The sequence below is a fragment of the Gymnodraco acuticeps genome, unplaced genomic scaffold (assembly GCF_902827175.1).
Source record: "Gymnodraco acuticeps unplaced genomic scaffold, fGymAcu1.1, whole genome shotgun sequence".
In the NCBI taxonomy this organism is placed as follows: domain Eukaryota; kingdom Metazoa; phylum Chordata; class Actinopteri; order Perciformes; family Bathydraconidae; genus Gymnodraco; species Gymnodraco acuticeps.
Genome location: NW_022990501.1, coordinates 1 through 132,551, shown reverse-complemented (window position 1 = coordinate 132,551; position 132,551 = coordinate 1). Strand labels below are relative to the sequence as shown.

Here is a 132,551-nt window from a genome sequence, read left to right as displayed (position 1 = left end):
AGCCATGATTAAAAATGGTGAAATGCAATGTAAAATTACCGAAAAAATACCAGCTCACTAAATCACAACCGCTCAAACTAACTACAAACTACTACCGCGGATTGGGCAGAGAAGGAGTCCGAGAAAGTTGCTCCCCCATGTGACGTAAATTATGGGCTCAGAAGAACAGTCTCATAATGCACACAGAAGGATTCACACGTGTATTTCATGATCCGCAAAAGGATTCACACTTGTATTTCCGGATCCACACTTGTGTTTTTCAATGCACACACAAATGTGTTCCGTTTCATATACATGTAAATAAAATCCAAATACAGAAAAAAGTTTTACATATGTAGGTTATTTTTGAGCCTCACATATTGTTTCCGTTTAAATCCCCGGTACCTGCAAACACAAACCGCTTTTTGTGCATGGATCGCTGTGCATTCGTGTGTGGGTATTTTGAGACTCCCCTGACGGTCAGCCGATTCGTACTTGTATTTTTTTCTATCTATAGATGTCTCCTCAATTCTAAGCCAATGACATGAGCGCGCCCCCACGAGGGTAGATTTCTTGCGTTCATGACGTAGCACTTCATGTACGCATTTTGCGCTGTCCGGAGCTGACAGGTCCATGGAGCCTGCCTGCAGGCGCTAATCTCAGGACACCTCCACTCTCAGTACATTGCCACTTTCTGAACAGAAAATGCACGCAAATACAAGCCTTTATATTATTAAGGTACAGCGCCACTTTCCGAACCATTGTGTATGCTTGTGTACACAAAAACGGCAGGCAAAACCGTGTTAAATGTGTGTTTCCTGTATGGCGAATACAGCTGCTTTATTTATGTCTGTATGAAGTTGTTGTGAGTGTGGAGGGAGCAGCTACGAAGCCAGTGCTAGACAGTGAACTGTCAACGGGGGGAGCCCCGCCGGTCATTATCGGCCGATATTCACTCTTAATAGTTTGATCGGTGCTCTCTATAAAGGCCGATCAGGAGAGCTGGATCTGATCGATATGGACATAAACGCGAGTGAAGTATAACCGGACGCGAGAGAGAGATCAGATCATCTGCTGAGTCTGACGGAGACACGCAGCTCTGCATAATCACCTGATGCTCCGCCCTCTGTTTAGCAAGCTGACCCGACAGCGCAAAAGGCGTAGCCTATATGAAGTGTCATGAACGCAATAAATCATACCCTCGTGGGGGCGCGCTCATGTGATTGGCTTAGAATGAAGGAGACATCTGATTGGCTATAGATAGAAAAAATTACAAGTACGAATCGGCTGACCGTCAGGGGAGTCTCAAAAAACCATAAAAATATATGGGACACTATTGGATCTAATGTCCATACAATTATAAATAGCAGCCTAGAGTCCGGTTCTGTGCCAGTTTATTTCAAACAAGCGGTTGTGGCACCCCTTTTAAAAAAACAAATGGACACTTCTGTCTTCTCAAATTACAGACCCATCTCGAAGCTTTTTATTTCAAAATATTGGAGAAAACCGTACTCTTACAGCTGCAGTCTTTTATACATGCACACAATATTTTCGATATTTTTCAATCCGGTTTTAAGCGCTCACACGTACTGAGTCTGCCCTTCTAAGAGTGTTCAATGCACCTCCTGGTCACTACAGACCTCTGGTGCCTCTGCACTCCTTATTGCTTCTTAGACCCTCCCTTCACAGCTCCTGCCTTTGATACGATTGACCACTCCATCCTTATCTCCTCTGCGTCTAGAGCACTGTGTGGGTATCAGGGGCACTGCCTTAGAGTGGTTCAGGGTCCCTATCTGTCCCAGAGATCTTTCCTCTGTTAGACCTTGGTGCATTTGTCATCTCCTTCTGCTCCCCCCCTATCCTGTAAGGAGTTCCCCAAGGTTCTATTTATGGGGGGCCCCATTTTATTTTCTTATACTCCTCCCCCTTGGGACTATTATTTTATAGAAAAACATGGTGTTCCTACCACCCTTTATGCCGGACGACTCCCAAATATACCTTCCCCTAAAAAAAGCAAACACCAGTCTCTCTGATGCCCCGGGTATGACTGTCCTTTAATAGACATAAAGGCCTTGGATGGCGCTTAACTTGTTTAAATAATAAATGACAGCAAAACGGAGGGTCATTGTATTTGGGACCTGGGTTCCCTGCCAACCATATGCCAAAAACCCATGGTCACAAATCTGGCGTAAAATTGACATAGTGCTTTTAAATTGGGATAAACAAATCAACTCAGTGGTTAAGTCCAGTTTTTATCACTTGAGGCTCCTGTCCAAAATTAAACCCGTTTTATCCTTTTTAGACTTTGAGCGGTTGTAATTCATGCCCCTTTGTTTCTATGCATCTAGATTACTGTAATGCACTTTATGCACGGCCTAAAACCAAGACCCTCGCTGGCACGCCTGCAGCTGGTACAAAAATGCTGCGGCTTCGGGCTGCTTACAGGCACACGCAAGCATGAACATCAATCACACACCAATTCTGTGCTTCCCTCCCTGGCTTGTGGCTTTCCTGTCCATTATTAGAGTACATTTAAGATTTTCATTATTTGTTTTTAAAATCGCTTGAATGGGCTGGCCCCAGAGTACATCTCAGACCTTCATCCTACGGTGTACACCCCCCCTCAAGGGCTTTGAAGTCGGCTGATCAGCTGTCCCTGCTGGATAGTCCCAATAAAACTAGGAAAAAGACCAGGGGAGACCGAGTCCTTCTCAGCGGTAGCCCCCAGGCTCTGGAACGATCCTGTCCCCCATGTCAATTGTCGCCCACCCTTCAAAACGTTTAAGTCCCGGCCTGAAGACCCACCTCTTTTTACCTCGCTTTAGAGTCAGTTTAAGCTATGTTTATCGATTGTTATGCCTTTATCTATTCTTATGTATGCCTTTTTATCTATTCTTATGTATGCCTTTTTATCTATTCTTATGTGTGCCTTTTATCTATTATTGTAATATTATATTTTATTATAATGTTATGTCTGCTGTGAAGCACTTCGGTGAAACCCTCTGTTTTTAATATGTGCTATATAAATAAAGTGGATTTGGATTGTTCTGAGCCCATATAATATGACGCGTTTGACGTTTAAAAAAAAGCAATTTTTAGTAGCAGAGCTCAAAACGGCTCCTTTCCCTCTGAATTCCTGCCCTTATGTCTCGTAAAACATGGACAGGCCACTACCACAGAGTTTTCGTCCAGGATTTTGACCTTTTATTGGGTTTTAGGTTCATGAAGGTAAATTGTGACCATTGTGGCCCACCTAAATTGTCTTCTTCAGCCATTATTATTTTCACCCCCCATGTCACTTCTGGTTGCCATGTAGCTGTAAGGGAAACTTCTGTGTAGCAATGCAGTGGGAGTCACCGACTCATGAAGGAGACACGGGAAGAGCAGGAGCTTTGATGTCAAACACTGATGGTTTATTTAGGAGCTTCGGCCGGAGAATTCACATCACAAGTCCAAGAGCCAGAGGTTCTGACTTCACGGGAGAGTTGCCACGTCAATTCTGGAGCGCCTCTCTCTCGTTAGCCCATTTAACTGGTTTTTGCAGAGAGTAATCAACATATTTGAGAAGATAGCCTAAACAGTTGGGACCACTGAGTTACTTGCGTCTGACCCACTTATGGGCTCGAAAGATTTTCAACACACCTTGGGAGGTCCACAAAACATCAGAGAAGGAAGTGTCCCCAGTGTACCCACAACATAAAACCATCTGTGGACCTAGGGTTTGCCCGGTCATAGAATGGGGGAAACAAACAACATTATGGCTGAAGCGCCTAGCTCCTTAAAGGAGATCACACAGACGTCAGGGTGGTCATGCACGTCATATCTAGGGACCACTTATTTCCTAACAGTAGCAACACCCAAGGCAACAGTCAAAATGCTAAACTAGAAGCTTCAAGATAGTCTACGAACCAATGGGTGACATGAAGCTGTCTACATCCTCCTTTTTATATATAGTGTATTGGTAGAAATAATGTATCCATAGTTTATAACATAGCTTTGTTGTGTTTCATCCTATATGGAACAAAGGGAGAAATGCTGGGCTTTGCCTGCTATGATCTGTGAAACTCTTTGTTCCGATGGCATGTCCAGCAGCTGTCAGAGAGTTAGTGAGCCATCTGTGACCGTCCTCACCCCATGGCTCTGGACGACCCTGTTTTAACCGAGCTTAAATTGCCATTGACCATTCAATGTCAAAGCCTGAACACTATAGACATGTCGAGCCAAAGTCATGTTAAAACCTTGTATGTCCACCCGCTGCTTTATGGGATGTAGAGGAAAAAAAGATGTGAGCAAAAACCCAGAGGATACTGTTGTTTTTATCACACTTGACAATGATTTGAAACAGTGTAATGGAACTGTTCAGTCAGAGCGGACAGAGATGAACCATTAAAGTGATGTATCAGCATCACGTACCTTGGAGGTGTTTGATCAGAATGGATTTGTCGAAAATACTAAAATGATTTATCATAAGAGAAAATGACTCTTGATATAACGATGAGTAGTCACTATGAATGTGTCACAAAAATGTATGACTCAGGGCCTTGTTACAACAACTGTTAAAAGACCTAACAATGTAAACAGTGTGGCCAGTTGCTAAAGAGTGATTATGATTTCATTTTTCATCTTTTAGATATCAATTCGATATTTGCATTCTAGTTTACAGAAACGTGTTCTGAAAGTCATGAATGAGGGCAAAAGATAAAGATATTTATTTCATTGGTAGGGATGTTATAGGAGTTATAATGTTGTCGGTAGCTGGGCTGCTGTGTGATATCCAGGCAACTGAGAAACAGCAATGGAAATCAATGGAACCACTACACACACCACCATTTTATTTTCAGGAATTCATCAATGCAAAGAAGAGAAAAGTGACAGGAAACACTTTGAACAAAACAGTCACTGCATCCTGAGAAAATAAGCAACAACTTTCTTACAAAATCACAGGTTGCTATATTCAGCATTTAATTACACAGGCGTGTCAAAGCCATTTTAGGTAAAAAGAGGAAAACGTGACGCGGGAGGAGGGGGCGATATTCCGAGAACCATATATTGGAGAATATCCAAGGCTTTTTAGTTGTTAATTTACGACTTGAATCTCGAGTGTTTTCTCAAAATATCTCTCCCTTGGCTCCGTATATTGTTTGCCATGCTCTCCATCTTAGAATAGCTTGTTGGCATGGTAAGAAGGCTTCAGCTGAGGCTGATGGAAGTGTTGGTGATAAAGCATTGGACAAATAAAATTGGATCTGGGGAAGGTGCTTCATAAAATATCAGAAAGCGTATGGCCACAAACATCTTTGAACAAAGAGTGAAAATCATTAGCTTTTGTTTATAGACAAATAAACCTTAAATTATATAAGGAAACCAAGGTAAGGTTTTTTTTCATCCAACAGCTCATACTTCATCACCTGGGAACAAGAAATTCTCTCTAAAAATATGTATTTTCCCTCATTAATTTACAGAAATCCCTCCATCCATCTTCTACCGCTTATATGGAGTCGGGTACAGTTTACAAAAACTTACACAGGTAATATGACAGAAATCTGGACAGAATACTTAAGCTGTGAATAACAGCAGATGCTTTTTGTTGTTTGAAATATAAAGAACTTTAAGCAGCCCAAATGCTCAAAGCAAGCAAATAAGCTTTTTCTTAATGGCATTAGTTTTTATTAAGGGTCTCCTGCAGAGTCTATTTACTATCTGAGCCCATCCAGAACAACCTAAGTAATATCCCCCTAATCTAATTGTAAAACAGCTAGGCTAAATTGTTTTACACAATGTAATTTTATTCCAGGCTGGAGCACTACCTTAGTAATTTGAGCCACATCATCATGATTACTGCCACTTCAAAATAAATAGCTCACTTCATAAGGATGTCGGGTTACCTAGAGTAGATGTGTGCAAACACATTCCTCCTTGTTATTATTCTGATTCAATACACTCTGGGAGAAAAACCTCACACCTACACATTCCGTTTCCATTAGCTAATTCAAGAAGAGAATGCTTTATGGCTTTATAGACGCAACTCAAGAACACAATACATGTTGTCTGCAGTTTAAAGAGTCTTTGCCACACATTGACTTTGAGACCTTGGAGCAGACAAGAAGAACAGGAGTGGGCTGATTTAGTTTTTACTGTAGGGTAGGATCATTGTGTAAAAATAAAAAGTCTGAAGGCAGGAAATCGTGGCTGATAAATGTTGGTCACAGGCAGGGCCGTATCCAGGATTTCCTAAATACCGAGGTCTAAACATGTTAGGGGGATTCGGGAGATACCCCCCGAGATTTTTGGGATTTTCATGATCTAGTTAGGTGCTTTTTAAGTCCTGTGGGGGGTCACACATTGGATAATATATTGATTTCAAACCATGTCAGTGGGCTGATAATGTCAGCATCAATTATTTTTAAAGTGTAATACATAAGAATCAGTTGATTGTTACTATTAATGATCTGGACATGCAGAAGAGGCTAAAATGATCACAACACATTGTCAACATTCATTTTCCATGTCTCTCTCCTTTCCATAACCTGCAGCCTCTCTTCCATCTCCTTTAGTCTCTCTGTCTCCTTCCTGTTCATTACTCTCTCTGTCCTCTACTCTTTCTCTTTGTTCAATCTCTCCCTCGTTGTTCACTGTTTGCTCCTCCTCACTTGTTGCTCCTGCCAGTGAATTAAAAGCAATTCAGCCATTTAGTTAATTTCACTGGTTTGTTTGCATTCTTTTTTTATTTAAATCTGTTTTGTTTGATTCTCAAAAGAGAACAAAGATGTAAGCCAATTGTGTTTTATACAATTGTATGTTATTATGACATCATAACTGTAATAGATGTATGTTTTAAAATTATGCCTATTGTAAATGAAGACTATTGTTATAGATACATACGTAGATAGATAAATAGATGGGCTTATTAAGCCTACATTATTTTTGTGTGACTCCAGTTCCTCCCTGACTTCCATCACTTTCTCTCTCTGTCTCTTTCTCTCTGCCTATCCTGTCTCTTCCTTACCAAAGCTGAGCTTCAACTGACGTAGTATTTTCATTATATCTGAGTCAGTGTAAAAAGAAAACAACACAATGTTATATCTTCAATGTTTACTCAATTGAAATGAAAGAAAAGCATTACAACGTTTGTTTAAAGGTAATCCTTCTGACATTGGATGAATGTAATTAACTTTAGCTCTCTAGCTAGTTTATTCACGCAATTTAATCTAAAGTATAGCCTATAGCTGCAATATAAGTTAGTGTGCATGTTGTCGGACGTCCACTGACTAACGTAGAGCGTTCACACAGGATCTGCTGCTGATATGATGTCCTGATGAGCAGAAACACAAGCAGCCCGCTGGACTCAGATCTCTAGATACTTCATCACTCCTCCGCTGCTCCGGTTCAAGTCCGGGCTACGGTGGTTTGTTGATACCGGTTGATACCATGTCGTCTTCTTCTGTTTGCTTTAACCGAGGCTACGTAGTTATGCAGTGCCCCCATGGTCAGTAAATGGAAGTACTACAAAGAACCCCGTTTAGTGCAATTATTTCACAAGTTTTGTTATACACAGCTCGGAAAATATTACCGAGGTCCGGACCTCGGTGATCTCAATGGTAGATACGGCCATGCTCACAGGCTATTATATATTTTAAAAAAGAACTGGCAGTTTAACTGTGTATCAACACATCACATCTAACAACGAATGGCACTCTGAAGGGCAGACTTCTGCCAAGGCCAATTATTGTGCTCCTAAAATGGTCCAATTTATAGGAAGTCTTTATTTTGGTGATTTTATGAGAATCCAGATGTATGCTACATAGAGGACATGCTGTAGAGCGTTTGAACAACATGTTTAAAGCTGTGTCAGAGATTATGTCACGTGAACTTTCTTATTTTAAAATGTCTTCCCGGTTGTTCAACACCAAATGAATGTGAAACAAATGTATCGCAATTGTAACATAAGTGACACATAATTATTTTTAACACCCCATCATTTGAATCCTACGGAGCCCCCTGGTGACATTGGTGAGAAAAATATTAATACGTGGCCACGTATTAATAATGCGTGGCCACGAATTAGTTATTACGTTCCCACGCATTAGTAATTCGTGGGAACACAATAATTATTACCCAATAACTAAATCCAGATAGTCTATAGAAACTGATGACTGAGTGACAACCATAGACAACACTAGCTAAACTCTGTACCGTAGGCTACGGCTATTATCGCGAAGCATGGATAATATTGATTTGATTTGATTTGATTTTCATTTGGGTATGAATTATAATGATATTCTGCAATCCGTTGCAGTTAAGCACAGTGTCATCCTTAGCAAAAGGCACTTGATTCGGCTGCTGAAAATGCACGGTTTGAAACGTAGTTGAGTAAAGTTAGAACGATATTGGCAGATTCAGATTACACGGACCAATAACTCATGAACAAAACGTTATTCGGACACAAATGACGTCTCCTAAGTTAAGTACCGTGGTCAGGTTAACAACGAACTACAATCACATGTTGATCAAAAAAAGCCAATATGCGCCGTCCTCGCTCCGAGCTGGACACATTACATTGGTCTCTATCTGCAGCCGGAGAAGAAACGAGTGCTCAGGGACCGTCTGCAAAGTGCAACTCCGAAAAAAGAGAATATCATAATATTCAATCCCTTCACTACAGTATAAATATTACTACCAAACTCATTACACACATCAATAGTCTTCTGTTGCTCATACTACATCAGAGAGTTTGGAAGAATATGGTTTGGAATAATTTTGGTGAATATTTATACTGTATAATAGTTATTGAAGATGATGCCATATTTATTGAAGATTTTACACTATAAATATTCACCAAAATTATTCAAAAGCACATTCTTCCAAACTCTCTGCTGTAGTATGAGCAACATGAGACTATTGATGTGTGTAGTGAGTTTGGTAGAAATATACTGTATAATAGTGAAGTGATTGAATATTATTGTATTCTCTTTTTTCGGAGTTGCACTTTGCAGACGATCCCTGAGCACTCATTTCTTCTCCGGCTGCAGATAGAGACCAATGTAATGTCTCCAGTTTGGAGGACAGCACGTATTGGCTTTTTTTGATCAACATGTGATTGTTGTTCGTTGTCAACCTTACCACGGTACTTAGGAGACGTCATTTGTGTCTGAACAACGTTTTGTTCATGAGTTATTGATCCGTGAAATCTGAATCTGCCAATATCGTTCCAACTTTACTCGACTTGTTGTCACTCAGTCATCAGTTTCTATAGACTATCTGGATTTAGTTATTGCGTAATAATTACTGTGTTCCCACGAATTACTAATGCGTGGGAACGTAATAACTAATTTGTGGCCACGCATTATTAATACGTGGCCACGTATTAATATTTTTCTCACCAATGTCACCAGGGGGGCTCCGTAGAATCGCCTCCAAAATGTAGCAGGTTTTTTTTCAAGTTTTTCATTAATCCGGTTAGTCATTTTTTCCTGCTGACTGACAAACAGACAAACCGAGCAGAATCCATTACCTTCCACATCGGCAGAGGTTATAATGAGCGCAGTCCAAACAGGTTTAAGAACATATACTGCAGTTCCAATATTTAGCGACAGGGTCATATTGATGCCACAGTCTCGTCACTGAGCTCCAGCTAAAGCGCTCAGCCGGTCTCTTGGGGACAGGGATTATGTCTGTCTCCCAATCAGCAGATGTTTTTTTGTTTGCAAGTCAAATCTTCTGTTTGTGTCGAGAGTGAAATGACAGTTCAACTTCTTTTGAGTTTCCTTATCATGACATCCTTCTGGTTCATCATAATCAGGTTACTCCTCATCATTTCTATCTCACATATCTGTGTGTCATTCACTTTCAGACAATTTGGCACAGAGGATATTTCTTGGAGATTGGACTGCTTATTCTATTTACGCTGCAGGACTGTGAGTTCTGATTTGATTGTGTGAAGATGTAGCAATAAGAGTCTTGATTGAATGAGTTGCAGCTACTTCTTTTAAATCTACGAATATAATATTCTCAAAAAAGACAAACTTGGTAGGCTGCTGAGTTCTGGAAAACTGCGTAGCTTATTGCAGAAAGCTACCATACAGTTTGTCTCTCAGCTTTTAGAAATCGTATTGTACTGTAAGTGTAGCCGGGTGATTCTCTGAATCGGGTGCCCTTTGTGTCCCCCAAGCTTACTTCAAAGATTTGAAATGAAAGGAAACTACAAAAATATATTTTAAAGCACTGAATTAAAGGAACAGGGTGTTTTGCATTACAATGTAAAACTAAATATATATATTTTGTTTTTGTTTTATAATAATTAGTTGTCTTTGTAGTAGACAACACAAATGTGTTCATGTCCTCACTGAGCATCATCACATATTCATTGAATATTAAACAAATAGCAATTGCCAATTATACCAACATTGATGGTAATATAATCATATGCGTGTGTACTTTAACGGGGGAAAAAAAGAATCTGAAAAAATACATGAATTATCTATGAAATTGCACTATTGACACACGTCCCCGAGTTTGGTTCAACCCCGTCACACTCAGAGGTTGTGCTAGACTTTTTCGCTGACCGTCGGACAGGATCGTAAAACTTCCGTCAAAATCCAGAATTACCCGTCGGCCTTTACACAACTCTGACGAGAGAGGGGGGGAAAGCATGCTCGTGAACTGTCAACGGGGGGGGGGGGGGGGACAGTTCACATGCGCCGTGTTATGCATGGCTGCTGCACCTCGCGGGAGCGTGTACAGCGTAAAGCCAAAACTCACAGACATTTCAATGATTTGTACGGCACAGTTAGGTTTGGAAACGGTATGATTTCCTTTTTGGAGGGCATGCATAACACGGCATAACACTGGAGCCTCGCTGCGGGGAAACGTTGGCGCTGTTCCGAGTTTGTTCTAATCTGTCAAAATGACGGACTGCTTTCAGATTTGTCCGTCATTGTTAAAAAAAATCCGTCATAGACGGAAAATATTCGGTTAACGCGACCTCACACTATACATTTTACCCACCTATTAAAATAATGGATCAGTCCATGTGACATCTGCATTGAGGGAGTGACATCACAGAAGTCTATTGAGGAAAAGGCGGCAAAGAAAGGCAAGTGTCAGTATCTTCTCTTACCTATATTTCATTTTTTTAATGTCAGATTGAGATTGTCAAGCTCAACATTTCAACTCTGTTGTATAGTAAACAGTTCTTTAGGAAAAATTAAACAATAGTTGTGCAAAATACTACCATTTTATGATGTCCTTAAATTCCATGTGGTGCTATGGGCACCTGGTTGAGTCAGAGCTGTTAAGTTAAGTTATCTGTTAAGTTCTGGTTGGTTTAGTGATTTTCGAGATAAGCTCGTCTGACAATACGGGAGCTACAATTTCCCATAGTGAGACATCGAACGGAGTGTTATGAATGAGAACTATAGGTTACTTACGTAACCCAGTTCTCAGAGTAACATGAAGTGAGATGTCTCACCAGACGGCCCTCCTTGCTATGGTGAAGCGAGAAGAGGTGCTTATTTTGAATGATGCATGCGTCGTGGCGCAAGCTACTTATTGGGGGTGAATTCCCTGACGCTGACGTCAAGATCACCAGCCAATCAGGATTGGCGTAATGAGATTGATGCTTCTGTTTGCTCCGCGATGAGGCGCATCCCATAGTGAGACATCTCACTTCATGTTACTCTGAGAACTGGGGTTACGTAAGTAACCTATAGCTTTCCAGCGGTATGTAACCAGGGCACAGCAGCCAATATGGCCGCTCAAAGCAGCTTGACTTTACACTGTGTGGGATTGGTGGATTTGTGTATCCGTCAAGGAAATCTCGGCCGGCAGCCACCATGGTCTGAAATGACCAATGGACATCGAGAAATCACTAAGGGCCTACCCACCAAGTAAAAAAAACATAAACCATGTGTCTCCCATCAGTTTACGTCTGTGAGGAGAGAGAGAGAGACAGAAAACTAAGAAAAACGTTACAGTTGCCGACTTCGCTAGAGATTTTTTTCGCTAGCAGCAGTGAAGATAGAGCCTCAGAACCTGAAGTCTTCCACTCTTCTGAAGAAGAAGAATACAAAGACAACAACAAGGATCCATTTGGACATGGGTAAGTGTAAATATTACAGTAATAGTGTACTGGCAATGTGTGGGGAATACCGCGAAAATGAACAATAGGTTTATTGATATATATTTTTTATCGATAGTCATGAACTTTTTATTGGGACAAAATAGACTCCCCATTAGCACACGTTTACTCTGTGTTAACGTTATTTTGGTGTGTAAAAGTGAGATTACATGTGTAGATGATTAAATTAATCATGTATTCGTCCCACAACGGAGACATTTACAGTGACATGTTTTTGCCATCGATTATTTTATCATACTGCTCTGAACAGATGAGACTTTGTCATAGATTTATTGATGTGTGCCTGTTATTATTTTACCGTCCTGTATACAGATGAGACTTTGTAATCAGATGTAACCTATGTATATGTGTGTCTGTGATTTTATACTGAATAACTGGAAATACCTGTGTGTGTGTGTGTGTGTGTGTGTGTGTGTGTGAGTGAGAGAGAGAGAGAGAGAGAGAGAGAGAGAGAGAGAGAGAGAGAGAGATCGAGAGAGACTCCTTCTCCAACCTCCCAAACTTTCTTTTTATGTGTGCATTGTTATTTGTGCTTGAGCAACATTTGACTTGAACTTTATTTCAATGAAATTAGTTGTAATTATTGTCCTACATTTTAATTTGTTTTACAGAGATGTTTCACAGCTGTCTGGGCCTAGTGGCCCACAGGCGGCGTTTATCCAGCAGCCACAACATCCATCTGTGCCGGCCCCCAGGTCAAGATCTACTGTGGCTCAAGGGCCTTCACCAGAGCCATCACCACCAAGGACCAGCAGACCAGCATCACTACAGCTGCCTCCACCTCCATCTGCGGCTGCCAGCAGGTCAAGATACACCTCAGCACAAAGGCTCCACCACAGCCCTCACCTTCAACCCAGCCAGCAAGGAGGTCTCGTGGAGGTCTTGTATAGCACTTGTACACCCCACCTACACAGCAGCCCATGCACCATCACCCCCACCTACAAAGCAGCCAGACCCCACTGTCTTGGAAGACAGACAAAGACCTTGACACTGTCTTGACATTTATAATGAATAGTTGTTTGAAAGTTCTGATGTTCAATATTGTAAATAGTGAGATTTTCCAGTTTCTTATATTTATATAAATAGTTGGTTGAAAAAAACATTTATAATAAATTGTTGGTTGAAAAAAAAAAGGTTGAATGCTCAATTTGTATTTGTACACATCACATGAACCTTGGTATGTAATATGAAGTCATTATTCAGTCCTAATGTATCTCAGTCCCTGCTGTGGTGAAAGTAGAGTGATAAACACCTATTTTACATTTTATACATGAATAACACATTTATATACAGTGTAATTCAAATATTTCACTGCTTTTGTGATCCTAGGACTTTGGTAACCAAATGTGAATGTGACGGGGTTGAAGTTCTTGACAAAAAGTAGCCATGAGACCTTGTTTAGCTAAGACAGCACTGCTTGAGTCACACTGGGAGCAGAACGTCCAGCCTGTTAAGAGGCGGACAAAAGTGAGCGGCGAGGACCAGCTCGCCGCTGCACCAATGTCTTGGATGGGAGACATCCTGGACAGAGCCCAGGATGCAGCCAGACCCTGAGTCGAAAGAGCTCGCGGACCCGAGGGTGCCTGCGAACTCTGACTCGTATGGGCCCCAAAGCAATTGCTTCCACAAACCAGTGGGAGAGCCGTTGCTTAGTAACAGGCTTGCCCTTATAAGGGTTAGCCCAGGACACAAGGGGTTGGTCATTATGATGAAGCACCCTTGATCTGTCCCTGTACGTGCGTACAGCACGGGCTAGACACGGCAAATCCGGCCGCTGTTCCCCGGAGGAATACAGTGGCGGAGAGGGTGCCTCAATGTCAAATGTGGTACCTGAACCAACCGCCTTAAGATAAAGGCAGGGTTGGGCTTCAGCCACACTCTGTTTGCCCTGGGGCGAACTGAGTGCATGAAGACTGTACAGATAGTGCATGAGTGCCACTGGCTCGCTTGGCAGCTGCCAGGGTCAGCTTCATGTCACACTGTATTCAGATTGTACCACTCACGGGCCAGGCCCATAGAGCCAAGCGCTCTGGGTGTGGGTGAAAGATCGCCCCCCCCGCTTGGGACAGTAGCCTATGTCCCTGCGTAGTGGGAGCTGCCATGGCTGCCTGCACAGCAGCTGATATATCTCCGCTAGCCAGTACATAGCTGGCCAGTGCGGAGCTATCAGGATAAGTGTGTGGCGTTGCTCTCTAACTCTGGCCAGAGTTGGGGGTATCAGAGCCAGGGGTGGGAACGTGTACAGAGGGCCCGGGGGCAATCGTGCGCGAGTGCATCCACGCCTAACGGTGCATTTAGATCGCGCATCGAAAAGAACAGCTGACACTGAGCATTGTCTTTCGATGCGAACAGATCCACCGCGGCTCTGCCGTAACACACCCACAGCTGGCTCACAATCCTTGGATGTAGAGTCCAGTCTGCATAAAGTGGTATACCTCTGGACAGTAGATCTGCCCCGAGGTTCATCACTCCCGGTACGTGTGTCGCTCTCAGAGAGAGGAGACGTCTACCGCTCCATAGGATCAGTTTGCGCGCCAGTGTGTGTAACTGGAGAGAACGCAAACCCCCTTGGCGGTTAATATACGATATTGTGGTCGTATTGTCTGTCCTCACGAGGACGTGATGTCCCCTGAGGAAAGGCAGAAAGCGTTTTAGGGTGAGAAACACCGCTAAAAGCTCCAGGTAATTTATGTGCGCCCGCTGGAGGTCTCTGCTCCAGAGACCCCTCACCGGGCGACCTTCATAAATACCTCCCCAACCTGTCAGACATGCGTCCATGGTGACCACTTTCCGTGAAAGGACAGCACCCATAGGCACACCTCGTACTAGAAAAGTCGGGTGCAGCCAGTGGCGCAGTGCCATTACGCATTTCACAGTAACCATCACTTACTTTTTAGTTTAGTTTTAGGGCGGCCACCCAGCGCTGAAACTCCCTCATGTGTAAGCGTCCCAGTCGTACGACCAGGATGGCTGACGCCATGAGCCCCAGCAATCGCAGGCATGATCAGAAGAGAACATGTTTGCGCAGCTGGAAAAGAGCGAGACAAGCTCTGAAAGCTTTCACTCTTTCCGCTGACAAGCGAGCTGAAAAGGGCACCGAGTTCAGGCGTAAACCCAGGAAGAGTATAGTCTGCGCGGGGCACAACATGCTCTTCTCTGTGTTTATTATGAAACCCAGGTTGAGCAGGTGCTTTACGAGGACATTTGTCTGCGTAACAGCCTCCTGCTCCGACTGTGCGAGAAGCAGCCAGTCGTCCAGGTAGGTCGCCAGGCGAATACCCTGTTGTCTTAACGGGGCTATCGCGGCTTCCGTACATCGTACAAACACCCTTGGACTGAGAGACAGACCGAAGGGGAGTAGGCTACTCTGTATTCATAACAGATCCCCTAAAATGCGAATCTCAGATATTTCCTGTGTGGGTAATATACTGGGATGTGAAAATATACGCATCTTTCAGGTCGACTGATGTAAACCAGTCGTCTTGTCGCACGAGCCGCAGCAGAGATGTGTGAGTGAGCATTCTGAACTTATATCTTTTTAGATATTTGTTCAGAGCCCTCAAATTAAGTATTGGCCGAATTCCGTTCCCTACCCGTTTGGGAACGAGGAAGTACTTGGAATAGAAGCCGCCCTGACTCTGCTCGGCGGGTACAATAGATATAGCCCTCTTTTCTAGGAGTGAGAGAATCTCTCTCTCCAGAATATGGGCTGACTCTCCTCGGGCCTGCGAATGCAGAATGCCCGAGAACCGAGGGGGGGGTGACAGCGAATTGGAGTCTGTAGCCCCGTGTTACTGTCTTGAAAACCCAAGCAGATGATGTGAGCATCTTCCACTGCATGCTCCTTAGAGCCAGTGGAGATGTCACGTCTCTTCCCCTCTGAGTCTCTATTTGTTGTGTTATGCGCACCCTCTAGTGTCTGAACACAGTGGTGCCCCTTTTCGACAATCCCCACCGACACTGCGCATGACGGTGGTGCCTTCACAACCCCAGCCGGCACTGCGCATGCGCGTGACGGTGGTGCCTTCACAGACCCGTCTGTAATCCGCCTTTTGAGAGATGCCGTAGCTGCTCTCAGAAGGGGAACAGTTGACGGGCTGTTTATTGGTTTTATTGTTTTTCTTTTCATTTTTTTGAGCTGCGTCCTCGGCCTGAAGCCTGGATGCGTCAGCGGAAAATGTTTTATGACAGAAAAATCAACAAATGTGTGACATGTGTTTGTGTGGACTTGAGGATGGTGTTGAGGCATCTCTCGAGGCGGCGGGAACACATTTAGAGCTGGGGAACCGTGGACTTCCAGCTCTGTCACAGAGGGGAGAAGGAGGGGCTGTCACGCCGCTCGCTTCTTCTTCCTCGACTGCTGGCCGAAATTCTGGGTTGGCTGCGCCTGAGCTGCAGCCGGAACCGGAGATTTTCTAGGCCAGCTCGCCCTCATCTCCAGCCTGGGCTGGGGACTCGGGGCGGGCTGCGACCTCTGCGTCTTCGGTGTTTTAAACCGAGCAGGGTTCGAGGCAGCTTGGGCGAAGGACTGCTGCTGCGAAGGACTGCTGCTGCGAAGGCAGCGGCTGGACCCTTCGAGGGAGGCAGAGGTGGAGTGCCTCGTCCTCCTTCTTTTTCGACTCACACCTCCTTTGCATGGAGGCGAGAGCGGAGCCGAAAATTCCCTCGGGAACGATGGGCATATCCAGCACATCCTCATTTTCCCGGTCTGGGAGGTTGGTGAGGTTGAGCCATCTCGCTCTTTCCTGCACCACTATGATCCCCATTGCCTTGCCCGTGGCCTGGACGGCGCAGCGTTGGACACGGAGACAAATGTCCGTGACCGCTGCCATCTCGTCCAGAGTGGCTTCCCCCGGGTTACCCGACAGGTCCTCGCAGAGCTCCGCTTGGTAAGCGGTTAGCAGCGAGGACACATTCAGGGCCCTGGCGGACAACGCTGCGGCTTTGTAGGACCGTTCAGTCATTGTCGACTGAAATCGGTCCGACTTTGCTGGCAGCGTGGGGTTCCTGCTTGGTGACGGACCCATCCTCGGTAGGAGGTGGGCCGCTACCAGCGGTTCCATGAGTGGTATGCGGAGCAGGCTGAGCTTCTCCATTCTGTCACAGTCTAGGGAGGAGGCACCCTGGATTGGGACCTTGTTGCTGAAGGGCCGGTCTCTCCACGAGACCGACACCTCATCCAACATCTCCAGGAAGACCGGAAGGAGTTGCCTCTTCGTCCGCGCTGCTTGGGGGAAATGTTTCCCTTCGTAGCGGGACCTGGAGGTCTCCTTGGCCATTTCAGGCCACGGGATGTCGAGTCTGGCCGCGGCACGTTTACACACGGCCTGCAGGTCCATGCTCAGACAGGGCAAAGCTGGTGTGCTATCGCCCGGGAGAGCAGCCCTCGCTCCAGGCTTTGCAGCCCTCGCCGATGACATGAAGATGTCCTCTTCATGTTCATCCGACTCGGACAGGAGGAACACCGAGGCGTCCTCTTCGTCCTCATCGTAGTCCAGCTCGAGAACATCCTCCGCGGGTGAGACCATGGTGAGGTCTAACCGGGAGCCCCAGCTCGGTAAAGCATGGGGTCCCGTTCCCGCGTGTCTTGCCGTCACCGGGTCCCGGCCTGCCAGGGCGCGGGATTCCGGTTCTGCAGCCATCGCAGATAATGAGCCCCAGACCGACACGGAGAGGGGTTCACTCTCTGCGGCGGAGGCCCCCGCGTCTTGACTGCCGGCCGGCAGGTCAGTGGACATGGGGGGGTCCTGCTCCGACAGGCTAGCTTGGCGTGCTAGCCGTCGGCGGAGGCTCTTCACCGTGAAGCGGACACAATGTCCGCACGAGCCGGGGTTGTCGATAGCGCCTCGGGCGTGTTCCAGCCCGAGGCAGGACGAGCAGACCTGGTGTGTGTCTGTGCCCGAGATCTTCAACCCGCAGCCGCAGAGTCGAGCCACCGAGTCCCTGACTCCTCTGGTGTGAGGGAGAGAGGCGTCCATCTTGTTCGCCTCGTGGCGTGGAGAGGACCCGCTCTCAACAGGTAAGTTGGGAGAAAAAAGGTGTTACCACCCTGTCCTTAATCCGGAGAAAAGGACGGTATGGATCTTTTATTCCCGGAGAATACTGACTGGTGTGACAGTATGCTCCTTTAATCCTTTCCTCCTCCGTGGGGAAGAGAAATTAAAAAACTTCCTCGCTACCGTGGTGTCGATAGTGAGGGAGCGAGCTAGCAACAGGTGTGTTGCTAGCTTGAAAAAATCAGACCTACCGTACTTTCCGGGGAAAGAGAACGGCGAGGCTGATTTCAATACTAACTGGCGTTAGTATTACCGTCTTCCTGCAAAGCAGAAGGAGTAGCCGGCGAGCGCCCGTCGACCGAAATGGTTATATTTGGGTTCAGTCTGTGGACCGTTAAGCTTGTCCGGCTACTATAGAGATGTGCTCTGAAGCGAGAAGAGGTGTTTGAATGACACATGCGTCGTGGCGCAAGCTACTTATAAGGGGTGAATTCCCTGACGCTGACGTCAAGATCACCAGCCAATCAGGATTGGCGTAATGAGATTGATGCTTCTGTTTGCTCCGCGATGAGGCGCATCCCATAGTGAGACATCGAACGGAGTGTTATGAATGAGAACTACTCTTCCAGCGATTCCGCGGATATCTGAATCATATTTCTACTCCTTATAAATCGAAAATATATGATTCATTACGTAAAATTATGCGCACCTCCAGAGGGTTAAGGTTAGGATAAGTCTCCAGGAAATGCATGTAAGTCAATGTAATGTCCCTTGAAGTGATGTATACATGGTGTGTGTGTGTGTGTGTGTGTGTGTGTGTGTGTGTGTGTGTGTGTGTGTGTGTGTGTGTGTGTGTGTGTGTGTGTGTGTGTGTGTGTGTGTGTGTGTGTGTGTGTGTCAATGGAAGTGTTTATAATTTTGTTTAAAATATTATAATTTGTCCATGTTAGATGTTTATATGGGCTGGAGTTTTGCTAATTATGTATTGCCTGGTTTTGTTTTAGGCAACGTTTGGAGGGCAAAAAGCAATCCGTAGATCAAGAAACAAACTGCGCGAAGAAATAGAACAACTCAAACATTCACTGAGAAAGGAGAAACAACTTAAAGAAAAGTACAAAAAGAGGTTCCAGCGATCAGCAACACATAATGAATCTCCAAGATCCAAAGTCCGTGAACTGGTCAAGAATTGTACTGTGAACAGCAGGGTCAGAAAAACGTTACTTCTCCATGAAGCCCTTGTTGCTGACATCAAAAGAAAATACCAAAAGACCAGAAATGAAAGAGATAAGCAAATCATATCTAAGGTTACTGTGGGAAAGATTGTCAAAAAGTATAGGCTGCAGAGATGGTCAGAACATGCACTGGGGATTTAAAAAAAAACACAGAAACCTTTTGAACACTAATAGCCTAAGCAAATTTACCAGAAAGCCTGTGAACAGGTATGCAGATGCATCTATGGAGAACAATGTAAAGACCTTCTTCACAAGAGATGATGTCAGCAGGATAACTACAGGAAGAAAACAAACCATTACAAGAAACAAGGTAAAGATGCAAAAAAGGTTCCTTGTAGACACAATAAGAAACCTCCACAGAAGATTTCTGGCAGAGAACAATGTGAGGATCTCATACCCTGCATTTTGCCGCCAACATCCCTTTTGGGTTGTGCACCCATCCCTGTCTGACCGTGACACGTGCATGTGCAAACTGCACGAGAATCTTAGCTTTCTGGCAGAAAAGCTTTCAGTTGAAGTTGATTGAGACCTCAAATCTTGAGGCACTCACTAAAATGGTGTGCTGTGATACTATTAGAAAGGACTGTATGTATGGGGAGTGTGAACACTGCAGAGACAAAACAGTTCCACTCTCAAGTACATATGACAGTGCAGAAAGGGTGTCCTATACTCAGTGGGGGACAGAAGATAAGGCAACAATGAATGACCAGGAGGGGCCAACAGTGAAGATAACTGTTAAACAGATTGTTGAGGGCACCCAGGAGCAACTTGCTGAGCAGTTCCAAACACTCCTCAGCAAGTTCAAGAAGCATTCTTGTAATATTAGGCAGCAGTATGCCTACTACCGTGAGCTAAGGAAGCATGGCCACTGATGAATGCCTAATTCACTTAGATTTTTCTGAGAACTTTACCTGCAAGTACAGTTTGGAAATCCAAGCAGTGCACTTTGGATCATCCCACCAGCAGGCAACACTGCATACAGGGGTTCTTTATGTAGGTGGCATCCAAGAACCCACCTGTTTCACCACAATATCCCCACCAAAACACAAAAGCCCAGCAGCTATATGGGAACATCTAAACCCTGTACTGGATCATGTGCAGGCAACATACCCAGATGTTTCTGTGGTACACTTTTTTAGTGATGGTCCTTGGACGGCAGATAGCTTGCACATCTTCCGGCGCAAACTGAAAACTCATCTCTTTCGACTCCACTTCGAGCGATAGAACTATTAACGAAGCACTTTTATACTAATAAAGGACTGGCTTATCTAAAGCCAGTTGAGTAGCACTTGAAATGGTTTTGCTCTATGAAGCCTGATGTACTTATATGAGTCTGTTTTCTTCAAGTTGTATTTTGTTGGTCGAACGCACTTATTGTAAGTCGCTTTGGATAAAAGCGTCAGCTAAATGCAATGTAATGTAATGTAATGTAATGTACCCAGTACAAGCAGAAGGGCAATTTTTTTTCTTTTTAGCACTGAGCTGAGGAAAAGAGGCCTTAATGCAGGGACTTGGAATTTCTTTGAGGCCAGCCATGGTAAGGGAGCACCAGATGGTGTTGGCGCAGCCTTGAAGAGGACTGCTGACATGCTAATAAGCCATGGTCAGGACATCAAAGATGCACGTGAGCTCTTCAATGCCCTTTTGGAGACCAATACATCGATTAAGTTGTTCTTTGTCAACAGTGAAACAGTTGAACAGGCACTTGAGAGGATGCCATCAAACCTAACAGCAGTCCCAGGAACCATGCGAATCCATCAGCTGGTAACTCTCGCTCCAGGAGAGATAGTATCTCGTGATGTCAGCTGTATGTGCTCTACCCAAAAGCAGTTACACTGTGAATGTTGGAATACACAGCATTTCAGCTTTCTCAAGAAGGTGCCAGTGGCAGTGTCACAGACATACATGCCAACCCTCCCGATTTTCGCGGGAGACTCCCGATTTCATTGCTCTCTCCCGGTTTCCTCCCGGGGTCATATTTCTCCCGCATTTCTCCGATTTCTGACAAAATTGGATTTACTCACGACTGTTTCCACTCTGACTTTAATACAGCTACACCATTGTTTGGTTTCCATGGTAGCGCGTCTCTTTAGTAGCGCGCGCAACTGAAAGTCTGAGAGGGTGAGGAAGATAAGTCACAGAAAACTGAACAAGAATCGACAAAACTCCCCCCTGCTCACTCCTTTCCTGTATAACACAGGTCCAGCCCACACATATGTTCCATCAAGACAGTGCACTTACAACTACAATAAGCAGCTCCGGCGATCCACTAGCACCTCCCCCCCGGTTGTTTTGAAATGCTCCCGATTTCTGAGGTCTCAACGTTGGCAAGTATGGTCACAGAGGCCAATGCAAATCCAATGGGAAGACACAGAGGTGCTGGGGCAATGGTGTGTGCTCACATACCATAAGGATTTGTATCCAGGAATAATCCTAGCCGTGGATGAAACACAAGTTCAAGTCAAATGCATGCATTGTGTCAGACCAAACAGGTTCTTTTGGCCTGTTCGTGAGGATTTGCTGTGGTATATGTTTGATGATGTGCTTGAGCTCATCCCACCCCTAAGCCTGTGACATCCCGACACATGGAAATTGAGAAAGAAGTGTGGGCCAGGCTTTCTGATTAAAGGATGAAGCAACACTTCACAAACAAATATTCAGAGTTCAACGTTATGTACTGAATATTAGTAGCCAAATTAGCAATCAAAATTAGTTACATTATACATTTTATTAGGAATTGTTGTTACTGCTGACCATATGGACTGATTCATTCCATTCCTGTTTTTTATGAATTTGTGCTTGATGTTTTTAAATGTAATTTTACATTGCACATTTTATTAGGAGTTGTTGTTACTGCTGCTGACCATATGGACTGATTCATTCCATTTCTGTTTTTTATGAATTTGTGCTTGATGTTTTTTAAATGTAATTTTACAATGCACATTTTATTAGGAATTGTTGTTACTGCTGACCATATGGACTGATTCATTCCATTCATGTTTTTGATGAATTTGTGCTTGATTTTTTTTAAATGTGATTTTAAATACTTCATGTTGTATCAAATGTTTTGATAGTTCAGCTGTAATTCAATTGAATTTCCATTTAATTGAATGCATAATCATTAATTGCTCAGCTAAATAAATCCATACCATATAGAAAAATGTGTTGTCCTTTCAACCCTGTTATCATATTCAACCCCGTCATGCTGAGTTCAACCCTGTTATTTAATAGGTTTGTATTAATATTTTAGTGATATGAACTTAATATGAACTTTGAAGTATTGTATTGTGTTTACAGTGTACAAGATAATCAGACAAAATATGAAACCTAAACAAAATTCTAAGTTGAATGCATATTTTTGATAACATTTGAAGGCCGATGTTGGATAAAGTTCTAATGATCCCCTTTTGCAGCCAAATGGTCTACTAATGGTCTAGAAAAAATCTACTTAACATAGGTGATCCTAAACAAGGGACTTCTGATGATTAAGGTTCAACAAGAATTAACTTGAATATCTTTTTGAATCATATTCACACAGACTCCAAGTTGTCTGTGACGGGGTTGAACTCCAAACAACTTTTTGTAAGAAGGAAACTCCTAGTAATTATTGGGATTGTATGCCTGAGGTGGGAAAATGTGTTTTCTCAAAGGTTTAAGTAGTCCTCTACCAGATGTTATGATACAAAATGCAATATTTTAAGGTATTTTCTTAAAAAATGCGAAGACCCAAAAGGCACCCGATTCAGAGAATCACCCAGCCAATGTATTCTCCTTAGAAGACAAGGTGTTCCTATTTAAATACACATTATATTGCTCTTATCAAGATGATCGGACTGCCAGCTTGGAAAAACCTTATTAAACCATCTGCTTTGGAAACCAGGCAAGCCCATCTGCTGTGAGACTCCTCAACGACTCCCATCTCCACCATCTCTATCTCTGCATGATAACCTCTTTTGGCCTAATTTCCTGTATCGTATTTCTCATATTTCATTCCCCTTGCGTTTTTTCTCCCTGCACAATGAGATTTACAGGGGACGGTCTTAAATCGTCCATGAGAGAGACAAGAAAGAGGTTAGGGCCCAACCTTCAGGTCACAGTTATTTGAGTTGTGATCTGGCTGACTCTGACAAAAGGATACTTTTTCATTTCTATGAGCACAAAAGGGCTTCGGGAGGGTGAGTGCACTGTCAAAAGATCTGCAAAGACATATGTACTGGCGCTATCCAAGATAACCATGAGGTCAGAAAGGGCTTTCCATTAGACAAAGGCTGCAATGGGCAAAGAATGGACTTTGTTGTTGCAATCCTAGAGTACACCCAGAGCTGGCCCGACCCATTAAGCGACATAGTGGCTGCTTAGGGCCCCGCAGCCACTAAGCAACAACAACAAAAATGAAAAAATGAAAAAAATATATATATCTGAGTACACTGTTGCCGTGATAAGTATGTTTAATTAATTGTGTTAATATGCCTAGATTGCCTACTCTCAAAGTAATGTATTATATTATTGAGTCAATAATACAATACATTAACCGTGCTTTACCTGAACCTCATCATGACACTAGAGAGGACTGCAGGATTGTAATTTCCCGTGTTCAGTGAATGCAACAGAGGCAAGACACCAGGCCAACCAGAGAGTTGAATGGAAATAAACATCTGTCTTATTGGCTGACAGGTACCTATCCATTGAGCTGTGACAATGTTTAAACTGTCAGTCGGACTCAGGGGCCGTTTCTCAATCACGAGGAAACTGGCTTCCAAGCCAATATTTCAAGGATACTACGTCATTGAGTGCCGCCGAAGGACTGTTCCAATCTCCAGCATACTTGGAATTCCACAGAGGCCACGTCCTTGGTTTGGGGGTAATTTCGAGGCTGCACCAAGCCCCCAGGAAGTGCGCCGGAGTCTGATGAGAATATTCGTGCTGGTCAAACGGCGGTACTACACTTCCTTTAGGTTGCTGGGCCCGGAAACACTTTTTCCCATTGACTTACATTGGGAAAGAGTGGTCTGTAACTCGTTGGATAATTTTTTTTAAACTAAATAAACTACCCAGTATGAACGTTTGTATAGCCCTTATTAAAAACATTAATTCCTCAAGTTCTAAAAATGTGCTAATAACGTTATTCTGAGAGTTATTTCCCTCTGCATTATGAACGTGCATCTAACCCACGGGACCGCGCCGCCCGGCACGTTCACGTTACGTGTTCAGTACTACATGAGTTTCTCTTTACCCATGGATGCACAATAACAACGGACCATATCGCCTTACTGCCAGCCCACGGAGCTGTAATAATGGATATATTGCACATGTTTGCTGTAATTCATCATTTGTAAAATATTATACTACATGGGCTGTATGATGTAAATCTTGTACCGTAAATGTTGTATTAAATAAAGTTAATATTACCGACGATAGACGGTAGATTAACGTTCCTGTAGCTTCTTATTGCACTTGCAATTGTTTTAGTTACTTGTGGGCTACTTAACATGAATAATCACAGTTACTCTCCTTTTACTCCATCACATTTCAAAAAGAAATAGGCTATTGTTATTTTAACTCCACCACAGTAATCCATCATCAGCTTTACTTAGAGCCCAATAGAGATTGCCCTGAAAAATGCGCGCGGACAAAATGACGCACGAAGGGTTTGGGGGGCCTCCCCCTAGAACATTTAGATTGTTGCAGGTCTTAGATGCTGTCTGGTGCATTCTCTAGACTGAATTATAAGATGAACCACCACAATATTATATTGTACAATTTCAATTTTATTTTTAATTTCACTTGTTTGTTTGTTCTTGTTTGTGTTTGCTCGCTTGCATGCCCTGCATAGCTTTAAGAAATACTTAAGTTGTTGGTCAAGACACTTTCCATCTGATGAAGGCAAATGCCTTCCCAGATGTAAAAAAAGTAGAAAACATTACATTCAGTTATAACTGCCAAAACAAACATTATTTACACTATTATGGCCCCTGTTAAAAATGTTTGTAATGTTATCTAAATTGGTCGAACGAATGCCTCCTCATCCGGAAGCTGACCGAGCAGACCCGAGCAGCAGTCGAGAGGAGCCGAGCGCATCCGCGAAGCACACAAAATGGCGACGTCAGAGTTCCCGTTAGCCGGCAAATCTAAATATCTTCGGTCAAAATAATTTCCCTTTAGCGCAATACCGCTTCAGTTGCGCCACTTATGTGACAGACAAGAAGAGTATGTGACAGACAAGAATAGTCAATTCTAATGTCTAACACTTAATGTGGAGAAAGAGATGTCCTGTATGGGTTGATTGTGCGTTGATCTGTTGGTAATGCCTCAGGGTTCCGGTGGGCATGTAAACAAATGCATAATGCTGCGCTATACTTTGTGGCCTCATCCGGTTGCATAGCGACACTTATTGTTTAGGTGTCTTTTAATAAGCAGGTAGTCATATCATTAGCTAGAACTAGCTGGTACTGATCGATATGGACATAAACGCGAGTGAAGTCTAATCTGACGGGAGAGAGAGATCAGCTGCTGCTGACGAGTCGACACGCAGCTCTGCATGATCATATGCAGCGGTGAGCGGACAAAACACACACTTTAGTTTAGAATATCACACGTAGCTATTTTAATTACCTCTCAAACTACCTAAACTAGTTATAGATAAGTTTAGTTTTACTGTCGGGTCTCTCATTACTGGATCCGCGAGCTGCATGATACTGGCATAATAGATTGCCCGATCGGGCAACCAGCAGGTGAGGCTTCATTGCCCGAGCTAAATACTAGATGGCCCCGGGCCATCGGGCAGTCCTTAATGTCGAGCCCTGTAAAGGTATTAATACATGTAGTGGAGTCAAAGTACACCATTTACCTCTGAACTGTAGAGGAGAAGAAGAACAAAGTAGCAAAACATTGAAATACTTAAATAAAGTACAAGTATCTCAAAATTGTACCCAAGTATAGTACTTGAGTTTATGAATTTTGTTACTTTACACCAGATGCCATAAAGATAGAAAGACTAAGCCTTGCACAGAGGCATGACAATAGATTTTCAAAATGCTCAACAGTGCTGCCAAAATTATAAACTGACTGCTACACAATTAAAATAAATGCTTTTATATATTTCTATTAGATGTGACTCTTTAGCGTTTCTGTTATTATTAACACTGCTGCTTTAGTTGTTCTGACTGCTAAAATCCTCTGTTATTCCTCATTTTAAAGCCGATATTCCGTGGGGTCGGGGGGCTCGGGTCCTTGTCACCTTTTCCATACCTGATGAGTTTGCATCCCTGATAATACTTAGTAAGGAGGCCATAATATTTTTGACTCATGGCTGAAGTTAAGTTTCTCCAACTCTCCCCAGGTTGGCAAAAAAATGCATCTCAAAATGCATCAGATTGATGCTTTAAAATATGGAATATTCAAAATGTTCTTCCGGGGGAGCATGCCCCCGGACCCCCCTAGAGGGATAATATCCTTCTCACCTTTTTCACCCCTGACCCGTTTTCATGCCTGAGCACGTGTCAACAGCATGTTTGAACGTATTTGCAGCAGTAAATGTGGCTGTTTGGCCACTGATGTTGCCATAACATCACCTGAATTTAAATGTGCAACCTCTTTTTGTGACAAATTTTTGCAAGAAATTATAATTCTTCTGAATGATATTCCTGTTGACTGCTATGTGAACATTATGAGATGGACAGCCAGAGAGAATACATGAAAAACAGTTATGAAATACTATATGACAAAACAAGAATACAGTTTAAAAGGGGAGTGATTTGTAAAATATCCATAAAGAAAAATCTGTTTACAGTTCTGTTTCATATGGGTGTTGAGAGATGTATCCATAGATCTCTTCATTTTGCTCTCAAAGTGCACCAGATTGATACTTTTAACTTCAATGTTTAAAAAGAAAATCTTCCCGGGGAGCATGCCCCCGGACCCCCCTAGAGGAGGTTAGGTCCACGGTGTTTACATGGTTATTTATACAATATGTGTACTTATGCTAACATCATAAGACAAAAGTTGGTTCCGTGTTGTGTGTAGTGAGAACGCGCGCGCGGGGGGGGGGGGGGAGGGGCCGCTTAGGCCTTCCATAAGTCTAGGGCCGGCCCACACTTATCATTGGCTGTAAGACAACTGATTTCTGATGGAAGCATCTTCATCTCCAAGGGGATGTGGCTCTACATAAGTCAATCTCAAATTATTTGACTCACAAGTTTATCTCACTATAAAGTAGGAATATCTTCTTCAAGTTTCGCTAACTTTAAAGTAATAGTACTCCACAAATGTATTACAAAATCATAATTTACAGTTATAAATAACAGGATAAAAGAAAAACAATAATAGAGGTAGACTCCAGATGCACCGAATGTTCTTACCATCCAAATACATTCTTTCACAGGCGTGCTGAATGATGATCCCTTGATCATAATTTGGAGGCATATGGCTGGTTTACATTTTTTGGAGAGATGACCCCAAAAAACTCTGTAAGTAAAAAAAGAATGTCAGCAGTAGTGAAATCAATATACTGTTAAATAAACTTAGAGAAAGAAAAAGTTATTTTCCACACCATCCATATTGGTAATAAAGGAAAATAAAAGAATATCTTAGAGCAGTTGCATTTAGGATTCAGATCAGGGGGGAGGTGGTAATCCAATAGTCTTCTGTTGCTCTGCACGGGGAATTGAGCTGCCTTTACAAACTGTTCGCAATGCTTCACAACAGCATGTTACATTGTTGATCCGTGCTGATACTCATTAAATCTCCCACAGACCTACCACCATCCCATGGGCGTAGATAGTAACACAAATTGCAGCACATTGCAGCTCTTAAGCAATGGATAAATTCAAGTTGCATTTAAGAAGGAAGATTAAACAAAATAAAACAATGGATGTTTCAAAATGTGTTACTGAAAGGTCACCTATTATGCAAAATCCACTTTTTCATGTATTTTATACATAATTATGTGTGTGTAAAGAGATTCTGAAAGTTTCAGGAAAAAAGATTCGCTCTCTTTTTGTCCTGATCCATTTATATAAAAACCTGTCTGAAAATGAGCTGATCAAATTTTGGCCACTCTATGATGTCATCAACGATTTTGTGGCTTGTGTAACCATTAGCCAATAACTAACCCTAACCCCCCCCCCTTATCACCTGAATCTCCTCCAAGAGCACCATTGTGTTCTTTCTAACCAAATATCTATATATCTATCAAATATAGACTGAGAATCAGCACTTTTGAAACAGGGCTGAAACAGAGGGGATTATGGGATGCTGCAATGATCTGTTTGGTATTTCGAGCCAAACACTTCAGAGACATGTTTGTATATATCTGAGACCTATAATATATTGATGTAAAACAGTATGATAGGGGACCTTTAAGTTCAGAATTGGTGGTTCTCTTTCAGTCCTAACACCCGGTAATTTAACTATTCAGGAGAAAGCCAAGCATTGCTGCATTCATGATATGCGATTTTTGTAAGGGTTGAGCCTGGGGCCTTGCAGTTATGTCCCCTGATAGCTGGCTAGCTATGCTTCACACAGCGGATTGGTTGCTAACAACAACTTAGTGCGTTGCGTGATGCAGAGGTGTTGCTCTTCCGCCTAGTCGGGAGGCACCGCTCTCTCGGTTTACCGCTTGCCATGTGAATGCAGCTTGAGTGATTGTTGAGCTGCCAATGGGATCAGAATTTTGTCATTCTCAATCAATGTTTATTGTTCACAAGGAAATAATGTGAGGTGCTGTTTCTGTGTCTACAGCTTGCAATCACGCAATAGACAAATGTTTAACTTTTTTTCTTCCAAGCACAACAGCCAAAAGTATTATGTGACAGACCCAATTTCACTCCAAATTAAAGAGTGAATCTATCTTTTTGGACACGTCTCATTCCAATTTACAATGAAAAATTGCAATTTGCAAAAACAAATGTGAGAAATGTGTTTGTATACTGGTAATAGAGTAATTTAAAACCTGATGAATGTTTTTGCTGGCCACTGGCTTCACTTTGCGAATGTTCTCTCCTGGTTAAAAATGTAACAAAGCCCACTTCATACCAAACCACATTACTCCATCTTTAATTAACTGGTTGGTCCTAACTTTGTTTAGCAAATGAAACAACTTTTTCTTTCACTAAATTAGCAGCTCTGTCATAGGTTGATGAAATTAAGAGGTAACAGGAGGGTATCCTGCTGAAACACAGGCACAGTCCTTAAACAAGTCTGAAGTTCCAACCCAGGAGAGGCTGATTACTCGATTTCATCTGCCTTGATGAAGTTGTTTATTCAGAGTTGAGCTCGTTCATCCTTATGGAGTTCCAGGCTGCATGTAAACGTCAAGTCACTGAGAGCAGCAGCCTATGACTCTTCTTAGCTTCAGTTTTAAACTCCGCTGGTTCCAAGTGTCTGGCCTCAGGTAGCTGGCAATGCTTTATCCCAGAGCTACTCCAAATACTCATCAAAGTAAAACAAAAAGTAAGGTTAATTTTTGGGTGAAAGCTGAATGAATTTTTATCGCCCATCAATACCTCTGTGAGTGATAAAATATTCAGCTTCCTCAGGCATGAGATGAAATGAAAGGTTGCAGTAATAACAAGATTATAAAACTTTTTATTGATCCCCTCTGAAGATGAATTTATAAAGCAAATTCCACACAGATCTCAGGTTCACATTTCATATTTTTTTTACGCAAAGTTATGGCACCATTACTTTCTATAATTTCACCAGAAAAAAATATTGATGTGGCTGTGGCCATTGTTTTATTTTATACAAATGATGAGGAAGTACATGTAGATCCACTGTAAAATAGCAATTACACTATATCAACATTCCCCAAGAAAAAAAATAATTAGCCGGGCCAGTAAGATGTTGTAGCCAGTGATTTCGGATGCAAGGAAAAATATACATTCCACTGACAGGTTGCCTGACACCATGGTAAAACTCCGGCGGACACAACAGTCGAGGAAGCACAATTGGTTTCCCCTTTGGAAGCAACACAGTGGTAAACAACTGATGGACAATATTAAACCCAAGGGGGAGAAGCTGAGTATGACAAACAGATTTATGCATGGGTGAACTCCACTGCGCCAGAGCCATCAATTCTCCATCTTTAAAAGTTTCTTTAGCCTCCGTCTCACCGCGCCTGTCATAACATTTATCCCTGCTAAGTGCTAATACATTTACATTTGTAGTGCTGCTCAGTAATAAAAGAGGTGGGATGAGTGGAGGCCTTTTACCATTGCTAAAACAAACATCAATGAACTCATCCACGGAGGAGCCACCCCGCCTTCAAGAGTCCCCCGATAGTCCATCCACCCACTCTCAGCTTGGCCACCGCTCCACAGTGCAGGTCAACAGTGTTGCGGTTTGAGTCTCCTCAGTTTCACTCACAATTCTCGCCATCATTTCAGGGTTCACTCACAAGAGTCTGTTTCGCACAGGAGGATCCACATTTGTCCAGACTGGATTCTCTGTGCATGCTGTTGTCGCTTTAGGTGTGTGGAGGAAACATTTTGTAACCAAAAGTTATCAACTGAAGTCACAGGTTAAGCACACAGGCACAACATGGGAAAAGAGGGATACAGGCTGGTCTCTACAGTCTCAGGTGACTTACATGCTTGTCTTTTGGGGTCTAATTTTCAAATTACATTTTATAAACATTCTGAATCAAGAATTAACTATGCTGCATTTCATTAAACATTAACCTGCAATTGGCCTTCATGTTATTTTCTTCACATCTCTTATTTTGTTGATTTAAATCCACTATCTTCAAAGCTGGGTTTCATCAGTTACATGAGTGCAAAAATTAAAAGCAATTTTAGTAAAGACAAAAAGTATCACATACGGGACAAAATAAATAAAGAGAGCTGTGCAGGTTTTGATTACTTAACAAACCACGGATAAAAATAGCAAAGCATTTTCCAAACACAGCCCAGTCAGTACCTCAGTGAATTATCTACACGCTTGTGCTGCACCTCATCTGACGCAACACTAAAATACTGATCTTAGGTGAATGATCTGGAGAGGTATAACCAAGGCTGACCAGCCATGATAAGATCTTCACTCTGCCAACTACTGAATAAGGTAATAACAAGCCTACTTTAAGACAAGTGGTTATTGGGTTGTTTGAAATAGAACAATTCACAGCTTTACAAAGCCCTTTCCTTGGATAGCTGGTAGGGCACATCAATATAGTTGAGGCATTTTGAAAAATTACTTTATACGACTACATACTGTGTATGACCAGTGAGCAGGAAAATACTACCAAAAATGTTAGGTCATCATTTCCTAATCCATTTTGAATTGCCTGCTGTGGCGCCTGTGTGTGAGAGGAACCCTACCTGCACATATGCTTATAAGTTTGACCTTTCCACAGTGTATACATTCTTTGCTTACATGTCACATGGAAAGAGCAGAAAAGAAAGCATACACAGGCCTTTACTAAGATGGTAAGGAAACAGTCAGCTGTGCATTCACACCTGGGACTCTGGCTGCTGCTTCCTGCAGTGATCTGTTCCCACAAGGTTTCAGTTCCAGTTAATCACATACAGTACTCTCAGTGCAGTGAACAGCAGATATTTTGGAATGAGATACCAGTAGAAGAAGGCACAGAGGGGTGCTTCATAAGTGTCCATGCTAACGGAAATTGTGCATCCATACAGTTTACCAATAACACTGAACTGGATATATAGTACATCATGTGTAACAGTAGTCTATATCTGGGATTCCTCCTTCTCTATAACCGCGGTTGGTGCCATGACCTGCATCAGAAACATGGTTGTCTCCTTTGTACAGGCCAGTGCCATTAGAGGGGTATATGGTATGAATGATGTAATCCTCTCGTAGGGGTTTAGGCTGCATTGGCTGGCCGGCTGCCAGTGGCGTCATCTGGAACCCTGGACTGCGGATCTCCAAAATGGTATTGTCCTTCTTGGTGCCTGACTCAATATAGTCATCACAGCTCTTCTTTTTTCGCGAGTGTTTGCGAGTGTAGTGGTCACGGGTGCACAAATGCCCAGTCCTATGTCCATACCAGCAGAAGATGCCAAAAATAAGAGCCAAGGACACAATGGCGGTAGCCCCACCAACAATCCCTGCCAAGGGCAGAACTGTCATCTGCTTTGAGTCTTCATTCTCATCCTCCTCCAAAGGGGTGGGGTCAGACGTTTCAGCTTTTGCACACACAAGAGCTTCATCGGGGTCAGCATCTCCAGAAATTGCTCCCTTGCTTTCAGAACTTGCAGCCAGGGGCACCATGCAAATAATGTAACTGGAGCGTGGTTGGAGGGAGGTAAGCAGGTACTCACGACGGTCCCCCCGGACCAGAGTCTCTGTAATTGATCCCATTGCGTTCCCAGTTCCCAGTCGGAGCCAGCTCAGCCTAAAGGACGAGCTGGGTTGGGCCACGCTCCAGGTAACACGGACACTGTTGTGCGAGAGAGGCTTCACATTGAGGGCCAGGCTCTTCCCCACTCCGCTGCTGCTGAGAGTGTAGTCTAAGCCAGAGTCAGGAAGCCCGAGGCCAGGTCGCTTTGATCGAAGGGTGAAGAGAGAGCCCTGTGGAGGGGTGTGAGTGGTAGAGGTATCGACTCCACCTCCGCCCACTCTGTCTCTGGTCCCCGCAGTCCTCACCAACTCACACTCCTCCATCTCGCTGGCCAGGTCTTTCAAAGCCATGTCTCGCACCCTGTCAGGTCCATGGCAGTTGAGGCCTCTGACAGTGATGGTGTTACCGCGGGCATGCAGCCAGTCATACAGCCAACGCAGGTTGCAGCCACAGTGCCAGGGATTGCCTCGCACCAGCAACTGGCCCAGGCTATCTAGGTCTTTGAACAGTCCCCTCGGTAGGGTTGTCAGATTGTTTCCTGACAGGTCCAATCTAAGCAGCCTGTGCATACCATCCAAGGAACCACGTGGCATATGAGTCAGGGCATTTTCCTGTAGAGACAGGCGCTGCAGATGGGCGCTGGGCAGGTTGACCGGTGGGGTCTGGAGGGAGTTACGGACTAGGGACAACTCGGTCAAGTTGGCAAGGCGGGAGAATGTGTCATCGGCAATGCGCTGGTTTGCCAAAAGGTTTCCGTCCAGGACGAGACACCTAAGTGAGGAAAGCCCTCTGAAGGCGTGGGTAGGGATTGTGGAGATCCGGTTGTCATCTAGACGGAGTTCTTCCAGGGAGGCAGGCAGTCCTGAAGGGATACTGGACAGGTGGTTGCGTGAAAGGAAAAGTAGGCGCAACCGTGGGTTGTCAGCGAAGGCCTGGTCCTCGATGCTAACAGTGGAAATTGAATTGTCATCCAGGTGGAGCTTCTCTAGCAAGGGCATCCTAGCCAGTGCACTACGAGGAATAGTGCGTATGTTGTTGTCCTGCAAATGCAGTTCACGGATGGATGGTGGCAGGTGCACAGGGAATTCGTCCAGTTCATTATCATACAAGTAGACCACACGGATGGCAAGCTGGCGCTCCAAGGACGTGGGCAAACCCGGGTTGTTTATCTGGTTGTTCTGAAGGTAGAGGACGGACGCCGAAGGAGGAAGTGATGGGATGGAGCTCAGACCACGGTCATTACAGTAGATAAAGTCCTCATCGCACCTGCATACGGATGGGCATATCATGTCCCTGTCTCCAATGTACCCTTGTATCGTGGCTGAGGCAAACTGAAGCATGCCAGCACGTAGTGTCAAGCAAAGAAACAGCAGGAAGAGCCGAGCCCGAAGCTTAGCCACACCTACAGGTGCCATTATGGTGAACATAAGCACTGTCTCACTTTTCCAGGTGTGTTGTCAATCCTCAAATTCTTGCAGTGAGCTGGATTCCTGTGAGCTCCATCCTGTGAGAGAAAGAGAAATTAGAGTCAGCATTGAGGCACAAATGAACAAGTTAATAGGTACAGGTGACTAGGCATGTGAGGGGATTTCAGCTAAACTTTTTCTGATTAGTTTCCGACAGCACTTTTATTCTTGTCTGTCTTAACAATATAAGAGCCTAAGAAAATGCTACAACTCTCTTATCTTAACAGAACACAAATCTTGCACTCATAACAAGGTTGTTCTTGCTCTACAATTACTGGTCATAGCATCAAAGAGTTGTTCACACATGGCGAGGTCTTTGCAGAATCCTCTCAGCTTCTCAAAACATTTATTCAAAGCAGAAAATAAACAAAAATGAGAGAACTGCCCAGTCCATCATAATGAGGAATTAGCCACAGTAATCCAAGATAACAGACAGTTAGACTAAACTTGAGCATGTCCTGTAACAAAAAGTTTGGAAAAGCAAATCTGTATTGACAAATCAAATCCCACATTTAGAATTAAGCCTTGTGCATAAATATGATGAGAATATTCTCCCCTGCTGAATTATTTAAATAGATCTAGAGAGGCTCTATAACTCCATTAGGAGTTTCCAGCAGATGGCTGCATTAGCCAGACAGAGCTGAAGATACGTTTCATTATCAAGACAGAACAACATGTTTTAGCTCAGAGCCGTCATCTTCAATAGCTGAAGTCACATCAAGGGAGTCAAGATGGCACCCGGCACTATAAAACTTGCACAACAACACAAATCATGTCTTCCTAATGTAGTTGCATCAAATTAAGTACCATAAAACAGTAAAGTAAATATTGAATCTGTAGTGAAATGCACATGATGAGACAACTAATGAACTATTTGTAATGACCACAAGTCGTTTGGGAGTGTTCATGAGCTCGACTCAGAACTTGATTGGCATCACAGTTTGCTGCTGTTATTAATTAAAGGGGACCTATCATGCAAAATGCACTTTTGTACGTCTTTTATACATGAATATGTGTCCCCGGTGTGTCAGGGAACTCACCAAGTGTCAGAAAACACAACCGTCTCTCTTTTCCTCCATACCCAAATCTCTAAAAACGGGGCTTTAACGGATCTGATACAGATTGATACAGATATGGAAATAGTGTGTCGTCAGTGACGAGGAGCTCCGCCTATATGGCCAACTCTCCACCAATCAGGGGAATGAGAGGTTGCCATGGCATGGTGACAGCATGGTAACATGACGGTCGTAACTCGGCCCCCTCCTTTGCAGGGTGGCGTGGTCAGCTGCAGCTCATGCAAAGACAGGGTGGAGGAGAGGAAAATAGAGCGAAATGATGCATGGCTAAAATGCACAATCTGTTTAGTATTTTGAAAAACAAAACGTATAAATATATCTTATATAGGTATGGCCCAACAATATATTATTCAAATATAGCATGATAGGTCTCCTTTAAACTAAGACATCATAACAGTAAGAACATTATTGAATACAGAGATTTTAAAACTGGTAAATTGCAACAGAGTGACAACATGAGCCCATTCCAGTCTTCAATAACCAGAGCCATTAGTCAAACCATTAAGGCCCACACAGCAGCAAACATGGTCAGGCTGTGTTATTGATTTCCTCACGAATCCGAGGTGATCTGCCACAGCCAGTCGGCTCTCATGTAAATTACAGGATTCCCAGGAGTGTAGGTCACGATAATTAACCAAATGAATGACAATTCTGCTGGAGGTTGACTTTGCTGAATACATATTTGCAAACATTTATCTGTGCTTAATCGTTATCACAATATTGAAAATGATGAGAGAAATGATCGTTGACCTTGCAATCATTTTCAAGAGTAAAGAATCGCTGTTCAAGTACCGAACCCTCTAACAGTTGTTCTACAGTTCTAAAATAATTATTGTCTTTGTTTGTTTTTTAATTTAATTTGCCTTTTAAGAAATTGTTTAGTTACAGGGCACACTTTAATACAAGAAATAACTACATAAGAATCTACAATTGAGAAAAAGAGAAGAAATAAAAAAGAAGAAAAGGAAAAAGAGAAAAAAGATACAGCTAACACATTCAACATTAGATACAACATTAATACTCACACATACATTAATTGTCCTTCCTTCCATCATTAATGTCAGGTATTCTATAACTAACCCATTTTCCCCATCTTTCATAAAGATATGAACTTGGTTTTTTGTTCTTAGGGTTATTATTTCCATTCCATTAATTTCACTTACTAGATTCTTCCATCGGTCAGGTCAAATTCTGATCTTTTTTTGTCAGCTAAAACTTAAGTACACTTTTTGTACAAATAAGAGGATTTAGCCTTCTATTCCCATAGCACTCAGTAGTAATGATTTTATGTGCTTTTTTAACGATAAAATTGTTACTCTTAGAAACAAAATGAATGACCTCTTGCCTTTGACCAGTATAGTGTTATCAACAGCTCCCGGAAACGTAAGTTCTAATATTACACTAGATAGTAAACTAGAATGCTTTTCAGCCATAAACCTTGAACAATTAAATTCAATGATTCTCTCTTCTAAACCATCAACGTGTATGTTAGACCCAATTCCAACTAAGCTGTTGAAGGAAGTTTTTCCATTAATTAGCACTTCTTTATTAAACATTATGAATATGTCTTTATTATCAGGCTATGTTCCACAATCATTCAAAGTAGCAGTGATAAAACCGCTTCTTAAAAAGCACAACCTCGATCCAGAGGTTTTAGCCAACTATAGACCTATTTCTAATCTTCCGTTCCTCTCAAAAATTCTTGAGAAAGCAGTCGCAAAACTGTTGTGTGATTACTTAAAAAACAATGATTTATTGTAAGATTTTCAGTCTGGCTTTAGAACACATCATAGCACAGAGACAGCTCTGGTTAAAGTCACAAATGACATTCTAATAGCTTCTGACAAAGGACTTGTCTCTATTCTTGTTTTGCTCGATCTCAGTGCTGCATTTGATACTATCGACCATGATATCTTATTGCAAAGACTAGAGCACTTAGTTGGCATACAGGGAAATGCTTTAGGCTGGTTTAGGTCCTATCTATCTGAACGCTCTCAGTTTGTACGTGTCAACGATGAATCTTCCACGCAAACCAAAGTTAGCCATGGAGTGCCACAGGGCTCAGTGCTCGGACCTATTTTGTTCACATTATATATGCTTCCGTTAGGCGATATTATAAGGAATCATTCTGTACATTTTCATTGTTATGCGGATGATAATCAACTATATTTATCAATCAAGCCTGATGAAATTAATCATCTAAATAAAATTCAAAACTGCCTCAAGGACTTAAAAACGTGGATGACCTTAAACCTTTTGATGTTAAACACGACCAAAACTGAAGTTATTGTACTTGGCCCGAAGAATCTACGAAACAAATTATCTAAAGATATACTAACTATGGATGGCATTAATTTGGCCTCCAGTGAGACTGTAAGGAATCTTGGTGTTATATTTGATCAGGATTTATCCTTTAACGCCCACATAAAATCAATTTCAAGGACCGTCTACTTCCATCTACGTAACATTGCAAAAATCAGGCATATCTTGCCTCAAAACGATGCAGAGAAACTAGTCCATGCATTTGTTACTTCAAGGCTGGATTATTGTAACTCTTTATTATCAGGGTGTACCAAGAAGTCAGTCAAGTCGCTTCAGCTGATTCAAAATGCTGCAGCTCGTGTACTAACCAGAGTTAGGAAAAGGGACCACATTACTCCTGTTCTGGCTGCCTTACACTGGCTCCCTATATAACACAGGATAGAATTTAAAATTCTTCTTCTCGCCTACAAAGCTCTTAATGGGCAGGCGCCATCTTACCTTAAATAACTCATTATACCCTACTGTCCTACTAGGGCATTGCGTTCCAAGAATGCAGGGTTGTTGGTTGTTCCTAGAGTCTCTAAAAGTACAATGGGAGCCAGAGCCTTTTCTTATCAAGCTCCACATTTGTGGCATCAGCTTCCAGTTTGTGTTCGGGCGGCAGACACCCTATCCGTTTTTAAGAGTGCGCTTAAGACCTTCCTTTTTGATAAAGCTTATAGTTAGGGCTGATTAGATTCAGCCCCTAGTTTTGCTGATATAGGCTTAGTTTGTCGGGGGACATCTTAATTCTTCCTTCTCTCTGTCTATACCTGTGAACTCTCATGTTCCGTTTAACCCAGCTTCCCCAAATTTCTTTCTTTTTGGTGTCTATATACGCTGGGATCCGGAGTCACGGATGATCGTGTTGCTGCGGTCCTGTGTCCTGGATCTTGAGTCGTGGCTGTGGTCCTGGATCATAAGTCCTGGATGGATATCCTCGTAGATTCATCTTCCTATAATACACACATGCATTTCCAAACATTTGGACTACCTATGTTGCAAATGTATTATCTTTTCAATTTACACACGGCATCTATTGCACGTCTGTCCGTCCTGGGAGAGGGATCCCTCCTCTGTTGCTCTCCCTGAGGTTTCTCCCATTTTTCCCTTTAAACTGTGGGTTTTCTCCGGAAGTTTTTCCTTGTACGATGTGAGGGTCTAAGGACAGAGGGCCTCGTATTGTCATACTGATATTCTGTACACACTGTGAAGTCCACTGAGACAAATGTAACATTTGTGATATTGGGCTATATACTGTAAATAAACATTGATTGATTGATTGTATTTTATTTTCCAGGGAGAATGGATATCAGAAAGACCGTGTCATTCACTATTATAGTATATTTCAAAGTAAATAAAGCCTATGTGCCAGTATGCTAAAGTAGTTGGATATCGCAGTAAATGCAGTCTCATGCTTAGATTTATATTTTGGAAATCGTTGGTTTTAACCATTTCAAGAAAAAAATAATATAAGGTTTATGAAAAACTATATTTTGGTTCAGTTGTATTCTTTGTAGTTGGATAACATATTTGTGACTTATAATTTGGGTTCAATGTTCATGCTTCTTTCCTCTGTTCTTCTGTAGGATATTGTAATACAGTACACTTTTCATTGGATTTGAGGCTTTGGACTGCATAAACATAGCTTTGGTATTAAATAAGTGCATTTTTAAGTGTTGTTATTAACAACATCTATTGTCACTGCATTATCTTCGAAGCTCAAGCCTTACTATTACTAATTTCTTCTTTGATTTATGGTCATCTCCACCATTTCCCGACTCAGTGCTCACTGATCATGAAACTCAATTGCTTCTCTACTCCAATCCTTTCCAAGACACTGAAGTTGGGTCAGTGCACTCTCATTGGAGCTTGAAGAGTACCATAATTAATTAAATATAAAAAGATAATGCTGTTTATAAACTTTTTTATATGTCTATGCATCAAATTCTGTGGAGCATTTTCACAACCTTGTGTATATGTGTTTGGCTGAGTAGTGCTAAAGAATGGATGACTTTTGATTCCCAGGAGCTTCAGCAGAGTCTCTTGAACAGTGGAGTATTTGGGTCAGCCCTTTAAAAACAACATAGATGTGGTGTGAGATTGAAGTGGTGCAGACCAGAGCCTGAGGGATTAACGGAGTATATTGAGCCGTGATTCTCTGGATTAATCAGGTGCTACGAAGAATGGCAGACGGTCATTTCAGGATGTCTTTGCCCTATGGTTGCTCATTTTTCTTCCTCTATTAGAAAATGAAAAGTATAAAAAGCTTCTCAGTGCTCTTTGTGTTTGTGGATGTTTCTGCTTTGGATGTGCTGTGTGTTTGTCTGTCCATGCATGCTCAAATTTCAAAACATTAACCCATATGGGAACAATCTATAAGGTCGCAGTCTACATTTCAGTTATCTTTAGAGGGGAGTGAAGCGGGGATGTGGGGTAATGTGTTAGCTAGACAGCCAGCCGCCTCAGGCACAGTACGACAACCCCCCGAGCTAATACTGGAACCCAAGACTGGATCAATTTACATAAAATAAAAAAACAGGGAGGGACAGAAAGCAGCTTTGAGCAAGGCCTTTTAATCCCATCTCACCATTAAGTCACCCACAGAGGACTGGGAAATCTGGAAAAAGCTGATTTTGGATTGACCAAATGGGCTGCTGATGTATCAGGAAATCCATTTGACTGATGGCTGGGAAAAGATAATAGTGGCCCACAGCTTATCTTACATGGCATGCCCATGGATCGCATTTTAGATCTAAAGATTGGACATGTGGAAGGGATGATGCAATACATGATGGTTATGGTGATGACAGAAAAAATTGATCTGAGAGAGAAAAAAAAGAGGCCAGATTAGCATGTCCTATTCATTTTGGTATATCGTAGAGGGTTTTATTTCTGTAATAGTTCTTGAAATAATCTAATTTAGATACCACGTCTTTGCAATAATGTACTATAATTTCAAGCTATTAAAACATGGAGATATAAATGCCCTGAAATAAACAAATAAGGCAAAAATATGCACAGCGCCATGCCCAAAACGTTTTCGCTTCCTTCAAAAATGCAAAAAGATGAGCTTCATTGTCACTTTTGTGTCAAATAAACAAACTACGGTCATAATCACAAATGACGTTCAAGTGTTTTGAATACACAATCCATAATCAGCGCCTCGCATAACACATGAAACAAAATGAGTTCCTGCGTTAGTGGCTCACAACACATTTGAATTCTGAATTATTTGAAATCTCTTTTTATCTTCTATTATTTGAAGATGTGCTCTGTGAGTATGCGATAGAGGCAGATTGAATGACATGTTAAAGGCTAAATATGAAATAAATTCATCCCAACCATACCAAGTCATTTTTTCTTGGTTTCAGCACCAATTTCCTGCCATGTGGGAGAGATTGGATTTGCGCTAAGCAGTTTCTCATCTAAACTGCTGACGCACAGACCCAGGGTATGTGACATACATAGAGATTTGTGTTTCCGGATGAAATAAGTTTTCCTATTTTTGTCATAAAGTCTATACAGTATAACGCAAGTGAAGAGCGCTGTATTTTCTCTTGTGTGAAAATGGATTAAGATTTGAATGAAAAACTCTACCAAGAGCTTAAATTCTTCAATAACATGTACAAAAAACAACAGTTTAATTCCATTTATAATAACACATTACACATTTAAAATTGGCTATGGCTCGCAACCGTTAAACCAAATATTTGGATATTTACGATTATGAGAAGAATATTTTCAATCAATTGCCATATTAACATGAAAAACAGAACAATACTAAACAATATTGGCCCTAAAAAGTGTTCATAGTTTTTAATCAATATTGCTTTGAAATGATCCTGCAGCAGAGTGATAGAGGTAGTAAAGCAGCAAAGGAGTTCTTCACATAATTCATATAAGCGGATGTGCTGTTCTTTCAGCTTTCCTTTTGTTTGCTGTTCGGTATGCGGCTCACAGGGCCATGAAGTGACTTGATATATATAGCGCTTCAGCACTATAACACGTTTTATTTGTACAGCACTGTTATGTGTTCTGTCGTGGTACCAGTCTTACTCCCTGTCCTCTCCTCTGCTGCATCCGGAATTATTTTAGTTTGGTGTTTCTTCCTCCAGACAGCCAGATTACAGGCAGGTTTGGTGAGTAACAAATCACATGTAAGGGGAAAGAAATGTAGCTGTATCCGCTTAGTTACACAGAAAAGTTATTGATACCAAAAAACGAGCATAATGTGTTTGTTGTAAAAGGATTGGATTTTTTATTTCTTCTCCCATAGGGCCTTTTTAATTGTGCAATCCCGTATTATATAACGACAATAAAGCTACAACCTTAAACATTCCTTTCTCATATCAAATGACTTCCCCTTCCGTATGCCAATTAAGGAAACAAAACAACAGGATTTCTTTGGAGCTATTTAAAAGAAAGGTCTTGATATTTAATGGGAGACTTGCTGCTGTGCCACATTGCTGGATGGTTCAGTCAGTGTGATAGTCTAGCTGTAAAATAAACCTCAGATGTGTCAGTCTGTGCCAGTGATCATAATGCAGTCTTTGATCAATGCTACGCTGACTTCTTAAATCATCTCCACTGCTTTTAATGTTGCTGCTTCTTCCAGTAATGTTGGTGCAGCACTAAATAGAGGAAACAGTTTATTCCTAAGAAGAGTCTTCTCCATTTTGAGAAACATACTTGATCATTTTAAATGGGACTTTAAAGGCAAATTGATCTTCTGCCTTTGAGTCAAGGAGTCGGATGTGGGTGTCACACTTAAGCTAGGGCTCAGATTCTTATTTTGAGAAGGAGAGAGGGAGGTTTGTTAGCTTAATTGGTTGAATTTAAATGAAATCCTGACGACTTGTTATATAAATGCAGGGCTCTGGGAGGCACCAGCAGCTGGGTCACATGACAAGGTTGTGCTTCCAGGGTTTCAAATGTACCCACATCAGACAAAACAGCACGAGCAAGAAAAAGATAGCAGTGCTGTCAGGTTATGTCTGCCAGCCATACTGGAGATTAGAACAGCTGTAATCTCACCACTGCTAAAATAGTGTGAGGGATGTATGTGTAGTGTAAACTGATCACTTCACTGCTGCTAACTCCCCCTGTCATGTAGTAGAAACACCTTCACACATCGACAGCAGCAACTGAGGAAACTTTGAAATATTAACAACTGCATCTTTCCTCTTTGTTTAAATGCAATTCAATCATTCATTCTAAATGTAATCAGATGTGGCTGTATTATTCAAAAATAATTGTGAGGAACTCGCATTGTGCTTTTTATCAGCAGGTCTGTGTTTCTGTGTCTAACTAAAAGTAATGTTCCCATTAAAAGTCAATTGGACATTCAATGGACTGTTTTTCTATTTAAAGAGCCACATCATTATTTTGTTTTCATTTATGTCAAAGGAAAGGTTTTTTGTTATATTCCAGCAAAGGAAAATGTAACCATTTTCCAATACAGATTTTCACAGTAAAGCTGTGTGTTAAAGAAATAGGATGATAGGCGAGGGAGGCGTGTGGTGCAGTGGATTGTGAGTTGGTATTCGGATCAGGAGGTCACAGGTTCAAACCCCACTGCAGTCAGCATGTCGTTGTGTCCCTGGGCAAGACACTTCACCCCAAACTGCTCCTGTGGGGATTGCCCACAGTATTGAGTATGTAAGTCGCTTTGGATAAAAGCGTCTAACAAGTAACATGTAATGATACATCAGTTTATATAATATTATTGCAGATGTATCAGTATATTTAGTTTTGTGTTAGATTTCTCTGCAATGTGTAGCAAGGCCATTTCCACTGCCTTGTTTCAATTATAATTTGTACGTACATTTCTCTTTTCTCTACAGAAAACAGTACACATTCTTCTAACCTGAAACAGTTAAGCAACATGGAGATTTTACATCAAATTCACATTCACATCCTACAACCCCAAAATAGAAAAGTACAAGCAGATCTGTTTCCATCACATGTTGCTGCCATGATCTCAGCCTGCTGCTCCCAATCAACGGTATTGCTCACCTCCCTGCCGGCTTATTCATATTCTCATCTACACCCTCCACAGCACAATTTACACTTACTGCCAATCCCACACTGTACTCCCCAAAATCAAAACATGTTGGTGCACGTTTTCATGCATGCAGTGCGGATGTCTGAGGAACCAATCTCATCCTGCATTGATTGAAAAAAGTACTTGTGTATCTCAAGATTTGTCTTCTCACTCTTTCTTGTATTTGTGACATGTGGAAACAATGAGGATGCTGACTGAGAGCCACTCATCCTTCATCCTCACACCGTCCCTTACAATCATGTTTTTTCACTGTTGCCTTAAAGAGGCCCTTTTATGCTCATTTTCAGGTTTCAAAGTTGTATTTTGTGCCTCCATGTCTCCATGCTTTAATGTTCAAAAAGGTCTTTATTTTTCTCATACAGCCTGTGCTGCAGCACCTCTTTTCACCCTCTGTCTGAAACCAGAGCCCAGTCTGCTCTGATTGGTTAGCTGTCCGGCTCTGTTGTGATTGGTCAACCGCGTAGAGATGTCTCGCCCCTTAAGCCCTTGTCACACTGTCCCGAAATTGACACCCGATGGACACACGATAAAGGAAATGTTCAAATTCGGCTGTGATCGTAGCAACATCGGGCCATTCGTGAGGGCATCTTAAGCCATCGTATGACCGCCGGTGGAGTTTCTCAGGCTCCGGCAGCAACTTCGTGAGCGGCAACTTCGTAAGGCCCTCGTGAGGGCATCTTGTCAAATCGTGTCATCTTCGTGTTATCATCGGTGCATTCACCCTCACTCTGATCGGGGCGAATGCCCGATGGCACCGATGATAACAAGATGCCCTCACGATGGCCTTACGAAGGGCAAAATGGACACACGAATTCAACACGAAAATGAACCTTCGCAAGGTCCTTCGGCAATTTTTTGGCATGCCAAAGATTTTGCCACTGCTCACGAAGTTGCTGCCGGAGCCTGAGAAACTCCACCAGCGATCATACCATGGCTTAAGATGCCCTCACGAATGGCCCGATGTTGCTACGATCAGAGCATCGTGTGTCCATCGGGTTATTTTATTGCACAACAAAATCATGTAAACAAACCAATTTGTGTTCTGTGAAACTAAAAAGGATATAATATATTATTTTGAAGGCGAGTTGACAGAAAGTTGTTGTTGCTATGGAAACAACATGACGGAGAAAACTTAATATCTTCTACATATAAAGACGGATAAAGTAAAGAACAAAGTCTGAAAATATCAGTACTGTATCATAGTACTTTAACATAATTGTTTGTGTTGCCTTCGTGTGTGGTTCGAGGCCATCTTCGTGCGAAATTCACAATTCCATATTCGTGTGTCCATCGGGTGTCAATTTCGGGAAAGTGTGACAGGGGCTTCAGCACATCACATATGCCGGCTATAAGTGCGAGTGTTACATAGTGTTGTAGAAACTCAGGGATTTTAGCCTTTGCAGACCATTTACATGCACAGAAACCAATATAACACACTACAGAAAAGGGAAACCCATGAAGCATAATATGGCCCCTTTAATGTTCTTCATCTTCCATGTTTCTCTGCATATTCTATTCCAGAGCATTCAATCTGTTGCAGCTTCTCTATCTCTTTCCCTTTCCCTCTACCTAACTCCTTTTGATGCAACATTTTCTTAATCCCATTTTATACAGTCTTTATATCGCCACAAGAGAAATCTAAAAAGGCAAACTAATGCTTGCCTTTCACTGATTAAATAACAAATGTTGGCAAATCCCATCTTGTTAAAATCCAACTTCTCTTATCAAATCTTCATTTCTGTAGCAATTCAACTTTGCAAAATGAATTACAGAACCAATAAATTAAGGAATTGAAGAAAATGTGCGCAGGCGTTTCTCTGAGCTGGAGATGTGTATTAAAAGCACTCGCACTCCTTTTGTTTGTGTTTGAAGCTGTTTAAGTTTGACTCTCACCATATGAAAAATAACAGTGGATTGATAGATACAGGCCGCCTCCAGGGCTCAGAAAACATCTTACACTTGGGCTCCTCATTGTGTGTGTGTGTGTGTGTGTGTGTGTGTGTGTGTGTGTGTGTGTGTGTGTATGTGTGTCAGTGTGGGTTTCTACTGCATGAAACATCAGCTGTGGGAGTGTTCAGATCTTAAGACACCTCACACATTCATTGAAAACTCTTCATACTCTTATGACTTCACACAGTAACACTTTTACCCCAGAAAGCTGGTCGGACTAGGCTCCAAAACAAGTATTATTGTTGATAAATCTTTTTTAAAGATTAAAATATTATTGCTTCAGAATTATTGGTTATTTTTAACATGGTTTATATAGGAAAATCAGAACTGGGATGTCACAAAGTACATTAACTCAAGTATGCTACTTAAGTACAATTGTAAGGTACTTATATTGTAACTTATACTATGTAACAGGTCTAACTTAATAATGTGCAATCTCCCTGTTAATTAACTAATAAATAAACATAACATTACATAATACTGAGTACTTACACTTTTAAGTAAACTTTCATGTCAATGCCTTTGTACTTTTACTTAAGGTAGATCACAAGCGCAGGATTTTTACTTGTAACAGAGTGGTTTTACTATTTAGAAGTGCTTCTTTAATTTAAAATAAGAGTGCTTCTTCCACCAATGTCGAAAACAAATAAATCCTGTCCTTGTAAACCAATATGTGTTGGCTTTGGAACTAAAAAACAAATTGAGGTATCATGGAGTTAGTATATTTCGTTTCGTTACTGATTGCTTCTTTTGGCCCCATGCCCAAAAGGAGAAAATGAGGGGGATAATCGAGCTTTATTGGCCACTGTTTAACCGTTGATAAGTGATAGTTTGTTTAACGGCTTCATTTATCTCTTGTTTAATTACTGGCACCATTAAGAAGATGCAACAGCCAAGGTGCTCCTCTGGCTTTGTTTCTATTGGCTTTAGATTTAAGGTCTCGTAACTTTTGGAGTTGAACCAGAGGAACTTCCTTTATTTCAGAGAAGAAAGGAAACTGCCGGTACAGAGACAGTTGTCTTATTTCAGAGCGGAAATTATATTGCATTTTGGGGGTTTCATAGAAGTCTGTTGTAGGCTAATGCTTTAGAAATCTTGATCCTAAAACAAAGGTTCATTGAGTTAGCTTAACAATAGATGGTGTTTAAATAGCGGGAGCACATTCATTCCAGACACAGCACTAAGCTTTCATTACTCTGAAACATAATAATTTCTGATTTAAAAAAACCCAGATTCTAAAGAGACTTCACTTAGCGACTGAATGACATTCCTTTTGCAGTGAAAATATATGTTCTAACAATAATTGTTCAACCGTTTCCCCAGTTGCGAGTTTCTTTTGCAATATTTTCGTAAAAAAATTATATTAAAGGCATTATAAGGCATGAAAATATAAAATATAGGAAAGAAACATCGGTATAACTGTTCATAAAATATTGAATTTTGGTCCAATTGTACCTTTTGTAAAACAAAAGCAAAAATACTAGGTATGAAAATATAAAATATAAAATATAGGAAAGAAACATCAGTATAACTGAGTTCTGGTCCAAAGAAATGTCATTACCAGCAACCATGTTGTTTGGAATAGGAGAAAAATAAACAGCTTAATTGTTTTTGCAATAGAAAATTCATTGTAGGTTCTGGAAAAATCTTCTTACTGTATTTGTTGAGGATTGACTTTCTAGGATTTCCAGCTGACTTCAGGTATTTATTTTTAAAAGAGATAGATGCCTAGCAATCTTAAATGTTCTGTTACTTCATGTTGGGCTATAGGGTTTAAATAGAACAAGGAGACAATACATACAACACAGGTGAGCATTTCAAATTAAAAATACTTTGCTATGGTTTGATCACAGAAAAAGATATAAACTCTTGATATTTCACAGGAGGGGTACCTGAATAAATGCTTACTTTTTGTGAGGCTTCCAGGGGAGGAGGTGCTGTGACACCATTTGCACAAACTTCCCAACACGGCTCCTTCAAAGTCAGCGGGCTGTATTTTCTCCGGATTTTGTTGACATGCAGTCCATAAACTCTGGTGCGTAGGGGTGCGTTTTCAGACACAGCTCCTTCTTCTGTGTTTTTCTGTTCAGCCTTGGTGTCGATCAGTTGTCTCCGCTGGCTTCAGATCGGTTCTCTGTGCAGAAAGAGAGTGACAGAAAAATCATAAGGGGATGCAGCTGACCGTCAGTGCCACTCACATGTCAACTGGTTCTGATGAATATTTAATGGCATTACACTTTCTTTCTTTTTGCGTGACTGCCATGCATGTCCTTACTGTATGTCACTGTATGTAGTGTTGCACTTTTTATCTTTATTACTTTTCTTAATCTACTCTTGGTTAGAGGATTAAATGATGTGGTTTTTATTTGCCAAACTTGCATGACATTTATTTAAGAAAGGAAAAAAACAGATGTGTATTTGCGATCACAGAGATTACATTTATTAGAAAGAAACCCAAAAAACGGTTTGAAAAAGTGGTTTCAACGCCAAATATAAAGCTAAAAGTCTGCCAATACATTTTTTTTTCTTAGAATTTAATGGCATCCTCGTTTATGCTAAATCAATACCTTCATTAGCATGAAAGTCGTAAGGTTATAAAGTAAATTATTAAGATTTCCCAATTTTTGCTTCTAGCCTTTTGGAAACGGGGGATTACATATTGTAACCCTAGTATTGTAACCCTAGTTATATAAGCACAGGCGGAGCCCTCTACTGGACTCTATGAGTACTACTCTATATCATGCTATGCGGACATTCACCTACTGAGTTGCATAAACGTAGCCGGCCAATCGGGGCGAGCCTACCTGAATGCGTGTGCAGGCCCACAGTATATACGCCGGCTACGCCTCCCGACTGTCATCCTACACCCTCTTCAGCGAGCGGCATAGGAAAGACAGGGCCCACAGGTAGAGGGCTCCACCTGTGCTTATATAACTAGTTATATATCACACAGGCTCCGCCCTCTACTGGACTCTATGGGTACAGTGGGTGGAGCCCTGATGTATAAACGCCCTGTCGTCCAACAACATCGACCCATCACACTGCCCCTGACCGGTCTAGCCACCGCACCCCCATTTCCTCCAATCCGGTTGTGACCGTGGAGAAGTCGGGGCCGCAGCTTGGATAAGGCCCACTCACACACGCTTACCTCGTGTAGAGTGTGCATGGAAAAAATAGTGCGGAAGACTCTGTATGGAGCTTACTGCACATCATGTTCCCCAGGTCCCTAAGGAGCATGGGAAAAACATAAGTGCACTCTATCCCAGGGGGGGGTCAGCCACCTACTGACCCACAGCACCCCCCCTCTCACCAGTAATGTGTTGCCCCGGCAAGCACAGACGACGAGAAGGAGCCAGACATGTCCAAGAGATAAAACGTTATGAAGGGGCCTGGCGTAGACCAAGACGCCGCCGTGCATAAGCCCTCCACACTCACGCCGTTGAATAAGGCTATTGACACAGCCATACCACGTGTAGAGTGTGCATGGACCCCAGTGGGGAAGGCTCTCCCCGCCTGTCCATAGGCATGTGTAATGCACTCGCAGAGCCATCCTGTCAGGCGCCTCTTGGAGAGCTTTTACAGCCACACCATCCCCAAAGCACACAAACAGCTGTTCAGTGTGCCTAATGGCAGCCGTGCGCTCTACATAACATGCCAGCGCACGTACCGGGCAGAGGAGGTGCAATTTAGCCTCCCTGTCCCCAATATGGGGTGGAAGATTAAAGCCACCTGACTGAACAGCCCTTGACCTGAACGAACTCCTTTGGCTCTTGGGAGGGGTTTGGTCTGAGTGTCGCCCCGCTACAGTCACCCCGAATCAAAAGGCAACTCGGGTGCACCGACAGAGCGGTCAGCTCGGACACTCTCTTGGCCGAAGTCATGGCAAATAGCAATGCTGTCTTCCATGACAGTGCTTTCAGGGAGGAGAGCTCTAGAGGCTCAAATGGTTCTGACCAGAGCCTCGAGCACCAACGGCAGGTCCCATTGCGAGGAGGAGGCGTGAACTACTGGGCGCTGCCTCCTGACCCCCTGCAAAAACCGCGACATAAGCGTTTGACTAAAGGCCCCCCGTTCTCCCGCCCCGGGATGTGCAGGGCCCTTAGAGACAACACATTCTGTGAAGCCCACAACCACAGGTTCTCTGCTGCGGTCAACAAGGCTACGGAGCGGACTCTGCCCTGCCTGTTGATGTACGCCACTGTGGTGCGGTTGTCGCTCCTCACTAGCACATGTTTGCCCTCTATTAAGGGTTTGAAGTGCTGTAGGACCAACATTACTGCCTGCAGCTCTAGGATGGTTGTGAACCAATCGCCCGGCTGCACTAGCCCCAGTAACTGTTTTATAGTTAACATATGGACTTTTTGCAGGCAGTGGGCCGATTCAGGCTGCGAAGATCCAGAATGGGCCTGAATTCTCCTGTCTTCTTGAGCCCTTGTTTTCAGAGGGTGTCGCCTCCACGCCGCCACGTCCCGATATCCGGCAACGGGGGCGAAACAAAGGCTCCCCGGTTTGGGTGGTAGCGGAGGGGTTAACGGTAGACCCACACGCTCCGCTGCCATGGCCATCACCAGCGGGAAATCCTGACTGGCAGACCTGCGCGGTGGACCCTCGTGGACGCCGGACCCAGAAGCGCCCGACAACGAGAAGTCCTCGTCTTCATCCTCCTCGACAAACGGGGCCGCCCGGCCCGCCGGAATGGCGAACACAAATGGCACCTCCTCGGCCACCTTCTGGTCCTCCATTTCCACCACCTCGAGCTCCTCCTTGTCCTGCGCCTCGTCCGGCGAGACATAATGCGCCTGGAAATGTTCCAGGCGATGCTGGCGTCTGAGCCGCGGGAGCGCACGACAGGCACTGCGGAGAATGTTTGATGCCCTCCACAGTGTGGTCGGGCCCCAAACACTCGAAGCACAAGCGGTGGGGATCAGCGCCCGCAATTAAGCCAGGGCAAGGCCGAGGTTCAAGGAGTGGAGAGTCCATATTATTTTCCTATTTCTTTATCTTCTTTTACGTTTAGCTTCAGTTGTTGCCTCTCGCTGAAGAGAAAAGGATGACAGTCGGGAGGCGTAGCCGCCTTTTATACTGTGGGCCTGCGCGCGCATTCAGGTAGGCTCACCCGATTGGCCGGCTACGTTTATGCAACTCAGTAGGTGAATGCCCGCATAGCATGATAGTAGTAGAGAGTAGTACCCATAGAGTCCAGTAGAGGGCGGAGCCTGTGTGATATATAACCCCCACTCTCCCCAGTCCTTATCTCTCTGCAGTGGCGGCGCCAGGGTATGGCTGGGGTAGGCTACAGCCATACCAAGAAATGGCTTAGCCCCACCATGAAAAATGATGTTAAAGTAAGCAAAATAAAGTCCGCCAACTCGCGCAGAGTAAATTGCACAGACGGCAGTTAGTAAGATTGATTTCAGTAGCCACTTGTCTGGAAATACCGAAGACTAGAAACGGTTTTGAAAACTGTTGTCACGTAGTGATCGTCTTCTCAATAGAACATCTTTGATAATGTCTTCTGGCCAATCAGAATCAAGATAACGGCGTGGTGTTCTTGCAGGAAGTCCCGACGGAGAATACTTTTGCGGTAGTACATCTCTATATACATCGATACAACATTAAGTGTTGATAGAAATCAACACGTAATGAAATAAGACCCCACGGTTTGATGATTGATAGGTGTGTGGGCTGTCTTTCATTTTGACACACAGAACAATGGGGGCTATCCACAATGTAAAATAATTCACACAGCCTCTTCCCTCTTCTCTCTGTGAGGAGCAGCAGGTTCAGCTTTCAGAACAAAGTAACTAAAACAAAAATGGCGTGTATGTAATTACATTGCAAATACTGACTTGAGCCCCACCACTGTATGGGTTAGCCCTACCATAGATTACCCAACAAAAATACTCTGGCGCCACCACTGTCTCTCTGCCTCTCCTCCACATCGATGCCGATCATGTTTCTTTCTCACAGCTAACATCAACTGCTTTATGACAGCACGCCATCATCCTTTGAGTCAGTTCAATTTACTCCTCTTGTCAAACCTAAACTCATCTGATCAGACATCTCAAACTACAAAGCCGAATTGCTCCTTTAACATTTAATCCTCAACATGCTGTCTCCAATGAGCCGTTTAAAAAAGTTTTCCAAGGTACCTGCACAACTTAACCATGTATATCAGGTTTTTAAAGTCTGACAATGTGGGGCCTCCTGCCTCAGAAAATAAATCAAGACAACTGCTAGTAAAAGTATGTTAAATGAGCTATTAGCCATTTCTATTTGTACCCAGACAGCTGTCACTGAATTACTTTTATACTGAAGAAAACTGAAAAAAAGGAAGAGCTGAGCTGAGAGTGAGAGGAGGAGGAAGAGGTGGGGTGAGAGTGAGAGTGAGAGGAGGAAGAATGAGAGGTAGAGGTAGAGCTGGAGGGAGAGGACGTGGACAAAGAAGAATACTCTCTAATGAAATGAAATGTTATCAACCATGGTTTGACGATGAGAGAGGCTGGACACAGGGTTCAGCCTAATCTATTCTAAGCCGATTTACTGTCGCCTCTGTAATCCGGACACTTAGACTTGAAAACAGGTTAGTTACCAGTTTGTAGCTCTGCATAATTCATGATATATCAGTGCTTATATCTGTTGTGTGAAACGTATTGACTTCATTACTGTAATTGAATTGTTGGCATGTTGCATACTATAACTGTAAAAACATCCTGCACAATGTACTGTGGTAAATTCACTTTTATGCAACACAGACACTGACCAACACTATATCTTTGTTGTTTATCTGAAGGACTGAGAAAAAAAGAGGTGCAGGTGGAAGGCTAATGAGGCAGGAAGCAGCAGTTACAAACTTGGTTTTGGCAAACAATGCATCCCACTTAGAGAGATCCGAAGCATAGTAGCTATGTGCTGAGATGCATGTTGCACAAAGTTAGTTTTGAATAAAATATGATTTTTTTCAACAACTCATTTGTATTTCTTCATTTACTGTATTTCTGTAAACTCAAGCAATCTTTCTCTGCAGAACCCTCTATGTACAGAGCATAGCCCAGAACAGATGGAAGTGCTTTAGAGTATGCTCAGCAGTGTGTAGTTGGGTGGTCAAACCATCTAGTATTATGAATGAAGTGTGTTATATGTGGTGCAAAAGTTTGCATTTGGTAAGTGTTTATGTAGTTTTGAGGGCAGTTCTTCACTTAGCAGGAGAAATGAGGTGTTTTGCACTTTGGGTGTGTGGTTTTGTGAATTGTGTTTAGTGTTCTGAGAAACTGAGCAATTTCAAAACAAATGGTGTTAGCAATCGAGAAAACTGTAATTGACTTTGTGGGCTGTGTGTCACAACAGTTGCTGCAAAACTGTTGATTGTGTTGGTGATTGGGACAAATCAGTGAGATAAACTGCAATAACTATTTACCATTGTTTTCTGAACACCTGTTGATTTTACCTCCTACTTATCTTTCTTCTTTCAAATCTCCCACTACTCCCTGGGAACCTCTAACGAGGACATGGAGTTGTATATGTGATATTATACCTAAATTGGAACTGAAACAACAGCTGCATAATATGTTCCTGTTGAGGATCTCTCCTATGATTTAATTCCACTATACTATCAGTAAAACAATGTGCTGTGATTAAACATCTTCCATGCCAGGTGGCAGAGCAGCAAACTGAGCCAAATTAAAGCGACAAACAAGGGCATTACAAGGGTGTGGTTAGATGGTGCTTATGTTCAACGTAGATGTCAGAGGAAAGGGCAACTTGTAACACCTGTTTCAGCTACAAACGAACACATTCTGAGGACATCAACCGATTTATAAATCATAGCTAGAACTGCACTCGGAGAGTGCCCAACTCCCAAATCTGCATTCAGATGCTCCTCGGACGGGTTTGACTTGGGTTTGTTCATGATCATAGAAGATGTTTTGCTTTTTGCGTAGGTGTGGACAATGAGAAAGAGCAGTCGTGACCAATGGGAGGGTTCCCTCAATCAATCAATGCAATCAACACGTCAAAGTGTCCTTTTGCAAGAGGCCACATGATGGCTGATGCATGTGAAAGTGGTCTCCCTTGATAAGAAGGTTGTATGGTAGACTCTAACTATGTATAAATGTGTGTGAATTATGACTTGTGTTATTGTAAAGTGCTTGAGTGGTTGCAGTCCATTTATCATATTATTGCTCAGGTAGGAAGTCATTATTTTTGACATTACATGAATGTAGCACAAATATTTTGAGATTGTAACAACAGTGAAACTTAAGGGGTGTTTCCGCCAAGTGATTCAGATCCACTGCATGAGTAGGTTCTTCCATGGCCAATGATATATCCTTCAAACATGTTTCATGAAAATCTGGCCAGTAGTTTTTTATGTCACTCTGTTGACAAACAGACCAACAAGCTTCCTTGGCGGCGGTAATAACGTTGTAACTCACTATGGCCTGTAAGAGGACTACCTAAAGTAAACACTGTGGCATTTTGTAGGAGATGACACTGTAAGCAGAGATTGAGGAGGAGCATGAAAAGGGTCCGCATCTTCCTCTCCAAGGAGGTCCAATGGGGCTAAACGGTCTCTTTGACTACACTTGGCACTGTCACCACATCCCATAATTCCTCCTATCTTTGCCATGACACTTAACTGACCTTTAGATTCCCAGCTCTGACACACAGGTTGGGTTGCGTATCTCAAATGTTCTAGCTGAAATCTCCAAATGGATTCCTGCCAAACACCTCCCGATTGACCTTGACGAGCCTGAGCTGCTGTTCCCCTCCTCTGAAATCCCGCCCTTAACAAGAGCCGTCAATCACAATGACACCCGCACAGTCCCACCTTCCCAGACGAATGTTTAGTTTGATCTTAGACAACCAATTGCTAAAGCTGCTGTAGCAGATTTGCTGTGTGTAAAATCTGCTGACTCAGGCGCAGCTTGTACCAACAGTCTTTGTCTTCCATCTGGACTGCTGTGGCTCCGATCTGGCTGAGCAACCTGAAAATAACTGCAACAAAACAGTTGTCAAACTCCACTTTAAAATGTGCTCGAGCTTGCTATTGAAACAGGCTTCACGTCAACATATTTACACTGCATTACCCACATCCAACTTTGAGGCTTCAGATATTTTCTTCTCAAATGAGGAATTTAAAAGCACATTTCTAAAGTGCTGATAAAAGACATTTGGTTCTGTTGATGTTCAAGATATCAAATGATGAAGAATGCATGTGAAAGTGCTCTCCCTTTATAAGCAGGTTGTATGGTAGACTCTAAATATGTATAAGTGTTTGGGAATGATGACTAATTTTAAAGAGCGTCGTGTTGCAAAGACTAGAAAAATATAGATGCATTCTTTTTACCATTTTATTACTCACACACAGGAATACATTTTTGATAATTTCGATATAACTTGAATGTAGCACAAAGATCCTATCCTAAAATGTTAACAAAAGTGAAACCCAAGGAGTGAATCGGCCGAGTGATTCGGATCCACTCTGAGTTTAATGGGTTCTTCCATGGCCAATGATACATCCTTCAAACAATTTTCATGAAAGTCTGGCCAGTCGTTTTTATTTAATCCTGCTGACAAACAGACCAACAAGCCTCATTTGCAAAGGTAATAATATAATATTAACTTGTGTAACTATGGCCTGTAAGAGTACCTCAAGTAAACACAGTGGCATTTTGCAGGAGGTGACAGCATAAGAAGAGAGAGGAGGTACATGAAAAGGGTCTGCATTTCCCTTTCAACAGAGGTCCAATGGGGCAAAACCGTCTTCTTTGACTAAGTCCCTTGGCCCCGTCACCAGATCTAATAATTACTCCTATATTGCCATGCTGACTTCCTGTCAACATATTTACTCTTAACCAACTCTAAAGACTAAGACTAAGAATTAGTCTTTCTCAAATGAGGCATCAAACAGCAGTTCTAAAATGCTAATAAAGGGCTTCTTTGTAAATTTGCTAGGCAAGAGTTCCTGCCAGTTTATCCACCCTTTTGTTTGGTGAATGTTTATAAATCCATAGTGGGGGGCGGGGGGAATAGAATAGCATTAACATTTTGTTAAGTATATCATGTCACTCTCTTTACAAGAGTTGGAAGAGAAGATTGTTAATCTCATGTCTGTGTGCTAAATATGAAGGTATAGTCAGCAACAGGGTTAGCTTAGTTTAACATGAAGTAGGTTAGCAACCTGTAAACCTCTAAAGTTCACTAGTAAACAAACTGTGTCCATTTACATGCAGAGAGGACAGTTCGAGAGTTGTGGATTTTTCAATTCAAACAGACCCAGGCTAGCTGTTTCCAGTGGCGTCCTTTGTGCTAAGCTAGGCTCTTATATGTCTGAGTTTAGTATGAAGTGTACATTCTGACAGCTGGATGACTGGAATTGGGGAAACAACTGCTTTGTCCAGAGTTTAATACACATTTACCAATACCTAACATTTTCTTGTTGCATGATTTATATTCTTTGTATGACCTGAAATATATCATGTCAGGCTTTGAGTGATGAATTGTCCAGAGCACCAGTGGACAAAGTAGACAATCAGAAAGTGTGTGAAGACATGGGGAGGTGACTGCTCCTAAAGAGGTTAGCGTATAGAGTGGTGCAGTGACGCATCCTAAAACCCGGAAGTAAGCTGCGCATGGGTACCTTCCGGTTCCCTCGACAAAAAAGCAATGCAATTTCTCTATAGGATTTTGGAAAATAGCTCGAAATAAGGTCTGTGGTTGACACACATTTAAGAGACGGATCACGTTTTGTCGGATAATCTCCACATGTCACCCTACTTTTAGAATTTTCGACTCATAAATCTATCGATTAGATTTATGATAAAAAAATTATAAAAGTCACTGCACCACTCTATATGCTGCAATACCATGAGTTATAAAAGAGCAGAAGGAGAATTCCTTCATTGAAAGAACAGAATGTATCTTAAAGCTTTTTGTAACGGAAAATATGTTGTGCTCTTCTTCCTTCATCCTGTATCAGCTGCCAAGTGTTTTTTTTGCAAACTGTTTCTAAAGACGGCTGATCAAGTGGTTCTTCAATCTCCCTTTTATCTTGTAAAAGCACTTAAAATCGTACTTCTCTTTGCATACAATCATTTCTCTGAAATGTGGGGTATAGAGTCAGTAAGAAAATTGACCTGCGAGTTTCTTTTTAACAAACAGGACATGTACTCTTCTCAGCTTACTTCCAGGAAGTAAGCTCACAAGGATATCTCCCAAACATTATCTATTATTCAAAGTCTAGAGTGTTCGATTGTGAGATATTGCACAGTGTGTGTGTGTGTGTGTGTGTGTGTGTGTGTGTGTGTGTGTGTGTGTGTGTGTGTGTGTGTGTGTGTGTGTGTGTGTGTGTGTGTGTGTGGACAAAGAGGAAAGGTTGCAATAAAAAAAACAGCTTATGACCAATCATGGAGTGAACACAATCGGGATCAGGCGAGATTATATTTCTCTGTTGCTGTGAACCCTTTAGTCATTGATTCCATGTGGGTACAAATAAAATATTAAAATGTGTGTGTTTTTACCCCGATGTGATTTAATTGTGATAGACAGCAGAGGTGCAAAACCTGCCAGGGAAATTATTTGAAGCACACACACACACACTACTGCGCACACAGATACCCTGCGATGTGATCGGACTTTCAATGCAGCTGAGCATAATGTCTATTCACCGACAAGGAGGTGGCGGAGGGCGGAGTACGCTGGGATGACAAAGATGACAGATAATTGAGACAAAGCTCGCTAAGTGAGATGATTTCACATGAACAGTTAGGGCAGACCTTTTTCTCCATCATTGTCCTGAAGTTGTACTCGTTCTTTCACATTCAGTAGTTTCACTATTCCCGTCTCAATGACGACTGAAAGAGCATTCTCTCTCTCGTTAACTGAGGACTGCATCAGTCCTAATAAGAAAGCTTTTACACGGTTAATTAAGAGACCCTGTAATGCTCAATTTACTCATCTCATTCTCCCTCTTGTCTTCTTTAATTTCAATCATTATTAATCTCTCTTTTTTCCCTTATTATGATGTGCGCATGTCCACTTTGCTCACTCCGGCTTCATTCTGAGCCTTTCCAATACTCTCCCTCTTCAACAGCCCTCTCTGATTGTCCATTGCTGTTAACCCTCCTGCTAGAGAGAGAGGAGAGAGAGAGAGAGAGAGAGAGAGAGAGAGAGAGAGAGAGAGAGAGAGAGGAGAGAGAGAGAGAGAGGAGAGAGAGAGAGAGAGAGGAAAAATGGACATAGGGAGACAAATTAACCGGTTAGAAAAGATATTAAGATGATAAAAAGCTGAAAATAGGGGCCACAAAACAAACATTGGCAGGTATTGAGCAGTGAATTATACTCAGGAGGGGAATATAGAGAGGAAAATAAGGGCTGTGGAAACAGAGTGGGACGGTGTTAAGTGAAACACAGAAGAGTAAATAGACCTACCAGCATTAAAGGAAAGAGAGGAAAAATAAAAGGAAGACTGTTAGGAGACTAAAACAGAGGTGGAGGTCGAGCCGAGGTTGCCGTTCTAAAGGTCTGCACGTTGGAACGTTAATTTAAATGTATCCACTGATTAATTGCCCTGTGATGAATTGTGTCCCTTACCATAAAAACTGTGTATGCATCCCAGAGGGAGAGAAGCGAGCCCCTAAATCTGTCACCCATGTTTTTCCTGCTCTCTGCTTTTGACAGTAATGACTCGGGCCGGTATGATTGGCTGCTCAGCGTCTGATTAAAAGTCGTTTCCTCTAATACATGGATTAACTTTGGCATTTCTAACACAGGGAATCTAATGGTTTCATAACAGTATAGGAAGTAATCATTATTTTCTTTGGCAGTTCGTCTTTTAGCTGTTGTACTGATTATTAAAAAGACTGTTTCATCTTTTAAAGGTTAAAGAACTGTAAAAAGGAGACCAAGGTGACGGATATAGCTGATATTTTAATTTGAAGAATGAGAATCAATGTGAAAATAAAATGGGTCGCTTGTTGTGATGAACCCAGAGAAAATAATCGCCTGGATCTGCAGCTCATGGTTTGGCAGTCCAGCCCACAACTTTACTGTTTTAGTTCACTCTCACCATTTTTATCTTGTTTTAGCTCCAGCAGGCAGTTGTTTTGGGAGAAAAAGTTCAGATAAACCCACTGCACACTTCCTGCTCAACATCAAAAAGCAGATGAGACTAGCGAACACAGTGAGCGTTTAGCAGCTAGAGCCAGATATTTCCCTCAGGAGATGGTGGAGACCAAAAACAGAGCCAATAGAGAGCTTTTAAGAAGCTGGAGGCAATGAAACTCTGGCTTCTTTACTTGCAAAATAACTTTCGATTATTATTTGGCTATCTTACACTGAACACAAATATAAATGCAACACTTTTGTTTTTGCTCCCATTTTTCATGAGATGAACTCAAAGATCTAAAACATTTTCTATATACACAAAATAACCATTTCTCTCAAATATTGTTCACAAATCTGAAAAAATCTGTGATAGTGAGCACTTCTCCTTTGCCGAGATAATCCATCCCACCTCACAGGTGTGGCATATCAAGATGCTGATTAGACAGCATGATTATTGCACAGGTGTGCCTTAGGCTGGCCACAATAAAAGGCCACTCTGAAACGTGCAGTTTTGCTTTATTGGGGGGGTCTGGGGGGGTCCGAAAATACCAGTCAGTATCTGGTGTGACCACCATTTGCCTCACGCAGTGCAACACATCTCCTTCGCACAGAGTTGATCAGGTTGTTGATTGTGGCCTGTGGAATGTTGGTCCACTCCTCTTCAATGGCTGTGCGAAGTTGCTGGATATTGGCAGGAACTGGAACACGCTGTCGTATACGCCGATCCAGAGCATCCCAAACATGCTCAATGGGTGACATGTCCGGTGAGTATGCTGGCCATGCAAGAACTGGGATGTTTTCAGCCTCCAGGAATTGTGTACAGATCCTTGCAACATGGGGCCGTGCATTATCATGCTGCAACATGAGGTGATGGTCGTGGATGAATGGCACAACAATGGGCCTCAGGATCTCGTCACGGTATCTCTGTGCATTCACAATGCCATCAATAAAATGCACCTGTGTTTGTCGTCCATAACATACGCCTGCCCATATCATAACCCCACCACCACCATGGGCCACTCGATTCACAACATTGACATCAGAAAACCGCTCACCCACACGACGCCACACACGCTGTCTGCCATCTGCCCTGAACAGTGAAAACCGGGATTCATCCGTGAAGAGAACACCTCTCCAACGTGCCAGACGCCATCGAATGTGAGCATTTGCCCACTCAAGTCGGTTACGACGACGAACCGGAGTCAGGTCGAGACCCCGATGAGGACGACGAGCATGCAGATGAGCTTCCCTGAGACGGTTTCTGACAGTTTGTGCAGAAATTATTTGGTTATGCAAACCGATTGTTGCAGCAGCTGTCCGAGTGGCTGGTCTCAGACGATCTTGGAGGTGAACATGCTGAATGTGGAGGTCCTGGGCTGGTGTGGTTACACGTGGTCTGCGGTTGTGAGGCCGGTTGGATGTACTGCCAAATTCTCTGAAACGCCTTTGGAGACGGCTTATGGTAGAGAAATGAACATTCAATTCACGGGCAACAGCTCTGGTGGACATTCCTGCTGTCAGCATGCCCATTGCACGCTCCCTCAAAACTTGCGACATCTGTGGCATTGTGCTGTGTGATAAAACTGAACATTTCAGAGTGGCCTTTTATTGTGGCCAGCCTAAGGCACACCTGTGCAATAATCATGCTGTCTAATCAGCATCTTGATATGCCACACCTGTGAGGTGGGATGGATTATCTCGGCAAAGGAGAAGTGCTCACTATCACAGATCTTTTCAGATTTGTGAACAATATTTGAGAGAAATGGTTATTTTGTGTTTATAGAAAATGTTTTAGATCTTTGAGTTCATCTCATGAAAAATGGGAGCAAAAACAAAAGTGTTGCATTTATATTTTTGTTCAGTGTAGTTTTAGCTGAATATTCTGATGCTTTAGTCAAGTCATCTATTAACTGATAGACTAATTTATATAATTGAATACATTTTTCTTTGTCAAAAACAGGTCCAGCTTCTCCAATGTGAAGACTTTATACCTTTTAGTATCTTTAATAATTCTAGACTAGATATCTTTGGGTTTTGGATTATTGGACAAAGCAAGACATTATTGGAGATGACACCTGTGAGGAATTGCAACAAACATTTTTCTGACAGTTTACAGACTAGAAGAAAAATCGGGAATACAATTGGCAGGTTGATCAATAATGAAAATCATCCGAAATTGCAGCCCCACAAATTGTCTTATTGGTTCACCGACAATTTGTTTCAGCACTTCTTCATAATGTCTTTAAAGGACAAAAAGATCTCCTGCAACCCTTCTACAGCCCACAGAAGAACTGAAGTACGCTATTAAAACATTTTTATTAAGAGGAATACTGTACTATACATCTTCCTGTAGTATACTCCTTGTCGTAACACCGTTCATGAATTCAAATATACCTATAGGAGGCCAATCAGAAATGCTCAAGTCACGGCACACTGAATGTTGCAAACGCTCACAAGCGAGCCGCATTTGAGGCTGTTATATGACGCGTAGTGGGAGACAAATTGCAGCGTTGCAGACCGAAATGGTTCATGGCCTCGGCTGAGTCTGATAAATTCTGCCCGCCGAGCTCCACTAATCACTGCAGCCTGTCACAGACACGCCCCCCTTCCCCAGAGAGACGAGGAGCACACTCCTGATCTCAGGCCGGCCCAATAACATACACTCACATCCATGAATCTAACTAATTTCCTCCTGTTTCTTTCCCTGGTAACAGCCCCCCATATTTTGGGGACTCACATGAAACCAGAAAAATGCAGAGTACAGCACAAAAATATCCATATCTACCATTCTTAATTGTTTCTCTGGTCCACCCCTGTCTCACATATACACACAAACACACTCAGCTCGGCCGTTTGTAAGCTGTATGGTGTAATTGATGCAATGACTGGAAATAAACAGGCAATTTAAGTGCTAGACACCTCACTGCTCTCTCCCTCTCCACTGCTCTCCTCAACCTTTCCTCTTTGTCTCCTCACACTCACACACACACACACACACACACACACACACGCACGCACGCACACACGAACACTGTGCAATATCTCACAATCGAACAAGCTGGAATAAGGGACAAGGTCAACATGCTGGGGGAAAGAAAAAAACGTGTGAGATGGGGAGGAAATTAGAAAGGATAAGAATAGAGAGGGACAGAGGGCATGCAGTAAAACACAGACTAATCTCACAGATGACTCATGTCTGGATGGCCTGTTTAATGACAAATTAACAGCCCAGTGAGAGAGAGAGAGAGAGAGCAACAGAGCGTGTTATAACCAAACTACCATATCCAGTTTCTGCTGCTCACTTGCTAGCTTCAGAGGCCTGCAGCTCACAGGAGGTGCAGTTCAGTGAGAGCTTTCACCTTCCAAAATGTATCCGGCAAAAAAGTATTCCCTCTTTGTGTGATGGGTCGCCCTCACTGGACCACTCAGCCAAGCGGACAGTGTTCAACCTCTCCTGCCTGCAGCGACACCAACTAAAAAAGACAGAAATAGCCCAAACTGATCCAACTGGCCATGTCAACCTGACCTGGCTGCAGCACAGAGCAGACTCCATATTTTTAAAGGTCCTCATTATGGGCATTGTGTGTATCTTTATCCTGACCCGTAGCAGTAGTTATAATAACAAAGCTATATAATTTGATTCTGCGTGGTCCTGTTAGCATCACGTCGTGCTGCATGAATATTAAGCAGCCAGTTCACAATAAACAAGGTCTAATCATTTAATACGTCCTCATGTTGACAGATCCCATGAGCGGCCATACTGTCTGCACCTGAGGTAATGGGAAAAAAGAGTCAAGCATAAAATGATAGAGCAGGTCTTGACAAATGTATAGCGGTAGAAAGCACATGGCTCTGGTTTCAGACAGAGGGTGAAAAGAGGTGCTGCAGAACAGGCAGTATGAGAAAAATAAAGACCTTTTTTGAACATTAAAGCATGGAAAAATGTCAGAGTATAGGCACTAAATACGAATATTAACATGACAATGAGCATAATATGTCCTCTGTGGCGTTATTTTAACACAAATGTTGATTCATCTAATTAATCTTCCAACTTCTGTAGATTTTTTCAACCCAAAACCATTCATATTTTCCAAATATCATAAAGCAGTTTGACTGTATGAATTTAAAGTGGACCTATCATGCTATATTTGAATAATATATTGTAGGGCCATACCTATCATGCATTTTAGCCATGCCTCATTTCGCTCTATTTGCTCTATTCCAGCCCTGTCTTCACAAGGGCTGATTCTGTGGCAAATGAGCTGCAGCTGATCACGCCCCCCTGCAAAGGAGGGGGGCGAGGCACGAGCGTCATGTTACCATGCTGTTACCATGCCATGGCAACCTCTCATTCCCCTGATAGGTGGAGAGTTGCCCATATAGGCGGAGCTCCCCGTTTCTGACGTCAGAGATATTTCAAATCTGGATCAGTCTGTATCAGATCCGTTGCAGCCCCGTTTTTAGAGATTTGAGTATGGAGGAAAAGAGAGAGGGTTGTGTTTTCTGACACTTGGTGAGTTCCCTGACACACCGGGGACACATATTCATGTATAAAAGACGTACAAAAGTGCATTTTGCATGATAGGTCCCCTTTAACTAAGCAGAAAATGACACATGTTGCTGTGAATTCGTAGGAGAACGCAAGAAAAATGTGTATTTCTTGCGTATCATATAACAGTTATGATGATACAATGCGCAACAAAACGAAAATCTAAAATTAAATTAACAATATATACATTTCCATGACATTTTAAAAATCATATTTTGGAGGTTTCATCAGTGTGTATCATTGTTGTATTTGGATGGTAAGGGTTTCACTATTTATGGGGAGTTCTTTGAGAGGTCAATGTCTGAGCTCAATCTATAAAGTCCAACAAGTTGTTATGTCTATCATTAAACCTGTTGACCTCCATATAATCATCATTTGGTTTCTGGGGAGAAAAAAAATTCTATGTGTGAACACTGTCTCTCTCATGATCTTTGACCACAACACTGCGGCTCTGCCATATTTCCAGGACTGATGACATTTCCTCTCCTGCTATGGGAAATGTAGTCGTCATCCTTCAAAATGCCTGCCCTTGACTCAGCCTACAGAGCAACTCAACCTTGACTTTGTGTCTGAACATCACACCGACAGCAATTTTTCAGAACTAAATAAAAATTATTTCACAAGATGAATCGTTTCAGCATAGCCATGTTCTTGTTTTTAAATCCTTTATTTTTCTGTCTGTTCTTGAACGATATAGCTATGAGAAGTGTGTAATCTCAATGATTTCAGAATACCTGGATCTTTTTTTTAATGGAGATAAAAAAAGTTGGTTTAACCTCTGATTCACGGAGTTAAAGCACCTGTCACCTCATTTTTGACACATCACAAAGGAGATAACAGTGCAAACTCTGGCGCAACACTTTTACGACACTGTAAATTGTGCTTTTGTAAAAAACCTGGGATGAAGATTTTAAGGGACACATTTTCTGTGTCCAAAAGGTAAATATTTAAAATCTAGCAAAATACTACTATATTTACCATTTACTGCAGTTTCTAAGTCTAGGTTTTGGTGCTAAGCAGGTGTGGGTTATTCTTCATTAAAACAGCTTCCTGAAGCTGCAAAAAACCCAACCAGTACCAGTTTTGTTGCAGGCTAAAAAAACAAACAATGAGCTGAAAGACGATAAAAAGCTCTGTAGAGTTAAGGAGACTTGGCTATAAATCTATATTTTTTTGCATACAAGCAATCTTGTCACATTGTCGATATATTTATTATAGTCGCTTCAAGTCTGTATTGATTGGATCTAGCAGTTCAGAGGCATAATGGTGTGCCAGGATGCGATCAATGAGGTAACCGGGGGCAGGAACAGTTCAAATACACGAACATGGTATACAGATTAAGGCTGAGAAAAATGCAAGAAATATCATAAAATATGAAATGTTTTGACCAAATCCCTCCAAATTGATATTGATGAAAATATTGTTGGGATGACCACTTTCATAAAATTAGAATTTTGCTAAATAATCATCAGCCATGTGGGTATAATAACTAAGCCGGTAAAAGCAAATAATTGAACAGCTAGAGGAGGAGTGCAGATTTTTCAAGAAAATCTGCAGTAAATTGCATTTAACACTGACAGTGGAATATTAATGTCAAGATACTGTATGGTTTTTTTCATTGCCTTCTGCTTCCAATTTTGCTCGTACACTCCCTTAAAAGACTTCACTTCCCTATTGAAGCATTAGCACTGCAGCCCCCTGAAAAACAACCCCCCCCCACTCATACAACAAAGCACACACACACACACTCATGCATAGGCTTTCTGCAGTGCCTCTACCTCATTGACCACAGTATAATACTTCATTAGCTATATGGCAGATTTTACCGTCTAAGTGAGATTAGCTTCCTTTGTCTCCCTTTATCCTCTGGAAAGCTGCCTGCCATAAAGCTTCTCTCCAGTCACAAAGCCAATAACCTCAAAGTCAAGAAATGTTATGTATTCCTGGCCTATTTTTGTATAGCCTTTTCATTCCTTTATTCTCAGAGAGTGTGCTTTCTGGAAGAGATCCATGACCATATGACTAAAGCATGTGAAAGACTCCCAGAGGGGTCAGACACTCCAAATGGTATTAGTTTAAAAGTAAAGAAAGCAAACACTTCAAAAAAGGTCTGATGTAATTTTTGTAAAAAGCTCGTAAATTATAAGTGTAATGTGTTTAGATATTTAACAACTACCTACTGTAATATTTAACACCTACAGTATTAACAATCAAACTGCTCAAGGCTGTTCCATAAAGGGCAGCCATTTGTCTTTCTGTGTGGAGGAAAGTTAAAAGATTCAGGAGGCAGACCGGGACCACAGAACTCCATTTTAAACCTTCTGAGAAATGTTCAGCACAATTGATCATTGCACTTCATTTCACAAGGCACAAATCCTGGAGTGTGGAGAGAGGAGAGCTGGATGGCAGGAGGAGGGAAGGAAATCAGAAACAGTAAACCTGTTCATCTGGGCGCCGTGTGTGTGGGCTGCTGGTTATTGCACCCTGGCGGGGCTCCACACGGATGTGTTGCTGTAATCTGACCCGGTGTGGGCGCTGCGACAAGCCATGATTGCTTCCGTTCGCGTGAAGCTACGAAGTTTAGAAACGGCGAGTTATTAATGTTTCTACGCTGCTTTACCATAGCATTGACCATAGCAGACTGCACGTGAGCACTAAATGGGAAGCATCAATCTGAAACGACACATAGAAAAACTTCAAAAGAGCTGTAAACAAATAAACGGTCACTTTTATAATGAACAGCAACGGTTTTATGTGAAGACTATGAGTATTAAACAAAAAGTTGTTTGCCAAGTCGAAATGTCTCTACAAAGTACAAAGTGAAAACTACTGTTGCACACCCAAGTTAAGCTACAGTACAATTTAGAAGCAATGCAACATCTCTTACTTTCAAAAAATGTTTGCATCCGTCTACATTTTTCTTAATTATTATATTTGTATTCTTTTATTCATCTTTTTCACAGTAGTTTTTTCTTTTGTTTAAACTCTAATGTTCTTACTTTGCTTGTTTACAGCCACATTCAATATTCATGAGTAAATAAGGAACAATCAAGTAAAAAAAAGGTTTTTATTTTTTAGTTAAAAAAAAAAATAACGAATCAGCCCTAATTGCGACTCTACTGGTTTGCGTTTGTTTCAGATTGAATTGACAGTAACCAAACAAGTCAGCATCACAATCCTGATTGGTGCACAGAAGTACAGGATATTGCCATTTTGTGTATGAGTCATGCCTACTTCAAAACAGTGAGGGAAAAAAGTCGAGGGTCCCATCACATTTTAGTCAAAGGAAAATAAATTTTCAGGGCCTTTAATATTTCTGTTCTATTGAAGGCAACCTGGTCTTTTTTTATTTGACAATGAAACGTAAGAAGAGCAATCGCATACATCTTTTTTTTTTTCATTTTCATCTTAAACCACCATTTATTTTAATGATTCCTTGCAGGTCTCCTTGCAGTGTAACCCCCTAATCCCACCAGGAGCGTCTGCGCTGCGTTGCGCTGCGTTGCGCTGCGTTGCGCTGCGTTGCGCTGCGTTGCGCTGCGTTGCGCTGCGTTGCGCTGCGTTGCGCTGCGTTGCGCTGCGTTGCGCTGCGTTGCGGCGTTTTTAGCGATCACGGCCACTCTAGTCAATGGGTGCTATTCCACCAGACCCGCTGCGCCGCGCCGCGGCTCGAAGCGTCCCAGAAGCTCCTCGCCGCAAGGAATTTCTAAAATATAGGATGAATCCTATTTTTGACGCGGCGCAGCGCGGCGCAGGCAGGAAGTGGAACGTTCATTCAACAACTGCGAGGCTGCACACAAGACGCTCCGCTTCCGCATTTTGAAATGCGCCTGGTGGGTTATGACGCAGGAGGAGGTCGCAGGAGGAGGTCGCAGCGCGGCGCAGACGCTTCCGGTGGGATCAGGGGGTAAGGGCAGTGCCTTTGCTTGTGAGCCATTTCTGTCACGGTTTGTAAATTATTCATTTAAACATGATTGACCAGGGGATTGAATTACGGGATTGATTGATCAGTGGGCTCGTAAAAAGGAATTCCAATGACCACTGGAACCTAAGTGTTACTTAAATGACTGAGGGGCGGAGCAGCAATCCTGCAGACCGCCGTGCTCAACCAGAGGGGGTTGAAAATGCATCCTCTCTGGAATGGGTTCACAACAACCCTAATTCCTTTTACTTTGTCGGTAAGAAAAGTGGTAGGAACAGTTGGATATTTGTTGGAGGCTAAGAAAAACAAGATAGGAAAAACGGTGAAAAATTTGGTAATGCGCCCAATGGATCTGGAAATACTTAAGAAAAAGGGTTTTCTGTCACTTTAATGAAGAGGGTAAAGATTAGGGCTGCAGCGAGCAATTATTTCATTATCTACTGAGTAGTTCCTTGTTTAATATACTAATGGATTGTGTTAAAATGTCAGTAAATTGTGAAAAAATGCATGTCCCAAAACCGAAGATATTCATTGTACTTAGAAAGAAAAGCAGAAAAGAAGCTGGAAGCTGTTCATTTAGACATAGGCGCTTTCACACCGCAGTACTTTTCCTACAAAGGTTCATGAGAACTTAGTTCATGAGAACTCTTTAGTTCTCACGAACTTCACAAACAACTTCACGGCGTATACTGCCACCCGAAGTCCCCGGAGTTAGGGACTGGCTTCATTAGAAGCTGCTGGGACTAGCAGCTTCTACTGAAGCCTTCCGAGTAAATCTCCACCGCTCCCATGTTTTATTTTGTGTTGTCATAAGTTAGTCTTTCTGCATTTGTGCGCTGGGCTAATGCTAATGCTAGTAATGCTAGTGAGGATAATAAAATGGCGGCTTCATAAAACTTTTTGGGAGTTTTGGTTTGCATTCCGCCCAGTTAATCAGACATAGGAACCTTTTTCTCCCATGAAAATACCTGCTCTCTAGCAGGAACGGAAAAGGGGGTAAAAAAGGATCTGATGAACTAATTTTAGTTCCGGCTCTTTTTGGTGTGAACGCGACATTTCGGAACTAAAGTGGGCAAAGTACGTGTGAACGCAGCTTTTGACTGAAATCTAGACACATAGGTGTAAAGGACCTGTAGGCGTTTTTATGATCTAATGAGACCCAGGGCTTAGCCCAGCCTGAAAATCATACTACTAGAATATATATATATGACCACTATCAATAGAGTTTCCAAAGAATACAAAATATGAAGAATAAAGAATAAATAAGAACTCTGTATAATAGACCAATACCACAAAAACAGAAACATAACGACATAGTTTACCATATACATAAAAAAAAGTGTGCAAATGTATAAAGTATCCTACATCCATGTTTTCAATTGGGGGGTGGACTCCATATACTCTAGGGCAGGGGTAGCCAACACGGTGGCCGCAGGGGCAACGTGAGTCACCCGCGTGGCATGTTCTAAAAATAGCTCGCCAACCAAATCCAAAATGTAAAAAATACACAAAACAAAAAAGGAAATGTAATTAAAAGAATCTACCCTATGCATAAACGAAACCTCAAATGGGAAATGCATCTTTGATTGCAAACTGTAGGGAAGGTGGGGGCTCTCCATCTCCAGCTGCCGTGTTTGCTCCCAGCTGGGAAAACGGAATGGGTAGGTTGTGTTTCAGGTGCAGTTTAAGGTTGGTCGTATTGCTAGCTTTTGTTGCTACCTTTTTTAAACAAATGCGACACACCGCCCGGCTCATTCAAGTCTGTAGGTTCGCCTCGTTGATTTGGCTTAAATCCAAAATATTCCCAGATGTGGTATTAGGTTTTGCAACCACTTCCATTTAACTTCAAATTCCCCTCGAGTAAGTCACAAGTTGTCTCCTGCTTGTCTCTATATTATTAATTTGGCTGCACTGCTGCACGCGGAGTGTCCTGACCTGGCTGTGTCATGGGCTGTGTGTGAGCCCCGCCCCTCACAGCGCGCCGGGCTGGCAGCCACAGCGCGCCTTGCTAAAATGCTGGTCACATCCTTATGTAAACAAACACGCATGTAAACGGCAATTTATCGAGCTCAGAAAAGTTATCGAGTCCATTTTTATTTATCGTACGATAAGTACATTTATTGATTATCGCGACAGGCCTAACCATAACCAACACATGCCTAACCCTAACCCTCTAATCCCACCAGGAGCGTCTGCGCTGCGTTGCGCTGCGGCTGCGCTGCGGCTGCGCCGTTTTTAGCGATCGCGGCCACTCTAGTCAATGGGTGCTATTCCACCAGACCCGCTGCGCCGCGGCTCGAAGCGTCCCAGAAGCTCCTCGCCGCAAGGAATTTTTAAAATATAGGATGAATCCTATTTTTGATGCGGCGCAGCGCGGCGCAGGCAGGAAGTGGAACGTTCATCCAACAACTGCGAGGCTGCACACACGACGCTCCGCTTCCGCAACGTTTTGAAACGCGCCTGGTGGGTTATGACGCAGGAGGAGGTCGCAGGAGGAGGTCGCAGCGCGGCGCAGACGCTTCCGGTGGGATCAGGGAGTAACCCTAACCAAGTCTTCACCCTAAAATGGCAAGTCCCCACACATCACTGTGTAAACAGATTTAGGTCCCCACAAGGATAGCAATGCTAGGTCACACACACACAAAGCCAAGTTTAAATGACACAAAGAGAGGACCCAAACATATAATATATATATTGGTAATTTTGAGGGCTTTATGGTATGCTCTGTATGACAGATGGATCCTAGCTATTTTCTTTTATATTAGGGATGCTCCGATCGATCGGCCGCCGATCGTTATCGGCCGATATTCACTCTCGGCCGATTGATCGGTGCTCTCTATAAAGGCCGATCAGGGGAGCCGATCACATGATGTAAAATACATGACACTTTTCTCTGTGCGCGGCAAAACAAGCTGGCCAAAATGGCTTCACCGGTCGGGCAGTATTTTTAAGGTGTCCGAAAAAGACAGTAAAATAGCCGTATGAACGTGTGTGAAGCAGAAATCCTGCAGCTCTGTCCGCTGTGACGGACCGGTGAACGGAGCGAAACACACACTAAGAGTTAGACCTAATACACTTAGCTATTTTATCTACCTCTGGAACTAGCTAAACTAGTTATTAATATATTTATTCTTCACTGTCAGGTCACTCATTACTGGATCAGCGAGCTGCATGAGACGATACTGACAGGCTGTCAGGGGAGAGAGAGAGGGAGAGAGGAAAAGAGAGAGGGAGAGAGAGAGCGCTTCCACTCATTTCTCCCGTGTTATTATCCAAAGTTAATGTAAACTTGAATAATGTACTTCATTTGAATGTAATAATTATGTTGTTTGTTGTTTGTGGAAGCGCATCATGTATTGAAAAATTAATCTGAATGTTTCGATCCGTTACGATTATAAACTGAAGCAATATAAAAATGAGCCCCATTAACTGAGTTTTAAACATCACTTTAAATGGAAGATCCCCATAGGTAGGTGGGGGGACCCACCCAATGATTGACGATCGGTATCAGCCGATACTGATTCCGGCGATCGCCCCCAAAATGCCCGACCGGAGCATCCCTATTTTATATTCTATATATGTTGGGATAAAAAAGAAGATCTTGAGATCCAGGGCTATATATATAAAATGTCCGAGGCCAACGAGGATCCTGGTAGCTAGGACTTGCTAGATTGCTGCTGGATGTGTACACCTTTAACTGGCACCAAAAGCAACTTTCACTCTGATATCAGATGTTATGTTTCCAGGAGATTATCGCTGCTGCTGTTTCTGTCTCAGTCTCTGATTCTGCCTGTGTCTGTCTCCTCCATCAAAGCAAAACAACAAATCCCTGCATCTCTGTTTTTCATCAGCGCCTCTCCTGCTTTATCCCTTAAGGTCCAAGTCTAAGCCTTGTGTTTCATTTATTTTTTATTTTGGGCATTTTTGCGTCGCATTAAGTGCTGGACATGCTCTCCTTCTGCACAACAGTAATCCCAGATTACACGTTGGGATATTTAGTGTGTGTATAAGCACTCCATTAAATGGCACAGATTCTTAAACTCTGTGTACTTTATGTAATCTTGTGTCTTGTCATTTTCTCTCTGCAACCAGTGACCTCCGCACCATAAATTGTTGTAAAATTCTGCAATCGGGCCTCCACAAAGCACTAATCAAATCCTGTGTTTTTCCAAAGCCAGTCTACATCAACCAGAGAACCTGACCCAAATGCCACTTTCCCTTTAGAGCGCTGCAATGAAAAGAAAGAGGTTTGGCATTGGGGAATTCATGAAAACGAGAAAATTGTGGGAATTATTAAAGAATCACTGCTGCACATTCACATATTCAAGACTCAGTATCAGCTGTGCTCTCTGTAGTGTGAAGCTGCGTTTTCCATATATGTGCGTTTCTGAAAAAGAAGACTGCACATGCTGTTTGTATAATAGAAGGTGCTGTTTGCATATTGCAGAGTCATTACAGGAGAGATCTTCCTTTAGCTTTGTGATATGAAACTCCTTCATTTAAAACGGCAATGCTTTTTCATTTTTAATTTAGGGAAAGAAAAAAGGACGGAATAACGCTGTAACGGGAACAAAGCAGATCTTAATTATTGTCAAAACAGAAAAGGAACTATTCATAGCAGCCTTCCAGAAAGAATGCACATCCTCATCATATAAGGAATCGATTTTAAGGTGTCAATCTAACTTTATCTTTAGAAAAAAATCTGTTTACATTTTAAATCCGCCCACATGTATTGTTTTTTTGTTGTTTTTCTTTAATCAATTCTTCTCCACGCACTGCTGCCTTCAATGGTTGATTTTATGACGTCCTCCAGCGTGGACTCTGCCTCCATCCCGTCCCCGCTGGATTCTTTTACTGGCCTTTTGTGGATGAACTGTTGCATGTTTTAATGGCCGCACAGCTCTGCGGGCAGGAGGAACAGTAAAGTGTTCTTCATGTGTTTAAGCTTTCCACAGAAGAGCAGCAAAAGGAGATCCAGAGCTACAGCAGGCAGGTGTCCCGTTCAAATGTGTATTTTCTCAAGTCAGTTGGCAAATATCTGCACTTGTGTTGGCATGCCCGCTGTACCCTACCGGCTGCCAGCTGTCACTCAGGAAGACAGAGAGATCGAGGATGGAGAACAAGAGGAAGGAGGGGGGGATAAAGGGAGTTGGTGATGATGTGAGGACATGAGCCTCACGGCTTTCTTTCTCTCTTGTTTCTCATTTATCTCTGATGATAACCAAAAGCATGGCAGCCTGAAATAAGAGAGGTAGACATCAGAGAGAGAGAGGAGGTAATAATGCTGAGGGGAAGGAGTGAACGTGATATGGAAAGGAAATAAAAGTAGCTTTTTTCATGTTAATGGTGAAAAAGAATCACCACAACAAAGCGATTGTTCATGCATTAGTCCGGATAAGTGCACGAACCACAACATTAAGCCTATACATGTATATACCGATGTGTTATTTGTGAATGCTTTTATTTTAATACATGACAAATTATGTGAGAGGTGTCACCTTTATGTCAATTTGGCATTGCAAAATTATGAAATTCTATCTCTGTTTATATCTCCACACTATGTCTATGTTCTGTTATTGTGAAAGCATTTTGCATTTTGGATTTCTTGTATAAAAGCTGCTATACAAATAAATGTGTATCATTATTATAATTGCACTCCAGTAAAGAAATCCGGCTGCATGCTGGTGGAGTCATTCCCATTGTGGTGCTTTTCCCATTATGTTCCAAACACAAGTACATTGCTTAACAGCAAAACAAATTGTTCAGTTGTTGAGCCTTATGTAGTCATTTTAAACGCAAAAAATTGAAGGAAAAGCTGTTGAGAGAAATATTGAGATTACTTGCTTTTCACTGTTTTATATATTTTGAAGTGATTTTATGTTGGTTTTAGATGGACAAAAAAGGAGATTTAAAGACATTACCTTAGATTTTGAGAGACAGGAAAAGCCTTTTTTCTTCTCTTTGACTATGGCTCCATCAATCAAATTATACAATCACGCGCTGCACAGAAACAAATGTTAGCTTAGCAACTCTTGAAGAGTGTCCACATCATGTGTGGGTGGAATATACTGTATTTCATCACATACTGTACATTGGATTTGACATGATGTTATTTGATATTCTTCGCTCTGCTGCAGCAGATTTACAGATTAATAGATTTCCTGAAGCCTTTCATGTTACATGACACACATACAACTTTCTCATATTCCATCCCATGGGAATTATTAATATTTAATACATTTGGCTCATACAAAGCAAACTGTGCGTCAATCTGCAGCCAGAGTGAGCGGACAGTGTTTGTGGGTATTCGGCAACACATGTCAGATACAGCTTTATTACGAACAAACTGAACCGAGCATGAATGCTTCGGCTTTTCATAAGACGCTGATTTCCGTGATTTACAGAGTACAAGGGGGTTTAACAGATAACTAAATCATTGCGAGACACATTCTGTGACTTGTGCTGGATTTAAACGTTTTAGTGTCGACAAATGTCAATACTATATCGGGCCAGAGGAAGCTTCCTCCATGTCTCATTTAGAGCCTCGACATATGGACAGAAAAAACAATGTTTGCTGCTGTTCTTTTGGACATTAGGATTGAAATGTCATTAATTATCACTATTGTGACTTTTCATTTAAGTTGACCTCAACTTCCAGCAGTCTCTCCTGTGTTACACAATATAATTCTATTAACATATGAACAATATTTCACTATTTGTCAAGGCTGCATGCATGAGACTGCATTGTGAAAGAGGTATTGTTATTTTATACTCAGATAAAACCACCTTTTTATATTCAGTTGGTCTTTTGTATTGAAATCCAGTTATGAGATGCATATCTAAAAGATGTCAGTGTGGGCATAAAAGGGTGCGTACTAGGACAGAGCAAATTAAGACCAAATGCCAGAACAACATATTTCCAATGGGAAAAGCTAGCAGAAGGTTTGATTTGCCGCGTTGATGCATCATGCTTCTCCTGCATCAATATAGCCATAGCCTGTTTCTAAAAATGAAGGACAAATTCAAATGGAGTGAGGATGTCATTTGCTTTTTCCGACTCTCTCAACATGGCAGCGTTATGTATGAAGGAGGAAATAATATTGCCTGTGGTCGAGCAGCAGAGGCTCTTTTGAGACAGAAGAATTGCGATTTAATTCCAGCTCAGTACGCTCTCACAAGCAGCTGCAAGCTATTGATGATTGTTCCCACAACTATTGTTATTGCACTTTCAATTTGCAGAGCAGGATACCACTTTTAAACTCCATATTGCAAAACGTCAATGCAACGGCGACCGCCACCCCCTCACCCCCGCTCTCACACAGCTTTTATCTGGGCAGAGCTTTCATCTGAGGATGAACCGGTCACTCTGCATGCACAGCCCCAGTATCGCTGCACACAGCGTCACATCGCCTGTTTTCGGAGGCACAGCAAGAGGTTTTTTTTCCTTATTTAGAAATGGCAGACATTCAAAATAGTCAGAAAGACAAATGAATGCAGGAAGCTGTGTTTCTTTAGCCTGGAACCACAGTAAATGGTTATATCAGCGCCACAGCTGATGTAATCAGGGAGAGATATGCACAGCACACACAGCCCGAGCATAGCAGAGAGGGGGGGCAGTTCCTGTCTACTCTTTCTACTCATATGTGTGATTCACTTTCACAATGTGAGCCTGAACATCACAACTTCCTTTACTTATTTACTCGTGGTAGGCCAATTCATCGGGCCAATTATAGCCATTTAGAGCTAATTGGCATCACCCTTTAACTGCTCTCAAGAGGTTAATGATTTATTCATTCTAGTATTTCATCGAGCCAATACCAGGAAAGGCCACTACACACACACATTATTAGATTAGAATCTTTAATGATTATTGTTTTTTTTTTTATTTATGTAATTTTGTGTCTCAGAAATAAAGTAGTGCTGCTATTTTCTGTTGTTGTTTGTTGTATCAAATCAGTAATCAGTGCGCAGAATGGATATTTTCCCAGTGTTGTATTACTATAGAATATTAATCATGCTAATGAATATTAATTATTATGTTTTTATCATTAACATATACATTTGAATGTTGTAAATTGTCAATGTTGAGAAAACACTGGGTAGTAGTAAAGCGCTGCATGATATTACAAAAGCATATCATGAGTAAAAAGGACAATATTTGCTTCTAAAAATGTAACGATTAGAAGTCGCATACTACAATTATGTGTAAATAGTACTTAAGTAGAATACTTGAGTAAATGCACTTAGTGACTTTTCACCACTGATAGATTCTAGATTGTACTGTTTCATTTATTTATACCAGCTTTTTAATGTATTACATTTACACTCTTTATAGTGTTTATACACTTTCTATACTATAGGACTACTATACTGTTCAGAATGTACATACTTTTGCGTTACTTGTATCATATTTAAACTTATATGATACTACATGACACTGCACTACTGCACTTTATAGAGATGCTAACTGCACTTTGTTGTCTCAGTACTTGTACAATGTGCATTGACAATAAAGTTAAACCCAATCACAGCGAACTACTTCAATATCTATTCATTAATTCCAATTGAACTGCATCAACACCTCTGCAAAGCTTGTTGTACATTTTTGCATATATTGCTAAATCAAAATATTATGTTTTTTCGAGCCACTTCACAATCTTTCCATGCTCTCTAACTAGAGGTTGGGACTCACTGATCTATGCCCTGCCATCACGAATTTGGAGTCAAGTCATGTTTAGAGTAGGGGGGTTATTATGTTGACATGCTTTGGTATTTACTGCTCTTCACGGTGACATCGTACTGATAATAAAATAAAGATAATGTTTATGAACATCCATGTTGGTCTGTTGAAATTAAGATTGACTGTGTTTTTCTCTCAGTTGTGCACGTACAATATGTGACGGTTGACTCAAAAAGACATAACCTGTCTCTTTGAGTGTGACTCATAAGCGTATCAGCACTATTAAACACCTTGCACTGTGTATGTCATGCTTATGGTCATTATGGTCTATTTACATGCTTTCAGTGCTTGAATTAATTAATTAATATTATGATACTTGGATATGACATATAAAGTGATATGTTTGCATGTCCATTTCATGCATCAAAGCACCTGAAAATATGTATTTTAGTGGCCTCTAAATTACATGCAGAATTGAAGCTGGTATAGAAAACATGTTTACATTTTTATTTTACTAAACCTCCTATGAATTATATCCAAAATGACCACAATGTCTGTTGAAAATGTACTCCTTTTCTGTTGATTGGTATTGATTCATTTGTATATCATATTTCATTCTCATTTGCAAACAGCATTACAGCTATCAACAGCAATTAGAATACAATTGGAACAGTATTCATGTCCACTAGTGTTTTATTTGCCTTGGAAGGATTAGGGTTTTGGAGCGCATACATGTGCTGATATCGCCATTCCCGCTCTGCCAAATAAATAGCACTCGTAAAACTCAGGCGTCTGCTGCACAGGATGGCAGGAAGTTTACAATAAACGTCTGGATAAATCCACAAAAGACAGTGTTGCCAACTTTTCTCAAATGAAATACACTAATGGCTGCTCAAAAAGTCTCACAAAGAAGATGATGCAATACCAGCATTTACATATAAATCAATATATTTATCATCGGAATGGAAGGATTCACTGCATGAAAAAGAGAGAGCTGGATTAGTGAGCTAAGACTGGGCTACAGAGATGCTTCATTAGCTGGTGGTAGAGAGACACATCCTGTCACAAGCTGCCCCCTTTTTCCTGTCTCCCAGCCAGCTGACTAATGCTGCGAGAATGAGCCTCAGTTTTGTCAGCAGTGCTTCATCGTGCTGTTTACCCTGCAAATGTAATGTAACTAATTATTTTGTGGACGTGGCCAAAGAAAGAGGCTGTCCAGCTCAGCGCAGGCCTGTGGCAAGGGCATAAACACCCAAGAAAAGACCTCACTGGTTCCAAAAAGACATTCCTTCCAATTCCTTTCCTTCATTTTCTGTTTCCTCTAGTGCTCTCCCTGGAGAAGAGAGGGACTGTGTTTGTCCCTGCTCCTGCAAGAAGCTCAAGAACGGCTTTTTTTTTTTTTTTAAACAACAAAAACAGTTGGATGCAAAGAGCAGTTAAAAGATGACAAATAACTTAATAAGATGTGGAGCATTGCCACAGGCATTTTGCAATAATTCAATCTCTTAAAAGGTTGAAACTGTCTTCTATTGCGTAAAAGACTATGAGAGCATTTGTTCTTTTCATTTGAATACTTGCTCATTTGTGTTGCATTGTGTTACTGGGTAAAACTAGTATTCTTGTGTCTCAGCTTTGTTGTATCTGTCACGGTATGTGAAGCAGGTAGGACCCAAATGCAGATTAAATTATTTCAAGGCTAGGTGAACAACAAAGACAAAACAGAACACTCACCGACGAACTAGTCATGACAAAAGACGAACCGACAAAGACAGACAGAAAAACCAGAACTTAAATACACACAAGACTAATCACACAAACAAGACACAGGTGAGGAGGGAGGAGAAAACACAGGGACACCAGGTTCACACAATCGGGTAAATTAGACACACCAGGGAAACTAACGACAGGGAACCACAGACAGATCCAAACAAGACACAACACAACGCAGACAGAAAACCAAAAACAGATATAGACAAAACACCACAAAGACAGATCGTGACAGTACCCCCCCCCCCCTCAATGGACGGATCCCAGACGTCCCAAAAAAAACCCCCACAAAAGTCCAAAACCTCAAGCAGGGTGGGTGGAGGGGGTCCGGAGGAGGGACGTATCACTAGGCCACAAGGGTGGGTGGAGGGGGTCAGGAGGACGGGACTGAGCTGACAGGCCCAGAGGCACAGCAGAGGACCAGGAAGGGATTCGGGCGGACGGCCCGGGGGCAAGGCAGAGTCTAAGGTGGGGGACTCGGGCGGCCGAGCATGAGGGCGAAGGCAGCGGCAGGAAGAGTCAGGGGGCCGGGCTCGAGGACGAGGGCAGCGGCAGGAAGAGTCAGGGGGCCGGGATCGAGGGCGAAGACCGCGGCTCTCAGGGGGCCGGGATCGAGGGCGAAGACCAGAGAGCTCCGGAGGCCGGGCAGGACCCGGTGTCGGCCGGACAGGAACCGGAGCTGGTGGGACAGGCCTCGGCAGGATCCCCCACGGAAGAGGACCAGGACACGGGATTGGCAGGACCCCCGGCGAGACAGAGGATGGCGGGGCCTCCAATGGAACAGGACAAGGGGTTGGTAGGACCCCCGGCAGGAGAGTAGTCGGCGGGGCCTCCAATGGCACAGGACAAAGGGTTAGCAGGACCCCCGGCAGGAGAGTAGACGGCGGGACCTCCAACGGGACAGGACAAAGGGTTGGCAGGACCCCCGGCAGGAGAGTAGTCGGCGGGGCCTCCAACGGCACAGGACAAAGGGTTGGCAGGACCCCCAGCAGGAGAGTAGTTGGCGGGACCTCCAACGAGACAGGACAAGGAGCTGGCAGGACCCCCGGCAGGAGAGTAGACGGCGGGACCTCCAACGGGACAGACATACGATTGGTAGGACCCCCAGCAGAGGAGTAGTCGACGGGGCCTCCAACGGGACAGGACATGGAGTTGGCAGGACCCCCAGCGGAACCTCCAACGGATCAGGACATTGGGTAGGGACTTGAGACGTGACTCGAGAGGGGACTCGAGAGGAGACTCGAGAGGGGAACCAAGGGGGAACTCGAGAGGGGACTCGAGAGGGGAACTAGAGAGGGGACTAGAGGAGGGACTAAAGGAGGGACTAGAGAAGGGAACTCGTGAGGGGAACTAGAGGAGGGACTAGAGAGGGGACTAAAGGAGGGACTAAAGGAGGGAACTCGAGAGGGAACTGGAGAGGGAACTCGAGAGGGGACTCGAGAGGGAACTCGAGAGGGGACTCGGGTAGGAACTTGAGAGGTGACTAGAGAGGGGACTCGAGAGGGGACTCGAGAGGGGACCTGAGAGGGAACTGGAGAGGGAACTGGAGAGGAGACTTGAGAGGGGACTCGAGAAGGGACTGGAGAGGGGACTGGAGAGGGGACTCGAGAGGGGACTCGAGAAGGGACTCGAGAAGGGACTCGAGAGGGGACTGGAGAGGGGACTCGAGAGGGGACTCGGGTAGGAACTGGAGAGGGGACTCGGGTAGGAACTGGAGAGGGGACTCGGGTAGGAACTGGAGAGGGGAGTCGGATAGGAACTGGAGAGGGGACTCGGGTAGGAACTGGAGAGGGGACTCGGGTAGGAACTGGAGAGGGGACTCGGGTAGGAACTGGAGAGGGGACTCGGGTAGGAACTGGAGAGGGGACTCGGGTAGGAACTGGAGAGGGGACTTGAGAGGGAACTTGTGTCGGTCGGTACGCCGACAGGACACAGGGAGCTGGCGTCGTCTGGGGAGCCAGCAGGAGACGAGGTGCTGGAGTCGGCCGGTACGCCGACAAGACTCGGGGAGCTGGCGTCGGCTGGGGAGCCAGCAGGAGACGAGGTGCTGGAGTCGGCCGGTACGCCGACAAGACTCGGGGAGCTGGCGTCGGCTGGGGAGCCAGCAGGAGACGAGGTGCTGGAGTCGGCCGGTACGCCGACAAGACTCGGGGAGCTGGTGTTGGCTGGAGAGCCAACAGGAGACGAGGTGCTGGAGTCGGCCGGTACGCCGACAAAACTCGGGAGCTGGCGTCGGCTGGGGAGCCAGCAGGAGACGAGGTGCTGGAGTCGGGACCATGACTGTATGGGCCAGCTCTGGTGCAGGGACCACGGTTGTAAGATCCAGTTCTGGAGCCGGAAACATGGCTGTAAGGTCCGGAGCTGAAGCCTGAATCATGGCTGTGTGGGCCGGTTTTGGAGCCGGTAACATGGCTGCTGAGGCCGGCACTGGAGCCGGAACCATGGCTGCTGGGCAAGGAACCGGAACATGGATCCATGGCTGTGTGGGGTGGTACTGGAGCACGGTACCATGGCTATGTGGGATGGTACTGGAGCACGGAACCATGGCTGCTGGGTCCGGCACTGGAGCCGGAACTGGCGCTGGAACCCTGGCCTTTCGTCCTTTAGGAGTCTTTTGGAGGCTTCGTGGACCTCCAAACGCCAGACCAGACCCCAGGAAAGGGTCAGAACATGAAGCCTGGTACTCAGGGCTACGTGAGAAAACCCTAAGCCACTCGGGCAACAAGCTCCAGAGCCAGGGCTTGCGAGCAACCTCCTGACGTGCCTCCTTCAAAGCAGCCTCTCTACCCCGTCTAGATGAGGCGCCTTTCCATGTATAAAAAATGTACTCCAGAGAGTATCCAAGACTTTCCGCCTGTCGCATCAAAAGGGCTGAGTCTGCTGGGTCCATAATGTGGTCGGTTCGTACTGTCACGGTATGTGAAGCAGGTAGGACCCAAATGCAGATTAAAGTGCAAATTCCTTTATTTCAAGGCTAGGTGAACAACAAAGACAAAACAGAACACTCACCGACGAACTAGTCATGACAAAAGACGAACCGACAAAGACAGACAGAAAAACCAGAACTTAAATACACACAAGACTAATCACACAAACAAGACACAGGTGAGGAGGGAGGAGAAAACACAGGGACACCAGGTGAACACAATCGGGTAATCAGACACACCAGGGAAACTAATGACAGGGAACCACAGACAAATCCAAACAAGACACAACACAACGCAGACAGAAAACCAAAAACAGATATAGACAAGACAAAACACCACAAAGACAGATCGTGACAGTATCAGTTAAAACTAATATTTCTTCAAAACATAGGATAAGAAAGATACAGATTTTTATCTCCAGGGGTCACCAAGTTACATTTTTTAATGGATGAGCAAATTTGAAAAGATAAAAAGAGGCGAGTTGTCTGGGTTGTCTTTTTATATACAGTAAATGGTCGTCCCAAAGACACATGTCCTGCATTCCTGCCCCAATTCCTCTTGGATTAAGTCAAGAAAGAGCCAGATATTTAAATTAAACATCCGTCAATATCAGAGCGTTATTTGTGTTTTGGTAATACAGCGCCAACGCATTAGTAACCGTACAGGCAGAGAGTGGTACTGCAACACGGGAGAAAAAGAAAACATAGTTAGCGATCGTATCGTTAGCGATGTGGCGGCGCTGTTGTGTGGATTATGATGCGCATCTATAGCAGATGCGCTAACCAAATTCTCTACAGAACCGCTGATCCAAATACATTGGAGCTTGGCACTTTACTGCCTTCGCTTGTCATAAAGACACACACACTCACAGTCGCCCATCATTATATTGCAATGAGTTAACACTGGTGCTTTCCATCCAAATCAATCTGAACTTTATTTTTCACGAGCTGTTTTAATCCTGCTTCTCAGTCCACCTCCAGTCTGTTCTGACAGGTTTCCACTGACTGCCCACCACAGACACTGCAAACCATCAATTTTTCAGCTGTAATGGCAAAAATGGGCAGCGGGAAGGCTGTCGCTCCTATAATGACTGTGCTGTCATGAATATAATGGGTACGCCGTTATGTTTTATGGACAGAGAGTTCACATATTTCCTGTATGAGCAAAAAGTGCTGCAGCTGAGGGCAGCTAGCTTGGTCATCAGTGCTATCTGAATCAGTTTTGTAACAAGAAGGAAAAAGGTGAAACAAAGCATCATTTCATTTGTGTCTGTCTGTTAAATCTTTGATGCATGTTTTAATGTTAACTTACTTTAACAGCCAATTGCAAGTAGCCCTAATGATTTGAGACTGGCTTACCACTGGCAGCAACAACATGAGTCTCTGATCTGCTACAGTCACAGCGAGGTGGCCATTATCCAAAGACACAATAATGAATGGCTGCCTATATATTATGCCACCTATTACATAGCTGCTTACCAAATACATTATTAAATCTGACAATTTTCTTTAACAAATCTGTTTTTTTCCTTTGATGGAATGAAGCCTAGTTCATTCATTCTCTTTTCTCCCTCTTACTACTGCAGCTGCATCTAATCAGCTGATTACGGGCTTTCACTCCTTTAGTTAACCAATTACATTTAGCCATGATCTCCAATATCCAATCGTGTCTCTTCTGTTATATCTATTCTTCTATATGCTCCCATCAGCTGTCATTAAAAGCTGATATTGCATCATATCCAAGGCCCAGGTTGAGCTCAACCACTTCTCGTCAAATCCAGATCTTCATCATTGTCTTCATTTCATAACGGTCGATCACCATCAGTGTAGACCTAATGGGGGGTTTCCTATTCTACTTACAGCTTCACCTCCCACTTAAAATATATTGTATGATGGGGCCAAATCACAATCACCTTGTGCACATGTCAATACATATTCGTTGCCTCAGAAATAAGTCTCTCCTGATTGACTTTAAGTAATTAAAAAGACAGCGGTAGTGCAGTCACTGTGAACAACAGCAACACATCACAAATCCAACAGGACCGCCATGTGCTCTCTCCAGATAAATCCATACCCCCATGCTCGAATGGGGTCTCGCATTATCTACGGATAACTTCAAATTAGCAAATAACACGCAGCCAAGCCACACAAAGACCCTTACATCACGAATACCTTGCACTTAATTGTGCCTGATGGGACTACAACCAAATGGATAAGAAAACCACACTATTTAATGATCGTGCTGGATTATATGGCGTATAATCTTCCATGCTATAGGTCATTTGATATCTCAATAACGATATACAGCACAAAATACATTTTCGGAAATACTGCTAAAACCTATATAATATGTACTCCAGTCAGTGTGAATTCAATATTTTCCAATTTTCTCATAATGTTTCTCATTAGACTAAAAACTTTAGTGTAAAATTACAGGACAATTTCAAGTGAAATTACAGAGAAATATTGAAAAAATATTTCCAAATATGCACTTTATGTTCATTGCATTGAACTGAGTGGCAATTCAGATTTTCTAAGAAATTAGTAAATTGCTTTCTTTTTTGTGTTTTTAACATTATCTCTATAGTAGGCTATATAAAGATATCTGGATATACGATTTCAGCACAATACATATAATACCATTTTGAATTATTGCTCAGGCCTCTTCAATAACTGTGTTATTGCCTAATACAACTTGAAGAGGCTGCATTGTGCCTGAGATAGACAACCAATTGCAAATCACAATTTCTGCACATGTATTGATAGATGATGAAGCCCTGCAAATGAAGTCAGCAACCCTCTGCAGCAGCAGCATCAGTTACAATGCAACTACAGTGATTTTTACTTTCGTTTTAAAAGGTACGGTCAGGTCCTAAAAGTGAGCAATGTAATCAGCGAGGCCATTCAACATGAATGCCATCATTACTGCCAGCGAGTCAGAGGGCAGTCCATCCAAGAATATCTCTTCCAACTTTCACAAGATGAATTCCTCTGGAGATGCCATCTGTTTGTCTATCGCCCGCGTGTCATGTGCACAGGTTAGATCAAGTTATTGCAGCAGGCATGTCTCAAGTCTCTGCAGTTCCTTATTCATACGATTCATAATCAGTCTTATGTTTTGCTTCTGTGAAGTGCCCCTCTGAGGTTTCTCAAGACACATCTACCTTCATCCTGATCTTCAGCAAAAAGGATTATTAAATGAGTTGCATTGGAAATGTAGTTCTTGGACGTCATAATCAGACATGTATGTGTGAAATTTGGGATTGAAAGAGCTATTGATTATATTGATGGAACATTGCTTTGTTTGCACACATAACAAGATGCTGCAAAACTGTTAAAATAGGACACGTTTTTCATTTAAATTCAGATGAAGCATTCTGTGTGGACACACATGAGAACTTCCCATGGCATGATGCTCTGAAGCACAACATTTCTATGTTACATGTTTAGATTTACTGCATGTTGTCTTGATTTCAGCCTGCGGCATTATTACATTCAACTGTTTTACCAAGTTAATAGCAATTTAATGGGCATTCATGGTGGGAGGCACTGCTGCAGGAGTAATATATGCAGTCATTCTGTCCACAAGTCAGATAACTCAATGGGAACCCGGCAGTGGGGGTGGGGTGTGTGTGCACGTTCAGGTTATACAGAAGAACTCACCAACTTTACAGTCCTCACCTAAACCAGAATATTGGGCTATAGAGTATTTCAGTACACAGAATGGTCAATGAAAGCACTGCTTAGATGGTCCCTCCAATAATTGTAATTAATCCAGACATTAAATACAAAGTACAAATGTAAAATATCACAATAGGAAACTTACATGTTGCTGCTTCAATATGCTGCTTTCTCTCTTTCATACCCCTCACTGCCTATTGCAGATAAATGTAGCCTAATTATTGTCTCTTCTCCTTTCTTTGGATTTATATCCAAACTGGGCCCTGGATCCAGAAACCACTGCCTATATGTGCAGCTGTATGCCAGTTATTCAATAAAACACGATTCCTCAATCAAGAGGCGATTGCATTGTTTCAATCACAGACCTGATTATCTCTTGCACCGAGCCTCAACCAGGAGACAAATACGAGTCAAATACTTGTTGGTGCCATCGTAATCAAACATTGATCGGGTGATCATCATTATTATTATATATTTTGGACAGATCGGATGATGAACGGCATATTGGCAGTCGGTGCACATCAATCAAAGCTCACCTACCGGATGAAGCTTCGTTCGGATGCCACGCTTTCTCTCCGCTGTGTTTGATGCAAAGTCCCTCAGATTCTGGCCGCCCTTTTCCCCCCGCACGGGTCCTCCGGTGTCCTCCAGAAGCAGGTGTGACCACAATCTCGCCTTGTTGTATTCCCATATGTTGTCGCCAGCGCAATTATGAATGCTCCAGTTGATCAGTGACTGGGTAGCCTGTGTGATCATGTGCTCCTTTCTCTCTCCCTCTCTCTGTAACTGCTCCCTCCGCCCGATTATCTCCCCGCTGCGGCACTGCTACATGGTAATACGGAGAAATAAATAAAAAACGTGCCCGAGTCGCTGGCGAACTTGCGCGCCTTATTATGACAATTAGTCACCGGACCGGTCCGTGCCTGCTCATCCGTGCACCTCTGACACAAAAAAAATCTGCTGGCTCTCAACTATATCCGCTATTTGCACTGAATAAATTACCCCCGAGATGCTGCTGTATTTTCCGAAAAAAAAGAGGGAGAAAAAGCTCAATGTAATGTGCCGGCTGAGGCTGGAGAAGAAGAGACTGAGGCATAAAGGATGGAGAGGATTAAAGCAGAGGGAGGAGGAGGCTGCACATTTGTGAAAGCCTTTCCTCTATATGTCCTTTGAATAACAGTGAGACACGGTGCATATCTTCCCAAGTCTCTCTGTCTCTCTTTCACTCAGCTGCTTCCTGTGTTCCAACTCAAGTGTGAACTTGTGCATAAAAAGCCGCACAGATCATTGATAATGCTGCAAATGTAAAGTCATCCATATATGTATCCATATATCCATCTACCTATATATCCATCTATCTATGTATCCATCTATCTATCTATCTCTACCTGCAGTGTCTAGAAATCAATCCTTGTGAATAAATAATATCACTGGGAGTCTCACTTGCATTTTGGGAATGTTTTGGCTCTTGCTCATCTCAGTCTCACTCCCTCTCTGTCAGACTGATGGATGTTTTTAGTGATGGTTTTTAATTAGAGCTCCACTCTGATCTGCGCAGCATGTTGGGCAGGTTATGATTCCGCCTAATCAAGGCACTGTTAGCCCGAGCTTTGACAGCGAGTGTTTGCAAAGTGGTCCACAAATTGGTCAGACATCTGCTGCTCGGGTCCCCAGAGTGGATGTGGACCCCGGCTCGCTGTGGGATGGGGACCTGGGCCGTGTTGTGAAACTCATCGCCGAGATTAAACCAGCTGCTTACATTTCAGTTGTGCATCAAAAACAATAATAGTTTGCTTAAGAGCTCTCCACGAATATTCTGGTGTGTGCAGGTCTGCCACGACTTTAACCAGAATTGTATACGTAAAAGACAGAAATGTAAGCAAAGATCAGTGTCTCCTATAATTACAATGCAGAGCGTCAGCATATAACATCAATGATTCAGTAGGACCTTGAAACATGAAAAATGCAACTATACTCAAATGATTCTCCTGTGCTTGCGTTGCATTTAATGTTATCTTGTAAGCTTCGGATTGATGCATGTGTTTTCTCAGCGAAACAATTACTGTAACATCTGAGAGTGCTATAGCCTGGGAAATGATTATAACCTTAGCCCTTTGAACAAAGAGCACAAGGGAGTTTGGAGTGCCTGGCTCTCCTCACTGAGAGATGAAGTTCCACAGAAAGTCAAGGAGGCATAAAATAACCTGTTTGAGAAAATGGTTTGCCAGATCGTTGACAGGACTTGTCTGTCTGCTTGAAGTCTAGGATGCAGTTTAATAACCCCTTGCAATTATACCTTTTTATTAAAAAAGCTAGTTATGAAATGGGGTTATTTAAGGTACTTATCCCTAGTCTGTGTACTCTCTGTGGTCTCCACCTCCACGTCCCTCATTTTGGAGGAACAGACTAGAGTTGAGGCACAGGAGCAAAGCAATGTAATGAAGCGGACACAGCGGCGGCAAAATGTATTTTAGCAGCCCAAAGGAATCGTCTTTAGTTTAACACTTCAATGCTTTACCTTGCTGTCAGTCAGCACCTAAGTGAACACACTTTATCCATCCAGACGTAGACGAGTACAAGGTAGAATAACTGTGTTTGTCAAACGCTGGCTTGATCCGTTAGTTGGTTGGCGTTTTGTGTGACCTTGGCGAATTCGAACTAACCCTTTAAAAACACCAAAGACACACGTGAACTCAAACAAACGTAAATATTCAGGCACACCAGCAACCCCTTTGGTTTGCGAAGTAAAATACATGTTTTTGGCAAAGAGGTCTGGTGTCTTTCGAAGTTAATAAAGTAATCAAGGCTTGAATAGTCGGAATTGCTGCTGCTGCCCGTACTCAGCCATACACTGCTTAGTTTCCGTGATCGCCACCTCTTCTAGGTAAAACACCAAATATGGATCTCATACAACTTCAAAACATCTGAACTATCCCTTTCGGCTGCCAAAATCTTCATTAAAATGTAACAACTTTTTATGTTTTGGTTGGTGGGTGAGAAGGCTTGTTTGTGTGTGTTTATAAAAAGTACATGCCCCTGGCAGACTGTTAGTTTAGTTAGATGTTCACGCTCCAGTGCTACTAGATATATACTACATCGGCTGTGAGAAAAGCTACCTGACATTTTGTGCAGGCAAGTCATCGATAGTCCAATCACTGTCATGCTGGCAGGTCCAGACATTTCAGGGGCTCTGCAGGCTGACTGTTGATTTTAACCGCTGCTGTGCAATCGTAAGGTGAGCTGAGCATTATGGACTCTGCTTCATTTATTTGGCTGCCTAGTCTGCATGCATAAGACCTGAGAGGACTAATACGCCAGTTGTTTCTTACTGGCTAATGTCCACAATCTGGTTTGAGTTCACAGCTCGTCAGCATTTGATGTGGACGTACATAAGCTTGCACGTTCTCAAATGTGCTAATTAAATGTACCTGATTCTCAGAATAAAGGCTATGATGATGATGATGGCTGATGACGTTGCTGTCCTTGAAGGTTGTGTGTATCTGGCTTTTGTTTGTTTGTTGCTAAATGTGATTTGCCATAACCATGGCCATATTGTAATTAGACTGCAGATTGAATGAGAGCTTCAGTGTTGGGATGACACATTATTCTTTAGAAGGAAATGCACAAAGTCCAAGGGCAATATGTAAAACATCCATAAACTTGGACAATAGTGTCCAGCTGCAGAGAACAAGGCCCAGGACTCATGTACATCACCATGGTGGAGAACCACTTGTTTTCCTTATCACAAAATAACATATATGACACTGTATTATTTAAGCAGTTTAGTGTCTTATCATGCTTATCATAAATAATAAATAAATTGACAAACTGCGCATATACTTAATGGATTGAATATGTCCATTGTTATTACATTATTACATTGTGCAAGTGCAATCAACAATGATGAACTGAAGAATAAAAAAGAATGCTGCAAGTAAATGAGCTTGTAATACCATTGTAAGTGCTACTGCATTGGCTTCAAATAGGTCGAACATTGAGTACTGAATAGAGATTTATTTTAAACATGTAAGGCTAGGTGCGGGCGAAAAAGGTTGTTTTTTTCAGTCCGCAACAAAAGATGTGTAGACTCTATGCTGTCCTGAGTTCAATGGGAAGCATGCATGTTTTTGATTCATAGATCCTAGTCGCATTAAGGGAGAAGCAAGCCGATTAGTCGATGGGAAGCAAAGTGAGAAGGCTAGATATGTTTTAACTATTTATGGGATGTAGAAGGAGCCTGATCCATTCAAGGCACAGATTTGGACACCAACTGGTAGACAGAGAGTTGAAAAGCGATACTGCATACTGGATGAGCTGCAGAGGTCTGACCAGCCATGAGAGAGATGCACAAGTCAAGGTATGAGATGACAAGAGCCTGGACCAGAACCTGCACGGCTCTGGGTGAGTAGAGACGTGTCCTTCTGATGTTGTATGGAGTGTATTTGTCTCATAATTGTATCACGTCCATGTGACACAACCTCCATCAATAACACAAATGTTAAGAATACAATCCTAATATTTTGATATATCTGTGTACTAGTTAGTTCATGTTAAAAATCAACATGTTCTTACCTAGGTTTTCCAATGTGCTTCTAAAATGTACCTGATTGTCATAATAGAAGCTATCTCTGTTGAAAGCTGTATCTTGTTTATACTGTAGCTAGCTGCTAAGAGATTTGGAAAATGTTAAGCTGCAACATTTAAAACATTTTCTTAGTTTAGCTTAGCTACCATTAACTAGTTGCTAATGTCAATAACTAATGGTAACACTAGCACAACAACCCAGTCTCACGGCATTTCGTGTTATAGTCACGACATTTAATCTATTGATTCGTGTTCACCAACACGATTTGCCCCTTTTTTTCGTGTCACACAGAACGATTTTAAAAGCAATGTGTTTCTATTGGTAGTGTGCTGTTTCGTGCCTGCAATTATCGTGCCTGCAATTATCCTTGTTTTTATGTATTTGTTTAATTCTATAATCTTGGGCGTTTTTGGAGTCCGTCAGGAACTGAATTTCCAAATAAAGTAACGGGAAACAGACGTAGGCGCCAGGCGACATACAGTATTTGATAGTTGATGCTTGAGAAGACTAAAACATATTCATTACTCGTTATTCTCTACTAATAGTTCATTAAAAACTGTATATAATGGCTAATTTGCACATCCCTTTCAAGATTTCAAGAATTTCTAAGGTTTATTGACATATGATATACACAACTACGGTGTAGAGAGTACTCAAGTTGTAAAAAAAAATCAGGGGGGATGGTGGATTTTATGGGGACATAATTTGTGCTGATAACCCGCCGAGGGTGGGAGACCAACCAGCATAAAGATAATTATTATACTCCTAAAACAACATGCATGTTATGGATGTTCAGATACTCCTTTCATTGCTCTTGACCAAGGCACCTCAGAATTAGAGTCGGTCCCCGGGCTGCCATGGCACCACTAACATTTAGGGTCAAATGCAGAGGACAATTAGTGCAAAATCTTTTTTCACTTTAATTGAAAGGGGGGGAGGGGATACAAAAATGTGGTTATAATGGAAGTATATGGTACAAATCTTGTAGGTTAACAGTCCCTCATTTATTATTCAGATGGACCAACTGATTATACTAATAATAAAGTCAAAATAGTTTTTAGAATATTGAATTATAGTGTATTTTTTCAAAAAAGCAGTTACTGGTATACGATCAAAACTGTTATCTAAAGGGTTACATTGTTATCGTAATTAAATCATTATGTAAATTAAACACTTCATGAAAATTTGAGGAAAAAATTAGAAAAATATTGATCCGTCATCATTTTATTGCAGTTCAAATACAAATATTTTATGTTAACATTCCCAATGTTACTTTTTTTAACAGGGCATTAAGTGCAAATTGAAATTGTTTACAAAATATGAAAATATATTAAAAGATTATACAGATAATACAAAATAGGACCAATGTTGTCAATGGCTGCCTACTCCACTCTCCCCCATCTCATAGAAGTTTCCAAAGATTTTCATAATCATGCTTTTTGGTCTCAATTTTTCTGGCTCTTGCTTTCGGATTGTTAGCTAAGCAATGGCTTTGAAGCCAAGTCTTGACATATACATCTGGTCTGAAGTTCGGAACTTGTTCAGTGGAGGGCCAACACACTTGATGAAAAGCAAGGCTGACATGCTTTTTACCTCTAGGGAGCTTCTAGTTGTGGTTAAAATATTCATCTGACTAAACCCACGTTCACACTCAGCTGTGGAGATGACCAGAGTGTTCACTGCTTGAAGGAGGGGTTTCAGCTCTTCTGGTGCTGGTGGTATCATTTCATCAACAGTTTTGAGTCTTACCAGCTAGCTAACACGAGAGAAAAACGTAGCTAAACTCCAAACTAAGTTGTTATTGCTGCTTATGTCCATAGATTCCACCTTTGGTGACTAAAGTAATGAGTAATGACTAAGATTACTGACTCTTGACTTACCTGAAATGTTATTTTTAGTATTTTTAAATATGAAGTCCCTCAGATCGCGTTGTCCTCCTGGTCACTTGGCCTTTGTGATGACCGTTACCTGCGCTTCTGGCATCGATCAAACAGGCGCATCACGGCGCTCTGGCGCCCTCTAGGGCACTCGCATTGTATAGCGTCAGTGACTTGGTAAAAATTTCATTGCGTGTGTGCGTGCTCACTCGCTCACAGTATTTTACTCAAAATGCGCAAAATTAATGTTGAAATAGCAGTAATACCAGTGCCACGTTCATTGATAAAATTACATAAAGGGATGGAAAGGGGGAATGGCAGTTTTAGAAGGGGGATGATTTTGACCGTTTTTATTTCAGGGGGGATGCCATCCCCCCTCATCCCCCCTCAACTCGAGTACTGTTATGCAATGAATTAAAAACTTGGGTCGCAGGTTCCTCAACAGTGCATTACAAGACATCTATCAATGTGTGTGTACCTCCACCATTAAACTGTCAAATTCTGCACATTTCTTATACTATCTACCAGTGGCGTAGCCAGGAATTATTGTGTGGGTGGGCCTGGAGAAATGTAGGTGGGCCAGGGGGAGACATATTAAGCTTGGGGTCTGAGCTGAAACTTCATTAATGATTTTAATGATTTTTTAATGCACTAATAGAACATAAGCATAAATTAGCAGTGAAAACAAAAACATAGGCACGGCGGCCTCAGAATGTGTGTAAAACTGACATCCACATAGGGATGGGTATCGTTAAGGCTTTAACGGTACTACTACTTTTATCGATAGCGCTTATGTTTATGCTCCAGGTTCAGTACCAACCACATCATAAAGTACGCGGACGATACAACAGTGGTGGGACTCATCAGGGACAACAACGAACAGGCCTACAGGGAGGAGGTGAAACATCTGACAGACTGGTGTAACACCAACAACCTGATCCTGAATGTCGATAAAACAAAAGAGATGATTGTCGACTTCAGGAACAAAAAGCACTGTCACCCACCACTCCACATCAACGGCACAGCAGTGAAGACTACAGACAGCACCAAGTTCCTGGGGCTGCATATCACAAGCAGTCTGACCTGGTCCACTCACACGACATCACTATTTAAGAAGGCACAGCAGCGCCTACACTTCCTGCACAGCTCTCCCCTCCCATCCTCACCACGTTCTACAGAGGAACCATAGAGAGCGTGCTGACCATCTCCATCTGGTCGAGAGACTGCAACGCCAAAGACTGGAAGTCTCTGCAGAGAGTGGTCAGGACAGCAGAGAAGATCATCTGAGTTTCTCTCCCTCCCATCAGAGACACCGCTCAGAAACACTGCCTGACAAAAGCCCAGAACATTTTGAAAGACCCCACTCATCCTCACCTTGCTCTGTTCTCCCTGCTGCACTCCGGCAAGAGGTTCCGCAGCATTAAGAGCAAAACAGCCAGATTCTGAAATAGCTTTTCCCCCAAGCCATCAGACTGCTGAACAGCAAGTAGACCAGTAACACAGAGATTACATTACGCTGTGTAAAGAGCACTTGTTATATAATATGTCTATTTTATTTATATGTATAGTAAGTCTTTATATTTTAAACGCACACTTTATCTTTAATTTTATCAGCACCACGTCACTATTATTTATTTATATGTACAATTTTATCAAGTTTTTATATTATCCTGTTCCTGTAAGCCAGTACGTTTTAATAGTACACTCTGTGTCTTGTTGAAATGACAATAAAGTAGGCCTATGTCTATCTCTATGTCTTATCGATCCGGTCCTTTAACATTACTTTTATCGGTTATTTTGGAGAAAAAAATAAGGTAAACTAACTAAACAAATTGTGAACAAAACTAACATTGCTTTTTATTTCAATTAAATACATAATATTTCACATCAAAAGAAACAACAATGTTTTAACAAATCGTATTAAATAATGTGATGACAGAACTGTGAACAGAATAGCTGAAACTTTAACCAAATAACTAACTCAGTTTCCTCTAATCATTAACCCATGTTTGTATCATGTAGTTAACTCTGTGTGTTGCTGCTAGCATACATAACACCTGACGTGGAAACGTTACTCGTGGATGGGGCTACAGAGCTACTAGAGAGACAGTGGAACCCGGTGCATTTCTCCGTCTGAATGTGGAGCACTTTTGCTAAATGTTTAGACAAATTGCTCGTGTTACCGCCCTTAAAAGCTAAACTCTTATTGCACTTTTGGTAACGAGTATTGTCCACATCGACACGGCTATAGTTTAACCACCTCGGAGCGCGTTCTCTCCGCCATCTCCTCCGTGTGTGTGTGTGTTGCTGCATGTAGCAGCTGCGTGTGTGTAAACTGCCCCGCCCCCTCGCTCATTCACTAACGGCAAAAGTTACTTTACTTACTATAAAAACTCACGGTAAAAAATTGCACTCCCTATTCCATTGTCATGAAGGTGGAATCTAACTATATCCAGAATACGTTTTATTGGATCCAGGCTAGAAACATGTTTATTTCTGCTGTAAAGTTGGGCAATTTAACATGGGGGTCTATGGGAATTGCTCCTTTTTGCATCCATCCCCTGTCGGCCACTAGATGAACTGCAGTTTGTGGCACTTCCTTCTGGGCTTCCCGGCTCTGCGCTATGAAGCGCTGATTGGCTGTGGGTGGGCCAGACGTGCATGTGGGTGGGCCCAGGCCCACCCGGGCCCACCCACAGCTACGCCACTGCTATCTACATACATCTTATAAGAGTATAATACATATGTATAATATCAGTTAAAATAAGTGCTTCAACATAGTTAACATTGCAGGAAAGCAATATATTAGACGTTAAGTACTTTGTCAGGCTTAATATTTATCTTTAGATAGATATCCCCAAAGCTTTTCTCTTATTTAAAAGAAGACCTTAACCTAAAGTATTCTTTAATGTTTAAATAAAGGTTAATTTGTTTGTCTGTTTTGCACATCCTCCTATTAATATCTTTGGACATCCGGCACTAAACTGTTTTATTGTAGAGATCACTTACAGTATCTTCTTGATTATTTATATTCTATATTTCTATCATTGACCTTCTACTTTCACCCTATTTTTTGTATGTAAAAATAATTCAATAACGTGCTTTAACCACTAGGCGGTGCACACAAGGTACACACAGAATGCCATAATAACTTTGTACTATTAGTGTAGGACACTTATGTATGTATAACATCTGAAGATGTATAGTTTTATTCATGTTTTCACATAATTGTACAGGATATTGCTATAATATTTCACATATTGTAGTTCTACACATTAATATCTGATTTGTAAAACATCACAGACAGAAAGGTATCTGTCATTTAATGGTAAGCTAATGAAATTCTGAATCCATAGATGTGTCTCCCATCACCCAAAACCCCTGACTATTCTCTCAACTCAGTATTTACATTCTTATATTCAAAGAAAATCAGTAATATCTTTAAAAAGTCCTTTTCTATCAGCTGTGCACCGTTATGGGGTAAATATGGCCTATCTACCAATTGGATCAAATATAAAAGTCAGCCGAATTAATGTTGATACTGCAAGGAGACGTATTGTGTGAAGAGAAATTGAAGATGTTGTTTAATTGCTGATATATTTATGATCCACGTCACATATTCAGTTTCGGTGGCAGTTCTTCCAGTTTGTCCAAAGGTCTTCTAATCAGGGCTCTATAAATAGAGAACTACGGCAGATGTGTAATATTTAATGCAGCCGAACCGTTTATTACAATGCCGTTATGTGATGACTTCCAAAGAGAAAATAACAAGACTGTAAAGAACTTTAGAGCACCCTGGTTAGATGAGGAATTAAGGGATCTAATGAAACAAAGAGATGATGCAAAACATGTAGCTCTCTCATCAAGTTATGAGTCAGATGGGCAAATGTATAGAAGGTTAAGGAATTATGTTACAGCATTAAATAAAAATAAAAAACAGTTGTTTTATGGAAATAAAATTAAAGAGATAAAGGATGACAAGAAAAAACTGTGGAGTTTAGTGAATGGCATGATGGGCCGTAAGCCGAAATCCACCTCAACATATCTTGAGGTGGATGGGACATTTTTGACAAAACCAGTACAAATTGCTAATTATCTGAATGATTATTTTCTTGATAAAGTAAAACATTTGAGGAGAAATATGAATCAAACTATAAATAGTAACTCCACATTTCTAATAAAGGATTTAATTATGAAAAATAAGAAGTGTACATTTAAAATAGAAAAAGTGACAATTACAGATGTTGAATGTCTACTAGGTAAATGTAATGATAAACCACCAGGAGTGGATAATTTAGTTGGTACATTTCTTAGATATGTTGCTAATTTTGTTGCAGAGCCTATCTGTCATACTATACATTTGAGTATTGATAAATGTATTTGGCCACAGGCATGGAAAATAGCAAAAATGATTCCACTTGCAAAAAATCCAGCTAGACCATTTTCTGGTACAAATAGCCGTCCAATAAGTTTATTACCAGCATTAGCAAAGATAATGGAGAGAATAATTTTCAATCAAATACAAAAATACTTTGAAGGTAACAAACTTAATATTGTGTATCAACATGCTTACAGACCTGGCCATTCCACATGCACCGCTTTAACACAAATGACAGATGACTGGAAGGGCGAACTAGATAATAGGAAGTTAGTGGGTGCAGTACTACTCGATTTTAGTTCTGCTTTTGATGTCATTGACCATTCTTTGTTGTTACACAAGCTGGAACAATATGGTTTTCATTTTGAAACGCTGAAGTGGTTAGAAAGTTACCTGACAAATCAAAGTCAGTTTTTATTAATGGAAGTCTCTCAAAGATGAAAACAGTCACTTGTGGAGTACCTCAGGGTAGTTGTTTGGGACCACTTTTATTTTCTATTTTTACAAATGACCTACCATTAGTGTTAGAAAAAGCAAAAATTGTAATGTATGCAGATGACTCAACAATATATTATGCAGCATCAACTACAAGAGAGTTGACAAATGTTATGAATAAAGATCTACTACTGATATCAGAGTGGGTCATAAATAATAAGTTGGTACTTAATGCGGGAAAAACAAAATCGTTATTAATAGGATCAAATCATATGTTAAAAGGTGAACCAAAATTGCAACTACATTTAAACCATATTGAAATTGAACAGGTCCAGGAGACAAAATTGCTAGGTATAACCCTGGATCATAAATTATCTTGGTCTAAACAAATTGATAATGTTGTATGTAAAATGGGACGGGGTGTGTCGCTTGTAAAAATAATTGTAAAATATTTGCCTATGGATGTCAGGAGACAAGTTATGGATGCTTTGGTTCTGTCGCAGCTTGATTATTGTTTGGTTATATGGTCTAGTGCTACTGAAAAAGATTTAAACAAACTACAAGTAGCACAAAATAAGGCAGCACGATGTGCACTGCAGTGCTCCTACAGAACCAGAGTCACTGAAATGCTGGAGACACTGAAATGGTTAACTGTCAGACAGAGGTCAACTTATATTTTATTACATTTTGTCAGAAATATTAAAGTGACTCACTCACCAGATATATTATCACAAAGGTTTATAGCGCAATATGCACAACATAACTATCAAACACGATATACAATAGAAGGAAGGTTTGTATTACCCAAAACTAAATCAAATATGGGACAGAAAACAGTCATTTACAGAGCCATGATCAGCTGGAACTCTTTAGGTTCACATCATTCAGGAAAATTCTCAAGTTCATTTCAAAAGGTTGCTAAAAACTTATTTAAGTATTACAAAGTAAATTTGAACTGTGCCTGTATGCATATGTTATTATGTACACTTATTTGTATTTACTTTTGTTTGGCCTTAGGATGGCGATAGTTGGATGACCATTTTAGTTTTCACTTCATTTCTGTAAATTGCATGAAATTATGAGCTGTTTTGTTTTGTTTTAATTTTGTTGTATGTATGTTTATGTATGTTTTGAGTGTGTGAGGACCCCAGGAAGAATAGCCAATGCTCATGCTAGTGCTAATGGGGATCCTAATAAAGACAAAACAAAAACAACAAAAAAGCAAGTACACTCGGATTAAAGTATTATTTAAAAAAAAAAAAAAAATTAAAATCGTAATTTCATATCGCATAAACACCATATCCCAACGTGCATTGCGGCTAAACAATCCAATCACCGAGCTTAAACCATAGCTGAGGATCTTGGGTAATCAGTTCACTGTGTGTATCTGTTTCCGGTTATTTTATTTTGAAATTCAGTTCCTGACGGACGACAAAAAAGCCTGAGATTATAGAATAAAAACAAGGATAATTGTGTGTTATTGTTGAGTAAATAAGTGTGTTATTTAGAAAACAAATTAGAAGGAAAAAAAGGTTTTTAAAAATACAGATTTCAGTATTCTGAGGCTCTGAGCCCCATTTCTTTTCCTCACAGACGGCAAAAAAGTCCGACATTATACGATTTCAAATAAAAACAATAATCGTGGCTTGATATTGAGTAAGAACATGTTTTTATGAACCAAACAGCTTCCGGTCTTCCAAGACCCGACCGGACAAAAAGACGTGGTGCAGGCATGAAACATACTACCAATAGAAATACAAATTTTAAATCGTTCTGTGTGACACGAAAAAAAGGGGGAAATCGTGTTGGTGAACACGAATCAATAGATTAAATGTTGTGACTATAACACGAAATGCCGTGAGACTGGGTTGAGCACAACAACAACAGGAAGAAAGGACAGATAACATTATTGCAAACAACAGCGTCATATATAGCTAACTTTAGCTTATAACAAGGTAACCCGTTTACAAGTAACGTTTTATATCCATAATTTAGGTTATTTTTGCACCTGTGTATTATTAGTAGAGGTCATTTAAAATAATGATCAGGTTCTCGTATTCTGATGGTGGTGTTCTGTCGTACACATTTTGAGATATAGACTTCAGTTTTCTCCAGAGGAAACTGCAGTTGTTCAGGTTTATGCAATTTAAGTATTTTGCAGTATTTTCTTTAAGATGTAGTGAGCAATATGGTGATTGAGATCATGATGTTCAAAGTCACCTTTACCCCCTTAATCTTTCAGAGTGCCCAACCGGCCCCCAGGAACAACCCCCTTACCCCCCCCTTGTGACATTTTGTTCATCTGTCCCTCATCCAATGCCACTGCTCTCAAGCTATGCTGCATTTATTTCCTTATCCTCACTCTCCACGGCGTCTCAGTGGGAGTGGGAGTATAATTACGCAGTCAGACAGTGTTTACAGACGCAAAAGCTCCTTAATTTATTCCAACAGTTAGCAGTAATTCCCCACTTTAATTTATAGCTCCTCCACCCAGTGGGAAAACGAGAGAGGCTGATAGTGAGAAGAAGGGGGGAGAGAGAAGGAGCATATGGACGTTATATTACAGAATACAATGTGCTTCTACTTACACATGTTAAAGCCATCATCATTCGTTTTACTGCACATTTAAGTTGTTTCCCTCTCCCAATCTATTGAGGGTTTTAGCCCACTCTGTAATGGAAAATATACAAACAGCAAAGATGTTCATGGATGTGTTATTTGTAGATGTTTTTATGTATGGGGTAGTTGAGTCGATCTTTAGTGTCATTTAAACAACACTGTGACTGGATGGCAATTTAGTTTTACCAATGTGATACACGTCTTCCCTTGTAATGCTTTTCAGCCCTGGTTTTGGTGTGATTCACCACAAGCGGGGAGTCTTTTCAGGCCAGCAGTCGATTACTCCTGTGTTTTCTTAACATCTAAGCCTCTCTAAAGCTGCACACTGGTGTGAAAACTGGCATTGATTACATTCATACTGCCGCCTCGGACCAGCTTACAAAGGTTCTTATTGACTTTTTAGAAACCATGTGAGGCAAGGTACAAAACCTTAATGAAGGCACCCAAAGACTTCTGTCAAGAGACCCAAGAAAAACAGCCTGCTGGACTGCAGCAGCTGGTACATAAAAACGCCTCTCCATCCCAAGCATGAAAGTCTAGCAGCAATGCAGCTGAGGATTTCAGAACAGAGAATTAGGAAATGTCTGCATTTGAAGGCTGTCGGTCAAATTTTAGACATATCCACAAAAGTGTATTTACAAAACCTATATAACACACTACAGGAAAGAAAAGAAAAAAACCCAAAAGCATAAAATGGCCTCTTTAAGATTAAGTCATTGTTCAGGAGGTTTTTCCAGGGAGCCGATTATCCAAAGAGATCTCATCTTCTCCAAAAAAAACAGACCGTTAAGCATTTCATGTTAAAAATCATCGTTTCCCTAGCAGGCACACGGTATGCAAGCTCACTGCTAATGTTTGTATTTTAAGTTATCAGAAAAACAAGCTGAGCAGACATCCAATGACTTAAAACATTCACCATTAAAAATATAGGGTTAATACAAACAGCCTCTAAAATTATATTCCAAAAATGTTGCTGTAAACTATATAAAAATGTAATATATGACATATTTTGGCATACAACCACAACTCTGACAGTGCACTAAAAGGGAACCATCTCCATAGCAGGTAAACATATACAAAAACATAGGTCTATTACATTTTTGATATTTAAGTCTGGTTATTCTACATATTATGTTTGCACAATATGGGCACATTGCATTTATTGTAATACTAGAATTTCTGAATGGCTAACATTAGAGGGGAGCATTAGTAGAAGTGCAGGAGTCAAAGCCACAGGGCCATGACAATGAGTTTAACAAATCTGTGTGGCTAGAATGCTCATTTTTTATAGAAGAGAATCACCAGACTAATTCATGAAACAAGGAATATTGAGTGCAAGAGTTAGAAAGGAGATTATGTAAAGGGGAATGAGGGTTGCTTCAGAGGCCAGAGGGCTGTCGCAAAATTGGAACATGAAGATCTTGCTTTTTAGGAAAAAACACAGACACTGATTGCCGTGTTGACTGGGAGCATGGAGCAGAATTCACTGATGATGAACCACCAGGGAGTAGTTGGCGCGATGTTGGGTGTAGCCACAGTTCCGTCGCCACAGGGAATGAAATGATCCTGTGCACTTCAGTAAATAAGCTGCATCTGTCACTGGTCACACATGTCAGCAGTAAAACCTAACAAATTTGTCCGAGAGTTGTCTCATCTGGCAAGTCTCTTCAGTAATTAGTTACAGCAGACTAAATGATATCACTGGGTCGTCCTGATGAGCCAGACACTATGTCACTGTGACCTGGTTTCAGCCTCGCTATAGAAACTTGAAAGCCAAAGACGTCTCACTTGGATGGATGTGAGTACAGGCAATCTGCAGTCAAATATTTACTTTATACTTCATGAAAACTATTGGCATGTTGCCCATTAACTGGGGCAAGGTCCCCAAGCGGAGGACTCAGGTTCAAAGTGTCATCCCCACTGTCTCCCCATGTATTTCTGTGGTCAAGGTCTTATTTAACCATTTATTACTACATGTGGAAAAGTATGAAGACTAAAAGATGTTACTCTCACTACCTCAAAATAGTTCACCGATTCTGCATTGTTCTCATTTATTATTGTCAGATTGAGTAAAATAAGAAAATATATTTGATTTTCTGCTTCTTCAGGAGCATAAGGGTGTTGTTTGACCTTATGTGATTGACAACACAAACAAACCACCAACAAGTGTCTGATTCTAATATTGCTTAAATCTGATTGGTGCATGGAAATGCGTGACAACAGCTACAACAGCCCAGATAGAAAGGGAAACCTGCATTGCCACATTTTAAACAACATGTTTAACATCATCAACATATTTCCAACCATTTACATCTTTGACAATTTAAGATGCTGTTAAAAAAAAATCAATCTACTGGGATAAACCCTGCAGCCATAACTTTTTTGTCATTTCAGTGCACGATCATAACCTTGCACATGGTTCAGTTTAAAACCTTTTCTCATGCGACAAAGAATGACATGACTTAAGTCAGTCAGTTATGTAGTCAGAGTGTAATGTAGGTATTAAATGGGAACATTAGATGGAAGCCTGTGAGACTGTAAGGAGGAGGATCAATCAATCTTCTATTAAGTTTTTGGATCCTGTGTTTCTAGAGGTTTTTTTACACCCTATTAGGTAAACCTAGTAAGTGAACAAAGGTATAAATCGTTGAAGTAAATTACCACAAAAACCCTCAAGACCTTATACAAGTACCTCATAAAACACAATCTCAGAACAATTTGTGGATTCAATGTAGTGTACAGGAAGCCTACAGTGGGCCATTTCACAGTTGGCTCAAGGCTTTCTTCATTTTAAACACATTTACATATTCACAATTGCTACAGTAAAAAGATTAAAAACTGAAGTTTAAATTTCCCTTCCTGTCACATCATCCAATTTTAAACAGCGAGATAAAACTGAGAAAATCATGTAACATTTAAAGGATTGCTTATGAATGCGGGATTTCACAGTCGTGTAAAAGTAATAATGGGTTTTGTGAGAACAATTTGTCAGATTTCCATCCGTATCACGGTGCTATGAGGCCTCAAACTATACACCACGCTTCCTCTCTGTCATTTACAAAGACAATTCAATTTTCATTCTGCCTTTACACCATTCATCCGGCTGCCTTTTCTATACATTAAAGACACATAAAATGAGCTATGGATGGATAAACCACGTCAATCAGCACTTAAGCAGGAGGAAAAACAAATGATCCAGCCTTAAAAAAAACAGGTGATAAACAAGAGTGGGAGGTAGGAATTAAAACATTTATTTCAGACTTTAATATCCCTTTTTCCCTTGCATGCGGTCAACAATCCATCCCACCATGCTGCAAAGGGTAGTGATCCATTACAGCATGATAACAGTCGAGATGAAATGAGTCAGACCACTCCATTAAACCTGAAGCAGCTGTCATATTCCTGCAAACTAATAAATCCTTACTGCTCTGTATAGTGTCCTTGTGGGTCATTTTAATAAATGTAAATGTGATATTGGTCTCCTCTATAACGACTGCCCTTGTTTCCCCTGCTTGACTAAATATTTCTGGTTCCCTCTTCCTGCAGTTGTGGCTGGTCTCCTTCAGACTGCAGTGTTAAATGGCCATAGTTTGTGGAATTGCCCCGCGGGACTCAGCAAGGCACAACCAAATATTTACAGAGGAGCAAATTCTTTAATCCACATCCCAGCCATCATTTGTCCCCTGCAGATGCAAATGTGAAATATTCTTGGCACAGAGCACAGCAGAACGGGCGCAGAAGAGAGGTAGTGGAAGTCAGAGTTAAAGAGGCCCAGCATTACCAAATGTTGGAGGTTTAAGCATCGTAATAAGACTGTCAATATTTAGCATTATTTATTTTAAACCAATTCCATACAAAGTCCATATCCAACAAGTATTGTGTGGGTATGTTGATCCTGATGTTTTATTTCTCTCTGCCGTAGAACTTCATTCTTTTTGGAGTAGGCTATTTAGCAACTCGTGAATATTCGTGCCTGAACAGCCAATGGGAGGATTTTCCAACTTCAGCATGTAATACTATATATCCTCCATTTCAGATTCCTGTAACGTCAGGAGAATCTTAACCCTGATAAGCCTTCGAGACACAATGTCAGGGGATTTTTTAACTCAAGTTGAGGCAATATAAAATTGATATAGCCGTCTATTTACGTCGCCTGCTTTGAATTATGTAATATCGCCAAACATCCCCTTCACATTTGAACCTTGGGTCAATCCCTCATTCAATGTCTTGCTGCTGGAAATCCTTGTGAGTGCACAAATTGTCTATTAATTTGCTCCTGAAAATAATAATTTCACACAGAATTATATGTATTCCTTTTGCTATGAACTTAAGTACAGAGTAACATCTTCAGTAGGAATGAATAAGCATGGGGCTGGGTTGGGGATTCAACGTAATGAGAGACTGACTATGGCATTGTTGTTGTTTTTTGGGCGGGATCTCTTGACAATAACAAAATCATAAAAAATGACAACCCTTATCCTTTAATAGGTTATCAAGGGTGAGTAATTACCAATATAAAGCTCATCCCCCATAACCACTGGGGACTGTCTGAATTACTTATCAAAGATTCATCGTTGATGAATCCCAATTAAAGAGTTAATTTTCCACACCACTGAGCTAATTTACCCTGTCCAACAACATACGGGACGGAAATACTAGAGGCTAGCAAGGGAGACAAGATCCCCCGAGAGGCATATGGTTGGGGGGTGGGGTGTATTCCTTTAGTACTATACCTTCCTCACGGACAACATACATGTGTATAGACCTATCACGAGGTGTCCCAGGAGAGAGCAGTTGTCTATGAAATGGTTAAAATGTAAAAAATGGAATAATAGATAGTATAAGCACAAGGCTGTTCGAGCCCCTTCCAGTTAAAACTAAAGCACTACTTTCACTTTTCATTAATACTCTGCATACCCTAACCCTATAGAATACATTTCAATGGAAAAATTATCTGCCGGCATAAAAAAACAAACCAATGATATTGATGCAATCTGGAACCCATTTATTGAAAAATGTAATTAATAATCGTCAATCCGATTTCACCAACCACCCCTTTCTACTTCTTTAAGGTCATGCTATTATTTATATGCCCCCCCTTCCTATGATATATGACTATTATATTGTTACTCATTTCATTTTAATTATAATTTTGTCATGTATTACTCTCTTTTTGTCCAATTCCCCAGACGCACGCACGTACGCACGCACGCACACACACACACACACACACACACACACACACACACACACACACACACACACACACACACACACACACACTGTTTTTGTTTTCTTTTTTTGTCTCCTTGTATATTTTGTTATTTGTTTTGTATAATTGTAAATGCTCCTTATTAAAAACATTTTTTTTTAAATACTCTGCATCAGAGACCGGGCCCAAGGGTGCTGCAAGATTTATCATTGTTTACTGTTTTTAAGAATGTTTTACAGCAATTTTTAGGCAACATTTACATACGTTTAATGTTCCCAAACATATCACAACAGAAACAAAAACCAATAACAATCTAACTCACTTTATTAGGAACTGTTTAATATTCACTTATGCTTTAGCTAATGCCATGATAACACATGATAGCCTGTTGTCATAGTAACTAAACACACTTTCTTGCTTGGGAATTTCTCAGGATCTCCACAATCACAAAAAATGTTGACCATCAGGAAAAGTGTTGGAAAATATGACAGTGTAAACACATCTCAGCCCTCAGCACTGTCTGACAGGAGTGTAGCAGAGAACTGACACAAAACAACTATCAGACTCATCACTACAGCTAACGGCTGAACGGGCGGTCTGTATGGTGCCGTGTGTTCCCAATATCATATGTGTGATATCTGTCATCCCTGGGATTTTTTCTCCCACACACACCCTGCCTGAATCACCTCTATTGGACTCCTTTGTTTACTTCAGTTAGTGATATCATTATTCTATTGGCTTCTATTGGCTAGCCCTCCAACACATTGCACATGATAGGCTAAAGGGCGAGACACTTCTGACATATCTCTAAGCGGTTGACCAATCACAACAGAGCCGGCCAGCTAACCAATCAGAGCAGACTGGGCTCTGGTTTCAGACAGAGGGTGAAAAGAGGTGCTGCAGTACAGGCAGTATGAGAAAAATAAAGAGCTTTTTGAACATTAAAGCCAAGTAAATCACAGTAGAGGCACAAAACACAAATATGAACCTGAAGATAAGCATAACATGTCCTCTTTCAACCGCATGCACCCTTTTGTTTGTTTCAATTGGTTGTCCTTAAATATAAGCTCATTTTAAAATTTGAAGAAAATGTATGAAAACATTAGCATATGAGTGTGTGTGTTGTCTCAATTTAAGACTTGACCTTAAAAAGAGATTTGGACGGCCTTGAACTTAAACACTAACAACTTGTGACTTCATTGGACCTACATTTTGACCTGGAAATATTTCAAACCTTCCCCCAAGCTCAAATATTAAAACAAGTGTTTTTTGTGTCTCACAAATCAGCACATTTCTCTTAATTTTCAAATCAACTTTTTAATCAAAATGTGTGGGTCAACATTTTAAGAGAGCATATTATGACTTACTTGACACTCAAATGAAGGACTTTTCAGCCTTGACTTTGGACTTGAGTGTAAAGGCTTGAGGAGTAATTGTGACGTGCAAAAGAATGGCAATTCAAACTTTTTTAAATGTATTTGTATATTTTACTTGAATTTGATATAAAATACGATATATTGTATGATGAAAGTGTCTGAAGTTGATGAGACCCATCAGGGTGGTATATTAGTAGCTCAGGGTGCCATGAACACATATTTCCTTTGAATGGGGTGCTTTTTTTTTCTGGTGCAGTTATTGTGTCTCACAGAAGTAGACCTTTGGGGTAGTGCTTAAACCATAAATTGTTCAATATGTTATTCTGTCATTAACAAACCAATACAATTGCCAGCTTCTCCATTTTGTATTACTCGATATTGAATATGTGAGTGTGTTGACTGATGTAGCAATTTCTCAAATATCTCTCTGGACTCTTATAACTTGTAATTAGCATGTCTTTCAAGATAACTTTCAATCAACACCCTTTTAGGGTTGTGGGTTGTTTTGAAGCTCACCAAGGATCCAATTCTTCTCATTATGACCTTTCACAGAAGTTATATTAGAGTATAAAGCACATACTGAGAAAAATAAAACGTTTCATTTCATAAAATGATTAAAAGAAGAGAAAATCACACCCCGGGAAAATGCATGTAATCGGAGCTTAAGGTAATAATTAGTTTTTGTTATAATGATATAATCACGGTAAATGTTTGCGCAGATCGATTATCTCCTATTTCTAAGTCTTCATCTGGTTGTGTGGTTCCTTTTATGTCCTGTAAGCCTGTTCTTTACCTCAGTGCTTTACACCTACTCGTTGGCCTTTGGACTTGAATAATAAGAAGCAGAGCACTATCCAGGGAATTTGTATGAATTAAGAAATGCCTTAAGCGAAGAGGGTGGCAATAACCGAACAGCAGATAATAAATGCGAGTTAAGCTGACAGAAATGTGGGTGCATGCATAGCAATATCGTTATCTGTAATTTAACGGTGAAAACGGTTATTGGGCTGTGGGAGATTGAAATGTTAGGTACCTTTGAAACTGGGTTATTTAAGGAGAGAGCTTCAGTGGCAGTGACGGCCCTCGCTCTCCCAGCAGGAGCCACTGGGGAGGGAACCTGAGGGCAGCTATCGATCCAGGCGTCTGCTCTGCATGTGGGCAGCGAGCCTCTAGTGCCATAAACTCCTTTATTTCCCTCTAACCTTCGTGAAATGGTTTTATGGCAGAAGGAGGCAGAACATCTCCAGAGTTTTCGCGGAGGTCAGAGCTGCGTCCATCTCCCTAGTGCTGTAAATGGCTTACTGCCAAGCTGAGAGAAAAGAGCTGGATGTTGCTGTCATGGATTTTTCTGTCATATCTTTCTCAACAGTCCCTCAAAGGGCAGCAACATCTGCCAGGGCAACATCTGCCAGGGCAACATCTGCCAGGACCTCAACGGGATCAAAAAAGGTCACCAGGGACAGATGTCGTCCCTTTTATACCTGACCATTAACAGTAAATTAGCTTTGGCTGAAATTGAGCTCAACGTTGGCTTTGCTAGCTAGACATTTGAAAATAAATTAAACATTACAATTTAAATTAGACAAGAAGGCCATTGAATTATTTAAATGTACACTTTTCTGAAACACCTGGACACTGTAGTTTTGAGCTGACCTCTCTCAAATGGCAGTGTAAAGTGATTTTTAGAAGGGACTATCTTGAGCCGCGAATACAAGTGTGATGCCCTACAAGTATGTTCGTATATCCAGCAGTGGGACCGTGACTGGGGTTTTTAAAAATTAAACTGCAGTGCCCATGTTGGTTGTAATGAATAAATCCCATCCAACCATCGCCCCCCTCTGCAGCATCATTTCCCAGCTCCTCCTGGGGGATCCCGAGGCGGTCCCAAGCCAGATGTGTTGTATAATCTCTTCAGCGTGTTACGAGTCCACCCCGGGGTCTCCTAATGAATAAATTGCATTCCTAAAATGTGTTTTATCATATGACTACACCATGTTCTTTTCCAAGTTTGTCAAGCAAAGAGAACTACTAAACATATATTTTTTGGGGGGAAATTTGCCACACGAGCACAGTGTATCTGTTTGTACCTCTGTGCAAGGGGGGGAAAATACATGAAATAACTGAGGCGACGCACGAGGAGGAACTCAATTAATAATGAAGATGCCACAACAGAGATCTCTTTCTTCATCTTGCATTATCACTACCCTCCTCTGAGCCTACACACACACACACACACACCAACTCCTCCTGCACCCAGCATATGAATCCTCTTGTTGGTAATTATTATGCTTTGCTGTTTCCGCACAAGGGCAAGAATGCATTTCATGTGTCCTTCAGCAGCTTATTGTGCCAGTTTCAGCACAAATGTGTCCCATGCATGCATTGCCGCTGAGAGGCTTGAGTGATAGCTGTAGGCGCTCTGATAGCCACTCTGCACACACACATCGGCTAAGAGCAATTTAGTGCCTGTTAATAAGAGCGGCGCGGAGCCCACAATAGAGTTGATTGTATTTCCTCTGAAACGGTGGTCCTGTGTGCTGCATGTGGGCCTTGTGCGTGCCTGTAAATGCACTCATGCATTACAAGGGCTTGACCCAGATCACAGACATAATAACGCATGACAGGTTGTCCTTTTGAAAGCCCTGTGCCCTAAAAGGCAGACTGGCCATTCACAGTCTCCATTTCTAATACCCTTGTGAATAAAGGAGCAGTCTGTTACCAACGTCAGAGTTTCCCTTTCAATATCACCGTGTGTTCATCTGAATCTTTTATTACCACATGTACGTATGAACTCTAACTGGTTGTTCCGACATTTCTTAGAAGCTATATGATACATTATTTTTGTGAAATATTTAAACAATGTTTGTTGTTGCATCAAATGGAGGTATTTTATTTGTGTTGTGCATCATGTTATACATATTATCCTCAAATTCAGAATGTCTGTAATGCTTTAAGATGTCACTACACCAAAATAATGAACAATAACATTATTTTTGTGCTATATGTAGAAATATATTTTTTTAATCCTATCAGTCAAAAGTATCTTTTACTTTTTTATTGTGTGTCTTGTCTTTTGAAAAATGAATTGCCGTTGGGGCATGAGACAAAGTGACAACGGACAGAAACAGAAATGATTTAATGTTGGATCATTTACATTATATTGTCATACGTGTTTTATTAACATGGTATCAATATTTCATTTTTGTTTTAATTGTCAGACACAGTTGTTGGCAATGCCACCCCAAGTCAGCAACTTAAAGATCCCTACGGTAATTAGACGCAAACGTACATAAGTGTGGGCAGAGTTCAAAAGATCATTTATGAAAATGTCTTCCGATTGAGCATCCTCATGAGTGCCGGAGACCTGGTGCCAAGCCAAGATCCCATTACAGTTGCAAGAAGAGCTAAAATTACTCCGAAGATGTGCTCACATGCCAGGACGTCAACTTAAGTACAGTTTCCATGGCATCTGTGACTATATCCAGATTATATGTATTCATTATACATGGGGACGTGTGAGCACAACATTAAAGATGTATTGGAACAGCTTATCCCAAAGACTTTAAAGGTGCTCCTCACTAAACAGACAATACAACTGTATTATTAAACAATCTTATGTTTGGAAGTGTACCACACATTCCTCTACTTTGGGTTATTCAGAGCTGATTTATCCACTGAGTGGTGTCATCTGAAGGGCATATAGGAGGGAAAGTGACAGGCTCTCCTGGTAGAGCATTAATATTGCATAGTTCATGAACCAACAGAGTGAATGGTAATCCAAAAATCTGTCTGATTCTTAGTCAACAGGATTTTGTGCAGTTATTAATGTTGAGGGTTTGTGGAGGAGAAAGAGGAGCAGGAACAGCAGGCCTGCAGAGCAGCCGATACTGTAGGCTGGACTTCTCCTAAAACTCTCTGGAGGTACAGTGAGCATGCTGGGTAAAGAAAAGTGTTCTGGGAAAAGATAAATCGTTCAAAATGCAGCTCTGTGAAATTCTGAAAGCCAACCAGTATGGTGGTTTTTAGAGATCAGTTCACTGTAACTTAAAGCAGCATGATTCTGTATTTTGGGTTTATCACCCCCTACAGTTTCAGATTGCAGTCCACTTTTACACCGCTGTTGCCATTAAAGCCGCTGTTAAATTAGATGTGCATTTGTTGTGATGAGATTAACATGTCGACACTTTAGCTAACACAGCCACACTTCAAACAACCAAAAACAGTGTGTTGCCATGCACACGCTGTTTTTGGTTGTGAAATAAATGGTTTTCAAAGCTATAACTTTGTCGTTATTGGAGAGTGCAAGCGCCTGGCTAATCACAGTTTATCAATCCATCTGTGATATTGAGTGGCAATCACCACAGCAACAACACAAGATATAGCAACCAAGCTAATATTACTAAACCGGTTCTGGCACGACACTGCTGTACCTTTCTGCCCCCCCTTCCAGCGGCACAAAACTCACATACTAGCAGTGTGAATTCGCACACCCCTATTGCTCAAAGTTCCCAGTCCTGGCAGCATGGCTAACTGAGCTAACAGCTAACTAGCAGAAGAGAGTCAAAGTTAGCAGCAATTAGCAGCTAGTGTTACTTTAGCAAAATCCAAATTATTTCTGTCCATAAGAAAAGTCCACAAATCTCTGGGATTTGAGGCAGTGGACTTCAAGGTGAAACAAAAATATCTCAATTCAATACAATATAATCCATCCATCCATCCATCCATCTTCTCCCGCTTATCCGTGGTCGGGTCGCGGGGGTAGCAGTTCCAGCAGAGAGCCCCAAACTTTCTTTTCCCTGGCGACATCAACCAGCTCTGACTGGGGGATCCCAAGGCGCTCCCAGGCCAGCGAAGAGATATAATCCCTCCACCTTTGCAGCCAATCTTATTTGTTACAGTGTACCGTGCACCAGGTCCTTATTCAGAATTCTTATCTGAATTCTCTGAGTTTTTATCAACTTTGGTTCTTAAAACAGATAAAGTAATTATCGTAGGTGACTTTAATATTCATGTTGACGATGATAAAAATAGCCTTACTGTTGCATTTAACTCTATATTAGATTCTGTTGGTTTTTGTCAGAGTGTAAATAAACCAACCCACTGCTATAATCACACTCTCGACCTTGTTCTGATTTATGGTATTGAAATTGAGCAACTATTAGTCGAACCGCATAATCCTGCTTTATCCGACCATTTCTTAGTAACTTTTGAAGTACTGTTACGAGACTACAAAGCATTAGTCAAATGCTCCTGCAGCAGAAACCTATCTGTTAGTGCTATAGCCAAATTTAAGGAAGAGATTCCACCAATACTTAACTCGATAGCATGTCTGCATGTAAGGGAGGAAACTTATACAAAATGTACACCACCCCAAATTGATCATGTTGTTGATAGTGCTACAGATGCGCTGCGAATAAAATTAGACTCTGTTGCTCCTTTGAAAAAGAAGAAAATAAAACAACATAGACTAGCTCCATGGCATAATGCCGAAACCCGCAAAATAAAGCAAAAGTCGAGACAACTTGAAAGGATATGGCGTTCCACTAAACTTGAAGAATCTCGTTTCATTTGGCATATTACTCTCAATGAATATAAGAAAGCATTGCGTAAAGCGAGAGCAGCTTACTACTCTTCATTAATAGATGAGAATAAGAATAATGCAAGATTTCTTTTCAGCACTGTAGCCAGGCTGACAGAAAGCCACAGCTCAATTGAGCCTTCTATTCCCATAGCACTCAGTAGTAATGATTTTATGTGCTTTTTTAACGATAAAATTGTTACTCTTAGAAACAAAATTAATGACCTCTTGCCTTTGACCAGTATAGTGTTATCAACAGCTCCCGGAAACGTAAGTTCTAATATTACACTAGATAGTAAACTAGAATGCTTTTCAGCCATAAACCTTGAACAATTAAATTCAATGATTCTCTCTTCTAAACCATCAACGTGTATGTTAGACCCAATTCCAACTAAGCTGTTGAAGGAAGTTTTTCCATTAATTAGCACTTATTTATTAAATATTATGAATATGTCTTTATTATCAGGCTATGTTCCACAATCATTCAAAGTAGCAGTGATAAAACCGCTTCTTAAAAAGCACAACCTCGATCCAGAGGTTTTAGCCAACTATAGACCTATTTCTAATCTTCCGTTCCTCTCAAAAATTCTTGAGAAAGCAGTCACAAAACAGTTGTGTGATTACTTAAAAAACAATGATTTATTTGAAGCTTTTCAGTCTGGCTTTAGAACACATCATAGCACAGAGACAGCTCTGGTTAAAGTCACAAATGACATTCTAATAGCCTCTGACAAGGGACGTGTCTCTATTCTTGTTTTGCTCGATCTCAGTGCTGCATTTGATACTATCGACCATGATATCTTATTGCAAAGACTAGAGCACTTAGTTGGCATACAGGGAACTGCTTTAGACTGGTTTAGGTCCTATCTATCTGAACGCTCTCAGTTTGTACGTGTCAATGATGAATCTTCCACGCAAACCAAAGTTAGCCATGGAGTGCCACAGGGCTCAGTGCTCGGACCTATTTTGTTCACATTATATATGCTTCCGTTAGGCAATATTATAAGGAATCATTCTGTAAACTTTCATTGTTATGCGGATGATACTCAACTATATTTATCAATCAAGCCTGATGAAATTAATCATCTAAATAAAATTCAAGACTGCCTTAAGGACTTAAAAACGTGGATGACCTTAAACTTTTTGATGTTAAACACGACCAAAACTGAAGTTATTGTACTTGGCCCGAAGAATCTACGAAACAAATTATCTAAGGATATACTAACTATGGATGGCATTAATTTGGCCTCCAGTGAGACTGTAAGGAATCTTGGTGTTATATTTGATCAGGATTTATCCTTTAACGCCCACATAAAATCAATTTCAAGGACCGCCTACTTCCATCTACGTAACATTGCAAAAATCAGGCATATCTTGCCTCAAAACGATGCAGAGAAACTAGTCCATGCATTTGTTACTTCAAGGCTGGATTATTGTAACTCTTTATTATCAGGGTGTACCAAGAAGTCAGTCAAGTCGCTTCAGCTGATTCAAAATGCTGCGGCTCGTGTACTAACCAGAGTTAGGAAAAGGGACCACATTACTCCTGTTCTGGCTGCCTTACACTGGCTCCCTATAGAACACAGGATAGAATTTAAAATTCTTCTTCTCGCCTACAAAGCCCTTAATGGGCAGGCGCCATCTTACCTTAAAGAACTCATTATACCCTACTGTCCTACTAGGGCATTGCGTTCCAAGAATGCAGGGTTGTTGGTTGTTCCTAGAGTCTCTAAAAGTACAATGGGAGCCAGAGCCTTTTCTTATCAAGCTCCACATTTGTGGAATCAGCTTCCAGTTTGTGTTCGGGCGGCAGACACCCTATCCGTTTTTAAGAGTGCGCTTCAGACCTTCCTTTTTGATAAAGCTTATAGTTAGGGCTGATTAGATCCAGCCCCTAGTTTTGCTGATATAGGCTTAGTTTGTCGGGGGACATCTTACTTCTTCCTTCTCTCTGTCTATACCTGTGTACTCTCATGTTCCGATTAACCCAGCTTCCCCAAATGTCTTTCTTTTTGGTGTCTATATACGCCGGGATCCGGAGTCATGGATGATCCTGCGCTCCTCTGTCCTGGATTGCGAGCCCTGGATCTTGAGTCGTGGCTGTGGTCCTGGATCATAGGTCCTGGATGGATATCCTCGTGGATTCATCTTCCTATTATACACACATGCATTTCCAAACATTTGGACTACCTATGTTGCAAATGTATTATCTTTTCAATTTACACACGGCATCTATTGCACGTCTGTCCGTCCTGGGAGAGGGATCCCTCCTCTGTTGCTCTCCCTGAGGTTTCTCCCATTTTTCCCCTTAAACTGTGGGTTTTCTCCGGAAGTTTTTCCTTGTACGATGTGAGGGTCTAAGGACAGAGGGTGTCGTATTGTCATACTGATATTTTGTACAAACTGTAAAGTCCACTGAGACAAATGTAACATTTGTGATATTGGGCTATATAAATAAACATTGATTGATTGATTGATTGATTGACCTGGTCCTAGGTCTACCCCTTGGTCTCTTCCCAGCTGGACGTGCCTGGAACACCTCCCTAGGGAGGCGCCCAGGTGGCATCCTAACTAGGTGCCCGAACCACCTCAACTGGCTCCTTTCGACGCGAAGGAGGAGCGGCTCAACTCCGAGTCCCTCCCTGATGACCGAACTTCTCACCTTATCCCTAAGGGAGACACCAGCCACCCTGCGGAGAAAACCCATCTCGGCCGCTTGTATAATCCAGTTTCACCTAAATCAATTTATAGCTTTAAACGTTACACACTTCTGGCGGGATATCGTACCAACTCACCAAGTCACATTGTGCGAAAAAAGGTGTTGGGTGCCCAGATAGGAACTCACAAAGGTACCACTCTCCCTAAAGTTAATGTTATTTTTTTAAGTCAAATAGTTACAAAATGTTCCTTTAGGAAAGTAAGAAACAGGTGAAAATCAGTACATTTTTTGGTCCAATGTAATAATGGTACAATTCCAAAAAACGTAATCCCAAATAGACTTCAGTGTATGCCTTAGCTTAGAGAACAGTTTAAATACAGTAGGAATATGAATGAATGAATCAATGTTTATTTATATAGCCCAATATCACAAATGTTACATTTGTCTCAGTGGACTTCACAGTGTGTACAGAATATCAGTATGACAATACGAGGCCCTCTGTCCTTAGACCCTCACATCGTACAAGGAAAAACTTCCGGAGAAAACCTACAGTTTAAAGGGAAAAATGGGAGAAACCTCAGGGAGAGCAACAGAGGAGGGATCCCTCTCCCAGGACGGACAGGCGTGCAATAGATGCCGTGTGTAAATTAAAGAGATAATACATTTTACAGCATAGGTAGTCCAAATGTTTGGAAATGCATGTGTCTATAATAAGAAGATGAATCCACAAGGATGTCAGCAATCCTGTGGGAGCCATCAGGGAAGTAGTATGGTGAGAGTCAGGCAGGACCGCAGAGACAGGTTCAGCCACGACTCGAAGTCCAGGACTCAAATCCAGGACTCAGGATAGAGGATCCAGGACACAAGACTCAGGATCCAGGACTCCGGATCAGAGGCGGCGCCAGGGGGGAGCTGAAGCACCCCCCAGGATTGCCAAAGCACCCCCTAAGCACCCCCAATAAATATGTTTTTTTATTATTTTCGAAAATTATTATTATTATTTTTATTAAATTAGAAAAATTATTGATTACATCAATGCAAATGTGAAACAAACAAATGTTTGACCAAAAACATAAAGCCAACACAGGTGATATGATTAGGCCAATGGCCAGCACCCATTCGATTTTTGGGTCTCTGTGTTTCATTCAAGCTCTGCTCTGTGTGTGTGTGGCACGAGCCATTTTGTGTGCGTGGGCGAGCGAGCGAGAGAGAGATCTACCGGAGATCGTTGTGGTTAGCATCTGGTGCTAGCTAGCCAAGCTAACGGATATAAGGAGCTTTTTCAACAACAAGGTGGAGGGAGAACACTCTCCTGTCAGACTGAGAGTCTCAGATAATCTCAGCTCAGGTGAAGTAAAGGACTCTCAGTGTTTAGATAGTTAACTTGAGTCTAGTTATCTCAGTGGGTCTCAAACGGTTTGTTTTAAAAGGGGAGTGATTTGTAAAATATCCATAAAGAAAAAGTAAATCTGTTTACAGTTCTGTTTCGTATGGGTGTTGAGAGATGTATCCATAGATCATAATGTTGCTCTCAAAGTGCACCAGATTGATGCTTTTAACTTCAATATTTAAAAAAAAATCTTCCCGGGGGAGCATGCCCCCGGACCCCACTAGAGGAGGTGAGGTCCTCTCCCCACTTGTAAAAATAGCACTTTACCCCTGATTACACCTATATGCCGTGAGCTGATTATCGAGCCTTCATTGTAACTGTCGCGGGTACACTGTGTGTGCATGTGGGGAGTGTTGCAGTAGAAAATTCAACTGTAGCGCTGGTGCATTAATGGGAAACCCTTAATGTTTGAGCACCCTCTATGAAACGTCAAGCTACCCCACAGCACCCCCTAGAGAAAATCTCTGGCGCCGCCACTGCTCCGGATGCAGGACTCCGGATGCAGGACTCAGGATGCAGGATCCAGGACACATGACTACGTATCCCGGCGTAGATAGACACCAAAAAGAAATTTGGGGGAAGCTGGGTTATTCGGAACATGAGAGTACACAGGTACAGACAGAGAGAAGGAAGAAGTAAGGTGTCCCCCGACAGTCTAAGCCTATAGCAGCAAAACTAACGTGTCTACGTACATGCACTCCCTTAGGATAGGTTGAGGGAAAAGGGTAGGAAGATGTATGATGTATGCGCCACATCTATATCATGAGCGCATTGCTCCTAAAAAGTTGTTTGGCACTGACACAAATCAACAGTTGTGCGTCGACTCGGCAGGGATCAAGGTCAATGCACTCTTATTCGATTATTTTATCACTATAAGCTTTATCAAAAAGGAAGGTCTTCAGCGCACTCTTAAAAACGGATAGGCTATCTGCCGCCCGAACACAAACTGGAAGCTGATTCCACAAATGTGGAGCTTGATAAGAAAAGGCTCTGGCTCCCATTGTACTTTTAGAGACTCTAGGAACAACCAACAACCGTGCATTCTTGGAACGCAATGCCCTAGTAGGACAGTAGGGTATAATGAGCTCTTTAAGGTAAGATGGCGCCTGCCCATTAAGGGCTTTGTAGGCGAGAAGAAGAATTTTAAATTCTATCCTGTGTTCTATAGGGAGCCAGTGTAAGGCAGCTAGAACAGGAGTAATGTGGTCCCTTTTCCTAACTCTGGTTAGTACACGAGCTGCAGCATTTTGAATCAGCTGAAGCGACTTAACTGACTTTTTGCTAGTGGAGCATCGCAGATGGGGGTGCTGCAGCCCCCTCAGCAAAAATGGTCGGATAAAGCAGGATTATGCGGTTCGACTAATAGTTGCTCAATTTCAATAACATAAGTCAGAACAAGGTCGAGAGTGATTATAACAGTGATTTTGGGATCTGCAACAGTTGCAGTTAGTTCAGCTCTCTGGTCTGCAAGAGAAGTTTCATTGAGGTTTTATGTCAGATAATTCAGGGCAATAAATATAAAATTCACAACATGAAGTCAACATATTATTTATCCAGCGCTATCTGGAATACCTGATGCATGTTAACAAACTCACTGCATTTATTCATGGCACCGTCTAATGTTCCATCCAAATCTGTGTGCTGGTTAGTATTCATCTCTCTCCATAATCTAGTCTGTTAACGTTTCTCGCTGTCTCCTCAAGCGTTTAACCTTGTCAGAGATAGGCTTGGATCCATTAAGATTTCTTGAAAGGGTTGAGCATTACGGGGCTCATTTAGAATGACTTCCATTTTTAATAAACCGCAGATCAGATACCGAGGAGGTGCACTTAACAATGCCGGAGAGATATGCCTCATAATTTATATTATACAAAAGCTAAGGAAAATCATACAATGATTTCTACCCTCTTTCATTGTGGGAGCTCTTTTCACGCCACGCGCTCTTAGTTTGACGTATTCAACAAATATAAAAGCTGCCTCGTCATCCTTTCATGATTGCCCCGCTGAAGGGATTTTTTTTTAATATGCTGCAATAATGTTTACATTTTTGTTAACAGACTTGGGTTATTTGTTTGTACACGGCATCACCGCTGCCAACTGAAGCTATAACAGCCTGAAAGGGCTTGTTAAAGTGGATGTTACTGTCTTGCCGGTGATTTTTTACAACACATATTAGACTGGTGTTTGTATCACTGCACAATCCTGCCTAAAGGTGGACATGCGCTGAAAGGTAATGATCATATCTCAGCTGAACCAGAAATGATGGGATGAGAATAAAGCGGGCAGGGTTAACAGAGAGTGAGAGGGGTGAGGGGTGCCAGAGGGCAGGGTGAGGTTAATGGAATTGGTGGCATAAAAAAGGGAGGCAGGGAAGGCTGTTCAAATGGTATGTGAATTGAAAATGCATTTTAAGCCGCTGAATCAATACTTAGTTTCTCTGTTCTGATTCCGTTATTCAGGGTTGGAGAGGGTGGGGGCAGAGAGAAACTCAAAGTAAAGACCTTTCCATCTAATACGTACGTGCCTCTAATACTCTCATAAGAGAAATCCCATTGTGTCGACATTGTCATATCGCTATTTGTTCCCCCTCTCTGAGCTTCAATGCTATCCTCCCAGTCATTAAAGCGAAGTATTCTGCTGGAGAAATATATATATGTCTTCATCCTCTCTGTTTCTCCAGGGTCGACCTGCATGATTAAGTGGAAGCAGCTCTGTGCGCATTGCATGAGTCACTTTTCTGACATCTATCCACAGATGTTAGCTACTGCAAAATTAAAGTTGCTTGTATAAATGCCACAGAGTCAGAAGAGGACACGATAAGAAGGAGGAAGTAGACGCACACAGCAGAGGATCCTTCTCAGTCATTCATCAGAACAAGGATTGTCAGCCATCTATGCACTCTGCAGCTCATTGAGCATACTAACACTCAAAACAGAGAGAAAGAGGTTTCAATCATTAGCTGGAAATTATTATTTTACACACCGCTGGTAATTTACAAACTGTCAGTGGCAGGTGAAAGAATCTTTACTGGTTGTCATTTCCAACTTTAATCAAAGGAAGCTGCAAGCAATGAAAATGTGTTGACCCTTGGGTTAATGAAAGCTTTTCAATGCAATGACATGAACTCTAAAAATGCACAGTCATCCAGCTCAAAACGTTGACCCTGACATTAAGGAGATAATCTGACACCCATAATTTAAACAAAGCCTGCTTTTAGCTTGTTTAGTGTTCCTTCTGGCTTCTTGTTCAGGCTAAATGTTCCATGCTGAACAGCAGATACCTAAATCTGTGAAAATAGGGCAAAAAGATGACTGTGTTTTTCGACAACCTAGCAGCATATCAATGAAGTTGGAGAACTTCTGTGACAAACCGCGAAAATAAGAATGCTCAAAAGTGGTACAGTGGAGGCTGAGAAATAATAACTTGTACTTGTATAGATGAAGTTTCAAAATGGCTGTATCCAAGAAGTCCTAGAATGCAAATAAATAGTATTTTTTATCATATGCTTCCTACATGATTAATGTGTTATTTTCTTCCGATAATGTTCTCCATTCATAATGTTCACATCACTATGACAATCAATTGGTTATTTTTCTTGAGGCTTTGGAACACCATGAGAATGCATCACAAATACCACTAGAAAACTACTTCTGAAAATATTATAAAAAATACATAACAAACATGTATACATGTATAGTAACCGTGTAGTACTGTCCAGTCTCCATCATAAGGCACAAGTGGAGATGGTGTCTTGATGCTTGTGCATTGACCTGTTTAATAGAGAAATCTAAGCCCACGTCTGTGTGATCCACTCTGAAGACTCATCAATAAGTAAGGTACTACAGCATGATAGTGCTACTTCAACATGTTTCCGCCTTTTGTGTGCGTGTGCTGCCGACTGAAAGAAGTGCACTCAGTTCTTGGGTTACTTCCAAGACGCACATCCTGTAATTGATGATTTTGATCAAGTGCTCCATTCAGATTTGTCTTTGTCATGCTCAATATATTACATTTATTCTGCAAATCATCCACCCGGGGTTTGATTTGATTAATGACACATTATATTCATGTTATCCACTGCTTCTCAATTGCTCATTGTGGCTCCTGTAGCGGCCAAAATCATATAGAAATAAAACAGATAATTAACTTAAAATAATACAGCCGCTGAGGCACTCGATAGCAGATCTTACGCAGGGCAATGATCCAGGTCGACAAGATTCTCAGTTGTGCATTTATTATGATCCAATATCATTGACAATGAACAGGTTTCCTATGGTTGGTTCCTTTAAGCCTTTCCTATGGCTTTCCTTTCTTGTGGTTGGAAAACCCTGTGGCTCGAAACACCCTGGTAAAAAACCGTTTGCCTACTAGTGCTCTGGCTCCCACCACCCACCTGTCTCCAATATATACAATTACACCAGGTGCTCTAATCACCCAGTGCCCAAAACATGCCTTCAAAATAAAAGCATAGAAACTACTTTAACTTATGACTAACTAAGAATACATATAAATACATAATAATAATAATAATAATAATAAACATTATAAACAGCAAGAAAATAAATGTTAAACTATTAAATAATATAAAGATATATATATATATATAGCCCCAACAGCTCCTGTTGTCAGTGCCAAGCCCCCTACTGACCCCCAGTGGTGCGGAGTTAATGGTGCAGCGCTCAGGACCACGGACAGCGTCAGAGCTCAGGAAATGTATCAGTGAACTAATAGAGCGGTGTGGCTTCTTAATGGGCATCACATTACTACAAACCACATTTGAATCGCCTGTTAAATATTTGATTCAGCACTCTCATCAGTTAAGACGCTTATTATACAGTTTTTTTTATGTGATGCTTACATTGGACAGCTGTTCAGGAGCAGCTTCTCTCCTACATTAAGTTCTTTCATTAACTATTGTGCTCTTGAATTGTCAATGTAACCAGAAATAGGTAACAAATCAACTTTATTTCTGACTTATTTAAATGTTGTTAATTTAATTGTATTTTTTAATATAACAAAAATCTGTCATGGTGGCAGGTGACCTTAAAGTTTTACCTGCAACAGCCAACATTGACATTGTATTTGGAAAGTTTCACATGCTTTTCATTTTTCTTCTCTGCCTACAGTACACTGCTGTCTTTAGTGCACTTCTCTCCATTGCTTAGTTTAAGCTGCAAGGTCTCCCGCCACAAGGAACTGTAACACTAACACAGTACACAAGACTGTTGTCCACAGCCGTAAATGTATTGTATCGCAAAGGACATGTATTATTTGCTACATTGCAATTGCTACTAAAGATAATAACAGATTTTATGACACTTGCACGGGTGTCTGCGGAACTATGCTTAAATTACAATTTAATCCTGCCTTGTAATTAATATTTAATTCCACACACAATTTAAATGTGGTTTAATCTACCATGCCATCAGAGCTGTTTTCCCCCCCAAACAGTTTGTTGGCGTTCATTCTTGTTGTGTATGAAAGTGTGAGTCTTTATGTTTGTGAACATAATGCTTCCTCCTGCAGAGACAAAAGTCCTGCCCTTCAGAAAGTGCAGCTGTTTGTTAGCGAGGCGGTGCCAAGAACAGCGGCCTCTGCCGCAGCACACGAGCGAAGAGTGTGATTAGCCCAGAGACTCAGCTGGGAATTCTTCTGCTGCCAGCGATCAATGAGTGGCCTGCAAAGCATGCCAATCACATTTATTGGTTTCTCCTTGCTTTTGTGTCATCACATGCATCATCACCACCAATATGATATCACCTTTGTGGCTCCATGGCAGTGCCCGTCTGGGTTCAACACAGACTGACAAACAGCAACTGTATGGATTGTGTTGAAATCTAGGACAGATATTCATGGTCCTCAGAGGATAAACCCTTATAACTGGTGATCCCCTGACATTTCATTCAACTCACATTTATGACCAAATACCTGCTAAACAAATAGCCTTTGTATTGGCTTCAACTGTCCAACACGCTTAGTGCAAATGGTCAAATGAAAGCCGCTTGGATTCTTAAAGCTTCACCTGCTAAAACAATAATAAAAGAATCAGCATGACAGCATTATCATTTTGTTGTCATAGTTAGGAAAGTATCTAGCTGAAATCACTGCTGTGATCCGATGTTCTCTTTAGGGCCACAAACCCTTCACAATGTATTTGACGGCTTCCTGGCTTGGTGATACATTAGAAAAGGTGTGATTTAGTGAGAAGGTGTAATTAAGTGTCCTGTTCTGTGTAATGAAGGTGTTCTATCATAAGGCGGCCAATGCCTCTGCAACCTTTTCTGTCCTGCCCTGTGTCGGCTGTGTCCCTCCTGTCCTGCGCTGTTAATTGCTGTCTAGACCTGAGCAGAGGTGGATAAAGACCTTAGATATTTTTACTTAAATAAAAGCAGTATTACTACAGTATAGAAATACACCATTAGAAGTACAAGTTCTGCATTTAAAATGTAAAATGTATATTAATCTTAATCTTATTCCTCCTATTTAATGGCCAGCACTGGTTCCTAGAAATGTTTCGACATTTCATGAAGTCTAATGGGGAAACGTAGCCGGTCTGATATTAGGAATTTAAAAGTATCATAGCACTGACTTTTAGTGGGCATAGCAACACAGCAGCCACCTTACATTACACACAATAATGGCTCTCTGCTAGCAATAGAGAACCTTAGAAAAATAATTGTACTCATCTTTAGAACAGTGAAAAACAACAGCAGTAGGCTATATTGTGCATTACTCAGAACTACCCTTAAAAGCCCACACAATGACCATTTCTGCATCCCTCTATAATCATATATTATTTACAGAGGTAGGACAAGTACTCAGATATTGTACTTCAGTAAAAGTAGAAGTACCAGAGTGTAGGAATACTCTATTACAAGAAAGTCCTATATTCAAAATGTAGAAAGTAGAAAAGTTTTAGAATCAAAGTACACTTAAAAGTCCCAAAAGTAAAAGTAGTCGTTGTGCAGATTGGTCCATTTCAGAATAATATATATGATATGTTTTATAATGATTGATCATGAAAGTGTTCTCAAAGCTGGTAAAGGTGCAGCTAGTTTGAATGACTTTGTATACTGCAGGGTAGCTGGTGGATTTACTCCAGGTGGAACTAAAGTCTGATTCAACACTTGATTAGATTTCACATCATTCATTTAAATCTGAAAAGTAACTAACAGTATTAAATAAATATAGTGGAGTAAAAGTACATGATTTACCTCTGAATTGTAGTGGAGTAGCATCAAATGGAAACTTGTGGCTGTTTTGCATCTAGTTCTTTGTGTGTTTACAGTACCTTTGGGTCAGTCTACTACGGTCATGTTATGTGTCTTTAGACGTGTTGTGGTCCTTTGTAGTGAAGTGTATGCTTTAAGGTGTTCTGTATCAATTTGTGATTTGTAATTCATGAAAACTGTCAGGGAATTAGTTGAATTTAATGTAATGGTGTGGTGGCAGTGAAAAGTGTTGTTGAATCACACCAAAACTACAATACAATTTCATCAAATGCACTCAAGGGAATAGAATACCTCTAGTTTTGGTTCATGTGTATTTTGCAAATACATATTTAATTGACATGTTGTACATTTATACAGCTATTTGCATATATATAAATAATACAATATATTCATCTATTTACAAAATGAAATGAATGGAGGCTGGGGGGGGGGGCTCTCCTTCTCGTTCAGGTTTCAGCGGGCCTCAGCAGATCAGTTCGGACCCTCTTGCTCGGTGACCCTGACTCAGGAGTGCGGGCTCTCTTGAGACCTCCACTCTTTGATTGGCTGAGACAGACTTCCTCGCTCGGCCCCTCGTCAGATTTAAACTTCTTGCTGGAAGTTTCTGAGTGAGGCGAACGAGACCTCTTTGTGGCCTGGTGACTCGTCGGAGATGGAGCAGCGGTGCTCACTGAGGGCTGCGGCTCTTCACTGATAACCCTCCTGCCAGGCTCCTGAGGCAGATCCCAGCTGAAGTCCTTCTGGGACATGTATCGAGCTGAGGTGCTCATCCCCTCTCTGAACGTCTGACAGCGACATGCCACACTGTGGACTGCAACAGCACAACATACAAATAAGATTCATAATTTCACAAGACAAAGCTCAATTTCTCCTGAGTTTAGAAAAAGAAAAATACCGATGTCACTGAAGCGCTGGAGAGTCAGGTCTATTGACAGGTGTTGGCCCCCCTGTTCATTGAACACAAGCCCAATCAGCCACTTTGTTCTCATTGGCGCTCTGAAACAGAAATACACACCAATGAGTTGACTTGGTAAAAAAACAGTAACAAGTTAATAGAAATGAACTGCTGCTTAAGAGAAATGATCAGCCTGTGCTAATTTTCTCTCTGAAACAGGAAGAAGTACACACCAATGAGTGGACAGAGTAAAACATTACTATTACATTATTTAATATTCCGTAAATGAATAATATGCAAGATACCAACACTAATATAACCATAAAACCACTCGTCCTTACCTGGCGTTGCCCGTGCTGCGTTCAGGGTAGGACTGGACGTTAATGTGGGCCCGGGTCACCAACACATTTCTCTCCAGATTTACCACCAGGTGTCGGATTCTAGACTCCACCAGGCCAACCCTGACAGATTGAACAAAACATCAGTTTCAGAGAGCACTACAGTTGGTGGAAATACAATGTTAAACCTGAAGCATAAAAAGCATTCTCATCGTGGACAAAAACGCTTAAATCCATTCCAATTTTACTCAAACTGGGCTACTCGTGTTCAATGCTCTGTGTACTCACCATGCAGGATGCTGCTCCTCTGTAGCTGAAGTAGCTTGCAGCAGAACGTAATGCCTTGAAACATAAGAGACAACAGTTGCAATACACGTCACAGCATTGAGCCTTTGTGCACAGGCTGACATCTTACTACATCAATCATATTCATTTGAACAATGGTCATAGTTGAAGGTATTTCTGACATTTAAAACAGGCCAAGCTACAGCATATTGAGTAACATCACTAAAATCAGGTTACTCGTCTTCATTATAAACCGTAACCATTTTTTCTAAAAGGTAAAACCTGTTGACCCTTTAGAAAGTGAGGTGGTTCTGTGTTGAATTTGTGTGAGTATTGTTAAATCTCAACAGCACAACTGCTCACTTCTTATTAAAGCCGGTAAACACATCTTTAGATATATCAAGGAAACTGCCTGTACTGACTGTCCAACTGTTGAAACGTGTGCAAACCTAGAAGGAAAGCTCCACATTCGTCCAAATAAAACAAGACGGATCAAAACACACGGCAGATTTATTTAAACTGGACAATATTACAAATGCAGTCAAATAAGGAACTCCAGGAACAACTCATTCATGTCAGACCGAACACGTTAACAGCTTCTTAAATCAGCTTTTCTCTACATTTTGAATGAATGAATATACAAACAGCACAACCTGGTCTGCACATAAAACAATCAGCATTCAACTATTAAATATGTTTAATATTTCTTATAGGTTAAACTATTATCCACACAAAGAAACACATGATCTCATTCTTAAACCTACTTCTACTAACATAATTCTGTCTAAATGTTCAGTTAATAACAGTAAACAACAAAACCACAAATACACCCTCATTAAGAAAGTGGGATTCAACAATCAAGTACAAATTGAAAGCAGTCGCACATTACAAAGAAAAAAACAGCAAATTACAAACATCCGCACGTTCATTCGAAAAAGTCATTGAAGAGTTTGTGTTTAGGTCAAAAGAGAGTCGATTAAAAACACATCCATCAGTTACAGTATGCAATATATAAAGACTCTGCCTTAAGTAGCTCACATTAATATAAACTCAAATACCAATTCACGCACTATAAAGCACAACGTGTGAAAACAAATACATCATTCAGATGAAAATAAGCAGAACAGTATTTTATGCAGTGTGAATTTTCACACTGTTCCATCTTCATTAAGAAAAAACACAACGTGACAAAACATCAGATATAAAGATCTTTTCTTTGAAAGCATAATTACACTATTAGAAAAAGCATCAAGACAGATACAAAAATGTATAAAATATCAGAGCTAAGAATGACTAATAAACTTGGTGGAGATGTCAATATTTAAGAAAGTATATATTGTGTTTGCTAATACACATGTTCATATTTGGGCAGATTATTACATACTTGTACTTCTTGAGGAAATTGGGCTTCTCAAAGAGTTGGGACCAGCGGGCGATAGTGTGGCCTGTGAGAGAGGAAGGGAAAGCTTGTTAAAAATGAATCTCCTCTTTGTTTGCATGATTTCCTGTAATGTTCCTAAAGATGTGAGTTAAACATTGCTAAATCGTGGCAACCTAATCCAAGTACAGTGCAGTGATTGAAGTTGAAATGCTTATTTCTGACCAACTGATTGTAAATCACAGGACAGCTCTGAGACTGTGTGCTCTGTGAGCATCTGATGGATGTCTGAGTGAAGACATACCGCGCTGGATCTCCTCCTTCATGATGGCCAGGGTGGAGGGAGTCACGTTGAAAGCAGTGTTCTGCATTGGGTATGCCGGTGTGATGATTGGCATAGAGTGGGAGCGGTCTGCCAGATTAACCTGGAAAATGCATCATGTTCAGCTTGCAGTTGCTTTTGAGCAAATGTGTTAGTTAACTGATATATTTTATATTTGTAGTTTAAATTCTGCCGAGGCCTTACCCTTGCATCCCACACAGGAAGGTTGAAATGACAATCCTTCAACTCCCTCAACATGATGGGGTTTGGCCACTTCCTGTCACAAAACAAGATTTATACAAAATATGGTTTAGTGGATTTTTTTTTCTTCTGTTTTATTGGAAAGAAGGCATTTACTGAAGAAATGGGACAACTCACCACATGTTGTACTCCTTGAAAAACATTGTGACCAGGGTGGAGGCTGAGGCGTTCGGGTACTCCTGGCAGATTCTGGCTACCAGAATGGCCCAGGAAACGCCGCCAAGGAAACCCAGAGAGTTTGAGTATATGTTTCTTTCTGAAGAGAAAGGATGAGAGAACAGATGAAGACCTCCACTTCACAATGTTACCTCATGATAACACTGGCATGATCTAATCTGCTCCAACCCACTGCAGATGTAGTCAATTAGGTTTATGGCTGTTTTAGTATTTTCTGATTCATTTAGTCATACAAGAAGAGATCTCGACTCACGTTTGGCCCAAAGCTTTATGGTCCTCAGAGCGAGTCTGAAGTTCTGAACATTCGGTACGAGCCTGAGGATCTCCTCTGTTACTCTGTAGCCTACAAAAAACAAACAAGAGAAAGATTAATATCAAAAGAGTTACTTTAAAAAAGGCAGACCAAAATACATCACAAAAACCTTCCTGACGGGTTCAGCTGTCAGGTACTAATGCTGCAGGATGTCCCCGCAGGTCTCTAACATGATGCTTACCGTTCAGACTCCTCACAGAGTGGAGGTCCATCCCCTGTAGCCAATCCTCTCGGAGCAGGTCCATTTCCTGTGGGACTCTGTACCTGGCCACCCTGGCAAAGACTAAGTCTATCTAGGATGTAGCAGGAGCACACAAACAAAGATGAATACACATGCTGACAAACCTTTGATTGAAGAATACTGCAGAGACAACATTTCTTCTTAGGTCAAATTACCTCAATTCCTTCAAAGGTCAGTTTAACGACAGGGACGAATGCCTCTTCAATGACCTGAAGACAACAACAGTCAGTAACTTGCAACAAGGTAAAAAAAGTAACTTAATGAATGTCTTATAGACGTACCCGTATGTCTTTGACCTCTCTCTGCCTCTTCAGTTTTCCAACGAAAGAGGAGAAGAAGTCCTTCCTCTGGAGGAAACCCGGTCCCACACAGAGGATGTCGATGTCGGCGCCTTTCGAGGCGACCCCCAGGTGATGGGAGCCGAAAGGGACGAGCTTCCCTCCAACCTTCTGCGGGACAATGTCTGGTGAATTCTACAACAACAAAGAAAATGTTACCAAACCAATAACACATTTCGAGTATAATTTTAGGAGTTACTTTTGAAAGAACAATATTTTATAAAGATAGATGTCTTACCATTTGCAGACACATCTCTGTGAGCCACTCTTTGAACAGTACATCCAGTCTCTGGACCACATTCTCTCTGCAAACAAGACACAAAGAGCATTTTCAGACTTTGTAATTCCTCTGAAGTGTCGTGGTCTCTTTCACCTGGGCATTTGCTTGTTAATGTTGTTTTAAAGGAATATATCCCCTCCCCAAGTACCCTTAAAATCATAAGCCTACCTCTCAAAGCTGTATTAATTACATCTTAATGAATAAATATGCATCTCACCTGTGTCTCAGCTCCACGTTGCTCTCAAAGCATCCGAATGACTTGAGAATCTCGATCAAGTCATTTTCTTGGGCACTTTCCTCCTCACGTGTTGGTGGGGGGGGGCCATACACCTTTTGTTTAGGTCTGGATGGAGCTGTCCTCCTTGTTCGTCTGAAAAGGCCCATATAGATGTTAGTGCACTATTAATACAACAGTCATGACAAATAAATATAAAGGGAGATAAACTATATCACGAAACATTGGTTGAGTGGAAAATAAGGTGACTCAACCCCCCCATTGTGCTAAGAAATCTGAAAGTAATGATGTCAACTGCATATATTACTGCTAGCATATAGTATATATCAATACAAGTCCAAAACATTACAAAACACAAGTTGAAGCAAATTAAACAAATAAGTTGACTTGCAAAATGTTAAAAAAATGTAAAAAACAATGAAAAAACAAGACTCAAGTAGGCTACTTACCGAGGCATTGTAGCAACAGTTGAGCTCACTAAGGTTGATATATTTATCAGGTTTTGGAAATGAGTTAAAAAGGTCTCTCTCTGCAAACAACAGCTGCTCTGCGTGTGTTTGTGTGTGTTTGTGACTGAGATGAGTTTAGGAACACTGACTGGATTCGAATCGAGCGCTCACCATATTAAGTCAAATTCTCGAACGGAATTTAAGAACCATGACACGTGAGCCCAGAAAAAACGACACGTGACTCCGAACTGTCAATGTTTTAATGCCGCGGTAACTATGTTTTCTTTATATAAAACGTATCATGTTACCAAGTTAAATGTTTAGTCCAAATATAAATCTTAATATAGTGTTTGCTATAAGTATGAATAAAAACCCATATATTTTGAAGTGATACAATAAACTTTTTCTTTTATAAAAACGTGTTTCTACAAGTAGGCTACTACATTTTGAAATGTACTTTCGAATTATTAGATATCAGCTAAGTAGGTATTAGTAACTTAAGGTAGCCTACTACGTTAATGTAGTGTAGTAAAAGTTAAATATTTACCTCTGAATTTTAGTGTAGTAGAATTACAAATGAGCATAAAATGGAAAAACTCAAGTAGGCTACATTACAATTGTACTTAGTAGGCCTACTGTAGGCCTACTTGATTAAATGTATTGGACTGGATATATTTTCGGTATTTTAATTCCTTGTTGACACTTAAGGCAGCATAGGTTGAGATACTAATACACAAACGACTGTTTTGTGGGCGAAGTAATAATTTATTGCGGTAATTATCTGTTAAGAAGCTCCACTGTAGCCAACTGTAGGAACTGAAATAACAGCAGGTAGGTGGGGTAGTTTGAGTGAAATGAAACACTGTTAAAGAGGTTGAAATTACTCCACTTACTGCTTGTTGCTATAACTGACATACTGCCACTACAAAATCCACACAACCCCTTTTCTTACCTGTCCTTCGTGCAATATGCCAAAAGTGGTGCTTATAGTCCAGACTTTCCCTCTCTCTGTTATGAAATATGTACGCTTTTTTTTTGATGATCAAACTCTGTGCACTAGGTATCAAACATCAGTCCTTTATTAATCACAAACATTAGACCAATAACATCAGTAAAAAGACAAGTCACACCATTTATTTAAAAGTTATGTTTATTTTTGCACCAACCAAAAATATTGGCGCAAAAGTACAATTCCCAGTTACAACATCAGTGACAGTGCATCTCAGTAAAATGGTAAAGCTCAAAAAAAGGAAGAGAAATAAAGAAAAATATCATTTACTACAACAGAATATAAACACCAATTAAAGCAGTGTCTCAAGTAAAAATGTCAAATACAAACAACCAGTTACCTTTAAAACAGACAAAGGCGGCAAGCAACATGAAAATAATACAGTCAATTGTAATAATGCATATCTGGTACAGAAACATAGGTACAACTAACCTCCCAGCACCATTCAATCACACATACTGTATGTACCAATGTATGTTCATTTGCACTAATTGGCAACTTGTGAATGAAATCGACACACACAAACACAGCTGGTAAACAACAATATCCAATTTAATTATCAATCCCATTACCACGGCAATAAATCAATTACATGTAATAAATATTAGCAGAAGCACCTTTAAAGCTGAAATGTGTTTTAATTGATCAACTGACTGCGTAACATGTAAAAAACAAAAGCCAACAACATCAGATAACTAATATACCATTAAAATAATTCAAATTTTAAATCATTACATACATTTGTTTTGCTCTAAATCAAGAAAGAGTATGTACAAAAGTTGTATGATGGTCTCGTCAGAACCATATTAAAGTCATAATTAATTCTCATTCTTTAACATTATTCGTGTTTCAAAGCCATAAAATGTGTAAAAAGACCCTTAAGCTGAGCGTGATTCAGGGGGAACAACTTTCCCTGCATCAAATCAAATTGTATTTGCGATGGTCTCATAGGGAAAACTGTAACACCTTTTAAAAATTCAAAAGCCCAAGGCGATGAACAAGGGATTTTGCTCCAATTTACGCGCAAACCCTTAAGCTGCAATTGTTATCATAGAAAACATTGTGGGTGACATTTCCTTAGTAAGCCAGAGCTACCAAAATAAAGATCTTACAGTTTATCATCATCACAACAGATTAGCATGCTAGAAATGTTCAGAGCGGCACAAAAATGCGAGTAATTTACAGCAAGTAATGAGGAAAAACTATTCCATGACTACTGTTGAACACTTACTGCGACCTGTTCAAGCTCTACAAATTGCTTGCAAATACTTTATTAGAGCCATCGATCAAGAGATGTGGCCCACGATTTGTTCAATGAGATCTGTGGAGACTGACTGCATCCAATAGAGACGATTTATACAACAAAGTGTCGGATAGTTTGTACAAATCATATCCTTTCCCCTCTGCGCTCAGTCCTTCCAGCAATTAGCCTTTCTTTTTTATCATTTAAATTCTTTGCAAATAGCGCAAGAGGAAACCATTTAGATATTTACAGAGCACAGTGCCTATATGTGGCACAGCACTTGGGGCCGCAGATCTCTGCCAATCATATGTGTGGCAACATTCACAATAACTAAATACAATCAGAGGATAAAGCCTGTGAATTCCTGGAAGGACTTTTCATTTGCTTTCGTGCACATTTGTGTGTACTCACAACGGCTCAATAGATATTTTCACTGTGTTGCTGTATATATGGCTTCTGCTCACTTATGGCTCCTTTTCCCTTTATCCCTATATAGTCAGGCACTGTTTCTGACCCACAGTGAAACAGGTACATTTCTCATATTTAACTTTTAGTGTGTAATATCACCCCATTATAGTAAGTGAATACTGAATACGAATAGTTTTCTCAAGGCCATACATGACTGTGCAATCTTAAAGATGCCAAACTTCCTTTCTCTTCCATCCACTCCAGAGAAAATACAGTTTGTTTCGGGAGAAAATGGCATGGTGAATGAAGTTGCTGTTAAAACATGGAATTCAATGTTGTATTGAAAACTTCACACTAACTCAAACCAGTCTTTTGGTTTGCAGAATGTTTTTTGGACACTGGAGGATATTGTGTTGCCAGTATAAGCACATACCTCTTCCCTTTCCCTGTGATCTCTCCTCTGCCAGTGAGGCTAGCTCTGCTTTGGGCTCACAGTCTGCTTTGGGCTCACCGTTTCCTTTGGGCTCACAGTTTGCTTTGGCTGTGCTTTCGATGCTGTTGCAGAGGCAGAGGAGGTGGAAGATGAGGAGGAAGAAGAGGATGAACTCCACCGGGTCTCAACGCCTGTACTTGTCATCTTCAGCTTTCTGCGTTTTGCAAGGGGAGCATTGTCAACACTTTTCAGAAAGAAGCCCTCTCTCTTGCCACGGTTGAAAGCCTGGTGAGGGAGCGAAACAAAGAAAGAAAAGTAAGATGAAGTTCAGACGATCTTTTATTTTAGGAACTTTACTAAATTGTCAACACAATGCTTTTACCTTGTAGGTGGCGTTTACATAGGTGCGGACAGTAGGTCCACTAGACTCCAGCACATCTGGAGTGCACAGAGGAGTGGTGGACATGGAGGCTCCGCCCTGCAGCCAGCTGTTCTCCTTCAGATCAGAGAGTTTGAGACGCATCTCCGGGTCCACTGTCAGCAGGCCTTTAAGGATAGAGGATGGTTTAATACACTCATGTATCGACTCCTTTAAAGCAATACAACAATATATATTATCTATTGTATAACAATAATGAATATATAAAGTTTAGACTGACATATTGTTGACTGATATACATGATAGGGAAATTCTGACCAGGGTGGAGAAATCACTATTTCTTTCGTTGGAGAAAAAATAAATACATTTTTTGTTTTAGTTAACACAACAGTAGAGTTTTTGGTCATTTTCAGGATCATATTTGTGTCTCTACTGTGACAGGTCTCCATGCTTTAATGTTCAAAAAGCTCTTTCTTTTTCTCATACTGCCTGTGCTGCATCACCTCTTTTCACCCTCTGTCTGAAACCAGAGCCCACTCTGTTCTGATTGGTTATCTTGCCAGCTCTCTTGTGGTTGGCCGATCACTTAGAGATGTCTCGCCCCTTAGCCTATCATATACAATGTGCTGGAATGCTAGCCAATAAAAGTGTTATGTAGGGATTTCCTATGTTACGCAGGTAAACAAAGGAGTCCAATAGGGCCCTTTTAATAACTATAACATTGTATTGTAGCCCTACATTTTCAAGAATGTATTGTATTTCCCTGTATAAGTGAATTAGACAAAACAATCCGATATGGAAAAAAAAATGTTGACAGCTGATGTTACAAAACCTCCATCTCATCCAACGGGCAGGCTACAACAAAGCACATTCTGTTCAAGTTATGTTATGTGGCCCTAATAAATGTGTCACCTACTCACTATATCACATACCTTTAACAAGCTCTTTGGCATCCTCCGACACGCCCTTCCAGGCCTCCCCTTCCAATGAGAAATCACCCTCCTTAATTTTTTGCATGATGTCTGCAGCATATGATGAGGTCATCCCCCGCTGCTCACTCTGAAATGGCACCTGGCCTGACAGCATGGTGTACTGCAGAAAACACACACAGCGAGTCATTAGTACTTCAGTTAACCTTACTGATGGGACAGAATCAGCAATTTTTTGGTTTAAATTACCAGGATGACCCCGAGACTCCAGAGGTCACAGGCTTTGTCGTATCCTGCACTCTCAAAAAGTTCAGGAGCAGCGTACTGCAGCGTGAAGCAGGGGGTCTGCAGGGGGGCGCTGCCTGCAGGGCACAGGCGGGCAAATCCAAAATCTATTACTTTCAGCACGGATTCCTCCCCCTCATCTGCAAACAGCACGTTCTGCAAGGGAAACAAATTAGAAGTCTATGATCATCAAAAACTGATCAATATTTTGAGTAAATCCTAGTACTACCACTATATACTGCATATTGGTATGTTCCTGAACTTACTGTTTGCCTTACTTAGTGTTCTGTTTGGTATTTTCTTGCCCAGTGCAATACATATGGTAAAAGGTGTGAGTAGAGGACAAACAGATGGGGGTTTCATTCAAACGAGGCAATGCTAAATGAATTGGTGAAAATGAGTTTAGATGCTGTAGGACAACAGCTCTTTAAACATCACCCATCTGACAGAGACTCATCATTTGGTGATTCTGTCAACAACAAAGTCAACACTTAAGAAGAAATGTGAAGCAATTATGGAATAATGTAGATAAACAGTTTTAATTAAACACCCTCCAGCCTGTAAACGCATTTAGATTGGCATCAAAACTAAAAGTTTATGCGTTTACGACAGGCATCTCCGTAAAACACTCTGCGCGGAGCTAGAAGTTAATGGGTGATTCCTACCACTATCTGTCATTCACAGCTGCTTTATACCATATGAAAGCCTTTCCCCTTCAGTTAATTAAATCCCACAGCCATCTGAAGACGGCCGCATGCGTGTGTGATAAATCTGCAGCCTTCATTTTGAAAAGTGCTTCACCGCAGTAGAGATATTATGCACTGCTGTCCACTGTGTTTGCCTCGATTAAATGTTCAAATGATGCTGCCATAAATAATAA

At 41.6% G+C, this 132,551-nt stretch overlaps 3 protein-coding genes across 4 annotated transcripts; all 3 read right to left on the bottom strand.

Annotated features, from left to right (window-relative positions):
* Positions 1-29,907: 29,907 nt before the first annotated feature.
* On the bottom strand, positions 29,908-85,178 carry flrt1a (fibronectin leucine rich transmembrane protein 1a). Of its 2 annotated transcripts, none has more exons than XM_034226572.1 (3): positions 84,669-85,178; positions 47,412-47,637; positions 29,908-34,147 (listed from the first exon to the last, which is right to left on the bottom strand). In XM_034226572.1, exon 3 carries the CDS (start codon positions 34,068-34,070, stop codon positions 32,013-32,015), a length of 2,058 nt encoding a protein of 685 aa, XP_034082463.1. In that variant the 5' UTR covers positions 34,071-34,147; positions 47,412-47,637; positions 84,669-85,178; the 3' UTR covers positions 29,908-32,012. The 2 variants fall into 2 exon arrangements, with proteins under 2 accessions (XP_034082463.1, XP_034082462.1); XM_034226571.1 differs by having other exon boundaries at positions 84,673-85,178.
* A 36,741-nt stretch (positions 85,179-121,919) lies between these two features.
* Positions 121,920-126,993, bottom strand: LOC117552965 (poly(A) polymerase type 3-like). The gene is made up of 15 exons (XM_034226694.1): positions 126,986-126,993; positions 126,519-126,671; positions 126,260-126,326; positions 125,965-126,156; positions 125,839-125,892; positions 125,624-125,735; positions 125,383-125,472; positions 125,070-125,208; positions 124,896-124,968; positions 124,674-124,794; positions 124,376-124,436; positions 122,995-123,048; positions 122,710-122,829; positions 122,369-122,469; positions 121,920-122,284 (listed from the first exon to the last, which is right to left on the bottom strand). Exons 1-15 carry the CDS (start codon positions 126,991-126,993, stop codon positions 121,920-121,922), a joined length of 1,710 nt encoding a protein of 569 aa, XP_034082585.1.
* Positions 126,994-128,117: 1,124 nt separating this feature from the next.
* LOC117552878 (ribosomal protein S6 kinase alpha-4-like) lies at positions 128,118-131,827 on the bottom strand (the record flags this gene model as incomplete). Its single annotated transcript, XM_034226550.1, is given in 4 exon segments — positions 128,118-130,363; positions 130,461-130,624; positions 131,390-131,549; positions 131,636-131,827. Coding segments are annotated over 4 exon segments (762 nt in total), but the record flags the coding sequence as incomplete, so codon positions are not given.
* Between the last annotated feature and the right edge of the window lie 724 nt (positions 131,828-132,551).

Excerpts from the sequence above, each read along its gene's own strand:
- LOC117552965 (XM_034226694.1), bottom strand. Across the intron at positions 124,437-124,673 it reads GAAGGAGGAGATCCAGCGCG|GCCACACTATCGCCCGCTGG; the intron begins GTATGTCTTCAC and ends CCTCTCTCACAG. Across the intron at positions 122,830-122,994 it reads GAGGAGCAGCATCCTGCATG|GGTTGGCCTGGTGGAGTCTA; the intron begins GTGAGTACACAG and ends TCAATCTGTCAG.
- flrt1a (XM_034226572.1), bottom strand. The coding sequence starts at position 34,070 with ATGTTCACCATAATGGCACCTGTAGGTGTGGCTAAGCTTCGGGCTCGG.